Source organism: Stenella coeruleoalba (genome assembly GCF_951394435.1).
Source record: "Stenella coeruleoalba genome assembly, chromosome: 4".
In the NCBI taxonomy this organism is placed as follows: domain Eukaryota; kingdom Metazoa; phylum Chordata; class Mammalia; order Artiodactyla; family Delphinidae; genus Stenella; species Stenella coeruleoalba.
The window spans coordinates 71,298,655-71,437,321 of record NC_137149.1 but is presented as its reverse complement, the minus strand read 5'-3'; the positions used below and the strand labels follow the sequence as shown (position 1 = coordinate 71,437,321).

General features: G+C 42.2%; 3 protein-coding genes across 4 annotated transcripts in view; 2 read left to right on the top strand and 1 right to left on the bottom strand.

The window, feature by feature from the left end:
* Positions 1-36,410: 36,410 nt before the first annotated feature.
* On the bottom strand, positions 36,411-79,679 carry CWH43 (cell wall biogenesis 43 C-terminal homolog). The gene is given in 16 exon segments (XM_079920199.1): positions 36,411-36,670; positions 37,323-37,384; positions 42,246-42,390; positions 47,510-47,659; positions 49,981-50,116; positions 51,179-51,284; positions 53,083-53,162; positions 58,138-58,263; positions 60,599-60,856; positions 65,577-65,665; positions 69,579-69,700; positions 69,702-69,781; positions 71,933-72,087; positions 72,682-72,802; positions 78,210-78,401; positions 79,660-79,679. Coding segments are annotated over 15 exon segments (1,944 nt in total). The 5' UTR covers positions 78,364-78,401; positions 79,660-79,679; the 3' UTR covers positions 36,411-36,510.
* A 6,489-nt stretch (positions 79,680-86,168) lies between these two features.
* On the top strand, positions 86,169-86,597 carry LOC307185369 (small ribosomal subunit protein uS12-like; the record flags this gene model as incomplete). The annotated part of the gene is made up of 1 exon (XM_079919559.1): positions 86,169-86,597. The coding sequence occupies one exon, from the start codon at positions 86,169-86,171 to the stop codon at positions 86,595-86,597; it is 429 nt and encodes a 142-aa protein (XP_079775685.1).
* Positions 86,598-134,503: 47,906 nt separating this feature from the next.
* The window catches only part of OCIAD2 (OCIA domain containing 2), a 21,040-nt gene continuing 16,876 nt past the window's right edge, over positions 134,504-138,667 (top strand). For both annotated transcript variants that reach the window (XM_079919876.1, XM_079919875.1), the window contains exon 1: positions 134,504-134,573. The gene's annotated coding sequence lies outside the window, so the exon portion shown is untranslated. The remainder of the gene's footprint in view (positions 134,574-138,667) is intronic.

Sequence of the window (138,667 nt, the reverse complement as noted above, 5' to 3'; positions counted from 1 at the left end):
AAGCACGCGAAGTGTTTCCCGAAGAACCGAAGAGGGGAAGAGCAGTTGGGGCGGCTTGCATCCCGCTGCACAGAGTTGGGGAATCAGCTCTTCCCTCGCGCCTGGCGCGACGCGTCGGAGTCTCCTGCTTGTCTCCACGCCTCCGAGCGGCTCTCTGAAGGAGCCCAGTCCGCGCCGAACTTGGACTGGGACTTCTCTTGCTAGCCGTTTCGTACAGCTAGAAACTGGATAAAGCATCGCCGCGTCTTCATTTCCAGCAAACTCTCTGGTGAGGAACAAATTCTTTCTTGTACAACAGCCCATCCTCTCCTCGTTTTCGAAATGCACTTTTCCGGAGACAGCACATTTTTTCCTCCTTCATCACAAATGGGCTGTTCTAAAGGCTTCAAATGCTGCGTTGTCGGTGATACACAATGTGCGCTCCCCCAGACAGCGTGCAGGAAACCCAGGGCCACCCTCTGAGCTTCGGGCTCAGTCTGGCACGTCGGCGAGTCCAGGGGCCAAGTAACCAGCCCTCAAAGGACAATTAGCGTAAGCGCATAAGTCAGTAACGCCAAGAAACTGTCCAGAAAACAAAACTGGCTGTTATTTGGCAGAGGAAGGCGTTAATTTAGGTGACTTCTGACCATTTGAGTTTCCTAAGTCAAGAATTCGCACCATTTTCATGAGTTCCGACCAGTTTTTCTTAAGGCTTTCAAACCAACTCATCACACTCAACCATATTATTGTAGCGGAATGATATTTTGAGATATTAACGGAGGACTGTCCCCCTCCTATCCCAGCCACAACACACAAACACCGCTTCTCTATATGCAGAAGCCCTGCGCCATCCTGCAGCGGGGCCAATCCACCCTCCTGCCTCAGAGGATGGATGACACTAAGAACGACCAGTAACAAAACAGTCGTTTTTGTTTTAGACTTATACAGCCAAGGCTTTTGACTTGCAGGGTTCTGAAATTTAAGTTTCAAATCAGGGCATAAATATTACGGCTAAAAGCAACATATTTGAAAGAACAAGATGAAACCAGTTCCTCTGTCCCACACCACTCCCCTTGTAATATACTCCATCCCTCTTAATCCCTAATGTCTCATTAATAAGTTACATCCTTATAATTTTATATCTATCATGTTTCTGTCATTCAAACACTTATGGATCACTTCATCAAATCATAGATTCTCAGAATTGAACCTGATTTATCCACTTCAGGTTTAGTTCAGACAAGACAAAAATCTCATCTCATCATTGGTGACCTTTAACCTGACAGAGCGTCAGCTGGGCCCTGCAGAGGTGGGTAGGTGCCTCTGGACTCTGAAATACTTGCCTGTTTCAATGATATTGCAGTAGGTGCAGTATGCTGAAGGGTGGATCATTCACAGAATCAGAAGATACTTTACATCATGACACTAGGATGTCCGGCACCTTACCGAAGGCTAGGAATAGGAACTAAAATGTTAAATCATGTCTTAAACATCTGTGAAAAAGATGGCACTTTTGACAACATCTATCTGCATGTCCAGATCAGCAATGAGTCTGCAATTGACTTCTACAGAAAGTTTGGCTTTGAGATTACTGAGACAAAGAAGAACTACTATAAGAGGATAGAGCTCGCTGATGCTCATGTGCTGCAGAAAAACCTCAAAGCCCCTTCCGGCCAGAACACAGATACGCAAAAGATAGACAACTGAACAAATTACAGATGAACTTTCTTGCACTTGCTTGTCGCCAAATAAAAGAGAGGCCCATTGATTCCCCCCTCCACCCCTTTCTTTTGAAAAAAACAAATTAGATCTTTTGGGGCAGATCTAATTGTCAGCATGTCTGTCCTTAGTCTGAGCAGAAAAACTGCTCCTGCATTCTTTACCCCATTTGTGTTTTCAACCTATTCTACATCTAGGAAACATTTATAGTTTATACAAGTTTATAATATTTTGCATATGTAATATTTGTATGGCTTTTTACAGCTTATCATGGTACTTCAAGGGCTGAGACACATTATTTTGCACAGAAATGGACTTGTTTCTTGAGACCTCTAAATTAAAATAAGACCACAATTAATTTTAGGTAGTCATTTGCTATATTGATTTATTTGCAGCAAACTGTATAATAATGTATATAATGGTTAATCTACATGAGGTACCTGCCAGATGTTTTGCCCCAGCACCCAACACTCCTCTGGCCCATGTGGTCCATAAAAATGTATAGAATATACAACTTTTGTTATTTTCCAGCATCACTTTCAGGGTCAGTATGATTATTTTCAAAGAGAAAAACCGATGTAGAAAGTAATTTACTCAGATCTTTCTAGTGAGTTGGCTATAGCCTGAGGATTGAGAGGCAAAGTTCATAGTCTGCTAAGCCTCCCTGCCCCACATGTGTTATGAGTAATAAAACAGGTATAATTAAATGACTGCATAATATTCTGCAAATATTACCCTGTCATTTTAATAATCTATAAGATTATAAACCTTTGAGAGTAGGAAGCTTGTTGTATTTATCTTTATGTCCCTAGCACCTAGTACAGTGCTTTCAAATAGTAGGCACTAGTTAACTCTTCCTCAAAGTGAACTGAATGTTGACTGTAAGGTGTAATTTTAAATCTCGAAGGAACTTTGGAGATTATCAAATCCAACTTCCTCATTTTAGGAATATGAAACTTGAGGTCCAAAAGAGTTAAACATGTAGTCGAAGTCACTCAGCTAGTTAATAGCAAAGCATTAATTAAACTCAAGTATCCCAACTCCTAGACCAGGTATTTCCCCTGCACCGCACTGTCCAATTAGCAAGGCTTCAAATTCCAAAGGTGGGGAAACAACTCTCCCTTTCCATTTGAAAGTTATTATATCAATCTACTTCAAATTCTGTACTTCAGAGCTGGAATATTGCCTTCTTTATTATGAAGTTCAGTACGGAATTTTTTTAATATATAATACATTTCTATTTTTTCTCATTGGTAGCATTCCCAAATCACTCGATCCCTGTGGGGATGTCTACTGAGATAATAATGTTACGCTTCTGTGCACTTATATTCATATCCTTGGAGAAAAAAGTTAATAATTGTCTTGGGACTGTGGTGGGTAGAGATATTTGGGAATGCAGTCTCTATGCCATTTTGCTTCACCCAGTTGCTGCTTTAAGGTAATATTAAAGCAAGTTACTTTGTGTCAACCGATACCTAATTTAATTGGAATCTTTCCATATTATGTGTTGCCCAACATTAATTTTAATCATGTATTTTTAAATACCTTAAGCCTAGATTGAAATTTGATATGGAAGAGTCTAGTGAGAAAGAATAGCAGTGCTCTTTAATAAAATTTTAGAACTTTTCCCCAAATTCCACAAATTCCATTATAGCTTGCTTTTCCTGCATGTATTAGGGTTGGGGTTACAGAATGGAGAATGGCACAGTCCTTAAGACTGAAATAAAGTTGGGCCTGCTCAGACAAATAGATAAATGTGCCCGTGGAGATGTGAAGAGAATGAGAAAACAAACTGCAGGAAGGAATTAATTCAGCCTCAGATTACAGTGAGAGAGTGTGTAGAACTCCACTAGTTACAAAAAGTCCAGCTAAGTGGGTTTCCAGGATATGGGGGGTGGGGGGAGGAGTAAATATATCCATAGAGATCAGGATGCTTTATTTCTCCAAACTCATAACCAACTGACAATTTGCTGACCCAAAGGATGACGGCTTTTTTTAATGTTTCCAGTGTGATAAGCTCTACTCTTACAGTGCTTTGCTTGTTAATTATTCCACCTAACTTCACAACACCCCCAATGGAGTACTAATATTATCCTCAAATTACAGATAAGTTAACTGAGGCTTAGAGAACTTCAATAACTTGCCACTCACCTAGTAAGTAATAGTGCCCCCTAAGTAGCCAAACTCCCTGTGTTATATAGTGTCCTCATGCTGGGCTTCAGTTCTCACTCTTCGTAATCAGGTTAATATATGCCCTACATACGTGAGAGATTTATTTATAAGGATATAATAATATGGATATGAATGTGCTTTTAAAAGATAGTGTGTGAAACCTGGCCTTTTTCTGGAGTTGAATATCTAGCCACTCAAGCTGTCTTTGTAGATATATATTATGAAAAATATGAGTCAGAAAGATTATTTCCAGGTTACTTCACCTTTCTTATCTATTTTATCCTTTTGATCTTATTTCAGAAGCAGCTGTCTACTTCATGGTATATTATTATTGAGGTTATTTATCCAGAGTATCTAATGAGGTCCTACTAAATGTAATAAATATATATCAGTGAGAGGGGGCAGCCTCTTCAGCCTACTGGAATTAACCTTTTAACCACTGAGGCCTGTGTTATTGGGAACCAGTTTCAGCTCTTAATTTAATTACATATGTCACTATAACATATGTTGCTTTTCACATATATACATAGAACAGTTTTGCAAATAGCCACTTGCCAGATGCTACTAGGGTAATAAAAATGTTGGTTTCATTTCTCAACACCTGCATATAGTCAGGTTCCAATTATCAGGTTAAAGGAAAAAGCATAGAAGTAGACATTTTCCTCATTGTTACCAAAAAGGACAATCTCTGCTCTTACACTAGAGGTCAGAACACTGACTATTAAACAAGTAACAGTCACTACTGGTTACTTCATAAAATTGATATGCTTCTGTCATGTGGGCTTATAATGCACATTCAAGAGACTTCCATTTTTTTCATCTGCCTCCACTGGGGCTCTAACGTGTGTCCCAGTATAAAAAAGCCTTAACAGATGGAACTTTCTGGAACCACCTCTACACCGGACATTTTATAGCCTTGGAGCACTTTTGCCATTTTTTTCTGAAGCAGAATTTAGGCTTTCTGGAGCTAGATGGCCTGGATTAAAATCGTATTGGTTCCTCATCAACAAAATAGTGAAAATAGTAGGACCTACTTCATAGGAATGTTGTGAGGATTAAATGAATGAGTAAATACAAGTAAAGCTCTTAAAAGTGCCTGGCACATAGTAATGCTCAATAAATGATAGCTGGGCTTCCCTGGTGGCGCAGTGGTTGAGAGTCCGCCTGCCGATGCAGGGGACGCGGGTTCGTGCCCCAGTCCGGAAGGATCCCACATGCCGCAGAGCGGCTAGGCCCGTGAGCCATGGCCGCTGAGCCTGTGCGTCCGGAGCCTGTGCTCCACAACGGGAGAGGCCCCAACAGTGAGAGGCCCATACACCGCAAAAAAATAAAAAATAAAAAAAATAAAAAATAAAATAAATGATAGCTGCTGTGGTCTGTGTGACACTCTCTGGGACTCAGCACATTCTGGAATATACTCTTCCCCCTCGCAGTCAGCTTGTCATCCCAAATCTGTCTTTTCCTCTGAGCTAGTCCCTGACTCCGCAGTCACTATGTTCTGTTAGCTGGGCTTCTTTCCTCCCTTCTAGAGTTTACGGTGAACACTGAATTAGCATACAAGAGCGTCCTTCACTAGGACATGCCACCAGTGTGAAATTAGTCTAGTTTGGAACCGACATGTGAGACTTTATACATTAAAAAAAAAAATGAGTACCCAATATCAATGCCCGCCATTCAACCTCTTTAAAAACTTGCTTAATGAAAATTGATACTGGAAGTTCAAATGGATATAGGAAATTCTTGCGACTATAGAAAGATGGTATCCCAGACGAGTAAACAGGTCGTAATAAATTACAGGGGATTCTACCTGAATAGACACATATTGTGTTCCCATAATGAATAATTTCTCTTCCTTGTACTTTGATGTAATACCCTGAAAGCCACAGTTACTGGTATAAAAGATTTTAAATCTGCTATACTGGGCCAGCCTGAATTAAGACTCAAGCCTCACCTACACTTAAACCCTAGAACCGGCATTAAACTTGTCTGGGCCTCAGTTCCTTCATCTATAAAAAAATGGGAGTAATACCTTCAAGGGATAAATAAGATAAAATATATAAAAGCATTTATAAAAGTAGGAGGGGAGCAGGAATGACTGCTTGAGCACCAATTATGTGATGGCATCACATATTTCTGTGTGAACCTAATGCAATCTTGTGAGATGCAGTAGGCTAATTTTTATGCTTGGGACTATTTCGGGTAAAAATGAGTCTGTATGTTTAAATACCTAGAAGATCCTAGTTTCTTCCTTTATGAAGCAGCCATCTTAGGGATCTCTCAGAAAAGCTAAGAATTTTTCAGTTACACTGAGATTTGACATCAGTGTTTAAATTTCAATTTCATTTAGCAATGATTTTTTTTTTTTGCCTCTCCTAGATGTAGAGAAAATTTCATTTATTTTTGAAACTATTTCTAACCTTCAAGATTTCTTGACACATGACTATTAGGGTAGCATTAATAAGCCTTTTTTTTTTTTTAACTAATCTTTTCTCCAGCACAACTATAAGATGCCTAAACCGACACCTCTCTTTTTTATCCAGGGCCTTTTATTTTATGGAAATTACACCTGTCTAGGGATTTAACAGAATATTTGAATTAAAATGTATTCATTCATTACCACATGTTCTTCTCTGAATTGGGTGTTTCCACCTTAACCGCACTGAGCTAATCAAGTCCTAATGATGTCACATTAAATTCAATCTCAGAAGGTATAATTTTCCAATAGAATCTAAACAATCCATGACCTTTAGAGTGACTTTCATAAGTACAGCATTGCTTCAGTTACCCCAGCTAGCAGGGCACAGACAGAAGGAAAAACCATTTTACTCCAGCATCGGCTCCTGTGTGTTGTTGAAATGAGGCTCTTCATTTCTCCTCGCCTTTTCTAGCCTGCTTCCATGAATACAGTATCTTTAACATCCCTCTCAGGGCAGTACAGGAGGCCCCATCCATCTCCAGACGTCTTGGCTGCCGAGCATCTCATTATGGCAAAGGGAAGCATTCTGGGAGAGTGGGTGGAGCGGCAGACAGCAATAGGAAATGGGGGAGGGAAGAGGGGCACGCGCGCTGCGGAAATATATGCCCACTTCCTTGGTGATGACAGCATGCTGTGGAAGTATGAACTTCCTGTTTTAGAAAGGAAGATGATGTAGGATGTCGAAAACCCGTGACTAAGCCGATTCCAGGCCCTACAACCTAGTTACACCTGCCTCAGCTACCCCATACCTCCCAACAGTCGCGCCTGAACCCCAGTTGAAGCTACCCCCGGAGCCACGTTGGTGGGAGGAAAGCAGTGAATCCAAGCATTTAAGGAAAACATCTATGGTTCCAAAACAGAAACAGAAAAGCATTTGGAGACACACGTGCGCGCACACACAACACACACACACACCACTAACTTACAGAATTGAAAACTGTTTTCTTCCCACTAAGCTGAATGCTTACGTTTTACTTTATTCCTCTGCCTCAGCCAAAATAGGTCAAAGCAAATGCCTTTAACATTTGGGGAATCACAGACTCCCTTTAAGAATCATTGAAAATGATGACTTGTCTGTCAAAGGCCAGAAACCTACCAACGCCCACCCTATCACCCCCTAAATTACGAATTCCTAGATTAGAAATTCGTTTTAGTTTACGAGTTTAAACTTTTTAAAATCAAGGCACCTTAGGGACTAGTCCGTGGCTATCAGTAATTTTGTTAGTGAGAGACTAGTTCCACTCTTAGCTTTCCTCGAGGCAGGCTGACTTGGGAGCCTGCGCTCAAATAATGGGAGGTTTGTGAGGGCAGTGGAGGGGGAGGGGAGCAGTTTCAGGTGGGGACGGGGGAGGCTTGGCTCTGGAGGGCAGCATTTTCAAGGCAATGTGGAGGTATCAGACATAGAGCAAAAGACGAGCAGTGTTCTCTGGAGAGGAGATGCCAAAAATAAACTTCCTTTCTTTCCAGATTTTGCTCACCTCCAGTTCCAAACTGGTTGCAGTCAAAACTGCTCTTTCTGCAGCCAGCCACACCCAGACCCTGGGCCCTACCCTGCCCACAATCGTCCAGTGCCTTGTCTCTCCTTTAATTGCTTCTTCCCCTCCTCCTGGACCCCAGGCCCTCATCAACCCCTGCTGAGCTCTAGGCCTCCCAGCCACCCTGCCTCCCCCCGCCCCCGCCCCGCACGGTCTGGTGGGTTTACCCTGAAGGTCCAGCCTCGGGCCCTTGCAACGGCTTCCATTTTATTCTCCATCCCTCCATCCTCACAATCACTTTTTCTGGCTTCCAAGCTCCATCACCACAACCTTAGTCTGTTCTAAACCTCCATTCAAAGTTTATAACTTCAGCTTTGGGAAACATTTCAAACCCACAGACAATTTTGGGGGGACTATAAATACTGGCAAACACTTACGTACCACTCACTTGGCACCAGGTACTGTTCTAGCACCTGTATGAACTCATTTAACCCTCCCAACAATGCCACAAGGTAGAAACTTGTGTTAAACTCATTTTACAGATGAGGGCACAGAGGCACAAGTAGGGAAAGTAACTTGCCCAAAGTCTTACGGCTAGTGAGAGGCAGGACCAGGAGACTTAAACCCTCGCAGACTGGCTTCGGATCTGTATTTTCAGTCACTGCTGTATTGCATCTTTGTAGAGCATTTTACAGAGGGCTGCTTACCCACCCATTCCCCTCCCCTGACACACACTCCAGGGCCTCTAATGTGGAAGCTGGACCGATTTTTCTAGTACCAGTAGGCAGTCACATCTTGCATAGTTCTAGGGGTCCAGGCAATGTCCTGTGTTCTCTCTGTCCATCATTAAGTGGTAACATGAAACACAGTTTCCCCAGTTCCAGGGTATGGAATTTTATTCTCTTACTTGTGAAACAGATCCAAGGGTACGGCAACAGGACTATGTGTTGGGGTGTGTGAGAGCAGGGCCCAAAGTAGCAGAGTGTTGTTATAGGATTGTCACTGAACCCAGCTCCAAACTGTGCCACTTGTCCCCCCTCTTGCCATATCCCCTTGGAAGCCTTCTCTCCCTCTTGCAGCCCCGCTCCCAGGTTCCCAGAGCTTCCATTGTGGTGCCTGGTGGATGGTCCTCTTGGACAGACTGCTCCCACTTTCAGGACAAGGCCCATTCTTAGGGAGTGAAGGCAAACCTCGCTGTTCCCCAATAGGAACAAGATTGACAAAGATTGAAGTGAGCTTAAACAGTATCCTTAAGGAAAACCAGAGGGGTTGCTTGAAAAACTAGAAGGGGAACAGACAGGCACCGAGAGGTTATTGTACTTAATGATCATGGGAAGCGTTTAGGGCTAGTTGTGTATGTAAGAGCCTCATGCATTTTAAGCTTCATGAAAGGGGGACACTTCTTTCCTTCCTGCCCCCCTGAGTCCCCTCTCCCACTATTGGAGCAAAGCTATCCTCCACCCCCAACCAGCACACGTACAAAGCACAGTTATCCTTTGAACTACTGGGGGTGGGGTCGGTTGGGGGCACCAAAAATTTGCATATAACTTTTGACTCCCCCAAAACTTAGTTGCTAATAGCCTACTGTTGACTGGAAGCCTTACTGATAAACAGTTGGCTAACATATATTGCATATTATATGTAACATATACTGTATTCTTACAATAAAGTAAGCTAGAGAAAGGAAAATGTTATTTAGAAAATCATAAGGACGAGAAAATACATTTACAGTACTGTATTTATCTATACTATAAGTTTACACCATCTGTTTATGAGTCGTCTGTCAGCACCTATGTCAATATTGTCATATAATACAAAACACTGTAGATGTTATGTGTATTACTAACACTAGGCATCAAAAATGAAGAGATAATGTGAAAAAGAAGTTTGTATATGTTTACAGGTATAATGATTCATGCATTGATAATGAAGAAGCAGCATTATGATTGCTTTATGGTAGCCTAGTGTAATTGATACGATGGCTTCCCAGTAGCCTAGCCTATGCACTAATGAATGAATCATTGTAAAATTTTTATGGCATATGGTGTCATATTCATAACACAGTGCTGGAAACATTGTTACATGTTTTTTAAAAACCACTTACCTGTGATGATAGGCTGATACCTAGTGTCTCCAATTATGAGAGAGAGAAGCATACTGTACAGTAATGTAATTCTTTGAGAGCAGAGTTATAAAACAGTAAGAAAACTAACACATTATGAATTTTTTTTTTTTTTTTTTTTGCGGTACGCGGGCCTCTCACTGTTGTGGCCTCTCCCGTTGCGGAGCACAGGCTCCGGACGCACAGGCTCAGCGGCCATGGCTCACAGGCCCAGCCGCTCCGCGGCATGTGGGATCTTCCCGGACAGGGGCACGAACCCGTGTCCCCTGCATCGGCAGGCGGACTCTCAACCACTGCGCCACCAGGGAAGCCCCACACATTATGAATTTTATACTATCACTCACCTCGTGCCTGTGTAAGGATAGGCTGTCCACTTCAATACAAGTCTTGCACACAATATTCTACACGTATATTTTTGTATATCTATTGAAAACCACATAAAAATGGACCCGTGTAGTTCAAACCATGTTGTTCAAGGGTCAACTGTATACATCGACCCCACAGTGATCAGCCTAATTCATACACATGAGAAATGCTTGTACTCAGGACCTATTTTGATGATCAAAACTTACCTGTTCGGGGCTTCCCTGGTGGCGCAGTGATTGAGAGTCCGCCTGCTGATGCAGGGGACACGGGTTCGTGCCCCTGTCTGGGAAGATCCCACATGCCGCGGAGCGGCTGGGCCCGTGGGCCCGTGGGCCATGGCCGCTGAGCCTGCGCGTCCGGGGCCTGTGCTCCGCAACACGAGAGGCCACAATAGCAGGAGGCCACAACAGGGAGAGGCCCGCGTACTGCAAAAAAAAAAAAACTTACCTGTTCAATGTCTCATTCCCTCAGATCCTTGGGGATGACCGGCTTGCTGTTCTTGGATAAGCTAATTCAGGAGAAAATATAGTTGAGATAACATGGTACCCCTTACAAAGATATTTACTCTTAAAAAAAAAAAAGACTTCTAGCAAACAAATGGCTCAACACCAGTCCCTAACAGGCTTCTCCCAGCCAGCCTCTCACCCTGAAAAACCTCCCCTCCTCCCTGTCTCTCCATATACAACTCCCCTGCCCTTCCCACTCAGCGTAAAGCTCACCTCCATTAAGCCTTCCTTGACCGAGGCTGCCCACAGTCATGTTTTTTTCCACTTGACACACGCAGCACTAGAACAGAATCTGGCAGGAGGAAACAGAACCAAAACCAGAAGCAGAACAAAAGGAAGAGAACATTGGGCTAGATGATCTCAGAGATGAGCCCAGCTCATTCCCTCGTTTCACAGGTGAGGAAACAAAGACAGAAGTGACCAGCCCACGGCAAGTCAATGGCAGTATGGGGGCCATCAGAGTTGTTTCTGCCCAGCCTTCCCCTCTTTCGCCAGGAAGAGTCTCCTCTTCTTTTGGGGTACTGCTCACCCTACCATTCACCAAAAAGAGCTTTGATGGGACTTGCCAGTCAGGGTGCCTACCACTCCCAGTGGACATATGATCTCAAATGGGCCACTTAGCATCCTTCCCTGGAATTTTAAAAATCAGAATTAAGAAGCAGCAGCCTTCTCTGTCTGTGGGCTTATAAGCTGCCCTCAGCCATGGCTCCCCCCTCATTAAAAAAGCCAGTCTCAGAGGAATAAACACACACTCATTTGTTTGCTCATTCATTTATTCACGAAACAAACTATTTAGTAAGGGCTTTCCATGTGCAAGACACTTCTGGGCCCTAGGAATAACATGTTGGGCAAAAACAGGCCCAACTGCTGTCCTTGTGGGGCTTACAAGTGTGCAGGGGAGACATTCCTTAAATAAACATGCAAGCAAAGTAAAACTCCTATTTTGACAAGTAGTGAGAAAAGGTAGTCTTCTGAGAATATACAATAGACTACAGGGTTTTTTTGTGAGCACCACATCACTTTATTTCTTTGGTTTCCCAACTTCTCTCTTCGACAATGCAAATTCAGTCTCTCGCCTGCCACTGTGTGGTCCCTCACTGAGACGGGCACAGGCTCTGAGGAGAGGCTCAACAGAAAGACTAGGGTCTCCAAGAGCCATTCAGGCTAGCTGAGAACTGCAGGGTCCACAGCTGATAAGCCAGTGTGTACACTGCGCAAAGCAGCACAGCCAAGGGGACAAGTGGGCTGAAATCCCATCTAGAGTCTTCTCACCAAGCCATGAGGCCTGGTGTGAAGCTGTATGTGCCCAGAGGAAGGGGGACCCTATTCTTCACACCCTGACGCTGTCCATGCAAAAGGGTCACCTTTTTCTAATTTGCCCCAAAGGCTTGAAGAGACCAGCCAGGTCTCTGGGTGAGATTCAGTCAGGGAGCTGAGTCAGGGGAGGGGAGGCTTTCCTGAGGAAGTGACTGGACACAAGAATAATGAGTAGCTGATAAACTAAGTGGGAGGGAAGAGCTCTCCAGACATAGCCAGTGCAGTGACCTTGTCTTGATGGCTATCTAGTCCCAATTGCTTCTGAAGCCTGGCAGATCCTCTCCATTCCAGGGGATTGGTTTCATGACAATACATTCCCTCTTTGTAATTCAAATTAGGTTTCTATCACTTGCAACCAGGAGAGTCCTGGCTCAGAGCTAAGCTGATCCAGCTCTCCTTCCTCCCAAGTCCAGTGGGCCTCCCCACTCTGCCAGGCCCCACCCTCCTGTGTGAGAAACCTCTGCTCTGTATGGCCGCCTTACCTTCAGAACAGGAGCTTTGTCTTTGATGATCTAGCGCTGTCTCCAGCATGTAACAAAACCTCAGTAAACATTTCATCTGCTGGTGATCGTTGTGTCCGCTGGGACTAGAAGAAGCGGCGAAGTATTAGAGGGCAGAGTAGATTTCTGTACTTTTCGCATCACCCACCAAGTTCCTCCATGGTTTCTGCTGGCCCTGAGCATACACAGTCTCCAGTTTATACTTATGTTACTAGATGGCTCTGATTTGTCTAGAATTTGGCTGTAGGTAGCCAGCGGGATTGATTTCACAAGGAAGAATCAACGGCTTTTATTCTGTCTCTGCGTGCTACATGCCAGTGGGCCACCTTTAAGATGAAGCACAGTCCAGATCTGAAAGTCTATAGCCGAATGTTAAAGATGGTTTTCACTCTGTGCTTAATATTTGCTAGGGCCCTGTCTAGAGGTGTCGGGAAACTTGAAATCCTCCATGGTTTTATCAGCCGGGAACAGTCTGCTTTCCCACTTGGTCTTTGTATTATCCCTAAATTAAGGGCAATCACTCCTTGGTGCATATCCTTCCCTTCCAACTCCAGGATCTGAACAATTTCAGCTTCATGCTACATCTCATGCTGCTGCTGCTATTAGTTATGTTTTTTTTTTTTAAATAAAAAGCTGGTATTTGAGGCTTTGTGAGACTCATGTCCCCTTTTAATAAGTCAAATTCTAACGGCTTGAGCTGCACTCTGTTCTATGGAGGTTGCCGAATGAGCCAACGTTGGGAATAAGAATCATGGAATTATCTTGCTTTTTCATCACTCTGTCTCAAGATCCAAGGGTTGAGGAACGGCAAGGTTGGTGTGGCTGAGGAGACTTCATATATGTCACGTTAGTTGGTGTCCCTCGTGCTTTTGTTTCACACCTCTGAACCAGTTTTTGGTATGCAGGAATCAGGAATACATCATCCTATTCTCGGATCTGGACCCTTGGTCTAAAAAAGCAATTTTCAATCTTTTTTTTTTTTTTTGCCATGATATTCCTGAAAAATATGTTCCCATGAGCAACTTGTTCCCACAAACTTATTAAGATTAGGAGCGAGGCAATATATACCACAGATTTATATGTATTCACATGGTCCTAACTAGGTCTTCCACTCAAGAAAGCACATCAGAACACAAGGGAGTGAAACTTATGTTAGTATAAAGATAACTGTTAGTCAATTCAACTAATCTTTTTAAAAAACAATACAGCCTACAGAATGGAGAGAGATTTTTGAATCACACATCTGATAAGAGCTTGGTATCCAGAGTATATTTTTAAAAACTCTTATAACTCAACAACAAAAAAGCAATCAACCAAATTTTAAAATGGGCAAAGAATTTGAATAGATGTTTTTCCAAATAAGATATACAAATGACCAACAAGTGCATGAAGAGATGCTCCACATCATTCGTCATTAGGGAAATGCAAATCAAAGCCACCATGATATATCACTTTATATCCACTAGGATGGCTGTAGCAAAAAATAAATAAATAAAAACTGTGGGTGATGATGTGGGGAAATTGGAACCCTCACCTTTTTCTGGTGGAGGTGTAAAATGGTTCAGCCATGGCAGGAAATAGTTTGGCAGTTCCTCAAAAGTCTAAACATAGAATTATCACGTGAACCAACAATTCCACTCCTACGCATATACCTAAAATAAGCAGGTATACTTGTACACAAACAGCAGCACTATTCACGGTAGCAAAAAGGTGGAAACAACAACCCAGATGTCCATGGACAGATGAATGAATAAACAAACCGGGGTATATGCATACAGTGGAATATTCTTAGCCATTAAAAGGAATGAAGTACTGATACCTGCTACCACATGGATGAATCTTGGACACGTTATGCTAAGTGAAAGAAGCCAGACACAAAAAGGCCACATATTGCATGATTCCATTTATGCAAAACACCCAGAACAGGTAAATCTATAGAGACAGAGTAGATCTGCATTTGCCAGGAGCTGGAGAGGGGTGGGGCGGGGGTGGGTGGAGGGATTGGGGAATAACTGCTTAACGGATACATGGTTTTACTGTTGGGTGATGAAAATGTTTCAGAACTAGAGAGAGGCGGTGGTTGCACAACACTGTGAATGAACTGAATGCTGCTGAATCGTTCACTCTAAAATGTTTAATTTAATGTTATGTTAATTTCACCTCAATGAAAAGCATAATAAAGCATTCTAATTTAGGCATTTTATTATCAATAAGAAATAACCTAGTAACACAGCTTTGTCAAGACACTGTAATCTGACATGCTCTACCATGACAATATCGCTTCTATTTCTGTTTTCTTTAATTCTCAACCAAGTGTTCACCATTGTGTATCACATAAAAATCCATAGATTTTGGTGGGAAGGAGGGAGACGCAAGAGGGAAGAGACATGGCGATATACGTATATGCATAGCTGATTCACTTTGTTATAAAGCAGAAACTAACACACCTTTGTAAAGCAATTAGACTCCAATAAAGATGTTAAAAAAGAAAATAGAAAAAATAAAAAGGAGTTGAAAGAGGTTAGCTCTTGGTAACAAAAATGTGTAGTAAATAAATCAAAGGATTGTTATTCATTAAAAAAATGCATAGATTTTTAGGTAGGTATGTACTTATACAGTTCATTGTGCTTCCTTTTCTATCAGCTGGCTTATTTTGAAGGGGACATAACTCTTGATTTCTTTAGTTCAATTATCAATCCTGTTTAACCAAGTCTCAAAGATACCTATACGGTCTTATTTCCTTCCACATGTTAACATCTCAAGCTCACTTTATTTATCACCATGCCACTATGTTAGTGTTTCCCAAAAGTGAAATCTGTGGACCATTTGCATCAGAATCACCTAGCCCCAAATCCAGACCTACTTAATCACACTATCTGGGGGGTGACCCCAGGAATCTGCATTTTTATTAAGCACCACTGCCAGATGCTTTTGTGTGTAGATACTTGGACCATTAGTTTTGTTCTCGATTTACCTTTAATAATTAATTTACTAATTCATTCAAACAAACATTTACTGAGTGCCCACGAGGGCACTATGCGAGATACTACAGTGAGAAAAGAAATGGAAACCACAGTTTGCAAAAAAACAAAAAACAACCTGCGTTGTGATTTGCAAAATAGATTAACTATGCCAGAATATCGTGTGTAACATAAACTATCTAACTTCAAATTATTTTAACACCTGCTTATTCGGACCCATATATCCCAATATAAGACCACAGTAACAATAACTCCACATGGACTTATGTGTTCCACAGACCACGGACAGTTCTAGCAACTTTCCAGATTTACAAATTTTGTCAATCCCTGACCTAAACCACCCTATGACTAATTCCAGCCCTCCAAACTCTACAAGTACCCTTCCCTAACTTCCCCCTTTGGACACCCTACCAAGACTCCAGAAAAGGTTGTTTTCCTTGCTCTGCAATTGCAGTAGACTCAGCTTGTATAAGCAGCAAGTTTCCCTGGTGCACTTTCTGTGGGACTTCAACAGCAGGTACAGATATAAAAGTTATTTTGCTCTATGAATGACTGTTTACCTACCTTACTGTTATTTTGCATTCTGTTGTATGTGACGCTATTCCTAGAATCTAAGTGTATAATGTTTCTGACATTTTCCTCTTTTTCTTTTTTTTTAATTTATTGAGGTTTGTTTTGTGGCCTAGCATGTGATCTATCCTGGAGAATATTTCATGTGCATTTGTAAAGAATGTGTATTCTACTCTTTGGGGATGGAAAGTTCTGTAGGTATTAAGTCCATCTGATCTAATGTGTCATTTAAGGCCAGTGTTTCTTTATTGATTTTCTGTCTGGATGATCTATCCATTGATGTAAGTGGGGTATTAAAGTCCCCTACTATTATTGTATTACTGTCAGTTTCTCCCTTCATGCCTGTTAATATTTTCTTTAGATATTTAGGTGCTTCTGTGTTAGGTGTGTATATGTTTATGAGTGCTACGCCCTCTTCTTGGATTGACCCCTTTATCATTATTGCAGTGCCCTTCTTTGTCTTTTGTTATAGACTTTGTTTTAAAATCAATTTTATCTGATGTGAGTATTGCTAGCTCGGCTTTCTTTTAGTTTCTGTTTGCGTGGAATATCTTTCCATCCCTTCACTTTCAATCTCTCTGTGTCTTTCACTCTGAAGTGAGTCTCTTGTAGGCCATGTATAGATGAGTCTTGTTTTTTTAATCCATTCAGCCACTCTGTCTTTTGATTGGGGCGTTCAGTACATTTTCATTTAAAGTGATTACTGATAGGTACATACTTAATGCCATTTTGTTACTTGCTTTCTGTTTGTTTTTGTGGTTCTTTTCTGTTCTTTTCTTCTTTTGGTCTCTTCCCTTGTAGTTTGATGATTTTCTTTAGTGTTATGTTTAGGTTCCTCTTTTGCTTTTTGTGTATCTATTGTAGGTTTTTGGTTTATTGTTACCATGAGATAGATAGATGGATAGGTAGGTAGATAGATAAATTTGTTTTAAGATGATAGTTGTTTAAGACATTCTAAAAGCTCTATATTTTTCATCTCCCCCCACCCCATTTTACATTTTTGATGTCATATTTTACATCTTTTTGTGTCTCTCTTAACTATTTATCGTAACTATAGTTGATTTTACAACTTTTAACCTTGATAGTAGCTTTTTAAGTTGTTGATCCACTGCCTGTACTATAAACTTGCCTTTACCAGTGAGATTTTTTTTTTTTCCTTCATATATTTTCTTATTTCTTGTTATGGCCTTTCCTTTTTCACTTAAAGATGGCCCTTTAACATTTCTTATAAGGTCAGTTTAGCAGTGATGGACTGTTTTCTTGTTTGCTGGCCTAGGAAACTCTTTATCTCTCCTTCAGTTCTGAATGATAACCTTGTTGGGTAGAGTATCCTTGGTTGTAGATTTTTTCCTTTCAGTACTTTAAATATATCATGCTACTCCCTTCTGGCCTACAAAAGTTTCTGCTGAAAAAATCTTATGGGAGTTCCCTTGTATGTGACTCTTTGCTTTTCTCTTGCTTTCTTAAAATTTTCTCTTTAACTTGTGCCATTTTAATTATGATATGTCCTGATGTGGACCTCTTTGTCCTCAATTTGTTTGGGACTCTCTGTGCTTTCTGGACCTGAATATCTGCTTCTTTCCACAGGTTTGGGAATTTTTTAGCCATTATTTAATCAGATACATTTTCTGCCACCCTCTTTCTTTCTTCTCCTTCTGGGACCCCTATAATGTGAATGTTAGTGTGCTTGATGTTGTCCTAGAGGTCCCTTAAACTATCCTTGTTTTTTTAAATTCTTTTTTCTCTTCTGATTGGGTGATTTCCACTATTCTGTGTTATGCATTCTTCTATATCACCTAGTCTGCTGTTGATTCCCTCTAGTGCGTTTTTCATTTCGGTTATTGTATTCTTCAGCTCTGATTGGTTCTTTTTTCTATTTTGTAATTCTTTGTTGACGTTATCACTGTGTTCCTCTATTCGTCTCTGGAGTTTGTTGAGCATTTTTATGACTGTTGCTTTGAACTCTTTATCAGGTAAATTACTCATTTTCCATTTCATTAGGGTTTTTTCCTGTGGTTTCATCTTGTTCTTTCATTTGGAACGTATTCCTCTGTCTTCTCATTTGGTTTGACTTTCTGTGTTTGTCTCTATGAATTAAGCAAAACAGTTACCTCTCCCAGTCTTAAAGGCATGTCCTTGTGTAGGAACGTCCCTTTGCAGATTGAATGTGCCAGTGGCTTTGATGGGAGGGCTGGACCTCAAGTGGGCACAGGACAAGGCTTCTCCTGGGGCATGTTGGGGGTCACCACCTTGGTGGGTGGGGCTGTAGCCAGAGCCTGGTGCTGACAGGGACTTCTCCTGGGGCTCACTGAGGGCTGCTCTATACCTTGGCAACAGTATAGGGGCAGTTATTTCAAGATTCAAGGTGCTGAAGCAACAACTCACAATCCCACAGTCTTAAGCCATTTGAAACCTCTCTGGATCCCACGGCAACAAGGGCTGTGGTTTCTGAAATGGTGCCCGTGTGTCTCTTGATATTGATTTCGCCTCCTTCATCCTGTTCAGGATTTGGAGGATATGTTCAGTCAGAAGATTCCACCTTTTCTCAGCCTTGGACATTTTTTCTATTATTTCTTTGATTATTTCTTCCCCTCTAGTTGGTTCTTTCCTCTGCCACCTTCAACACATACTTTCGTCATCACCGTCCAAGACGGCTGCTTTAACTTTCACCTCCCATTCCAGCCACAGAAAGGAGAAGAGGCATGCCCTCCCTTTAAGGACACTGCCTGGAAGTCTCACACACTAATTCCTCTTATATCCTATTGCCAGAAACTTAGGCCCATGATTATTCATAGCTGCAAGAGAGGTTGGGAAATGTAGCCATTTTTTTCCTCAATGTCCATGTGCCCGGCTAAAATGTGGAGGTTCTTACAGAGCACAGAGGAAAAGAAGTATCAGGAGACAACTAGCAGACCCTGCCACAAGGGCGTGTCTCAACTGTGATCTGTATCACCAGGAAATCTGTCACTGATAAAGTACTCAAAATTACTAATGACTTATTTCTAAAACGGGAGTAGATTCAAGATCATCTCTGTATTAACACTTTTTCTCTCTCCCTCATATTTTGATAAGTTTTCTTGAGAGGTACTGTTAAATTCCACAGTAGGGAATTGAGTAAAACACAGTCTTATCAATGCCTCGGTCTGCTGTGAATTACGGCTGCTAATAGTTGTGGCATGTTTTAGTCTTTCCCAACCTTTGTGGTTTTGTCAAATGTGACTATATTAATGAGCAAGTGTCATGCATTTATCTTAATGGCAATCATCTTGGCTTTCATGAAGGGAAAAAGGTTAAGACATATTACACCAAATGAGCTCTGAAGTGCTAATCAGCTCTAAAACCTCTGCGATTCAGGGCATATAAAATCTACTGTGCGTGGACCCCTTGCAATAGAATCACGTGGGAAGCTTGTTAACAATACAGATTCTTAGGCCTGCCTCAAACCGATAGAATAAAAATCTCTGGGGATGAGGCCCAGAAATGGGCCAATTGCACAAGCTCTCCAGGTGATTCTTACGAACACAAAAGGTTCGGCACATTTCCCGGGTCTTGCAGAGAAAACCTTTGGCTAATACTTTTCATCATCTCCCACAAACTAACCCAGCTGTGTCTGGCTGCCAGGCTGAAGCATGCACAGCTTGAGTCAGAGGCTACTCGCTCTAGAGGATAATCAGTAATGGGTTTTACTAGCTGTTCCTCACAACAGCACGATGTTGAACTGCTACGGTCTGTAGCATCACTGACACTGCTATTCTCTGCAGCTTGGAATGTCAATGGAAAATTACATACAGCTCTCGGAAAGGGTAACTCTGTTGAATAAACTCATTTACTGCCCTCTCCATCTGTCTGTATTGGCACGGTGTCACAAAGTGTAATATACAAGCTTATAGTCTGTAGACCGTAAGAGATTTTTTTTTTAGCTTCCATACATATGCTGATGTGTTTGGGGACTAATAGATCTACCAGAGCAGGAAGAAGACTTACACTGCTGATGCTGTGGCATCCACAGCTATATGGGAAAAGAGGAACCAAGCATCTATTTTGTGCTCAAGGTTCACTACATGCTTCTGGTATACACGAGCTTACTTAACCCTCTTCAACAGTCCTGTGAGATAAAACATCTCATTTTCCAGAGTGATTAAGTAACCTGTTTAAATTCACCTAGAAAGTACAATAAGAGGCTAAATGATACCTCCCCCCGATCCCAGGGTTAATTAGCAAAATAGAAAAAAAAGGGAAGAGTATGTTCTTGAGTCAGCAGGTTTCCATCACTGCATCATCTTCCAGCATTTTTATTTGAGCATCCCATCAGTAAAAATGCCTGAGTGCATCTCCCATGTGTATTTATTTATAAACATATACACTAAAAACCAGTTTGCTCTTCAAAGTCTCCTGGTTATCAGAACCACCTAGAGAGCTTTTTCAAGCACAGCCCACGGGGTCCCAACCCCAGAGCAGCAGAGATTCAGTAGGTTTGAGATGGGACCCAAGGATTTGTATTTCTGACAGGCTTCCAGGTGACAGCGATGCTGCCTGTGCTGGACCTCACTTTCAATAGCATTGCTATAAACATATCCTCCAAATCAAGGTTTAAAACACTAGAATACTATGGAATAAAATAGTAATTCTAATTAATATTTTTCCTGCACCCCAGGAGCGAAAGATCCCATTTTGCAAACCACGGCACTCATCTGAGCCACAGTGGCTTTCCTTGCCAGAGAGGCAAGCTTGGTGGTACTTCATAAATCACAGAAATTTCCCAAGCCTCAGACATTGTGGATAAAGGATATAATAAAGGCACACATCAGATGGGCACAGCTCATGGTCCCACTAATATTCCCAGGTAGTGCTCAAGCACTCTGCCTTTCATTTTCAGCTAACTCTACTCCTATCATCTTTCCTCTGCTTTAATTTTTTTTTCCTTTGTGATAACAGCCACCATTGCTTTTAGGTAATGCAATCTAGCTCTCCTGTTGTTCCTTTTATGGAAATTCTAGCCACTGCAAGTACATGTGGTACTTGATATCCACAAAGCAAAAATGTTCCGAGTGAAGGATGCTTTGATTGAACTTTAATTTTGCTGTTACTTTGAAGTCCTGGGCTACGGGTATGCAATACGCTGTTCAGCAGGGTTACATTCAGGTGTACTTGGAAGGGAATTTTTCCCTGCTTACATCTGATGTAGATTTCCAAAGTGCTTTTGTAGATTTCTTTAGTGCTTTTGCTGTCTGGTAAAAAATAGGGCAGGTTTCTTTTCAGTAAATAAAACGAATTCCAGCACTTTGGAAGAGGAGAGAGGAGGTATTTGCAAAGACTTGGTGCACAAATTTAAATCTAAAGGATCCTATAGCAGTAGGCTATAGTAGCCATAGCAATAGGCTATAATTATAAATAAAATATTACATAATTAATAATATAAAATAATATTGGATAATATAACAATAGGCTCTGCTATAATAAGAAAAAAAGGAGAGGGTTAGTACAGCCATTGCTTCACTGAGAGAGGAAAAGAAGCATCTTTTGACATTTTAAGGTAAAGCAAAGTGAAAGCATAGCTTATTAGTAAAGACAAAGTGCCTTCTACCAGAGAGAACCCCAGGATTTCCTGTGACCAAATCTGAGCAATAGAGCAAATGTCATGTACTGGGCGGTGCTTTTCAAAAAAGCCATTTATACTGTACAGGAAAACTGCTGTGAAGCATGCTCTGGCTTTTGTTAAGCAATGTCTCGATTTAAAGCCAGATTCCAGAGGGCTGATTTTTTTTTTTTTTTTTTTTTTTTTTTTTTTTTTGCGGTACGCGGGCCTCTCACTGTTGTGGCCTCTCCCGTTGCAGAGCACAGGCTCCGGACGCGCAGGCTCAGCGGCCATGGCTCACGGGCCCAGCCGCTCTGCGGCATGTGGGATCTTCCCGAACCGGGGCACGAACCCGTGTCCCCTGCATTGGCAGGCGGACTCTCAACCACTGCACCACCAGGGAAGCCCCAGGGGACTGATTCTTAATGGTCAATGAAATAGCTCATACTTATTTCCTTGTCCCCCAGCTATTTGTTTCCTGATTTCCCACCCACATTAATCTCAGATAAATGGTGCTTCTTGCATGAGTGAAGCCCCTTGCTTGCTGAGAACTCAAGGTAATAGAACCAGCAGCCAATGCTAAGGGCAGCATCTGGCGCTACTAAATAGAATTATCCCGACCCCCATTTCTTACAGAAAAACTTCCACCTTTTCCCTCTTGGCCCTTGCCTCATTCCTGCCTCAGGAAGAAAACAGGTCAAATGGGAAAAAAGAGCCACTGGGCACAGGTACCATCAGAAACACAGACACTTAAGGGCTTTTCTGAGCCCTCAAATGCCCTGAATTCCCCCAATAAATTTTAAAAGCTGAGAAGCCAGAAGAAGAGGGAGGGGGGAGGGGGAGGGGGAGGGGGAGGGGGAGGGAGGGGGAGGGGAGGGGAGGGGAGGGGAGGAGGAGGGGAGGGGAAGGGGAGGGGAGGGGAGGGGAGGGGGAGGGGAGGGGGAGGAGAAGAAGCACTGTTGCATATTATGTTCTTCAGAAGATGTTTATTTGAGCCCAGCAAGGTCTCCAGCAATGTAGGTATACTGGCCTCAGAATCAGCAGTCCTGGGCAGTGTCCCACCTTTCCCACCTACTAGATATGCCCTTCTGGGCAAGTCAACTCAATTAGCCTGAGTATTAGTTTCCTCATCTAGAAAATGCAAAGAACACCTCCTGAAATCTAGCTGTGGCAGACTAAAGATGGTCACATACGTTTCGATACCTGTCCTATTGAGAGGTGGGGACCTGGTCCCCTGTCCTTGAATTGAGCAACTACTTTGATGGATAGGATACGGCAGAAGTGACTGTTCCATCTGAGCCTATGTCTTAGTCTTCTGGACGCTTCCATATTCTGACTGTTCCATCTGAGCCTATGTCTTAGTCTTCTGGAAGCTTCCATATTCTAACTCCTGGAATTCTAACTCCTGGAATACTCACTTGGGAGCCCTGAGCCACCATATACAAAGTCTAGCTACCCAACAGCATAGAGAAGACAGCTAAGGGACTCAGATGAGTCCTCCTCTCCAGCCTTCCTCATCAAGACACAGTCACATGGGTAAAGCCAGCTAGGACCCTCTGGTCCACCCAGCCACCATCCACATGCCAGCAAGTGACCCAGGCAATGCCACATGGAACAGAAGGATTGCCCCGCCGAGTGCTGCCCAAATTTCTAGCCCACTGTAAAAAATTAATAAACAAACCTCAATTAAATAAAGTCAGGAGACCAGAAGGGAGAGCTGTCACACCCCGTGATGATAGCAGAGCCCAACAGGAAGAAGAAGGACTCCTCTTCTTTCCTGGCAAGGACTCAGCCTTGGACTCTTTGTTTACTGTAGCCCTCCCAAGTTCCTTTTCTCTGCTATACAAGTGGTCTCCTTCCCGTGCCTTATTGGGACTTGCACGTGGCTTGTCGTGGTCACAGACACCAAACTGCAATCCTCTGCTAATCCAGAATAAACCCATCTTTGCTGGAGAAATATCTGGCAGTCTATTTGTTTTAGGTCAACACCACAAAATCATGAGACATGTTTATTATACAATAATAGATAATCAGGACATCAGCTAAAAAAGATGACTATGATGATCAAAAAGAAATTGTAAATGCAAAAGGACTTGCAGACTACAAAGCAACATGTTTTGTCAATATTAAAGAACAGATAGTCTCTGAACACAGGTGTTTACAATGATTAATTTTTGTGACATTTGCCATTACTGTTTAGGGATGCAAAGTCACTTGCCATCAGGAATCTGTGATAGAAATGAACAGAAATACATTTAACTTCTAGTTCTTTACTGTGATGGGCTCCAGGGCTTTGTGAGTAAGGGATATTAATGTTATCTCCAGCTGGGAAAGAGTATGTCATCAGGTTTGAAGTTATTTATTTCATTAAGGAATTTGGGGAAATGATTTCTTTTCCTATGACTCTATTCACCTGAGAGTATTTTGAAGCAGTAATCTCAGTTAACCAGAATATTCAAAGAACATGGTACTCTAATTACCTGAAAATTTCATCAGTGCTTCTTGTTGATCTTTCTAAAATGCTATCATAACTTTGTTTAAGTATGTTGTTCGGGAAATCCAAACTCTTGAAGAAATTGTGAAAAGTTAATTTATTAAAAAGTTAGTTTATAAGTTGAGTGTTTGAAACTTAGAATGCATTTTCCCGTTGAAATAATGCTATAAATGATAAGATTCCAAGACTCAGAGCTAACAGAATTCCAAATGTGTTACAATACTGCATAATTATACATTTTAAGGTTTAAAACAATTCCTACAACAATTCCATGCTGTGAACTTTTTTTTTTAAAGCCTCAGAAGATATACTCAACCTGATCAAACCCTTTTCAGTCAGATCTAGGGAGCTCCCCAGGACATCAGAGCCCAGTAGGATGGCAGTCTTACAAGGGCAGAGGCTGCGTCCCTGTTCTCTGTGTGTGTCCAGGTCTCAGCACAGTGCTTAGTCCTCAATTGCTTGCTGTCATCCCCGAAGCAGCACAGCACAGTGACTAAGACGTGCTTCAAGTCAGAAGAGACCTGGCTTTGATTCTGCCCTGCTTCTTGCTAGTGGCAACTGTGGGCAAAGCTTAGCATCTCTGAGCCTCAGTTCTTCAACAATAAAATAAGAATCAAGAGTGCCTACCACATGGAGCTCCTACAAAACTTCAGTGGAACATTTTATGTAAAGACATGGTATCATGCCTGATACACAGTTAGGGCTCAAAACGTGGCAGCAATCATTATTACTGTTACTGAACCCAGACTTATTCCATGTGTGGCTCCCAGAGCATCTACTGCCCAATTCGGCAGTTCTGGGGTGTGCGGGGGCAGGGAGGAGGATGTACAAAGAGAATTTGTGACAATTTATATTTCTTCTTACCCCCAAGATATTGGAGATAAATTAAGCTTTACTTACATTTAACATATGGGTTAATAGTAGTACATGTATGTCAGTTATAAGTAACTATGTTGACAGTGCATGCTCATTTTTTTTTATTTATTTATTTTTTTACTGTTAGGGCTGCGTACATCAAAACATTCGGAGAGCATTGACCTAATTCTTCAAATAAGTCACTGGATCTGAAGCGGGGCAGATAAGTCACTGGATCTGAAGCGGGGCAAATAAGTCACTGGATCTGAAGCGGGGCAAATAAGTCATTGGATCTGAAGCGGGGCAGATAAGTCACTGGATCTGAAGCGGGGCAGATAAGTCACTGGACCTGAAGCCGGGCAGAGGTGGACATTTGCCTCAAAGAAGGAGCCCAGCCGTGAGCAGAGGGAGCTGAATGTCCTTGATGACAAGAAGGATCTTGAGTCTCTATCTTCCAGCCTCCAGCGAAGACAAAGGGCCTGCCTCCTTATGAAGGGAATGACCTTGGAGGAGTAGGAGAGGGAGGGAGAGGAGAGGAAGGGAAGAACTCTAACAGCCAACCAGTCAGCCAGGCAAAGCATCAGTGACAAAGTTAGCCAGCGAGTGGGCTTGGGGTCCCTTTGGTCCAAGCATCTCACAAAATGGGAGGAAGCAGAGTTTCCACAGAGCTGCTGACAGCAGGGTGAACAAAGTAAAGGGAAGAAATGAGGTCAAAAAGGTGGTTCGGAAAGCAATCTCCTCCACCGGAGATAAGGGCCCTCTACTGGTGCCGTGGGGAAGGGGGAAAGGAAGGAGAAGCAGAAGTAGAGGTTCAGCGTCTGCCCCTATAGGGTGGTGAGTGAGTCCAGGGCTGGGGCACCATCTGTGATTAGAGACGTGTGTAAGACAGACAGACATAACTCAATTTGGAGCATCAGTTTTTATGGTGTAGAAGCATGACTGCATCAGATCCTCATGATATACCCTGGAAATGTTTCCCACCCACCCACCCTGCCAAATTTTATGAGGCAATACTGTAGGGAATGTAGAATTCTGGACCAGGGAGTCAAGAAAACTGTGTTCTTGTTTCAGCTTTTCTGTTATTCAGCTACGTCCTTGTGTAGGCACCTAGCTTCTGAATTCATTTTGTCATCTGCAGAACAAGAGAGCTAATTTACATGATCTCTAGATTCCCTTCCAGCCCTGTGATTATGAATTTCAGGATTCTGAAAGGGGCATATTCTCTGAGGAATTGCCTCTTATGCCTACACATTGAGTGCAGAGAAAAGCTATAGTTTATTAAGGGTGTCTGGTTATTTGCATTATCAATCAATGCTTGACTAGGTGGTTCCCATTCTAGAGTCTTCTTTAATGTCTTTACTCTGAAATTACTTGACTATGTTTCTGCTCCTACTAGCTGCTCACGTAATGAAGGCAGCTCATGGCATTAACTCAGAGCTTCTTGGTACGGATTAAAGTGATCTAACTAAGAGAGAAAGTGGGAGAGAGATTGTATTATTAGCTCATAAGAAGCTATGGCTAAAATAATCAGATGCTTCCCAAATACACTGAAATCAAAATAACTACTGACCAAAAAAAAAAAAAGAAAAATAACTACTGACCCAACTGTATAAAATAAGATAAATTCACCACTCCACAATACAGCAGATCAGCACTCTCCTTTTTTCTTGTCTCTTCCATTGTCCCCAGAATCCATATAATTTTTAAAGTGTACTAGTATTCAAACAACAAATGAGAAATGAATGGAAATCAAGAGGACACATCTCTGAATTGTCAGATTCCACTAAGTAGAAAATTGGTTGGAGAGCAAGCAGGGAAGAAAGGAGAGCCTGGTCTCCAGAATGGAGGAGACATTGGCTGTTAAGAATATGTCCACTATAAGAAAAGGGAACCCTCTTGCACTGTTGGTGGGAATGTAAATTGATACAGCCACTGTGGAGAACAGTATGGAGGTTCCTTAAAAAACTACAAATAGAACTACCATATAACCCAGCAATCCCACTACTGGGCATATACCCTAAGAAAACCATAATTCAAAAAGAGTCATGCACCAAAATGTTCATTGCAGCTCTATTTACAATAGCCCGGAGATGGAAACAACCTAAGTGTCCATCATCAAATGAATGGATAAAGAAGATGTGGCACATATATACAATGGAATATTACTCAGCCATAAAAAGAAACGAAATTGAGCTATTTGTAATGAGGTGGATAGACCTAGAGTCTGTCATACACAGTGAAGTAAGTCAGAAAGAGAAAGACAAATACCGTATGCTAACACATATATATGGAATTTAAGGAAAAAAATGTCATGAAGAACCTAGGAGTAAGACAGGAATAAAGACACAGACCTACTAGAGAATGGACTTGAGGATATGGGGAGGGGGAACAGTAAGCTGTGACAAAGCAAGAGAGAGGCATGGACATATATACACTACCAAACATAAGGTAGATAGCTAGTGGGAAGCAGCTGCATAGCACAGGGAGATCAGCTCAGTGCTTTGTGACCGCCTGGAGGGGTGGGATGGAGGGGGAGACGCAAGAGGGAAGAGATATGGGTACATATGTATATGTATAACTGATTCACTTTGTTATAAAGCAGAAACTAACACACCATTGTAAAGCAATTATACTCCAATAAAGATGTAAAAATAAATAAATAAATAAAATAAAACTCAAAAAAAAAAAAAGAATATGTCCACTATAAAGTAGGGGGAGAGATCTGGATGTTTCCATTTCCCCCATGGGACTCTGCCTTCTTCAATCTACAGACCACCCCCACCCCAGGTTGAGACTCAGTGGATGATCAGATCTGTTCTCTTGGTCAGTTCATGATGCTGTAACAAATTACTATGGACTGGGTGGCTTAAACAACAAACGTTTCTCACAGTTCTGGAGACTGGGAAGTACAAGATGAAGGTGCCAGCAGATCCAGTGTCTGGTGAAAGCCCTCTTCCTGATTTGCAGATGGCCTTTTTCTCCTTGTATCCTCACATGGTGGATGCCAGAGAGAGAGAAAGCTCTTTTGTCTCTTCTTATACGGGCACTAATCCCATTCATGGGGGCTCCACCTGCAGGACCTAATTACCTCTTAAAGACTCCACCTCCTAATACCATTACATCAGGGGTTAGGATTTCAACATATGAATTTGGGGGAGACAAAAACATTCAATCCATAATACCTGTCCCACTAAGGGTGTATTCAAGAAATAAGTGTATTCTTATCTTAAATTTAAAAGGAATCTGGGGGGAAAGAAAAGCATATTTGATATCTTGCTTGCTAGCTCAGTTTTTAAAAGAAAAAAAAAAAATCTAAGTGGAAAACTGCCAGAAATGTTAGAAAATGTTTAAAAAGATACTCTTTGAGAGTTTCTGTTATTGCAAAAAAACAAATTAAAAAAAAAAGAAACTTTTATATAGTGTTTTACTCTGCTAGGCAGCAGTGCAAACATAAGGAATCTGCATACATTACTTCTCTACAAAGTAAGCTGGAATTGAAGAGGAATTAGGTCTATAGATTTCCTCAGAAACTTTAAAAGGAGAGCTAAGAACATACTGTATTTTGCTGGGTTGACAGATTATACCAGTTTACCAATCATTTCAAGTGCAGCCACATTATCAGTCTCCAAAGCAGTCTCGTTGATTCCCAGGATGGCAACCTTCCCTCCTAGCAATTTACAGCAGGCTGATATCAGCCTCCTACTCCAAGGCAAGTCTTCTCAGAAGGGCCCAGCAATCAGAGAAACTGTGGTCAGCCACACCCTCACCCCACCCAAAACATCAGGGCCTTTATTTTACTCCAGGATTCGGCAACAGCAAGCATCTGCAAGGCTGGGCTGGTTAGAGGTGCTCTGAGTTCCTGGACTTGAATTGGAATAATCATCATCCAGTTAAAGGGGATTACATAATACCAGGGCTCTGTGAACTTTCTGTTAAAACTAGTGAAAGGTGTATACTTTGACTTGAACAAAGCACACTACTGTATGAAGGTATAAAGGGATTATTAAATATGTGTTTATTTATATGGAGAACAAGGATAGTGTCTTTGCAAATATTAAACAGATGCATTTGAATTTTCCCCTTACCCCTATTTCTTGGGACCTATTCCCTAGCCCTGTTCCACCTGTGGACCAGAGTGTCTTCTGACCTATCCTCCAGTTCGTCAGTTATTTGTCTATTCTGATGTTAAAGCAGTTCACTGAATTCTTAATTTCAATTATAGTATTTTTGAGAGTTCTAGAATTTTTCTTTTTTTTTTTCAAATCTGCTGTGTCACTTTGTATAGTTTTACAAAAGTGTAATTTTCCTGCTGGAACGTTCCAGTTTGGCTTTTAGGCCCTTGAACACAGCAAGCATAGCTGTTTTATAGTCTATATCTGATAACTCCCATACCTAAAGCCTCAGTAAGTCTGTTTCCCTTGTCTGTTGTTTCTGCTGATTGTGGTTTATGGGTGTCTTATCTCCTTGTGTGCTCTGTCATCTTTGATTGTGGACTGGACATTGTATATGAAAGAATTATTTACAAAAATGATTTGAGATCTGTTATCTTCCTCATAAGAGGATTGTTAATTGTATTTTATTTTATGTTATTTACTTATTTTGCCAGGTGTCTAGGGACACGAGCCATCCAGAATCACCTTCATTTCAGTTCAGGGCTTGAGATTTTAGGGACAACTAAAATCAGGGCTTCTCAAACTTTAATGTCCACACATACCACCTGTGGATCTTGTTAAAGTGAAGATTCTGATTTAGTAGAATTTGGGCAAGCCTTGAGACTCCACAATTTAAAAAGAAAACCCAGGGCTTCCCTGGTGGCACAGTGGTTGGGAGTCCACCTGCTGATGCAGGGGACGCGGGTTCGTGCCCCGATCCGGGAGGATCCCGCATGCCGCGGAGCGGCTGGGCCCGTGAGCCATGGCCGCTGGGCCTGCACGTCTGGAGCCTGTGTTCCACGGCGGGAGGGGCCACGGCAGTGAGAGGCCTTCATACCACAAAAAAAAAATTTTTTAAATAAAAAAAAAGAAAAAGAAAACCCAGGTGATGTCAGCGTGATGGTTAATTTTAAGTGTTGACTGGCCACAAGGTACCCAGATTACATAATTTCTGGATGTGCCTATGAGGGTTTTCTGGATGAGATTAGCATTTGAATCCGTGGACTCAGTAAAGTAGATGGCCCTCCCCAGTATGGGTGGTCATCATACAATCCGTTGAGGGCCTAAATAGAACAAAATGTGGAGGAAGGAGGAATTCACCGTTTTTTTCCTGCCTGATTGCTTGAGCTGGGACATTGACCTTTTCCTGCACTCAGCACTCCTGGTTCTAGCGCCTTCAGACCCAGTCTGGAATCTACAACATTGGTTTCCCTGGTTCAGGCCTTGGGACTTGGACTGAATTACACCACCAACTTTGCTGGGTCTCAAGCTTACAGACAGCAGATTGCAGGACTTCTCAGCCTCCATAATTGCATGAGCCAATTTCATATAATACATCTCTTCCTATATACATATATCCTACTGGTTCTGTTTCTCTGGGGAAGCCGGACTAATCCAGTGCCGATGGTCCATGGGCCACACTTGAAGAAACAGGACTTAGATGATCTGAAGCAGGCTTGCAGTTCTTCTCAATGCTAGTTTTTTCCAGTTCATCCTAATGTGTGTGTTTTCCACTTGATCTATGCTTCCAGTAATTCTAAAAGTTTACCTGTAGATTCTGATGGGTTTTTCTCACAAAAACAATCATGTAGTCTGAAATAATGACAATTTTATTTTTCTTTTTAAATTCTTATACCCTTTATTTGTCTTTCTAGCCTTATTGCACTGGCTAGGACCTCTGGTATCAAAAACAGTGATCATAGCAGGCATTCATGCCTCATGCCCCATCTCAAGAAGACAGCATTCAATAATTCACTGTTGTTCTGGTCACTGTAAGATTTTGTACATACACTTCATTGGATCAAGAAACTTTTCTTCTACTTCGCTAAGAAGTTATTTTTTTTAAATAATAAATGGGTATTTAAGTTTTATCAAATGCTTTTTTGTATATGTCTTTACATTTATACATTGTTGTGGTACTTCTGGTTTTATATTCTGAATTATATTGGTTTATTTTCACATGTTAAACTAACCTTGAATTCCTGGAATAAACCTAACTTGTCATAATATATTATCTTTCTATACAATGCTGGATTTGATTTACCAATATTTTGCTTAGGAATTTTCTATCTATGTACATGATCAAGATTGGCCTATGATTTTCCATTTAACATTCTTTTCAGTTTTGATATCATATAAAGCCTGTCTCTACAGAGAAACAGAACCAATAGGAGATGGATATATATATATATATATATATATACACACACACACACATACATACATGTGGATATATATGGATACAGAGATATATATGTACATATATATCCATCTCCTATTGGTTCTATATATACAGCCGATAGATATATAGATGTATATATATCCATATATGTGTGTGCATATATATCTATATATAGATACATATCTCCTATTGGTTCTATTTCTCTTGATGTCATATTTTCATTAATATTTAGTTCAAAATATTTTCTAATTTTTATGTTGATCTCTTCTTTGACTCATGGACTACTTAGAAATTTATTATCCAATTCCAATATTTAGGGATTTCTCATTATCTTTTTGTTATTTAAGCTTAGTTTCATTGTCACTAGAGAATATACTCTGTATTAATTCAATAACTGACATTTGTTAAATCTTGCTTTTTGCTCCAGCATATGGTCAGTTTTGGTAAATGTCCCATGTACACTTGAATGAGTAATTTGAAGTTACTTGGGACACTCATTAAACTTTCTGCTTGCTCTGTCATTTACTGAGAGAGGTGTATCGAAATCTCCACCTCAGATAAGCCATGTGAGATGGAAAGTAAGGTCCTGAGCGCTTGATGAACAAGCGAGAGACTGAGAAAAAGAGCTAGTGTCTACTTTTCATTAGAAATGAACAGAAATTTGGGGGAGCTGTGGGAAACCAGAGAAGATGAGAGGGAGATTCCTAAACTTCATGATGTGGAAGAGACAAAAGATTTGTAAAACAAGGGAATATCTAATTCTACTTGAAGAGGTTTTGAGTTTTTATAACTTAAACCCTTCTGTCTTTCCAAATCTTATGCTACCACTAAAACACATGGTGAGAGTAGTTTTGCTTTACTTGGTTTGTTTTGAGGAACTCAAGGAAAGAACAGAGTCCTCCGTTGGCTTGGCACAGTCAGAAGCGGCCCTTGCCTCTGTGTATGTGCCTCCCCAGAACTCTGGGAAATTCTGAGCACCTGCTGAGGGCCAGGCACCGCTCGGTGCATTAAGTGCATCCTCTCCTTGTACTGCAGCATCATCAAAGTGTTAGAAATGCAAGCGCAAGACCATCTATGAACTGAACTATGACAGTAGGAGATCTGTGTGAGGGGTGATCACAAAAATGTCACTTGCCCCTTAACTTCCCACAACTGACAGAAGTTTGGGAGAGGACACTGTCTTCTGGAGGGAGTGGTATGAGGGTTCTGTCCATCTTATCCAGAGCTAAAAGGTAAAGTGACCCCAGCTGTCATCTGGATTACATGACCTTGCGGTATTGTTGTTAGGAGATAATGTTGGTAAAGCACTTGGCTCAATAGAGAGTCAACAGTCAATAGTTACCATTCAAGATGTCTCTGTATCTTTTTGTTTCCCAAACTTGGTGATGAGGAACCAGAGAAAAGGGCAGTGTCTTTTTCACTTAAGTGATACCTCCTATCACCATCATGTGCCCAGTGCCGTACTATGGATATAATAGATGCTAAGTAAATATGTTTGTTGTTGCCAGGTTCCCAGAGTTCCCTAAATGTGAATAGTTTCAAGGGCTGTGTTACTTATCTACTGATGCAGAGCAAATTACCCAAATACAGGTGGTCCCTGACTTACCATGTCTCCACTTAGGATTTTTTGACTTTACAATGATTCAAAAGCAATATGCATTCAGTAGAAACCACACTTGGAATTTTGGGTTTTGATCTTTTCCCAGGCTAGTGATATGCAGTACAAATACTCTCTTGTGATGCTGGGCAGGGCAGTAAGCCACAGCTCCCAGTCAACCACACGATCACAGGGTAACCCACACTTACAACCACTCTGTACCCAGATGACCATTCTGTTTTTCACTTTCAGTACAGTATTCCGTAAATTACATGAGATTTTCAGTACTCTTTATAAAATAGGCTTTGTGTTAGATGATTTTGCACAACTGTAGCTAATGTAAGTGTTCTGAGCACCTTTAAGGTAGGCTAGGCTAAGCTATGATGTTTGGTAGGTTAGATGTATTAAACGCATTTTCAACTTACAATATTTTCAATTTACATGGGTTTTTCAGGACATAACTCCATCATAAGTTGAGGAAGATTTGAACACAGATGGCTTAAAACAACAGTTATTATCTGTTAAGGATTTAGGAGCAGCTAAGCCAGGTGGTTGGACTTGGGTCTCTCATGAGTGGCAGTCAAGATGTGAGCTAGGGCTGAAGTACAATCTGAAGCTTGGCTGAGGCTGGAGGTTCCGCATCTAAGGAAGCTCACTCCCGTGGCTGTTGGCAAGAGGCCTCAGTCCCTCCCCACCTTTCCACAGGGCGGCTCATGATGTGGCACCTGGCTTCTCTCAGATCCAAGAGGATGAGACTGAGGCAGAAGAAGCCACAATCTTTCAAAACCCAAGCTTAGAAGTCACATGCCCTCTCTTTCACATTATTCTCTTCATCAAAAGTGAGTCACTAAGTCTAGCCCACACTCAGAAAGAGACCAGTCAGGCCCCACCTCTTTTTTTTTTTTTTGTGGTACGCGGGCCTCTCACTGTTGTGGCCTCTCCCGTTGCGGAGCACAGGCTCCGGACGCGCAGGCTCAGCGGCCATGGTTCACGGGCCCAGCCACTCTGTGGCATGTGGGATCTTCCCGGACCAGGGCACGAACCTGCGTCCCCTGCATCGGCAGGCGGACTCTCAACCACTGCGCCACCAGGGAAGCCCCAGGCCCCACCTTTTGAAGGAAGTGCCAAATCACTTGTGGACATATTTAAAACCACCACAGTATGACATCGTGTTTTGCAGATGGTGATGTGCTCAACACGTTTTTATTAAATAGATCCCAGGAACCTCCTTAGATTGTGACATAAAACCTTTGGAAATTCTCTTAGAATTTTTGTCTCTGCCCCAAGAGATCAAACAACATTCAGGGCCCTTCTAGCTCGAAGATGTAATGTGTGGCCCCCTGAACAACATTCAAGCCACTATTCCTCGCAGAGATAATGCTTTTGGGCTGAATTCTCCCCATCACCTACCTGCTTGGTTCTAGGGAAGAATTCTCTCTGTGGGACCCCTCTGTGTGCAGAGGTATGTTCCCTGACAACTGATCGCCTGACTGACTGGAGACATCAACAGAGCGTGTCCTGTACAGCCAGGGAGTGATGCAAACCCGGAGAAGAGACACGATGCTTTCATAGCTCAGGGAAGGATGGCAATGGGCGTGCTGCAGCTGCTGAGTCAACAACAGTTATATGTACACATTATTCTTCTAACAATTAGACTTAATCTTGAAACATTTTTTTCCCCTGCTTTGTTCCAAGAGGGATGTAAGGCTGCTTGATTTCTGTAAGTGATCCTTCCAGCTTGTCAAAAAATCCATTTCCTATTTTTAAGCATTAAAAAGGTAAGACATGGGCTTCCCTGGTGGCATAGTGGTTGAGAGTCTGCCTGCCGATGCAGGGGTCACGGTTCATGCCCCGGTCCGGGAAGATCCCACATGCCGCGGAGCGGCTGGGCCCGTGAGCCATGGCCGCTGAGCCTGCGCGTCCGCAGCCTGTGCTCCGCAATGGGAGAGGCCACAACAGTGAAAGGCCCGCGTACCGCAAAAAAAAAAAAAAAAAAAGGTAAGACATTTTTGTTATTTTCTCTCTCATAGTAAAACTTTCTTAGGTTACCCCACATTCTATTTTTTATCAAATATTTAAGAAAAACAATTTGGAGAAATGCTTGTATTTAGCAATATATGTTATAAATTGATAGAATTTCCCACTGCATTGTAAAAATACTGTTGCTGCTATTGCAGCTACTGGCTCTGGAGGATTTACCATGCACTATTTTAAGAACTTTGGGTGTCATTCAAACCTTGAAAAAACTTAGGAGTCAGGCACTACTATTTTTCCCATTTTGCAGATGAGATTTGAAGCTTAGAGAGGTTAAGCAACGTGCTCACAGTTGCGCAGCTGTTCACTGGCAAAAAGTGAAGGTCTGAACTGGGCAGCTTTTCCCCAGAGCCTATGCTCTTCATAGCCACGTTGCAGTTACAAAGGGCAAGATCAAATACAGTGACTGAAGCCAATCAAGACTTGGCTATAGCTCTCCTTACGTTTGCTGCCTACACTTTGATACAGTTTTTTCTTGTAGGGAGAGACAAGGAAGAAAAAGAGAATGGATAAATGTCATTTCCCCCCCAAACAAAATGACATCTGAGAAGTTTCTATAGCTACTAGCTGGTAAAAGGAGTAGAAATGTCAAATAATACTAACAAGGTATATGACATGTTCTGGGTCTGGTTTCAGGCAGACATTTCCTCTCCTTATCCAGTCATGGGAAGAAAAAAGAGCAACTACTCCAAATCACATGTCTTGCTGCAAACAGATTTCTCAGATAACCTCTCTTTAAAACTAAACAACACCCAACATATTTCAGAGGGTAGAGTATCTGTGATGGAAATAAATAATCCACTCTCCGTAGTCTCAATTCTTACTGCACATCAGAATAGCCTGAAAAGATTATTTTTTAACCCAAAGCCCATGTATCACCAAGAGGTTCTGATGAATTGGTCTGGGGTGGGACCCAGGCAGAGGGAGTTTTTAAAAGCTCTCCGGGTGAGTCTAAGTGCAGCCAGCACTGAGAATCACAGCAACCCAATGATGCTAACAGGCTTCCTTCCCACTTGTTGGCTCTGTCACTGACCAGCCACGTAACCCTGATGAAGTTATGTTCCTCGGCCTAAGCTTCCTTACCTCTAAAATGGGGATAACAAGAGGACTAATCCAATGTGGATTAATCGAGACAACACATGACACATCTAGAACAGGGCCTAGGACACAAAAACACTTTAATATTAGCTATTATGATGGTGATGGTGCCATTGATCTTTTTTGCCAGAGGTTGGGACTTCAACACGTTTCTCTATCCCAGAAAGCAGGGATCGTAACTTCAACCCAAGTAGGATGTCATAATCTTTACCAGGAGCTCCCTTAACATGAATAAACCTCTAGAACCGAATCTAATTTGTAGCTCATTGTGAGGTAATATTTAGGTCCCTAGAGGGGATGGACAATCTCATAGCTGTAGTTCACGACATAAAGGAACTCACTCACCTGGGATTGAAGTGAATTTTCTCGGGAACTTCCCTGGGGTCTGTGACCACTTTCTGGTTGTCTCTATAATTAACGGGATCATCAGGGATCCTAAATTTGGCCATCTGAATTTCAGAGTCACTCAGCTCAGCATGGGAGATTCTTGCATAACCCAATCTGTGGCAGAAACAAATGGTTTGTAAAGATATTATTATCATACAGAAATCTGATGAGATCTAGTATTATAGATAACACCTTCATTATTAAGCCAATTTCCCATTTCTAACTCTACTCTGTATATCACTAGAATTAACTTGATATATTACTCTGCCGATGCAGGGGTCATGGGTTCATGGGTTCGTGCCCCGGTCCGGGAAGATCCCACATGCCGCGGAGCGGCTGGGCCCGTGAGCCATGGCCGCTGAGCCTGTGCGTCCGGAGCCTGTGCTCCGCAACGGGAGAGACCACAGCAGTGAGAGGCCCGCGTACCGCAAAAAAAAAAAAAATATGGTGCCATTGCTAACATGTACTGACAGTTACATAATAATCAGGCTTAATAACTCACACAGTATCTTCTTTGTATAATTAAACTTAATTTGCTTAACCATTTACTCCTTCTTAACTCATTAGGCTATACATTGAAAAAAAATGTTAAACTGGGTAACTAGTCAAATCAATGTCTATGAAAAGTAACACAATTAACTAATTGCTTCCAGAAAGTTTTTCCTTCCAGGATAGACCCAAAAGATCACAATAACAGTAGATTAAGAAAAACAACAATCCAAAAAAAAAAGAAAAAGAAAAAAAAACAAAAAACACCTATGCTTACTTGATCAGCCCTCGATACATAATATATTCACACCATCTGTCTTGATCTGTGCTGTCAATATCCTAATAATGAAGAGAGAAGAGAATGTTTAAAGCATTCAAAACGGTGCTGTATTCTGAATTGCCAAGAAAATGCGTGAGCTACAGTAATAAATATGCCTTTCTTTTGTGCATTCTATTTTCTCTGCCTAATTCCTACTGATTTTTTAAGGTCAAAATCATTTATTCATTCTATAGATATTTTTGGAGCACCTACCATATGCTCATCTAGCCCCAGTATGAGATGCTGGGAGTAAAACATGAAGGTGATCTAGAGAGAGAGTTAGGCAGCAATCACAACACGGTACTGGCTCCGCACAGTTTTCCAAGTCTCTCATCCCAAGCAGAACTGACTGCATGCTCATCGGTCATCCTGTGTAGTCCTTTACGCGCACCAGCTACACCACTCTGTATAGTTAATTGTTTAGATGTCTCCACTCTCCCCTTCCTGAGCAGAAAGACTCAATCACCTAGGCTCCCTGGTTCCCAGCATGAAGGCTGGCATTTGTCAGGAGCTCAGTCTGTTTGTTAAATTGAGTCACTGGCAACACACGTTTCAGAAGTAATCATGAGTCTATTTGACGTTGAAAGCTTGAGACTAGCGTTACTTTTCATCAGAAAATCAGAACATAAACATTTTTTTTCTATAATGTGTTGGCAAAATTCTAAATATGGAGCTTTTATACTAAAGAAATATTCATGTTCTTCTTTTAAAAAATATACCTGACTTTTGACTATGTTGACTAAATTTGACTATTAAAATTTAATTTAAAAAATATTTTTAGGGCTTCCCTGGTGGCGCAGTGGTTGAGAGTCCACCTGCCGATGCAGGGGACACGAGTTTGTGCCCCGGGAGGATCCCACACGCCACGGAGTGGCTGGGCCCATGAGCCATGGCCGCTGAGCCTGCACATCCGGAGCCTGTGCTCTGCAACAGGAGAGGCCACAACAGTGAGAGGCCCACGTACCACAAAAAAAAAAAAAGAATCCACTGCAAATCTTTTTTTTTTTTAACATCTTTATTGGAGTAAAATTGCTTTACAATGGTGTGCTACTTTCTGCTTTATAACCAAGTGAATCAGCTGTACATATACATATATCCTCATATCTCCTCCCTCTTGCATCTCCCTCCCACCCTCCCTATCCCACCCCTCCAGGTGGTCACAAAGCACCGAGCTGATCTCCCTGTGCTATGTGACTGCTTCCCACTAGCTACCTATTTTACATTTGGTAGTATGTATAAGTCCATGCCACTCTCTCACTTCGTCCCAGCTTATCCTTCCCCCTCCCCATGTCCTCAAGTCCATTCTCTACATCTGCGTCTTTATTCCTGTCCTGCCCCTAGGTTCTTCAGAACCTTTTTTTTTTTTTAGATTCCATATATATGTGTTAGCATACGGTATTTGTTTTTCTCTTTCTGACTTACTTCACTCTGTATGACAGACTCTAGGTCCATCCACCTCACTACAAGTAAATCAATTTCCTTTCTTTTTATGGCTGAGTAATATTCCATTGTATATATGTGCCACATCTTCTTTATCCATTCATCTGTCGATGGACACTCAGGTTGCTTCCATGTCCTGGCTATTGTGAAGAGAGCTGCAATGAACATTTTGGTACATGACTCTTTTTGAATTATGGTTTTCTCAGGGTATATGCCCAGTAGTGGGATTGCTGGGTCGTATGGTAGTTCTATTTTTAGTTTTTTAAGGAACCTTCATACTGTTCCCCATAGTGGCTGTATCCATTTACATTCCCACCAACGGTACAACAGGGTTCCCTTTTCTCCACACTCCCTCCAGCATTTATTGTTTGTAGGTTTTTTGATGATGGCCATTCTGACTGGTGTGAGGTGATATCTCATTGTACTTCTGATTTGCATTTCTCTAATGATTCGTGAAGTTGAGCATCTTTTCATGTGTTTGTTGGAGAAATGTCTATTTAGGTCTTCTGCCCATTTTTGGACTGGGCTGTTTTTTTTGATATTGAGCTGCATGAGCTGCTTGTAAATTTTGGAGATTAATCCTTTGTCAGTTGCTTCATTTGCAAATATTTTCTCCCATTCTGAGGGTTGTCTTTTGGTCTTGTTTATGGTTTCCTTTGCTGTGCAAAAGCTTTCAAGTTTCATTAGGTCCCATTTGTTTATTTTTATCTCCATTTCTCTAGGAGGTGGGTCAAAAAGGATCTTGCTGTGATTTATGTCATAGAGTCTTCTGCCTATGTTTTCCTCTAAGAGTTTTACAGTGTCTGTCCACTGCCAATCTTGACACAACTTTTGACTGTGACAGTGGAACCCAACAGAGTATTAAATAAAAATCAAATAAAATTCCTCTTACACACACACACACACACAAATTCTCTCTTATTAGGATACAATCAATTTTTTCTTAAATTTGCCAAATATCATCTTGTATAGTAGTCTTCTATACTTTATAGACCATATACTTACACATTTGTCTAATGTGATTTGATACATACAGCCAGACATACATAATACAAACATGTAGCTACCACCTATTAAGTGCCTCCTACATGCAAGGCTTAGGGCTTTTCAGGCATTACTTTATTTTCATCCTCACAACAACCCTATGATACAATAGGTATTACTATCTCCTCTTTATAGATGTGGACATTGAGGCCCAGAAAGGTTAAATAACTTGCCTCAAGGTCACAAAGCTGGTAAATGTGGCACCAGGTAGGCTAGTGATGAGAGACTACATGGAGAGAGAGGTCCAGCCAACAACCAGCACCGAGGCCCCAGACCAGTGAGTGGGGGACATGTCAGACCTCCCCAGCCACAGCCACCAGCTGACTCCACGAATGAACGCAGGCAAGAACAGAAAACCACTCGGTAGACCCCCACAGTCATGAGGATATTGGACCATTGTTCTTTTTAAGCCACTAAGGTTTGTAGCTTACACAGTGATGCACTAATAAATAACTAATGCAACCCCTGTGATTCCACTCTCCAGATTTTCCTCTTACTCTTCTGACTTCTCCTTAATCTCTCTTCTGAGATAATCTCCCTCCTCTTCCCTCACCCATCACCCCCATGATAGCCACACTAAATGTGACTCTATCAGGAGTTTTCTTTGGTCTTCCTCTTGCAATCTCTAACTCCATAAGCAATATCATTCCCTTCCATGGTTTTAATGATCACCTAGATGGTGGCAACCCCTTAATCTGTATCTCTAGTCCTGACAGCCCTTCTCAGTTCCAGATCCATATGTCCAGCTGCCTAATGGACAGCTCCACTAGTATCCCACAGATGCCTCAACTCAGCCTAAAGCTGAACTCATCTTCTTTGCAAAACTCTTCTTCCTTATGTATTCTCTATAATAATAAGGGTCACCATCATAAACCCTCTGACCAAAGCCAAAATTAGGAGTCCATCTTGACCCCACTTCTGCCTTATCCACCAGGGCAGAGATTAACTCATCTCCCTAATATCTGCCTTGCCCCTCTTCCAAAGTTGTAGGATTTTTAGCTAGGTATAAGGGTATCAAGATTAAATATTGCATCTCTCAACTTCCCGTACAGTGAGGTATGGCCAATGACTAAATTCCAGTCAATGAAATGTAGGTAGAAGAGGTCAGTTTCCTGGAATTTGCCTTAGAGATAAGTTGCACATGCTCTTGGGCCCCTCTGTATCCCTTCCTCCCTCTTGCTAACTAGAACAAGGATGCTGCCATCTTGGACCATGAGGCAAACTTGGGAGTGGAAGCCTTGTAATGTGGAGCCACAAGATAGAAGGAGCACACTCCTGATACCACAAAGTGCCGTACTAGTGGTGAATCACCTGCCCAGACTTTTACATAAAGAGCTATACTTCTCTTATTTAAGCCACTGTCGTTATGTGTTTTCTGTCACATACAGAATACCTTCATCGTACAACGTTCTCTCTCACCTGTCTTTCCAAGCACTTGATAAAATGGTTAAAATTTTTTGTTTGCAGATATTATCTCAAGACAATGAAGTAAAAAAAAAAGACATGTAAAGGACCAAGAAATCTACATAGGGCTTAACTAAATATAATAATTGTATTTCTCATTATAAACGAATGCATTTAACCTTCTAGTGTATATATGTCTCAAGGATTTGATTTGTCTGTCAGTTTCCCAGAGTATGATTATATCTGGATACACTGAGAAATTCAACCGTTTTGGACCTGGACAGGTAAGGACAAATTAAGTGTCATTTAGTGAGGCCCTGATCAGCCAGCCTCTCTGTATGCCATTTTATCTTTTACTCTCATCATGATTAACTTGTACAATGTGGCAGATTGTATTTTCTAAACACGGCTACAATAATCCACTTTCCATATGGCATTCTTATAATGTGACTTTGATACTCCTCTCATCAAGAGATGGGGTTTATGTTTCTTCCACTTGAATGTGAGCAGGCTTGTGATGACAGCAGAAATCACGTTATATGACTTACAAGGCTAGGTCATACAAGGCAATACAACTTCTTCCTGGTTCTCTTAGGACACTCACCCTTAGAACCCAGCCATCACGCAGGAAAGAAGCCTAAGCAGCCCACGGAGAGGAAGCAGGACCCTGAGGCCAAAGCCCCAGCTGAGCTCCTAGTCAACAGCCCCACCAACTTGCCACTTATGTGTCATCTGCAAAGTGGCTCCTCCGGTCCCCAGGTGAGCCGCCTAGCTGTGTGGAGCAGAGATGAGCTATCCCCACGAAGTCCTGTCCAAATTGCAGATTTATGAGCAAAGAGATGAATGCTACTTAAAGCCAGTATGTTTTTTGGTAGTTTTCCATGCAGCAGTAGATAATCAGGATACATATTACAATGTTGGGTTAGGTTTTTCAAAACATGAAGAAGAAACATTTTATTTAAGAAATCAGAAATCCTATTAAGATTGTGTTACCTTCACATTGCCACATTCAATGAGCTGTAGATAATCTCTGGAACCAGGTGCTGAAGTGATATATCCCAGAAATATCACTTGCTCAGAGCTATTTTTCAGTAGTTTTGAAACAGCAATAGCTTGAAGTTTCCTATCGAGGTCATCTCTGAAAAAATGCAAAAATATACCTCTTTACTGTATTTGCAAAACAATTTTTTAAAAATATTAGGTACCTAACTAAGTTCCCAAAGAATATCTTCAAACACTGCACAAACCCAGAATAATTCCTACTGGGACACACTGACTTAATGTTATGCAAATGAGCAAGACAGCTATAGTGCTTCAACTGAGCAGGCTGACAGACTTGACCAAGAACAACATGACCTTTCCCCACAAATCATTTGGAGTCCAGTGGATAGAAATATCTAAAAACAGCAATTGCTCAACTTTTCATCAGAAGAAATTATAACAATAATCTAAGACCTGGTCATCAGTATTACAGCTAAAGATTAGTAGTTCAAAAAAAAAAAAAAAAGCAAGGAGTACCGGTAAGAGGGAGAATCCTAACATTCACAGAACACACCAGGTTTGTTAACCTACTCAGCTCCTTCAACTGAACAGTTTCTGAAAGCCTCCCTGGCTCTCCTGGTCAAATACTGGCTAAGTGTGCTGCTTTTATCATGTTAAGCACTATAAGTGTGTAACTGAGACAATCAGGCAGGTACATCAAGGCTCTGAGGGGTTTATAGTCAGTCTGTCTGGGGAAAAATAGGGACATCATATCTGCATGACCCAGCAAGAAAAACTGAAACCACTCTAGGTGTTTCAAACAAAGTGAATTTAATTCAAGGGATTGGCTACTAGGTGATAGGAAGCCAAACAGGAATCAGCGAAGCAACTAGAGTTTAGTAGCAGTGAGAAACCTCTACCACCTCTAGGGCTAGAGGGACAACAGGAAGAGGTGATATTCCCAGAGTCCACAAGCCAGTCCTAACTGGTGGGAAATGGTACTATGGAGGAAGCTACTCAGAAGGATCCAGGGCCATTGAAGGAGGAGTTGGAGCCACAGAAGAGACTTAGCTGCTGCCAGAGACAACAGAGAAGGAAGAGAGAGCGAATGAGAAGTACTCTGTCTCCTCCCCTCCTCCAGCCCTCCAGCCTTGCATTAGTGCGTCCCATTGGCTAAACATACCCAGAAGCCAGAAGACAACAGACTCTGGGAAATGTGGTTTCCTGCAATCTGTAGCTGGAAGGGAGCTGAACCGGGAATGGATCCAAAGGCAAATAGGCAGCAGACCAACACAGGCACTTACGGAGTAAGACAGCTAATAAATGACTGTTAAGAAAAATCAATGACAAAAGAAGATAGAGGGAGATCACCAAGAGCTGAGAAGACTGGAGAAACCTCATTGAGGTAGGATCAGAAGACAGGACTAAGCTTGTCCATTCTTACGTATAGACATCTGAGTGCTATTAAAAGATGTCTCAAGAAACAGAAGAGTGAAAAGGATGACCATTTGCTAAACATCTTTGCCTAGATCCATTCCCAGCCCTTCTCTATGCCCTGGAGGCTGGTCTCTGCAAATTTCATCTCCTGGGCTTCCTTGTCTACTAATTTCCAGTGAGGTTTGGGTAGGAAGAGAGAGAAATTGGAGTATTTCTTCGAGCTGCATTCCTCATGCCTGGTGGCCCCTCTTCTGGTTCCAGATCAAACGGGGCTCTGGGAACACTGTTTCCTCTACCTGTCCCTTCAGCCCTAAGGATGGTACTGGTTCCCCACCATTACTAGTGTCTGAGTACCTCAGCATCTCTTATCTGTTCCTCTGACCCTTCCAACATCGTGGTAAGTAGTCCCTTCATTAAGTCTGCAGTGAATTCTATTCCTTCTGACACACAACTGGGATTCAAATCCAATCTAGAGAATGTCAAAGTCACTGCACCACAGATAGAGCTTTCATTCAAATAGGTTTTAGCAATATATTATCGGAAAATAATCTGTGAATTTGGCTTTACATTTTCTCAGGAGATAAATTTTATCCAGTGATAATAATAAAAATAAAACCTATATGTATGTATGGGTATAAAGAAAGGAGGGGGAGGAATTAGGAGACAGGGAGAAAGAGAGAGATTGAACACGTTTTATGTTCTTATCTGTTGATATTTGATCAGCCCAATAGCCCTATGATGTGGGTTAGAAAAAATAATTTTATCTGATTTTCAGAGACAAGGGAACTGGAGCTCACTGAGTTTATCTTACAACGGAACCAAAACTGTAACTACAGACTACAGGTTCTGTGCTCTTTCTTTTTTGTACATTTATGCATGTTTTAAGAAACAAACACTGTAAGTATCTGGTGGCTCAGTTAATTACCTAAAATAATACCAATTTTAGTTACAGTGTATACCTAAGTAACTTCTAAGGAATGCTGCTATTTTCTGTTTATTGGTTGTAAAGAGATATTTGTGTCGTCAGTAATTTTAGAAATCCCGTTGAATCAGCTAATAACATGCATAAGCATTCATTCCTAATATGATTTTATGTTTATATGCCATAATCACTAGAAAATGAAATCACTAAATATTTTTTCAGAGTAAGAATTTTTTATCTAGTATTATAAAAACAAAGGCAAGCAAAAATACGTAGTGACGGCTTCACAAGTTATTTGAAGCATGAACTTTCTCATGTCACTTGTTGGGAGTGGACAGGGCTTCTAAAGAGTGAGACAAGAGCTAAGGCTCTAAGGGAAAAGGCTGCACCTGGCATTGTGCTTGGGACACAATAGATGCTTGATTCGTGTTTGATGAATGACTTTTTTTTAAAGCTACTCAATGCGCTTCACACTTAGAGGTGTCTGATTTGCTTTAATAATAATGGCCAGTATTAATTGAGCAGTTACACATACTTTGCATGAGATAATATATTTTATTTAATTCCCTCAAGAATCCTTTAAGTAGGATTATCGCTCCTGATTTGCAGATAGGAAAACTGAGGCTCAAGATAGTTAAATAATTTGGTGAAGGATACACCTTGACTTAGGATTCAAACCAGATTGTCTGATTCCAGGTTCTGGAGTTTCACGCGCTTAGCCATTAAACTATACTGCTTCCCTTCTCTTCCCTTACAGTCACATCTCCTCGACAGGTGCTAGCTATTATCATTACTGTTGTGGTTGTCATAATTATTATTAAATCAAGTGAGGAAGGTAGTAAGCAAAGGGTATGTTGTTAGCTACAGGGTTTTAAATATGTGGTTAATAGAAAGTTAGGAAAGGTAATCCTTCCCTCCTCTTTTCCAAACAATTTGAGGGCTATCTTTTAGTCTTCTCTTCCCTCACAAGTCTCTTCTTCACATCTTAGAGGTCAGAGGGAGTTAAAGGGGGCAGGGGAAAAAAACCAAAGGAAAACAGGATGGAGTATACTCAACTGTTTCTTAGGTTGAGACCTTGCAACCTTTAAACACAAAAGTGCCTATTTTTAAAAAGATAAATCCAATTCAAGTGCAATTTAAGCTCAGCAGAATGATTTCTGAATGTCTATACTTGCAACCTGAAAATTGCTGGGAGAAACAGAAAGCATTTCTTCAAACATCTTTTTACAGAGATGTGGACTGTCTATACCATCCGTCCTCCAAACACCCTTCCCACTTCTAAGAAGACCAGCAAGAGTCTGATTAGCAAACAGTTCACATTAATTACATTTGAATGGTTGGGTTATATTCCTTATGCTCTGACTTATTTCAGAAAACAGTCAAGTACGCTTTCACAGATCCATGTAATACTGCGAGAAAAAGGGAAGTAATAGGAAAATATGGGTAGCAGACATACGCATTTTGCTTATGTGAAACTTACAGTACAACAATGTTGGGTTCTGTCATACTGTAAGTTTCACCTAAACAAAACGAATATGTCTGCTACCCGTATTTTGTTTGTTGTTTTTCTAATGTTCTGTATGTCACTGTAAAGCTCTGTGGTCTCTTGTATCATTAATGTGGACAGGGCCCATATGCTGTATTTTATAACGCTAAGCACTTTGCATTTGTGTTTTCAATTACTATTAGAGAATGTTTAGTATGGTAGAGTATAAATTATATACTTTTATCTTTGCTTTAACAACATATTGCTGGCATTATTCGTGATTTATTCAGTACTAAGTCACTGGTTGTGAATGTTATTCTTTGGGGATAAAATTCATTCCCCATTCTTCATGTCTCCTTGGAGGGGAACCGACTCAGAAAATCATCTCTGGCCTCTCTCCCTCTCACCCTTTACTTCTTGGGAGGATTTTTATAATTAATTAAGTTTGTAAGAATAAACTGGGCATGCTTGTCTCAAACACTTCCTCATTCTTCTCCCGGAATCTGCCGGTTTGCAGAAAGGGTGTTCCCTTGTGTTATCTTCTCCACTAAGGGGAGAGTTTGACAGGGCAGACTCTGCCCCTGCCAGGTAGGCCAGCTGCTTTGGGGGAGCCAGCATCATGTATTGTTGGGCGAATGTACTAGCAGGTCCATGTGGACACACTTAAGCCACGTTGTCCAAATACGTTTATCAGAATCAAAAGAGCTATTTTGATCTTCCTGCCAGATTCCTCTGCCTATCTCTCAGTTGATTGAAAACATGAGGGAAAAAGAAACGTTATTTAGTACTCTCAAATCCCAGCAGTACTTCCAACTGGAATAATCCTGTAGGAAAAGGGAATTTCATCTTTCCGTAGTCTGGTTTACCATGTGGTTTCAAGCACTTGCAGGCTCTGAGTTGGGTCTACTTAATTCCTAGCTGTGTGACCCAGGTTGGACAAGTCTTCTAACCTTCAGTCTAGTTTATTTATCTGTAAAATGGAGCTATAATAGTAATAACGTTATACGAAATGAAGATTAAATACAATAATGCAGTTAGCACAGCACCTGCTCAGTAACTGCTGGCTAACATGGCCATCATGCTGCCTTGTGCCATCGTTAAGGACTGCCTGCATCTCAAAGGTTTCTATGCCTGATTTTTTTTTCCTTTTCTTTTTTTTTTTGGGCCACGCCACACAGCTTGTGGGATCTCAGTTCCTGGACCAGGGATTGAACCCGGGCCCCGGCAGTGAAAGCCCAGAGTTCTAACCACTAGGCCACCAGGGAACTCCCTCTATGCCTGATTTTTAAAACCAGCAACACAGAGAAAAATACTTTGAGAAAAAAAAAAATGAAGAAGAAAGTAAGAAAGGTCAAGGCATGGAAGTCAAAGTAATGTGTTAATAATATTTCTTGGCATTTGTGTAGTTCGAGAAAGACAAAAGAAACCCACTCGTGATTCCCAAAGTGGGTCACAACAAAATCCACCAGTTTGTCAGAAATGTTAACAGTCAGAGTGATGGCTGGTGCAATCTCGCCCTCTGGTGACGGAAGAAGGTGATGCTCTGATTTCACAATGCGGTATCTTGACAAAACCATAATCCTGTATTCCAATGGAAAGAAACACGTGCGTCACTATTGGTCCCACCATATCATGCAAACGGGACTAAGAATATGTGTTCAAGAGGGATGTGCACACTTCAAGCATCCCACTGAGGGGCACTGAGAGCACTAATGTGGCGGAGAGGTATGGGGCAGTCTGCCGGACTGTTCATTGCATCTGGGCTATTCAGCACGTCTCACTGTGTCACCAAGAACAACACTATCAACTCTGTTTAATAAGTGGTATGGAGGGCTTCCCTGGTGGCGCAGTGGTTTAGGGTCTGCCTGCCAATGCAGGGGACATGGGTTCGAGCCCTGGTCTGGGAGGATCCCACATGCCGTGGAGCAACTGGGCCTGTGAGCCACAATTACTGAGCCTGCACGCCTGGAGCCTGTGCTCCGCAACAAGAGAGGCCGTGATAGTGAGAGGACCACGCACCGTGATGAAGAGCAGCCCCCGCTTGCCTCAACCAGAGAAAGCCCTCGCACAGAAATGAAGACCCAGCACAGCAAAAATAAATTAATTAATTAATAAAAAAATAATAAGTGCTATGGAAACATGAAAAGGGCAGAATTAGGATACACAAACTCCATTTTACTAGCACTGTTACTCTGGCAACTTATCTGCATAAACAATTCTAATATTAATCAACGCATTTGAGAATGTATGACCTTGCCAGCCAGGACACAGTGCAACAATTTACAAAATTAGAAATTACAAATGGTCCGATAAAGATAGGAAAACCGGTTCCGCCTCACTCTAAGTCAAAGAACTACATATGATCAGAGCTCAGACCTCAGGCTGGGCGCACCGTCTGGCCTCCTCCCGAAGTTCCTCTGACAGAACCATGCCCACAGTGATGATCCCTGAATGCACAGGCCCAGCCTGTGCTGTCCCACTCGGCCCTCCAGGCTGCACACAAGCACCTATGGACGTCACTTGACCGTCCAGGGGCATCTTCAGTTTAGCACAATCCTGATGCTCACCTGGTCATTCCTGTCCCATTAAAGGGCATCATCTCCTATCAGGGACTCAGGTAAAACACGCTGGTGCTATCCTTGTCACTTCCAGCCCCGATATCTAAACCATCAGGAAGTCTTGTCAGCCCTGCTCCAAGATAGCTCCTGAGTTTGACCCCTTCTTTCCATCTCCACGCCTCCCACTGTCATTTCTCACCTGTGCTAATGCCTCTACCTCATCACCTGTCTCCCTGCTCCCACTCCTGCCCCTGACAATCTGTTTTTCTAGGAACAGCCGGAATGGTCTTTCAAAAATGTAAATCAGATCAGATTGCTCCCGTGTTTTCAATCCTCCAGTGGTTTCCTATCAAAACTGAATTAAAGGGCTTCCGTGGTGGTGCGGTGGTTAAGAATCCGCCTGCCAATGCAGGGGACATGGGTTCGAGCCCTGGTCCGGGAAGATCCCATGTGCCGTGGAGCAACTAAGCCGGTGTGCCACAACTACTGAGCCTGCGCTCTAGAGCCTGTGAGCCACAACTAGAGCCCGTGAGCCACAACTACTGAAGCCCGCGTGCCTAGAGCCCGTGCTCTGCAGCAAGAGAAGCCACTGCGATGAGAAGCCCACGCACCACAACGAAGAGTAGCCCCAGCTCACCCCAACTAGAGAAAAGCCCGCGTGCAGCAACAAGGACCCGACACAGCCATAAATAAATAAAATTAAATAAATAAATGTATTTTTTTTAAAAACTGAATTAAATCAGGGCTAAGCATGGCTTATGGGACCCTGTAAGATCAGGGGCCCACCTTTGACCTCCTTTCTTACTTGTTCCCCCTCAAACCCTGTGCTCCGGCACACCAAGACTGACCTGGCCTCAAGTCTTTACACTGGCTCCTCCCACAGTGGGTCCTGGGTCCTCTCCATCATGAGGTCGGCAGAGAGACCTTCCTGACCACGCTACCTACAGCAGCATCCCCTGCTGCCCTGCCCACCCAGCCGCTCTCCTTTTCTACACAGCACTTACCATTGTCTTAAATTATTTATTTCTGTGTGTCCATGATTAGTTTCCGTCTCTTCACACTATAATGTAACTCCATGAGGACAGCGTCCAGGACAGACACGTTTAGTGCTCAGCTCCTACACTAAATGGTTTATAAGAGTGAAGAATTGAAAGTATCCAGCAAAAGGGAAGCCATTAAAACAGGATGGAATATGTATATCTTCAGCACCTCCTCATCCTCCAAGAAGCATCACTGGGACATATTCATAGGACTAAGGTATAACAATATCAACTTTCCACTCCAAGCCCATGCTGCCTAGTCTTTCAGGGATATGTTTGGGATTAACTCCGAAGGGACACTCACCCCCAAGTGTGATCCCTTGCGCTTGGACCAAAGTCGGTATAGAAACCCAGCTTCTCCCCTAACCACATGGTCAGGTCATTGTTCCCAATATAGAGCTTAGAAGCATCGCTCTCCAAAATTGTTATGAGATCTGCACCTGTTCAGAAAAAAAAATGCACATGGTGATTAACCATAGCAATGTAAAAACAATTAGCAAAACTTGATTCTTTAATCCCCTGCCTTTACTCGTAAATCAAAAACCAAAGTAATTCCTAATGAGTTACTAAAGTGAACTGTTTCAAATCTGAGCTGTAAAATTTTTTTTACCATATTTTGAATGTAATTAAAACATGGGACACCTTGAGGAAAAGTAGGAAAGGATAAAAACATAACTTTTCTAAATTTTCAAATATTAACATCATTCCCCAAATTTCAAATAAGCTTAATACCTTTTTCAAATATCCAATTTATGTTCAGAAACAATAGAGTATACAGTAGTGTTTTATTCCTGGGCAAACACCTCCATCGTATTGACACAGAAGTCAGTTTATTCAGATACCCTGGTCAGATGTGCCCCAGAGGCCTGTAATCAGGACTAAAGGACTAAGGGCCAGAGAAATTTCTTAATGGCATTAGAATCATACAGACCCTCAGCTATTTCTCAGGAGACATGCTTATCATTAGGAATAACTAGAACAGTTTAGCCCTTTAAGTCTCTTGCTCCATTCTCCATGTAGTTGATCTAAGAACAAAACACCCACATATTTTAAAGGATGTTTCATCCAAAGATGAGTACCCCAGGGCATGGAAACAAATAAAATTGGCCCTCAGGCTCTAGAAAGCAATTTGCTTTGCAAATGAGTATCACTCCAACCCATTCTGCCTTTTCATCTGACAATTTTCTGGTCCCCAACAGTGGGTTCCCAAGTGACAGGAGCCACTAGCAGGGGCATTTCCAAGAGCAAAGGCATGACAAGATTCTCCTGCAGATACCCAGTAGGAGACTTTGTTCAGAATCAACTGAATTAATTGCTCTCAAGCAAACACAGATGTGGTTACAGAAGCTTAATCCTCCTGTAGCCGCCCACCAAAGTAAAGACCTTTTAAGAGATTAGTTTGTGACCCAGCAAACCCTCCTCCTATTACTTATGATCTTGCTCAAAATAAACGTAACAGTAGGAGTTTCTCAAAACCTGGAAATAATTTCAGTAAGACTTACCTGTTTGACTGAGCAGTTGAGCTGATCTTTCTAAATTAGACCATCCTTCACTGTCAAAGCCAAACCTGAAAGGCCAGATGGCGGCAAAGACCTCTGTGGCTGGTGCCTGAGGAATTGTTTTAATGATAATTTAGGATGAATGAACAATGGCAGTTTCAGTGATCCACTCTTCTCCACCTCTCTCCACCAAAATTCATATTTCAGCAAAGGATACTTTTTAGGCATCTGCCCACAGCTAATGCATAATAATGAGATATTTGCTAGTAGGTATTTTATAATCTGTGAATTTCTAGCTTAGGCTTGGAAGTTAGGAAGAATGTTTAGAAAGTGATATTTCTGATAAGCACTGTTTATAATAGCAAAAAATTAGAAACAACCTGGCTGTTGTTTCAATAGGAAAAATAGGAAAATGAATAAAAAAACGATCATACATAAAATGGAATACTACACAGCCCTAATAAATGAATTAGGGCTACATATTTCCATATGGATGAATCTCACCAGGATTATTTTAAATAAAAAATTAAGTTGCAGGGCTTCCCTGGTGGCGCAAGTGGTTGAGAGTCCGCCTGCCGATGCAGGGGACACGGGTTCGTACCCCGGTCTGGGAAGATCCCACATGCCAAGGAGCGGCTGGGCCCGTGAGCCATGGCCGCTGAGCCTGCGCGTCCGGAGCTTGTGCTCCGCAACAGGAGAGGCCACAACAGTGAGAGGCCCACATACCACAAAAAAAAAAAAAAAAAAAAAATTAAGTTACAAAATATATATGTCAGATGTTATTTAGATAAAGTTAAAAACATGGAAAAATACAATATTGTATAGAGGTGTGTCATGTGTAATAACAATATAAAGAAATGCATGAATATGATAACAAGCATATGCAGGAAGGGGTTACCCTTATATCAGAGAATGAGACCACAGAGGGATACATAGAGTCCTTTATCATATTTACAGAGTGGTCTGCCAACTCTGCGTTATACGTGGTGTTGCTCCCCACTGCGCTGGCAAGGCCAAGGTTCAGGAGCACAGCACCCTCTGAAGAGTCCTCTTTTGAGCCCATGGGTCCAGTCAGAGAATGCAGTGCCCAACACTAACCATCTATTTCAAACTAATACCAACGGATCAACAACAGGGATCCTGTGAAAGAGTATGGCCACATTAGACCAACTCTATCACCACAACTGAAAAAAACAACTCAAAGTGGAACATACAAGTTCAAGCTGAGAGAAGGGTAAGCACCACCTCTTTGCATAGGAGGGCCACCACTTAACCTAAACAGCTCATTGTGCTACAGCAGTGAGGTGTGAATCGCATCTCTATGCAAGAAATATTACTCAGTTTACTGAATGTCCTATAAAGAGAACAGAACCATCAAGAGAGACTTTGAGAGGCATGATTATATTCATCAAGTTATAGCTTTTCACGTAACTACATACCTATGATTAACTCTGGCTCTCATCACTCCAAAACCTGTTATTCCCACGTCAGTAAATGCCACCACCCTCCATCCAGTTGCTCAAGCCAAAACATAGAAGTCATCCTTGATTCTTTCCTTCTTCTCATTCAGTGTCATCTAATCCATCAGCAACTTCTATCAGCTTTACTTTCAAAATATATTCTAAGTCTATCCACTCCTCTCCAACTCCAGGGCCACGGCTCCCATCCAAACTTCCAGGGTCTCTCTCCTGGACAACTGAAAAAGCCTCATAACTTATCTCCCTGCTTCTACTCTACAATCCATTCTTCACAGAGCAGCCAAGTTAATATATATCATATTTCTTCCTGCTCCTGCTTGAAATATTCTGGTGGCTTCCACTGCAAGAAAAATAAAGTCAGAACTCCTTTCTGTGCTCTGTAGGCCATATATCATATAAAATTCTATATCAAAACTTTTAATGACTTACCCCTCTTCCCAATTTCTTCTCATAGGTTTTATGCCGTAGTCCTAGTCCCAACAACTTCACACTGACAAGCAGCCACAAAACTAAACAGAAACTGAAATAATTGTTTAGAAGAAACTAAGTTTCTTTTTTAAAAAAATAACTTTATGAAAATATTGAATTTATTGGCCAAGATTGTATGTAAAGGGGCAATGTCTAGTTCCTGGGTTAACTTTCATGTGTGACATGCATATATAACCCATACTTTAAACTCAGGTTTCAAAGAAGCTTCCCTAAAAACGTTCCAAGAACCATGAACTAAAATAAAAATAAATCACAAATATATACAAGAAATAATATACAAGAAAGCAAGTCTCCATGAGCAGGAACCACAGCAAAAACACCCTGCTGAATCAAACCCAAAATACTTCAGATAGTAAAAATTTTAGAATCGAATATAAAATAAGCATGCTTAACATGTTTAGAAAAATAAGAGAGGATATTCAATGGGATAACTAAGAAATATGAGATTAAATTAATGGGCAAGAAAATTTGTAAAGAAATTAGACTTCTAGAAATAAAATTATATGATAATTATAACAATTAAAATTAGAAACTCAATGGACAAGATAAAAAGCAGATTAGACAAAACTTAATGGAGAATTAGTACAAGGGGCAGCTTAAAAACCTTAAAAGGTTTTTTAAAAACCTTAAAAGGTTTAAAGGTTTTTTAAAAACCTTAAAAAGGTTTTTTAAAAACCTTAAAAAGGTTTAAAAACCTTTTTAAAAACCTTAAAAGGTAGAGAATATGAAAGAGGTTAAGGGACATGAAGAAGAGAATAAGAAGATCCAACACATATCTAACTGGAGTCAAAAAAGGAGAGAAGGGAAAGAGGTAATATTTGCAGAAATAATGCTGAGAATTTTCCAGAACTGATAAAAAAAATGACTCTTCAGATTCAAAAAGCCCAAACACTCACAAGTAAGGGAGGGGCTGGATCCACATCCAGATGTATTACAGTGAAACTCAGAACACCAAAACAAAGAAAAATCTTAAATGCTGCCAGAGAGAAAAGCCACTGTATCTTCAAAAGAGCAAAGATTACACTGATGGTTGACTTCTCAAAAGCAAAAAATGGAAGTCAGACGATAGGGAAATACTATCTTTAATGTTCTGAGAAAAAAATAACCAACTACTGAAAAAAAGAAATCGAAGGTATAATTTCCAACCTAGAAACAGAAGTGGAGAGGAGAAGGATAAGAAAAAAGGAAAAAGAAAACTCAGTCAATGCAAAAGCAAGAAGAAAAAAGAGGAAAAATACACCTAGAGAAAGTAGAAAAAGCAAAGTAAGAGTATGGAAATAAATCATAACACAAGGGAAATCACGACAAAAATAAACTACATTTCAAGTTAAAAGACAAAGATTGACATTCTAGTAAAAGCAAACAATGGAGACAGTAAGGAGGTCAGTGGTTGCCAGGGTCTGGAGGAAGGAGGGAAGGATGAATTGGTTGAGCACATTACCATGTTTACAACAGTGAAACTATTCTGTATGACACTGTATAGTGGATAAATGTCATTATACATTTGTCAAAACCCACAGAACACATATAAAAAAAGAGTGAACTCTAAACTGTGGACTTTAGTGAATAATAATGTATCAATATTGGCTCATCAATTGTAACAAATGCACCACAATAATGCAAGATGTTAATAATGATGGAAACTGAGGAGGTGGGAGTGTGAGCCGATATATGGGAACTCCACACTTTCTGCTCAATTTGTCTGTAAACCTAAAACTGCTCTGAAAAATAAAATCTATTATTTTTTTTTTAAAAAGCAGACAGTCATTGCAATTGGCAGGGGAGGGAGGGATGAACAGGCAGAGCACAGAGGATTTTAAGGCAGTGACACTATGCCATATGATATTACAATGGTGGATATATATCATTATACATTCATCAAAAACTACAGAATGTACAACATCAAGAATGAGTCCTGGGCTTCCCTGGTGGCGCAGTGGTTGGGAGTCCGCTTGCCGATGCAGGGGACGCAGGGTTCGTGCCCTGGTCCGGGAAGATCCCACATGCCGCGGAGCGGCTGGGCCCGTGAGCCACGGCCGCTGAGCCTGCGCGTCCGGAGCCTGTGCTCCGCAACGGGAGAGGCCACAACAGTGAGAGGCCCGCGTACGGCAAAAAAAAAGAATGAGTCCTAATGTAAACAAAGGGCTTTGGGTGATAGTCCTGTTTCGTTGTAGGTTCATCAGTTGTGGTAGGGCATGTCACTAGCAGGGAAGGCTGTGTATAAGTGGGCTCAGAGGGTCCTACGGGAAATCTCTGTACTTTCTGCTCAATTCTGCTGTGAACCAAAAATGGGCCCAAAAAATAAAGCTTGTTTTGGAAAATCATACAAAGCTATCTAAACAACTTTGTGAATAAGTTGTTTCAAGTGCCTCAATTTGATGAATGAATTAAATAATTTAATAATAATAGTAATAATAAAGACAAAGATTATCAGGACTAAAAACAAACAAACAAAAGCTGCCAGATCCTGATTTCAAGGGACAGACCTAAAGTATAAGAATACATACAAACAAAAAACAAAAAAACACCTAAATTTAAATTTTTCCCCTAAATTTTAATATCTTTTTCAAATTATGATGGAACATATATGAAAGTGTTTATATAATGACCTTACTGCTTCATGACATTTCCTTTAGAAATATATTAAAATTTTATTTAGCTTCTTAATTGTGTTTTAGCTCTTTACACCATAAGATTCTGTCTTCTCTAGTAAAGCATCAGGTCATTGACGGTAGAGACCAGATTTTATATATCTTTGTATTCTACATAATGCTATGGAGTTATGCAGTATGTTGTATCCTAATACACTATCTGCAAATGTTACACATTCAATAAACATTTTTATTTAATCTAGTATATTTTGAGATGAGTCAGACTGAATAGCAAACTAATTTCATGCCTGAGTTTCCAGCTCATCAATATTCCAAACATTAACATATTAAATCTTCCAAAAAAGAACAAGAAATGAAATAAATGGTCTCAACTATTACAACAAAATATTTTGGAAATCCTACCTGTTAAATCTACATTAGAAGTGAAACAAAACTAATACAGAGTATTTATGGTTGAAAAAACACAATATCAGATATTTGCTTTAAAGTATTTTACCAAAAAATGTAAGATAGGTATTAACAACATTAGCAAATGTTAATAATTGTTGGAACTGGTTTAAGGGTACATGAGAGTTCATCATACTTTTTAATCTCATATGTCTGAAAATTTATGTTTCATAATAAAATGCTTTTTTTAAAACATCTTTATTGGAGTATAATTGCTTTACAGTGTTGTATTAGTTTCTGCTGAATAACAAAGTGAATCAGCTATCTGCATATGTATATCCCCATATCCCCTCCCTCTTGTGTCTCCCTCCCACCCTGTCTATCCCACCCCTCTAGGTGGTCACAAAGCATCAAGCTGATCTCCCTGTGCTATGCAGCTGCTTCCCACTAGCTATCTATTTTACATTTGGTAGTGTATATATGTCAATGCCACTCTCTCTTCGTCCCAGCTTACACTTCCCCACTCCATGTCCTCAAGTCCATTCTGTACATCTGTGTCTTTATTCCTGTTCTGCCCTTAGGTTCATCAGAACCTTTTTTTGTTTTTTTTTTTAGATTCCATATATATGTGTTAGCATACAGTATTTGTTTTTCTCTTTCTCACTTACTTCACTCTTTATGACAGACTCTAGGTCCATCCACCTCACTACAAATAACTCAATTTCGCTTCTTTTACTTACATTCCCACCAACAGTGCAAGAGTGTTCCCTTTTCTCCACACCCTCTCCAGCATTTATTGTCTGTAGATTTTTTGATGATGGCCATTCTGACTGGTGTGAGGTGATATCTCATTGTAGTTTTGCTTTGCTTTTCTCTAATGATTTGTGATGTTGAGCATCTTTTCATGTGTTTGTTGGAGAAATGTCTATTTAGGTCTTCTGGCCATTTTTGGATTGGGTTGTTTGGTTGTTTGATATTGAGCTGCATGAGCTGCTTGTATATTTTGGAGCTTAATCCTTTGTCAGTTGCTTCATTTGCAAATATTTTCTCCCATTCTGAAGGTTGTCTTTTCATCTTTTTTATGACTTCCTTTGCTGTGCAAAAGCTTTTAAGTTTCATTAGGTCCCATTTGTTTATTTTTGTTTTCATTTCCATTTCTCTAGGAGGTGGGTCAAAAAGAATCTTGCTGTGATTTATGTCATAGAGTATTCTGCCTATGTTTTCCTCTAAGCGTTTTATAGTGTCTGGCCTTACATTTAGGTCTTTAATCCATTTTGAGTTTATTTTTGTGTATGGTGTTAGGAAGTGTTCTAATTTCATTCTTTTACATGTAGCTGTCCAGTTTTCCCAGCACCACTTATTGAAGAGGCTGTCTTTTCTCCATTGTATCCTCTTGCCTCCTTTATCAAAGATAAGGTGACCATATGTGCGTGGGTTTGTCTCTGAGCTTTCTATCCTGTTCCATTGATCTATATTTTTGTGTGTGTGCCAGTACTATACTGTCTTTATTTTTTTTAGAGTTTTATTTGGTTTTGTTTTCAAATTTTATTTATTTGTTTTTGGCTGCACTGGGTCTTTGCTGCTGTGTGCGGGTTTTCTCTAGTTGCGAAGCTGGGGCTACTCTTTGTTGCGGTGCACAGGTTTCTCATCGCGGTGGCTTCTCGTTGCAGAGCACGGGCTCTAGGCGCGTGGGCGTCAGTAGTTGTGGCATGCAGGCTTAGTAGTTGTGGCTCGCAGGCTCTAGAGTGCAGGCTCAGTAGTTGTGGCGCACGGGCTTAGTTGCTCCGCGGCATGTGGGATCTTCCCAGACCAGGGCTCAAACCCGTGTCCCCTGCATTGGCAGGCGGATTCTTAACCACTGCATCACCAGGGAAGTCCCCATACTGTCTTGATTACTGTAGCTTTGTAGTATAGTCTGAAGTCCAGGAACCTCAACATAATAAAGGCCATATATGATAATAAAATGCTTTTAAAAAGGAAGCAAAACTATACTCACCAAGTTTCATGTATTTTCCACTCTCTCTGAAAAGCATTTTAGGGCTGTTTTTTGTTTGAAGATGAAAATCAAGGCTTTTCTTGGGACCAACTAGCATATTCAGTCCAATAATTAGCATCACTGTCACTGTTAAAAAAAAGAAAGATGAATATATTACATTCTAATCCAAAAATCCTTCTAATGGTAAATTCCAGGAGCCTTGATTTCATTTAAATGGACATATCCTGAAAAATCAGTTATTGAGTTATCTCAGTACCTAATTAATTACTCCAGTGTTACTTTTGATAATTAGGATGATCATAAGAAAAGGTAGGGTTCTAGAAATTATGCTTTACATTAAAAAAAACCCGTACTTTTTCTGATGAGGGGTTTCTTTGAATTTCCTGAGTGTTTCCTAGTTGTTAGGTTGGTAATAGTGTCGGTCACTGACTGTTGGTCATGCAGTGAAGGGTGGGGAGAAGAGAAAGCAGCCTTCTGGACTGCCTTAGGGACTCAGTCTTCTCCACTGAAGGGACCACAGGCACCGAGTTGAGGAGCACAAGAGGAGGATTTGTAGGTTCTTAATACGGCAGTGTTTGTGGCAACAGTTCTGGCCTGGATTGTGGGTCCACACAGAGGATGCATGCTGGAACTCACACTGGGCCAAGAAAGATGAGCTTAACTGGGGTGCATTCCAATGTAGCTTACATGTGAAGTCTACATACTTCTAACGTTGTATATAATGAGAATGGAAACAGAGGTATGGTTGAACAATATATAAATTAGAGAATGTCAAGTAAAAGTTATGCTTAGGTGGAAGGCTAAAAAAAAAGAGTTATGTGCAATTTCCAGGAAATAGCAGGAGAAACCTAGACAATACATTTATATCTAGTTTCTGATCTAATACAGATTCTTTTCAATCATTATTCAAAGCTACTCTGAACATTACTAATGTTCCTTAGTTTTTGTGGCCTTATCGACATAATGTCACTCTTACTAAAAAGAATTCTTAGTTGTTTGAAGCTGGAATAAAGCATGATTTCTGCAATTCCATTAAGTAGCGAGAAGGAACTAAAAACACCCTTCATTCATAACATTCTAAAGAAAGAAATATATGCTTAGAATGGGTCTTACTTTCATTCGTTTGCTCCACATGGCAGACCCCCAAACAAGCTGGAGTAGGAAAAAAGCAGGGCATTGGACAGGAAGATAGAGCAGGAGAGAGTACACACACACCTGAAAGAAATCAGAAGAAATACAAAGTTCGCAAAGCCGAGATTATCACAGAGGAAATGCAGCGATGTATGTCTCTGATCAGCTGACAGCCTGGATGTCCCACCAGAAATAGCAAAACCTCAAAACTTTTTAAAAATATCTCACATAATTGAAAAATACCTCTTCCAAATCAGCCTGTCCTGACAGATGTCTAGCTCATAGAGGAGAAAAGTTTATGTGAAAGTGTACAGGGTGATTGGATATATTCCAAGGGCACAAGGGGGAACTGCAGACGAACATAAGTAGAAGCCCAGACTTTTGTGCAGCACTTACCCCAGCTGTAACCCCCTAAGAATCTGTCTAATCTGATGTGTGGTATCTCCCCCACTACACGGAAGCTTGAGGTGGGTAGGACCTTATGTCTCTTAAATCCCCTACACCTGGCACTGCGCCTGGACCATAGTAGGTGCACAATAATTTTTTAATGAGTAAGTGAACAAATGGAAAAATGTCTGAGCAAACAAGAACTGAATCCCCTAGTAACATGTTTTGTCTCCTCAGTTTTTCAAAGATTTTATCCTGGAGGCTTTGGACATGTTTTACTTAAACTAAAACGACAGGCAATATTTGATCTGTGTCTGCTTGGTACACATCAGGAATTTCACTATTGCCAGAAGACAATTTCTGAAATATTAAACTGAACTAAGTGTATGCTATTTGAATTTTGGTACATAAGTTCATAACCACTGAAATGGAAGATATGTACTCTATGATTTGAGAATTTACCATTTACACTAAGATTCACATATGAAAAAATCTTTTGGTAAAAAGAGGGTAAATAAAAACCATACATAAAATTCAAGGGAACCAAAAAAAATCACACTTCCTATATATATTTACAAGCCTACCACCAAAATAGCAATGTGAGCACCATGATCATATTTTCTCCTTACGTATCATATAATATGGGGTTACGGGGACCTTTTTATAACTTATTATGGATTAAACTTGTTTTTTTCACAGCTACTCACTTCCAAGGCCTTTGCAGTAATATTACTGAAACTCATTAATGAATTAAGAAATTTCTTTTTAAATAGTAATTTAGACATTTCTCCAGGTTTTTTTTTAACCAAGAGGGTCTATTTCAATAAGAAAAGCAAGATCATCCTATTTATCTTAATCAGTCATGTAAAGTGCTAAAGCCTAGTCAGTCCTGAAGGGGATTTTTGAGTAGTTACTTGAATCCAGACCTTTCACATGTACTCACCCAAAAGCACATCAGATCTTTCTCTAGCGTACACACCGCCTGGGACAAATTTAAAAGCTGTGCACCATGCACAGAAAAATATTTCTAGAAGATAAAATATCATGGCAGTGGTCATGGCTTTCCCAGGGCCTGACCCTGAGCTGATAAGGTGTCCAAGCACTTGAGGCCACATGGACGCCGTGAAGAGGGCAAGCACACAGCCAGAGAGAGCGGCTGCCCACGTGGGCAGGTAAAGGAGACCCACAGCCGAGGTCGCTCCTGTTTGTGAGAGAGAGAAAGAAAAACAATCAGACAGGAAAGTAGTAATAGTCTCTTCCGTTTTCTTAAAAAAAAAAAGGAATAATAAACTTATATAGGATGACCGATTTATAGCTATTTAGAGCCAGAAGGGACCTCAGGGCCATTCTGGTTCAGTTTCTAGACTGGTGAGAAACTAAGGTCTTGGCAAGGTTAATATGCTTTGCTCAAGGTCATGCAGCTAGTTACTTGCACAACTAGAGGTGGAATGTGGGTCCAGTAAATCTCAGTCCAGTGCTATTTCTTCAGGAAGAACAGCAGGAGAGAAGAAGGCATTTTTAGTTTATTTGTGTTAAGATCTTCATAGCAAACACTGGAAAAAAAAAAAAAAAGGAAATTACCTGTAATACCAAAATTTGTTAATTTAATTTAACCAGCCAGATCTAGGACATTAGGAAACATGGAGAGTCATGTTTGTAGAACATTTTTGTTAAGAAACTTTCTAAAGGAGTTTAAATGCTGCCCCTCGTCCCACAATATATAAGTTGGCTTTACCAACCCCATAGCCCCCCCCAAAGAAGCTGTGACTGAGACTGCATTTGTAGACTCACTAGTTTACAGTTCTGCAGGCAGTTCATTCATTCACACAACAGCCTCGGAGGTGCTGGGGGCTGTGCAATCTGCCTGGTCTGCAGCAGGCACTTAGTAAATGTCTGCTAATTCGTTGAGCCAAATCTGAGGGAATATAACATTTCTCCATAGTCCTATGAAATCCGCTGTGAGACAGCAGCACAGCAGGGGCTTACAGCACCCCATTTTGGAGCCATCAATATAACACCTTTGCAGAGAATATGACATCCTCTAGACATTGGACATTTCAGTCAATGTTGTATAACAGTGAGCCGCCCTTCAAGTATGTCTACAGCAGCCTCCTCACTGCTTGCGGCAAGAACCCCGGGAAGAGGATCCAGCCAGCTTCTTAGTGCCCCATGGCGCTCACCCGTCAGTAAGTTCTACTTGCACCATCACAGGACAATGCCATGTGACTGCCTATTCCTCCCCACTTCAAAAACAACCCACAGATTTTAACTCCATAGTTAGACCTTCAAAATCTTAGATCCAACAACAATTATTTTAATGACAAAAGTTTTTTTTCATTTTGAAATGAACAAACATAATGCCTATTCACTGCAGAAATTTAAAAAATACAGAGCTGTGAACAAGCAATTAAGGATCGCCTAGGACTGAGATGAGATGATCCCAGCTAATACTCCTATGTATTTCCCCTATGTCTTTTTCTGTGTATATGAAGAAGTATTTTTACATAAATGGAATCGTACCACATAGTGAGGATTCTATTCTGCTTTTTGTGGGACATTATATCAAGAACATGTTTTTCGTGTTATTAATGTTTTTCTTCTAAAACATGTTTATGTACGTACACTCTTGCACTGGATAAATACACACAAAAATAAGCAACCATTTTCCTATTCTTGGCCATTTAGGAAGCTTCTGACCCTGTGAGGAACATCTTTCTTTGTCAATTAATCTCTTACTACACCTCTGATTATTTCCTTAAAATAATTCTTAAAAAGATTCTTAGACGTACAACTACTATGTCAAGAGGCAAAAGCATTTTAAAGAGTCAATACTTGTGGTCAACTGCTTTCCCGGGAGGTTATACCAGTTCTCACTTCCTCCAGAAACCCTGCCAGAAGTCCAAAAGGTGAGCCTTTTGGACCCTGCCAAAACCATTTCTTTTTAAAAATCTTTACCAAATTAATGATTAAGTCATAGCATATTTTGATTTTCATTTATTTGATTATTAGGGAGAGGGAATTTTTCCTGTTTACCAGCTTATAATGCCTATTTTTCTAAAGAATGAGTCCTAGTTTGATATTTTAATCTAAAGATATCAAAATGACTTTGTTGTGTCTGTCTTACTACAAAGAATTATCTGAAGGGAAAGAAAACATCTCTTCAAATTTCCCTCGACTGTTACCACTTTCATTTTTAATTTAGTTTCTATTTTTAAACAGGCTACATATTTTTAAGTCCACTAAAACTGTACTTTTATTTTTTTTATTTATTTTATTTATTTATTTTTGGCTGCGTTGGGTCTTCGTTGCTGCACACGGGCTTTCTCTAGTTGCCACGAGCGGTGGCTACTCTTCGGTGAGGTGCACGGGCTTCTCATCGCGGTGGCTTCTCTTGTTCTCTTGTTGTGGGGCACAGGCTGTAGGCGCGTGGGCTTCAGTAGTTGTGGCGTGTGGGCTCAGTAGTTGTGGCTCGCAGGATCTAGAGCACAGGCTCAGTAGTTGTGGTGCACAGGCTTAGTTGCTCCGTGGCATGTGGGATCTTCCCCGACCAGGGCTCGAACCCACGTCCCCTGCATTGGCAGGTGGATTCTTAACCACTGCGCCACCAGGGAAGCCCCTAAAATTGTCCTTTTAAATAGACTATAAATTCAATCCAAACTCTGAAAGGTAAAAAAGAGTCCCTCTGTCCCCTGTCACCTATTAGTTCCCCTAGCGAAGGCCAACAATGTTAGCATTTTCTTCTGCATCCTCCCAGAGATAGTCTGTGCACAGGAAGAAAAAGGCATGTGTGTGCATTTCCCTTTTTGAACACCAGTGGTAGCATATGATACACCGTTACTTTACCTTTTTCTCTTAACTATACAGCTTAACTATTTTTTGTTTGAGACTGAGTCCTCCCAAATAATCCCCCCCAGATCTTTATAACATCTAAGACACCAAGCAGAATTCATGGTAATTGAATATTCCAATGATATTTATAGTAACTAACACGTTCACTTTAAACATATCAAGTTTCTTATACAATAAAACTGTAAGCACACTGTATAGCACACTGGGGTCCTACCAGTGCATTGAGTACATTTATGTCTTTTTAAATAGAACTTTGATTTTACTAATTTAATCGCCATCAAGATCTAAAGTTCCTGTATCTTTGCATTTGGGAAATTCTATTGGTCACTTCCATAATTAATTTCATACTGGGACCCAGTTGGGACTTTAACTGTACAATGAAAAAAATATGATTTCTTTATCTGCATTCTGCTTTATGAGGTGTTTTCCAGAGACGAATCACAGTGAAAAGTGGGCACCAGCTCTAGATAATTGTGAGCTCCTACTTAATTCAGGTGAGGAGACCATCAGAGAGGGAGATGGAGCTCACTAATTACGGCCCTGCTTTCCTCTCTACTGCAAACAGCCCATTAGAAGCCCGGAATCTGCTTGCCCCGAGGGCCTTTTATTTCACACTTCAGAGAGACAGTCAAACTAAATTAGCTTTAACTCTGGAGGCTATGTTTACTTATCTGGGGAAATAAGCATGAGCATAAAACAACAAGTTCACAGCTTTTCTGTTCTTTAAGTTTATGTTTCTGTGGACCTCAGTGTTCCCATGTTTGAAATGAAGCTGCTAATTACCTGCCCAATAAGCCTTCTGCTCCTATTCCGTAAGAAAAGACATGATATAAATGCTGCACAACTTTCAATGTATTTCATGTTCATTTTCCTAATTGCATAGAGATTAAGAAGCTATATATGCTCACTGCACACTCCGCATTTACAAAGTTACCTGGCCATTTTTGTGCGGAATCTCAGGAGGCATTTCTCTGATGAGAAGAAAAGTTCCTCCTACATTATATTCACACAAGCATCCCCATATGGAATGTCTACCCGAAAATACACAAGCAAGTAAAAACAGCTCAACATGACCGCAACCGTTTGCTCACACAGCTCCAGGAGGATGACGACCTGGTTAACCTTAGGAATTAAGCAGCCTATTTGGATGACATACACGTCTTCATGCAAGGATGATGGCACTGAGGGTGCACAGAAACATACCTACGAGGTTATTTAACCCTCATCTTCCATTACCGTTACGTGTAGTCTCAGAAACCCACGCCCAGCCTCTAGTACAAAACTCTGAAACACCTGCTTAATTAAAAGGTATAAGGACATCTCACAGAAACCAAACACACTATTTGCCCTGTCACAGAGCGGGAATTCTTTTATTTAACACTAAAACTGACTCTCACCATTCCTGCCTTTTAAGGGGAAAGGAACAGAGTGGCATAATTCAGTTTCAGTCACAGTAATGAAATGGTCATAATCATAAAAATAAGTAGATTGCTCCAGAAGTATGATAGTCTCCATTGATATTCTATATTCCTGAAGGGTGTGAATGGGCAGAGAGGGTCCAAGCCTTTGAATAAGCAAACGTGGACCCCAAGGCTGGGTAGAGGAGGGCCAAAACTGTTACACACAAAAGAGAAAGGGAAAGTGAGCTTCATTGTCGAGTCCCAAAGGAAGGTATTCCTGAAAACAGAGAAGCGCTTGGAGAGGGGAAGAGGTCTGGCAAAGTGGCAATGTCTGACCCTCCATCTCCGCAGACTGTCAGTAAAACTGTTCCTGACATCTGTGCCTGGATAAGTCATTTAGGAGGCAGGGGAGAGTATATCAGCACAGTCAGGGGATAAGACAGCTAAGGAGGAGAGGGAAAGTGAAGGAGGAGAAAGCAGGGACCTGGAACCAGTAGTCACTGGTAACCGTGGTGATATCTGGGTTTTAGTGGCTGCACTTGGTGAGACTATCCCACCGGGCAACAGCACATGTTATATGGTCATCTCCTTCCACTCCAGGGGCACACGGAGTAAATTGGACAACTGCAAGTAAATTGGACAACGAAGCATTTCTGTAGGGAAACCACACACCTGTCATCCACCAGGTTAAACTGGAACCAGGAAACCATGAACAAGGCGAAAGCATCAATCCACTCGCCAAGCCCAGCAGAACTGCACCTCTGTAAAAAAATGATACGTTATAGGACATCTGACATTGTTACTACTCCATTGTCCCAAATATAAAACAGATATGTATCTACTATCTCTAGGCACATCCAAGAGATAGTATGAGTGTGAAACAACCAGTGAGATAATGAAAGCCCACTGGGAACCAATATTATATACATTCAGAACATTGACATAAAAGCACCTCTGACTTGAGATAAACGATATCTGCAGTCTTTCATGGTCAGTGTAAACACAGTAATTGAGTTTTCTCAGACTATTAAATTATAGTTCATACTGGCCACGTGACATTTTAAATGACTCTGCCAAAGATAAAAAGAAAAAGACACTGGGAATAGTTTCTATTTAGTGTGCCTCTTTTCACTCTTTTCTCAACCTCAGTACTGCTTTTATCAATAGTCTCTGCCTGGGCTTCCCTGGTGGCGCAGTGGTTGAGAGTCCGCCTGCCGACGCAGGGGACATGGGTTCGTGCCCCGGTCCGGGAAGATCCCACATGCCGCGGAGCGGCTGGGCCCGTGAGCTATGGCCGCTGAGCCTGTGTGTCCGGAGCCTGTGCTCCGCGACGGAGAGGCCACAACAATGAGAGGCCCGCGTACAGCAAAAAAAAAAAAAAAAAAGTCTCTGCCTTCCTGGGACTGATGTGAGTTTGGTAAATAATTAATAGTTGTGTGTTTTTAAAAACAACCACAAACTATTTCATTCTGTTGCTACTTTGGCAAAAACTTGGAGGAGGAGAAAAAAAAAGAATTTAAACTTTAGGGGAAAATCCAGCAGCAATAAAAGCTACAACATGGCACTCAGTAAAATAGCTGTAATATAAATAAACTAAAAAACATAGTACTTACTACATACCAGGCACTGTTTGAAGATTTTTACATATATTAGCTCATCTAACACTCACAAGTCTGTGGTAAATGCGATAATTATCCCCATTTTGCAGAGGAGGACACTGCGGGAAAGAGCACTAAGAAACCTGCCACAGATTGTACACAGTCGCCCACGTAGGACTAAGAATCCAAAAAAGGCCCTCCAGCTCTGGAGTGAGGCTCTCAGCCGCTCTCTTGCCTATCCCCACCTTCTAAGGTTAAGGGTGGTCCTGGGTCTACAGAAGAGAGAAAAGGCTGGCGAGGACACTGTGGATCACTGTCTATCCCCAAGTCAACCACAAATGTTTATGACGACCTACTGTGTGCCAGGCTCTGTTCTAGGGGTTTGGGATGCGTCAGTGAACAAAGATCCCTTTCCTTCATGCGCTCACATTCCAGTGGCGGAGAGGGCCAGACAATAAACACAGTTAGAAAATAGCACAGGATATTAGAAGGTAGAAGACACTAAAGAGGGAGAGTTTGGGGGTCAGGAGTGCTGGGGTGGGCTAATGGGAAGCTGGAACATGTGGCTAAGAAAGTGTCCTGCTCCCTCATCCTCCCAGGCTCTGTGGTCTGCACTGATCCTCTGGTTTCCCAAAGTCCCCTCAGCACCATCTGTGCCTCTCTCTCAGCTTCCTCCCATCTCCCACATCTTCAGCCCATCAAAATAGATTTATGACCCATCCCCTTAAGTAGAAACTAGAGAATTTTAGAGAGCAATTCCTACTATGACGGTCATAGGTGATGATGATCTAATGCAACACTTCTCAGACAGGGTTCTGAGAAACACCAATTTTATGATGTGTTGATAGGTGTTCTAACAAAGGAATTCCATGTTCGAGTAAGTTGGAGAAACTCCCGAGTGACTCTGTGATGCTAATGTGCCTTGTGAATCACAAAGGAAGATGAAGTACAGTGTTTCCAAAACCTACTTGATCTAAATGAGGTTTTGGTTTTGCTTGTTTTTTCTCTCAGATTACCCATTAACATCTCAAGAAACCAGTGTTCCACACAACACGATTTGGGAAATGCTGGTCTCAGGCGGTGCATCTCCATCTTCAATGTGTCACTCCAGCACACAAAATCATAAAATGAAAACCCTCATTTTAAAGGTGAGTAAAACAAGGCCAGGGACGTTAGGCGACTGGTCCAAAGTTGAATGGTGAATTGCTGTCGGCCAACCAGGACTCCAACCCTCAAGACTGGCCTCGGATTCCTGGTCCAGTTCTCCTGTCGCTCTTCCTCACATCTTATGCTTGTTTTCATGGGAGCTTTGGAAATGAAGCTTTAACACATAAGAATAAACTCCTTCCCTCCCCCTCTCTTCTGTGCCTTTCTTCCTTCTCTCTCCTCCTCCCAAATATGCCAGAGCATCCAAGATCAAAAAGATATAGACTCTGGATGAGATCACATATGTACACTTCCTAGCTCAGGGCCGGACACAGAGGAACTCATAAGTATTAGTTCCTTTTCCCATTCCCGGCCCTCAAAGAGTTTAGCGTCTAGAAAGGATGAAGGACATAAAATAACTGTAGTATAAACAATTTGTAATACAGAATAATAATAAGAGATGTACAAGGGGGTGGGGGTGGGATGGGCATTCAAGGTAGTTTGTGGGATAATCAGAGAAGACTTCACAGAGGAGATGCATGACCTGGGTTTTGAAGGGTGAGTGAGAGCTTGCCGAGACATCAAGGCAGAGAAGGTAGCCCAGACACAGGGAAGAGCACGTACATACACATGGGGGGCTGGGACAATCTGGCACGTCTAGGGAACTGAAAGTGATTTCAGCCCAGGTGAAGCCTGGGGATAAGGCAGGGAGCATCTTTAAAACATTAAGTGAGGCTGAGGGTGCAGATCCTGTCTCATATGACCTGGTTTGGGGGAGAAAAACTGCTGAAAGGTTTTAAGCAAAAGAGTGATGGGGTCAGGTGTACATTTTAGAGATCTCACTCTCAGTGTGGAGATGGCCACACTGCACAGAGGCCATTAGAAGACCAGAGCAGTAGCCTGATGAAAGATGGGAGGATCCACTAAGGAGATATGGTGGGGGATGGCGAGGGAGGGATAGGTGCTTTAAGAGAAGTAGTAGAATCGACTGGACTTAATACCAAGTGAGATGCAGAAAATGAGGAAGACACACAATTCGAAGACGATTCCTGGTTTCCAGCTTAGACGGTAGAGGGACAGACAGAGTAAACCAAGGCCCAGAGGAGGAAGGACATGTCTGGGTAGTGAAAACTACTGAGCCAGACTTGGACACACTGCATGTGAGACAACTGTGGGATGTGCCCAGACATCCTCTGGGGAAAGAGCCAGTGTGTCTCCATATGTGGGAATTTCAGCGCTTTAGGAGAAAACAGATATCTGCGGCAGATGTTTTAAGGGTTCCTCCCATCTTTTTATGTGAAAGGCTGGACCTGACCATGGGAGAAAAGAGGTGTCAGGAAGAGTAGAGAGAGGGTCAGTGAGGACCAAGCACAGGAACCAGCACTTAAGCTCAAGACTGCTAACTCCTTGGGAGCCCCATGGCTGGAACAAGTCCCAAAGTACAGAGGATGCAGAGCTCCCCCAGGCTTCCCTCCTTTGCAGAGATTAAAGCTCTCTGCCTTGCTGCCAACCCGCTCTCTCATCAAGGCCCTCTTGTCTCGTCCTACCCAGTGCCCAAAACTGTAATAGGGGGATCTGGAGGAAATGCCATGCTTTCCCTGCCACTGAGAATGCTCTTCTTGGCAGGAATTCCTCAGCGTGCCCACGCAGGAGCTCCCAGGACCTCTCACTTAGCCGTGCACAATCCTTAGTCCTCCCTCATCTACCTCCCAGCAATCCTTCAGCACTGGGGCAAATACCCCTCCAGCTCCGTCATCTCCAGAGTGGATCCAGTACTGTCCTACTGCAGTAACGTCCTGCAATGTTTCTGACATCTAGGGAAAGAGGAATACGAAACATCGGGCTGGTGCAGGTCTACCTGCTCAAACAGAGGAGGAATTTCTTCAACAATACTAGCCAATTGCTGGATTGCTTCCACACCCAAACTCACCCAAATGGGTTAGGATCTGGCCCTGGATGGGGATGCCCACTCACTGCCCATCTGGAAACAAGAGAGACTTCTCCAAAAATCCAGTGGGTAAGGAACATGAGACTGCCAAAGGCAGCCCCCTGCCAACAACCAGTTCGGTCTAGAAGCCATCACCCTGGCTGCCTCCTCAGACTTCTTCCCCTCAGGTCTACAGCAGGCACCATCTAGAATGAAAAATGGAAAAGGATCCGTGACATGGAAATTTACCCTCTGTATTTAACAGAATGGTACCTGGCCTCAAGGAGCTGACTTCAGAAGAGGAGATGAGACCCAGTCCAAAGCAGAATGTGCTGGGAGGTAGTCAGTGGGAGGGGTTATTTCAGGCAGGCTAGATCGGGAACGATTTAGGGAGAACCCATCATTTTGGAATTTGACAACTGAAAATGCAGAAATTTATTTACTTCATTAAAGTGAAATTAAGAGTATGAGCTAAAATATATGTACGAAAAGTGAAAGGTATGTTCAGGGAACAAATGCAGTCCACCTTGAGTGGAACACTTTCAGAATACCAGGCTGCTTCTCCCCAGAAGAACAGGGCTCTCATCTAACCCTCTGTGTCCCCGGAGTGATAACAGGGCATCGCCTGAGCAGTTACCATGGGCCAGGCCCTATGCCCAGCCCTTTACATGAACTCATTTAAATTTCACAACCACTTTACGAGGTAGGCTCTATTACTAATCCCATTTCACAGATTAAAAAACTGAGGCTCAGAGAAAACAAGTAACTTGCCCAAGATCATACAGCTGGTAAAGAGAACTTACGCAGCACCTGTGCACTTCACTATACTATACTTCCCGGGACTGTTTAACCACGAGGTCTCAGTGTGTTGCATTAATGACTTCACATACAGAAATGTAACTACTGGAGAAAATGCTGGCAGGAGAATTTCTTTGTAGGAACAGAGAACCTGCTGGGTAGATGCTTCATGACACTGAGAAGCCCTCTCCAGGATAGAAAGAAAACTTCGGGTCTGCCTGTGAGGATGACAGGCCGATTTCACAAAGAGGAAGAAAGCCATTCTGCCAATAAAGGAGTGAGGCGAAGGAGAAGCAGAGCTGAAAGCTACAGGGATGAGGGAGAGAAGATGTGAAGACGGAAGGAGGCCAGGGCCTGGAGGCTAGGAGACAGTCTTTGGAGAAGAGAGAAGCCTAAGCTGAATTTGCTGATTAACACTGCTTCATACTATGGTGGGTGACCCTCCCCCAAGACCCAGCAAATCTTCAACAAAGCAACCCCCAAAAATGCCTGGGATGATCAGACATCCTGGGGAAGCTGGTGGGGAGTCAAGTTTTGTAAATGGGGCACAGTGCAAAAACAGGAAGGGACCAACAACTGGGTCACATAAATTTAAAACAGAGGTGAGAAAGAAGAAAACTCCAGTCGGGAAATGTAAGCGATACCCTGAATATCCTTATCAGGCTGTACCTGTGAAATCTGCTGCCTGAGTTTCTACTTCATGTTAGCGATTTATGAAATAGAAGACATATACTAGGGCACTAGACCGAGTTCTAAATGTTCTAATTAATATCAATGTCCCTCGACCAATTTACGTGCATGATGTTCCCTTGTTCTCACTAACCCCACTTCATGCCAAAATTGGGGCCAAGGGGGAATTATACAAGCCCTTTGTTCATGGTGAGCCAAACCCTCTAAACTTCCATTAACCTGTGAGATTTCTCCTTGTATTTACAAAAGAACAGCGACTCACTGAGAGTTACACACAAAGCCAGGAGCAAGTTATGTAGAATCTAGTAACACTTGTCCCTTCTTTTCAGAAGAGTCTCGAGTTAGCATGTGAAGCGAATGTCCAAGTTTGTTTGTCAGCTCCAGACAGGTGATCTGAAAGGTGGTATGAATATGTAGGATTTCCTTTCTTTTTAAATTTCATATTTGGAGCTTAAATATCTTCAGAGTTGGGCCCGGGGCGGGGCGGGAACAAAAGCAAAAAACAAACAAACCAAAAGAAACCAAACAAACCCATGCAGTTCCCACAGTCCTCGTCCTGGAAAGTCCTGTCCAGAGGGAAAGAGGAGGTAGACAGAGCTGAAAGCCAGCAGGGAGTATGAGGCCTGGGTCTACTCTCGCACTCCACGCTGAGACAAGCCAGAGACGCATTGCTATCGTCACCCTCTATGCTGGCGAGGAAAAGGTGCCTTCTGCTTAGATAACAGTCCACTACCTGCGCCGGCTACTCTTGCAGAGGGAGAAAAAGTAGAAATGGAGATAGATGCAGAAAGACTAGTTTTATCTTTCCAAGATGTGTTACATTCAGATAAGAAAGAGAAAATCCCTAAATAAACTGGGCCTACACTTACCTGTGTAAATGCAATCGAGTGTGGCGATGGTACTTAATGTCAGTATCACTCTGTTGGACATCTGATAAGTCCAGACTGGGTTCAGTGAAGTGTACCAAATGTGGAGAACAACAAGAAGAATCTGTCCTAAAATGAATCCCCAGATTCCGAAGTACCTGTAAGTACAGAAGTATTTTTAACAACTTTTTTTTTTTTTTTTTTTTTTTTTTGGCAGTACGCGGGCACTCTCACTGTTGTGGCCTCTCCCATTGCAGAGCACAGGCTCCGGACGTGCAGGCTCAGCGGCCATGGCTCACAGGCCCAGCCGCTCCGCGGCATGTGGGATCTTCCCGGACCGGGGCACGAACCTGTGTCCCCTGCATCGGCAGGCGGACTCTCAACCGCTGCGCCACCAGGGAAGCCCTTTAACAACTTTTTATGTGGTTTCAACGTACTATGTCCATTGTGAATTTCACAGTGTCATAGAAGGAGTATATGAGGTAGTCTTGTTGGTAATCTACATGACTTAGCCTCGTTGGCACATGACTTAGCCTTTGTATAGCCGTTACCTAGGCAACTTGTTATAATGCCTTCATTCTCACAACGTTATTGAGACTGATGGCAAATATTCACATCCCGATTTTGTGAAAAGTGTGACTTCTACAAGGCCTTATGCAAGGTAAAGACTATATCTTGCAGCTCCTAGTCCCAACCTTCCCTTTGGTAATTGACCACATTTGTTTGTCTGTAGGCACAAGATATGAACATACCTTTGCAAACCACTTCCTGTCCACCATGCCACGGCTTGCACTACCAGTGAGGAAGACAGACCGAGCGCGAGAACCACGAGCTGAAGTTTGGCATTTGGAGCCTGGAAGGAGGCTATGCTGCCTGCAAATGAAGGAGAATTAAACATTTCTGGCAATCATGCATTGGTATTCAATGATCTGCATTTGATAACTGCTGTGTCTGATACCATGGTTACACTCGGGAAGGTAGAATTAATATATAATTATCTGAGTGCATAAATCTTTTTGAAAATTTTTATTGAGATATCATTCGTACCATAAATTCACTCTGCTAAAGTGTATGATTCAATGGTTCTTAATACATTCACAAAGTTGTGCAACTCTTACCACCATCTAATTCCAGAACATTTTCATCACCCCAGGAAGAAACCTGTGCCCATTAGCAGCCCCTCCCTTTCCTCCTCTTCCCCCCAACCCCGACCCCCAGGCCCCCACAATCACTTCTCTACTTCCTATCTGTATGGATTTTTCCTATTCTGGACATTTCATATAAATGAAATCATAAAATACACAGCCTTCTGTGACTGGTTTTTTTCACTTAGCATAATGTTTTCAAGGTTCATCCACGTTGATGGGCCTAGAGACTATCATACTAAGTGAAGTAAGCCAAATGGAGAAAGACAAATATATGATAGCACTTACATGTGGAATCTTACAAAAAAAAAAAAAGATACAAATGAACTTATTTGCAAAAGAGAAAGAGATTCACAGACATAGAAAACAAACTTATGGTTACCGATGGGAAAAGTAAGCGAGGGGGACAATTAGGAGGTTGGGATTAACATATACACATTACTATATTTAAAATAGATAACCAACAAGGACCTACTGTATAGCACAGGGAACTATTCTCAGTATTTTGTAATAACCTATAGGGAAAAAGAATCTGAAAAATATATTATATTATATGATATACAAAACGGAATCACTGTCTGTATACCTGAAACTAACATGACATTGTAAACCAATTAAACTTCAATAAAATCTTTTTTAGGGGCTTCCCTGGTGGCGCAGTGGTTGACAGTCCACCTGCCGATGCAGGGGACGTGGGTTCGTGCCCCGGTCCGGGAAGATCCCACATGCTGCGAAGCGGCTGGGCCCGTGAGCCATGGCCGCTGAGCCTGCGCGTCCGGAGCCTGTGCTCCGCAACGGGAGAGGCCGCGGCAGTGAGAGGCCCGCGTACCGCAAAAAAAAAATTTTTTTAATCTTTTTTAAAAAAGGTCCATGCATGTAGTACCATGTATCAGTTTCATTCCTTTTTATGGCTAAATAATATCCCATGGCATGGATATACTGCCTTTTTTTAATCCATTCATCAGTTGATGGGCATCTGGGTTGTTTCTACTTTTTGGCTACTATGAATAATGATGTTAGGAACATTTGTGTACCAGGTCTTATGTGAACATATGTTTCCATTTTTCTTGGGTCTATACCAAGGAGTGGAGGTGTTGGGTCATATGACAACTATGTTTAACATCTTGAGGAACTGCCAAGCTGTTTTCCAAATCAGCTGCACCATTTTACATTTCCACCAGCAGTGTGTGAGGGTTTCAATTTCTTCATACCCTTGTCAACACTTATTGTCTATGATTTTGAACATAGCCATTTTAGTGGGTCAAGATATTTAAGGTCAAAAATAACCTAAATCACTGGTAGTATGAACTAGTTTAATAGTTAACTACATAGTAATCAACCTAAAATATCTGAGGTGTCAGCGATGAGATAGCACAGAATACTCAGATCTTCTTTGTAGTTATGTAAGAATGCCTTAGGACTCTGTAAAAACAAAGTTGTTTTGTTTCCTTAAGAAGCATCTGAAAAGGAAGTTTTAAGGCAAATCATGGCTTACTTCAGCCTCTCTTTAGCATCAACAAAGCTCAATGGCCACCTGGAAGAGCATCTGACAAAAACTGGTTTCTTTCATGTGTTTGTTGGCAGTCTGTATATCTTCTTTGGAGAAATGTCTATTTAGGTCTTCTGCCCATTTTTGGATTGGGTTGTTTGTTTTTTTGTTATTGAGCTGCATGAGCTGCTTGTAAATTTTGGAAATTAAACCTTTGTCAGTTGCTTCATTTGCAAATATTTTCTCCCATTCTGAGGGTTGTCTTTTGGTCTTGTTTATGGTTTCCTTTGCTGTGCAAAAGCTTTTAAGTTTCATTAGGTCCCATTTGTTTATTTTTGTTTTAATTTCCATTTCTCTAGGAGGTGGGTCAGAAAGGATCTTGCTGTGATTTATGTCATAGAGTGTTCTGCCTATGTTTTCCTCTAAGAGTTTTACAGTGTCTGGCCTTACATTTAGGTCTTTAATCCATTTTAAGCTTACTAGGGAAATGCAAATCAAAACTACAATGAGATATCATCTCACACCGGTCAGAATGGCCATCATCAAAAAATCTAGAAACAATAAATGCTGGAGAGGGTGTGGAGAAAAGGGAACACTCCTGCACTGCTGGTGGGAATGTGAATTGGTACAGCCACTATGGAGAACAGTATGGAGGTTCCTTAAAAAACTACAAATAGAACTACCATATAACCCAGCAATCCCACTATTGGGCATATACCCTGAGAAAACCATAATTCAAAAAGAGTCATGTACCAAAATGTTCATTGCAGCTCTCTTCACAATAGCCCGGAGATGGAAACAACCTAAGTGCCCATCATCGGATGAATAGATAAAGAAGATGTGGCACATATATACAATGGAATACTACTCAGCCATAAAAAGAAACGAAATTGAGCTATTTGTAATGAGGTGGATAGACCTAGAGTCTGTCATACAGAGTGAAGTAAGTCAGAAAGAGAAAGACAAATACCGTATGCTAACACATATATATGGAATTTAAGAAAAAAAAAATGTCATGAAGAACCTAGGGGTAAGACAGGAATAAAGACACAGACCTACTGGAGAATGGACTTGAGGATACGGGGAGGGGGAAGGGTAAGCTGTGACAAAGAGAGAGAGAGGCATGGACATATATACACTACCAAACGTAAGGTAGATAGCTAGTGGGAAGCAGCCGCATAGCACAGGGAGATCAGCTCCGTGCTTTGTAACCGCCTGGAGGGGTGGGATAGGGAGGGCGGGAGGGAGGGAGACGCAAGAGGGAAGAGATATGGGAACATATGTATATGTATAACTGATTCACTTTGTTATAAAGCAGAAACTAACACACCACTGTAAAGCAATTATACCCCAATAAAGGTGTTAAAAAAAAAAAACTGGTTTCTTCATCCTCAACTCTGAGTCACTTTCCTACCCACTCCCCTTTCTCAAATACAATTCTACCTCTACTCAAGGTGATGGGTTTTCAGGGAAGAAGCAGATGAAAGGGGAGCAACAAGAAGCATCTCAAATCCCATACCCCCCGTCGAAGTTATTTCCTATTACATTATAGCCTCCAGAAGTTCCTGGGCCAGAACTGGACTCAAAAATACAAAACTGTCCCAGTAACTGTTCGGTGGGTGGCTTTGTAGGTAAAGCTGCCACAGGCAGCATTGAGCAAAGGCAGCGAAAAAGGGCCACTGAGCAGATTCCTCTCGTAAAGCCAACCAAGGAGTGTGATGAGGCCATCGTCATTCATAGAAGGATTCTGTAAGCCAAGGCCAGCTTAACTCAGTTACTATACATACTCAAAAAGAAGAAAGTTTCATTTCTATTATTTCTAGAGCTGAAAATTTCATGGTTATTTCATTCCTATAGACATCATCTTTTAAAAGGATGCATTTTCCAGTGGTCTTGACCACAGCTATTTCTGAGCTCTAGACCTTTGTGGGTAACCACATAACTCACTACACTCACTAACCACGTTCTGCCTTCTTCAGGGACTGATGCACAGAAAAATAGAAGGCAATTCCCTAGTGATTCCTGTCACTGTTTCTGAAAAAAGTCAAGTGACTGTTCCTAGACAGAAGATATACACAGCGTGGCTCAAGAACAAATGCCCCTTGGAAAACTCAGAGAAACCAACTGTGTAATAGCAGAAGGGCAAGACAGGCAGACTTTTCAGCTACAGATTCCACCAGACTGGAGTCTGGTGTTTTTGTTTTTTAAAACCTTTTCTCCATGACCTCACCTTACTTTTTTTTACTACCAGTACTTCTCCAAGGTCTCTCAATATTTATTAATGTTAATAACCTCAAGTGTCTGTGATAGTAAGTGTACATTTTCTAATTGCTGGGTTTTGGCAATGTGACGTACTGAACTTCAGAATTCGAAAACTACAAAAGGTATACAGTGCAAAGTTTCCCTTTCATACCTGTGTCTAGGTACCAAATTTTTCACCTTGGAAGCAACTAAAATGGTATCAGGTTTTTAAAAAATACTTCTAGACCTATTTAATGCATGTCCAATTAACTATTAAATATATTTTCATCTAACCTATTTTACACAAATGCTAGTATTCTGCACATACTGTTTAGCGCTTCTTTTTTCCCACTTAACAACATATTTTGAAGAACATTCCATTTCCTTACAGAAATGTTCTCATTCTTTAATATAGCTGCATAGTATTCTATAGTACTCCAAGTTTTAGAACCATAACTTATTTAACCTAACCGATCCCATACAAATGACATATAGGTTGTTTCTAACATTATTATTATAAACATTGCTGCAATGATTAAATAACCTTTTATTTTTATCATTTTACACATATGTGAGTTTATCTATAGGATATACTCCCAGAAGGGGGATTGCTGAGTGAAAGATACATATTTGTCCTTTTGATAAACAATGCTAACTGATCCTTTGCAGAAGTTGTGACACTTTACAGCTCTGCCAGCAATGCGTAAGTGCCTGCTTTCCCACGCTTACAACAGTGTTGTCAGAGTTTGTTCTTTGCCAACCTGATATGTGAGACTGTCTATGCATATATGTGTGTGTGTATGATTTGTATTCTATACATTTTAGTATCTTTTTAAGAACCAGTTATATTTCCTTTCCAGTAAACTGATCATATCCTTTGCTTTCTCTTCTGTTGAACTATTGGTCCCTTTTTATTATTGATTTGTAAGAACTCCATATATTAATGAAATTAGCCCTCTGACTGGAAGAGCTGCAACAGCTGTCCTAACCTGTTGATTGCCTTTGCTTAACACGGTGTTCATCATGCATAATTTTCATATTTTTAGGCAGTATCATTTAACAACTTTTTAATGGCTTCGGAGTTTCATGTCATAGTTGGAAAAAAGAACAAAAATATGTTCAAGAGTTAAGCTGTTCTCCAAGGTATCTTTCCCCTCTTCATCTCAGTGATCCTTAAGCTCTTCCAAACTGACGAAAAAGTTAAACACGTAAATATGCTGACTCTTGGTCTAGACTTCCAATTCTACTAAAACTCTTCAAGGTAGTAGTAAGAGACAGAGAAATCTTTTATTTTTTATTTAATTATTTAGCATTCAAAGAACAGTCTACATATTTTCACTTTCATTTCATTTTTAGCTAAAAATAAAAAAACCAAAAAACTTAAGGAATCACTTTTAAATCTTACCAACGGTAATTATCCACAGCAGGGCTACCATCCACTTCTTGTTAACCAGTTTCCAGACAGGAGGAATTGTGAGGAATAATGGAGAAAGAAATGCTATGGCAAAAGCTTCAAGCCCAGTGAGTTCTAGTGTTTGCAGGGGAAAGTAATAGATCATCGGTCCCAGGCCATCGCCGAGAGACCAAGAAACATATCCTAGGGAAAACAAAAGTTTTTAAGAGAGAGAGAAAGTATAACTTTCTCATTGTTTCAAACAGTAGCCCTTCCCTCCACTAAAACTCCTCCAGCCGGCCGCCCTCCTTCATGACCCTGGCCTTAACTGGGTTCCAGTAACAGAATTCCTCCCCTTTCCTGTCAGGCCCAGAATGAGAATGGCTCAACATCCCTTGCTTGTCCCTTTAACCTCGTTCATACCTCCCGTAGGTAGGTAGTCCCTTTATTAAAGGCTCTTCATTTGGACCATCTAGGTTAAATCTGGTTTCCTGTCAGGACCCCGATTGATAAAATTTCCTTAACTAAATCGACCCTTCTTTATTGAGAAATATCGTGAAAATCAAAAAGAGTAACAAACGGCAGAACTCCTTCCTCCCACTCCAGACTACAGCCAAAGGCACGTTAGTTAGGAAATAATCATTTTCTTGTGAGCAAACTATTTTAAACCTAACCCTTAGGAGACAGTGTAGAGTAGTGGAAAATGCAGATTTGACATTACTTTCACAGCTGCCAACTACTGACTGTGCAATCTTCTACAATGATGATAATTAACCAATGGGCAGTTACCATGCACTAGGCTCTGTGCTAAGTATTCACCCTGATCCTCTCTCTTCTTCTGCATCCTATGAAATTGACACTATTTCTACTCCCCTCTTACAAATGCAAAATCAAACAACAAAAACTCCTTAGACTCAGAAAGTTAAGTAATTGCCTAAGGTCACAAAAGTGGCAAATGGCAGAGTGACCTTAAAACCGAGTGGTCTGGTTCCAAACCATCCTTAACCACCGAAAGCAGTACTTTTAACCACCTCGCAGTTATTAAGATTAAAAAAGATTAAGTACACACAGTACCTAGCACCCTAAGTACTCACTGAATGTAATTCGCTTTACATCGCGTACTTGTGAGATACAGACTGGGCCAAAAAATGAGCCCCGCCCCCCAGCCCGAGCATTACCAGCTCCCAGAAAATCAAGTTCTTAGGAAGGCACCCCTCCCCTTCATCGTGAACAGCGAGATGCTAGCAATCTCCCGAACGTTTGTCTGGGAATTCTGATTTCAACCATACAACTCCGACAATATTACAACAATAATTGTTCTTGGGACTTTTTGCAAAGCTGCTAAGTGAGCACATGGGGCTCCAGTTCGACGTTTTCCGCCAAATACTCAAATGTGCAGCCACTACCCAAGGCCACTTGTGAGGGGTCAACCCACGCGGTAGCCACCACGCTGAGTGCTCACCTACAGCTACCGGGGGAAACGGGTGCCCCTTTCCTTCTGAAAGGTAAAGTTCGGTGCTGAAATTTATTCAGTTAAACTTAAAGATCACGGGTGAAGGGACTCGGGGTTGGTACCAGCTTCGCGGTTCAAGGCCGACAGGTGAAGAAGTCGGGCCCCTTGGGCGCAACACCAGGGTGGCGTGGGAGCTCTCTCTCTCTCTCAACTCCTCCAGCAGCAGAAGTTGCCAGGGGACGATAAGCATCTCTATTCCGGGCACCAAGCGCGCGTTCCTCCCTCCGGGAGCTCAGCCAACCCGGCGGAGTACCGCGGCTCCGGGCAGGGCCGGGGGAGCGGACCGGCGAATGCGCGGCGGGCGGCCTCGGCTTACCCAGAAGGCTCTCCAGGAGCACTTCTCTCCACAGCGAGGGCATGGCCGAGGCCCGGAGCGGCGCCGCCGAGGGAAGCCGCGCGGCCCGCACACCCGCCGCACTGCGCCGGCCGCTGAGTTCTCCGGGGTCGCCATCCACGCCTCAGGCTCCCGTCAAGTCTGCCGCCGGCCGCCCAGCCGCCCGCCCACCCGCAAGCCGCGCCCACGCGAGGGTGGGGCCCGCTGCCCCCGCCCCGTCCCATCCAGCGCCGCCCTCCCGGCCCCACAGCCTCTGCGCGGCCCGCGGACCCGCGCCACCGCCTCCGCCGGCGCCACCGCCTCCGCCGACGCCACCGCGCGGCGAGCGGGACCCGGGGGCCTCCGACCTGCCGCCCAGAAGAAACCAGGTGGCCGGGCTCGCCGGCAGAGCGGCCCCGGGGATGGCGCGCTGCGAGCGCCCAAGAGGACTGCATCATTGCAACTCTGCACCCGCGGTGCCCTTTAAACGAGGCCCAGGGGCGCGTTGCGAGGGGAAGGCTTAGACGCAGGTGGGGAGCTTGAGCTGCCAGGGGCTCTAGCGCCTCCGGCGAGCAGGTGCGAACAGGACCTTGGCGTTCCTAAGGCCTGGGCGACGCTCTCGGGCGAGCGGGCACCTGCGATGGCCAGGTGTGCGCTTCTCCTGCTCAGCTTTGGTAGTAAACAAATCGCATTCTGGGAAGGCGGTTGAAAAATTCTAGAGATTACAGAATTTTCTATGGCTTTTAGAGACGTCGCAACACTTGCTCAGGGGAGAGAAAACCAGTGATGGCAGTGGAAGTTCTGCCTTCCTCCACTTTATGGATAATGATCTTTGAGAGTGCCCGTCCCTGAGGAGAAAGGGAGAGACGTTCTAACAATGGAGCGAGTGAACTAGGCCAGTTATTTCTCATTCAAATATTACCACACCCCAGGATGTTTTGAGTTTTTTAGAACCTTCTCAAACAATTTATTTTAATTCGCTTTAATTTTTTTGGAACAGTTTGTCATTTACCACTTTCGGAAGGTTTGCTCTGAAATTAAACAATGATGGATTGCCTAAAAGTGTAAATCAGTTAAGAGCAGTTTTGAGCAGAGTTCCAAATCGCTTAATTACTTACTAGTACTCATTGTCACCAGATAGAGATCAATTGAATAGAATTGAGAGTCCTGAAATAAACCCTCTCATTTAGGCACAAATGATTTTCAACAAGCTTGCCAAAACAATTACATGAGGGAAGGGGTGGTCTTCTCAACAAATGGATTTAGAACAATTGAAATTCCACAGGAAAAAGGGTAAATCGGACACCCCCCCCCCAAATCTCATACCATATACAAAAATTAACTCAAAATGGATCAAAGACTTAAATGTAAGAGATGAAACGATAAAAATCTTAAAACAGAGGAGTAACTCTTCATGATCTTTAGTTAGACTGTGGATTTTTAGATACAACAGCAAAAGCACAAATGACAAAAGAAGTAATAAATAAATTGGACTTCATCAAAACTAAAAGCTTTTGTGCTTCAAAGGACACAGTCCAAGAAAGTGAAAAGACAATGTACAGGATGGGAGAAAATATTTTATAATTATACATCTGGTAAGGAACTGGTATCTGGAATATATATTTTTAAAAATTACAACTCAGGGACTTCCCTGGTGGCACAGTGGTTAAGAATCTGCCTGCCAATGCAGGGGACACGTGTTCGAGCCCTGGTCCAAGAAGATCCCACATGCCGTGGAGCAACAAAACCTGTGCACCACAGCTACTGAGCCTGTGCTCTAGAGCCTGTGAGCCACAACTACTGAAGCCCACACGCCTAGAGCCTGTGCTCCTCAACAAGAGAGGCCACCGCAATGAGAAGCCCGCGCACCTCAACAAAGTGTAGCCCCCACTCACCACAACTAGAGAAAGCCCGTGCACGGCAACAAAGACCCAATGCAGCCAAAAATTAATAAATAAAAATTATTTTTTAAAAAAAATAAAATAAAATTATAACTCAGTAATACTCACTTTAAAGATGAACAAAGGATTTGATAGGCCTTTTTCCAAAGAACATCTACAAGTAGCCAATAAGCAAAGTATATTCAGGAAAATATATTCAATATCATTTCATTAGGGAAATACAAATCAAAACCACAATGAGATACTACTTCACACTCACTAAGATGGCTATAATCAAAAAAGTCAGATAGGGCTTCCCTGGTGGCGCAGTGTTTGAGAGTCCGCCTGCCGATGCAGGGGACACGGGTTCGTGCCCAGTTCCGGGAAGATCCCACATGCCGCGGAGCGGCTGGGCCCGTGAGCCATGGCCACTAAGCCTGCGCGTCTGGAGCCTGTGCTCCGCAATGGGAGAGGCAACAACAGTGAGAGGCCTGCGTACCGCAAAAAAAAAAAAAACATTACAAGTTGTAGATTTGCCATCTGTACCTATAAAATAGTTAACAAGGAATTTTCCTTGTATCTGTCTGAAGTCAATTTAACTCAGGGTCCTGTAAGAGTGGTGACCAAGACTATTCATGTCATCCCCACAGAAGACAACCAAGCTGTGTTCCTGCAGCAGCAGAGCAGGGAGTGCCTGTTCTCAGAGACAAAAACAATCGCTGTGGCCTGGTCCACTAGGGTTTCCCAAAGAGTTGAAAGGGAATCAATCCAGAGTAAAGAAGATATGCTTGAGTGAACATTTTCAATACAGTAAAAATAGAATAAGAAAGTCTTGAGAAACATTGAGTTCGTGTTCTAACGTAAGCATTAGGTTCTTTTTCATTTAGACTTGTACTCTTAGCACAAGTTAAAAACACAAGGGCCTACTTAGAAGACAGGCCTGGAAAATCAAGGATCATTCAGCAGTTTTTTGGTTTTATATATTTTTATTGATTCATTCTCACACTTCCTAGGAGCCCTCCGTGTGGGAAGCTGAGTGCACAGAGATGATCAAGACATAGTCCCAGCAAGGAGGAGCTCTTGGCCCACGGGTGGAGTCTGAAGTGCTCAAGTAATCTCAACCCAGCATGAAAAGTGCTACGTGAAGGCCTGAACTGGGGGCGCTTGGGGCCCCTGCAGGAGGGGGCTGGCCTGGGTGCCCTGAGAGACAGGGGTGTTATGGTCTATTTACTCACGGCTACTGTGGTGCTTGTTTATCTGCCTAAGCCTCCACTTTCCCACCTGTAAAGTGAAGCTAATTATAGTAAGGAATGATTGCATCTGTGCACTAGCTGGCCGGACTTGAAAGAAACACAGATCATACTCCTGCTGGTGAGTTAACACCCTTGGAAGACTGTGACCCAATATATAAATTTCTGGAAGGAGTTGCCTAAATACAAAATTTCCATTAGTGTTATCAGATTTTTTTATTCGTTTATTCATCCCGTAAACATTGATTTAACTTCTAGCCGCCATGCTTTTTTAACTGGAATACACAGCAGGGGTGAGCAGCGGTGGATCAGAGGATATATAGGCTCAGAAATTCAACATGGCAGATCTTTTCAAAGCATTAAGTTTACCTAGTATAAGCAGTTCATAACATTTTCATGTTAAAACAAACAGGGGTATGTTACAGACAGGATTGTAAAATGCATACAAAGTTTTAGGGTAAAGCTTTGGGGGCTCATGGTAGACTTCTTTGATTTATGTCTTCCAGAATTCAGGGGGAATGTGTTCCTTCTCTTCTGCCATTAACTGAACATCGGTTGTTAAATAAGTATCTTAGAAGATACAAAACATACATCCTTCCAAAAGTATATAATCTGAACTGAAACAAGACACATGAACAAATGAATCAAGTAGATATCCATACGTGTGTCTTTTTTGAGAAGTATGAGAAATTGCTTCTGTGTCTGTGAAGTCATTATATGTTAGACTCCAGCCATGACAGAACTGTGAGAAACCAATTCAGGGTCCCCACTAGAGAAAACTGGAGAAAAAAATAAAATTCTGCAGGGAGCTCACTAAGGAAACAGATTCAGAAACAGCAAAGGATGGGTCTTTCTTACACAGAGCAAAAGCTCACATCTGCTAAGGTGACCAAGGCAGGTGGGCTTGGGAGGATGCAGAAGATTACAAAGGGCAGGAATTGGGGGAAGGCCATTCCAGGTAAATGCAGTGACATCTAGAAAAGGAACAAAGTCAGGAAAAGTGCAGTTGTATTTAGGGTTCAGGGAGTAATCATTTGGTCTAAAACAGAAGTTTCCCCAAACATACCAGTGCGGCCTAATGAAGGGACCTTGAAACCAAGGACAAAGAATGTGAAATGTACCTGCCACTTAGGACACGCTCAAGTGAACCTTACTGACTTAACACAAACAGGACGAGGCATGTGTGATGATGTACTCTACAGTGTCCTGGCAAGTTAAAACGAGTTCAGCACCGGAGTCTGCTTGAAATGTTTCCAGTTTGCTCCCTCCTCCTCTTTCCTCACCTCCCTGTCTATTCTCTCCCATTCCAATAGGCAAACAGAAAACATTCTGCAGTACTACCCACTCCATTATATGCAATTAAGTCAGGAGTATTCCTGTGGGATGACTCTCCAAAGGTGGAATAATTTATGCGGGTAGATAAATTGGGAAAGTGTTGGGATCGCCCAGTTTTGGGTGTGTATTAATTTTTGTATTAATTTGGGTGTGTAATACAATACGCAAGTTTGTATTAATTTTTACATCTTCATAGTTGCTAGATGTCCTGGGAAGGAACCGTGTCTTGATTAGCTTAGTTCCTGTGTCTTGGCACATAGTGTAAGATCTGAGGGAGTCAGCCACAGGCAGGCCTAGAAAACCACAGGCCTCACCCCACCAGGCTGAGTTTTTACTGGGTGGTCAGTTGCAGGACATGACACGTGCTTTCTGCAGCGATCCCAGAGAGAAAAGGAGGAGGACCTGAGGGTTGTATGCCAACAACTCCTTCCCAAACCACCAGCATCTCCTGGGGGGTAATTGGAGTAAGGTGGCATGAGAGGACAGGTGTGTTATCTTAAAACGTGTCCCTAGAGGCCAAGACGTCTGTGCCATACGTGGCATTACTAACCATGTGTGCACTGGGTGGTCTATGTGATGGGGACCTTGCTAAGGCCAACTTGAAACAAGAGGCCCACTGAACAAAGATGTTCGTTCCAGCTGGTCCTGTGTCCAGTGGTGGAAACTGCAGCGTAACGTCTGTCCTGGAAAAGATCAGTTGATCAGTCCCTCTTACTTATGAGATAGATGCATTGTCCAGGAGACATTGGAGGAGGGCAGAGGGTGTATCAGAAGGAATTCTGGCACTGTTCCTCCTGGAGGTCTCTAGGATGTAAAGTAGGTTGCCAGGGAGGGATGGAAGGAATTCTCATAAGGAGCCCAGGGCCTCCTGGGAGAGAATGAATCTGGGACCCAATACTTTGGGCCTCAATACCTGTTTTCAGACTTGCAAACTGGCTGGTCAGATGGAAATAGCATCGATCTTTCCAAGAGACAATAAAATTTGAGAATACAAAGCAGATTATAGCAACAAGACTTTTATTTTTTATTTAAATTATTTTTAAAACTACTTTTTCCCTAGAAGGTGGCACATTTTCAACAATAAAAAGTCTAACGACCGAATGATGATCTGCCTAGAAATATATACATAAATATTAATTTGACAATATTAAATCAGTGGTAATCACTATAGAACTGGGCTGTAAGTAAATTGTATACTATAACAGAAGAATGTGGGATTCTAAGCCAATTAATAATATATAATATATATAATAATATAGAGAGAGCAAACGCTTAGCCCATTTATTAAAACCAAAGTTTTCAAGCCTAACAGCACACAAGAAATAATCACACTAATTACAAGTAATTATTGCAAGTTCTTTTTTTTTTTTTTTTTTTTAAAAAAGGTCTGGGCTCGGGCTTCCCTGGTGGTGCAGTGGTTGAGAGTCCGCCTGCCGATGCAGGGGACACGGCTTCGTGCCCCGGTCCGGGAGGATCCCACGTGCCGCGGAGCGGCTGGGCCCGTGAGCCATGGCCGCCGAGCCTGCGCGTCCAGAGCCTGTGCTCCGCGACGGGAGAGGCCACAACAGTGAGAGGCCCGCGTACCGCAAAAAAAAAAAAAAAAAATGGTCTGGGCTCGAGGTGGCTTGTGGCTCCTTCCTGTGCTGCATCTCTTTCACTCAGACCCTTGGTGCCGGCAGGATGGTCAAGTGTCGCGGTTTCTGTACTGTCAGGAAGCTCTGTAGCCACCGAAAAGACCAGGAGTGGCATGATAAACAGAACAAGAAAGCCCATTTTGACACAGCCCTGAAGCCCAACCCTTTTGGAGGCGCTTCTCACGCCAAGGGAATTGCACTTGAAAACGTAATGGTTGAAGCCAAACAGCCAATTTCTACCATCAGGAAGTCATGGTTCAGCTCATCAAGAATGGCAAAAAAAATCACAGCCTTTGTACCCAATGATGGTTGCTTGAATTTTATCGAGGAAAATGATGACGTTTCAGTTGCTGGATTTGGTCGCAAAGGTCATGCTGTTGTTGACATTCCTAGAGTCCACTTTAAGGTTGTCAAAGTAGCCGACATCTCTCTTTTGGCCCTATACAAAGGCAAGAAGGAAAGACCAAGCTCATAAATTTTGATGGTGAAAGCACAATAGTAATAAATTTTCATATGCCAAAAAGTAATAAATAAAATAACAAAAAAGGTCTGGGGCTTCCCTGGTGGCGCAGTGGTTGAGAGTCCGCCTGCCAATGCAGGGGACGTGGGTTCATGCCCCAGCCCAGGAAGATCCCACATGCCGCGGAGCGGCTGGGCCCGTGAGCCATGGCCGCTGAGCCTGTGCGTCCGGAGCCTGTGCTCCACAACGGGAGAGGCCACAACAGTGAGAGGCCCGCGTACAGCAAAAAAAAAAAAAAAGGTCTGATTTGCCTTCTTCATGCAATCAGCCTAGTGTCTGTTCCATATGTATATCAAGTTCATGGAGTTTTAGAATTAAAAGGGATCTTAGAAACCCAAGGGATCCAGTTATTTAGTTAGGCAGCTCCCCCAGTTCTCTCATTTTACAAATGAGTAAGTGACATACCCAAGGTCAAGTTATTGCACGGACAAAACTAGACCAGTCTCTTGATTTCTAGTTCATGCCTTAAAATGTACACTTTCAAGTATGCAGTGCTCTATAAATATCAATTAGGACAAGTTTATTCACAATGTTGTTCAAGTTTACTATATCCTTACTGACTGTCTACTTGCTCTATCAATTATTGAGAGAGGTGAAATCATCAAATATAATTGTGGATCTACTTTTTTTAATGTACATTTAAAAATATTTCCTAATTCTGAATTTTCTCTCTTTTAGACTGACTTTCCATCAACCTGATCTAAATTAAAACACTTTTCTGCATGGACAGGAACAGCAGAAAGGAATCAATAAGTAATATAGAGTTGTCCCCAAACTCTGGCACCTCCTGGAAACAGAAGGGATTACAGTGAGATGTGGAAGAGTCCCCATGCAGCTAAGGACCCCTGCAAGGGGCCCCAGCACTGTGCTCACGTGATCATCCATTTACACAAAATTTTCAAAAGTAAGATGTTTTAACCACAGTTGCTTTAGATAGCTGTCCCTTTCCACTCCAACTTCGTGTCTATCACATTTCCCTCATATCGAAGGCATTAGAGTGACTGCAGGCAGTTATGGTTCCTGCTGAGGAGAAATTGGGGAGGGTGGGGAATGTATCAGCTGCAGTTTTGCAAGTTGTCTTCCAAAGTTTCAGTAAAACAAATGAGAAGTGACAAACATCATTTGATTTGTCATTTATTTTATTAAAGAACTGAAAGAAAACATTTTTTTCCAACGTTATTGAGGTACAATTGACCAAGCTGTATAAATTTAAGGTGTACAACATGGTGATGTAATATACATATCTACTGCGAAATGATTATCACAATAAAGTTTGCTAACACACCCATCACCTCACATAGTTACCATTTTGAAAGAAAATTCGGATTAAAAAATTAGTGGAACAAAAGTGGTTACTATGAAGAATGAAACCAAGAGAAATTAGTCTGACATTGAAAAGCAAATTGTGACCAAAAAATTTCAGATCATACCAAAAGCAGTAATTCATCAAGAGGAAGAGACGAATTTCAAATAGAAGTAATAAATAGGTTTTTGGATTGTTTGATGATCCCATTAAGGGAGGGAAGCGAAAATACCTTTAATTGGAACAATATTTAGATATCATGCCAATTTGACATGAAGTGCTGCCATCTAAAAAAAAAAAAATAACAGAAATCATACCACTACAAGGGGGACATAGAGATAAACTGGTTAATAAGTGCTATCAGTTTCAAAGAGTACTCAAGATTACACATTATACAAGAAAGTCAGAAAATGTCCTGAAATCTCATACATGGATCATAGAAATTTCCCCAAATTTGACCACCAGCCTAAAATGCACACAACACTACAAATGGATTGTGAAGTTGAAAGAAATTCTTCTCAACTATCAACAGTAAAAAAATTTGATGAACCATGGTCAAGGAAAATCTGAATTATCTTTCTATTCCCACCATAGAAAATATTACAAAATCGGTTTTTTTACTAAGAGACAAAGAATTTTTTAATGCAGGGAAAAAGATTGTCAGGGAGGTGTGTGAGAGAGCTAGTTAATAAAAAATATTTTAGTTTCCTGGATTATGTGGTGTCAGCATTTTGAAATTTGTAACCTGTTATTTCTTTTCTCATTCAAAAACAGATATTCTCTTCCATATCTGATTTTGTGTTTCTAATTTTTTATTCTTTCATCTTAAAGAGGGTCCCCCAAACTGAATAAGTTACAGGTCGCACAAAACCAGGACTTGGCCAGGATGTAAGTTAAAATAGCAATGTATTTTCTTAATTAGAAGAAATTGGGCTATCTTTTTGCAGCCTTTGGGGAGCACAAAATCTGAAGCTGACCGGTGTGGTCATGGAGCTGTGGGTTGTCCCGGGCCTTGACCAGCAGGGGACAGTGAAGTAGAGCAATTCCAAATAACAGATTGCATTGCCATCAAAGCTAACAACAAAATAAGAGGTTATTTTTGCATACTGCCTGGGGCCAGAGGTTTTACTTTGGTGCTTTGGAATATTTTAGAGGACAAATGTTTTAAGAAAGATGTGAAGCATAAACATAGCTTCCCTATACAGTTAAAATAAATCAAAAGAGCCAGATAATTAATTGCATGAAGACACCCCTCCATCCCCAGTATTATAATTATTTATTTGGTTATACTGTCATGAGCACTGTGCTTCAGAATTTTACTACACCAAAATGAGTTTCTCCTAAAGAGTGTCTTCTTCTTTATTACCTTGCAGGAGAGTCCATTGTTTTTCTACTTAAGAACTGCCTCTTCTAATCTTGAAAAAGCAAATATTAATTTGCAGGTCTGTTTCATGCAAAATTAAAAGAATTTCATGTTGGTGAAGAACAGACAAAGCAATCATAGCAGTAACATGGGCTGGTGGCAGGTGGAAAGGTCATGGTTAGTTAAACCCCAGGGTGCTTTCCAACACTGATGCCCAAGATCCTTGGCGTAACTATTCACAATAACAGCTAATACCTCCATGGGGCTGACTCTATGCCAGGCATTATACAAAGTTCTTCATAGTGTCTTATTAACTCGGGTAATGCTCACAACAATCCATCACTATTGTAGCACTATTACTACTCTTGTTTTCAGATGAGGAAACTGGGCCACAGAGAGGTTAAATCACTAACTAAGGTTGCACAGCAAGTGACAGAGGTGGGCTTCGAGTCTTAGCGGCCTGGCTCAGAATTGAGGCACTTGGCCACCTGCTACAGCCTTTTGCTACAAGTCCAGTCCTATCTTTCTCCCTCCCGAAGAGAACATCATTATAAAGCGATCAGTAGGACATACCCCAAGAACAGCAATGTTGCAATACTCCGGTCTTTTAAAAGTGGTAGAAAGGATGCTGCTACTAAGTCGGATTCTCCGCTCCATGTTAGGAAAGCTGCATTGCCCACGAGTGGAAGAGAGAGAACTATGCTTCACCCACTTTTCTCCTCTGGTGACTGACGAAGGCAGATGCCACTTCACAAACTTCCCACAGGACCACACTAAGATTTCTCTCTACTCTGTACTCCCCTCAAGTTATACAGTCTCTTGTCTCATTGCTGTGAAACTCTGAAAGAATCGACTGTACTGTCTTTTCCTAATCATTCACTCACTCTTCACTCCTCACCCTGGCTTCTGCCCCATCCGTTCTCTGGCAGCTGATCTCAGTGAGGTCACTGAAAACCTTCAATCAGCCAACTCCACCTCCCCCCAGACTCTTCCCTTGGCCTCCATAAGCCTTCTCTGGGTCTCCTGGTACCTCTCTGCCTTCCTTCCTTAGCCTCCATTGCTGACTTCCCCTCCTCTGCCTTGCCCCTCTCCTCTCTTCTCTTCTCCTTCTACACCTCTCCTTGGCCCTCCCATCATCTGGCCCTGTCTCTTAGAGACCAGTGGTTTCCAACACTTTCTTGTTCCAGCCAGTCTCCTTTGTGCTCATCTCATATTTCCTGCTGTCCATTATACATCTTTCGTTGGATGGCTCTACTCAAAATGTCCAAAATATTATCTTCTGCCCACCAACTGCATTCCTTTTCTTATTTACCCTGTTTTAGTTAATGACATCATCCAAACCGAAACTAGATATCCCAGCACCATCGTGCATCCCTTCCCGTCCCTCAGATCCGTCTGGTCAGTGAATAGTGGTGACATGTTTCCAGGCTTCTTTCCCCTGGGTCTCCATTTCCACAGCCCCTGTTCAGTCTCAGATCTACTCATCCTCATCAGCTCTGTACAACAGCGTTTCTTAACTTGTCTATCAGTCTACTTTCATAGCCACTGTCCCCATTCCCACCCCCTAACTTCCACTCTATCACACTTACTTTGTTCCTAAAATAAAGACTGATGACATTATTCTCATACCTTAAGATCTTTGGTGGCTTCCCACTAGGAACAGCATATGTTCCTTAGAATGTCATATAGGGATGGCTGCAGTCCAGTCCCAACTTGTGTGTCTAAGTTCCCCTCAGGCTACAATGCCCACTCTGCTCCCTCACTACACACCCTAGACTTTAGCCACCCATCTGGACAGGGCAAAGAACAGAAGTTTGTTAGGCAGACAGCCTGGGGGTCAATAAGTAAATCTCCCAACTTCTAGCTATGTGACTTTAGAAATATGATCTCATCTCTCTGACGCTCAGTGTCTTTATCTCCAAAATGGCTCTAATGATCCTTTTTCAACAAAGATGCCTGGGCACTAAACAAACATTTAGAGAGTGTCTACTATGTACCTAAGGTTGAGCTGAGAACTCAATAAATATTAGTTCCTTTTTTCTACACCTGCTTCTTCCTCACCTTTGTTAATGCAGTTCTTTCTACCTAAGCAGACCTTTCCCACCCCCTCCCCGAATCCTTCAAGGCCAGGTTGTGACGTTAGTGAAGGTTCAAGGGAAGGCCCGGCTTGCCTCCCTTGGGGGACTTGGACCAGTTATTTACAGTGTATTTTGTTAGCTTTCTAATGGATTCTTTCCTCCTCCAGACTAGGAGCTCTTTGAAAGTAGGAATGGTATCTTATGTATCTTTGCATCTTATGCATCTAAATATATACATAAATACATTCAAGAGAAAAAACTTAGTGTTATCTATTGTTATCAAGATGTTATAACTCTTAGCATGATTTTCTGGATATTAATTACAGATATACCCTGTGTTGAAATGTCCCAGACATTTTCAAATTGCCTTTCATATTGTGCTGAATAACTTTTTTGCTTTGGTACAATAAAACCCTGTGAATTTGACATATGAAGTGTTTGAGAAAATACACGTAAATGAACCATGTTTGGATTTTCTAATATTTATATTAAGAAATGGTATTAGTTAGCTAGGAAACAGCCTTTTAATGTTTGTGTATTATTTTGAATAAATCGTTTTGAATTAATGATGTTTAACTATGCTTGTCTCTGTTATTATTATACACCTTTCTGTTACTTGCTTTGTTTTGTTTTTGCTGTCTCCCCACTCCCCACTAGAATGTAAATGTTCAAAAAGGCAGGAATCTTGTCTATCTTGTTCACTGCTATGTCCCCAGAGTTTAAAACAGTGTTTAGTAACATTTGTTGCTAGATGATGAATAAATGAATGTATGCTATACTTTAAGTTTTAATAGAAAGTAAATTATTAAAATGTAAAATATGTGCACCAATATATTTAAGATACTGGTTGAATTATGATCTAGATGGTTCAATATTTGTAGATATCTCCATACGTATGACCCACAAACACCTCAAGATCTCATGTCTTGTGTCTATTTGAGTTTCCAACCCACATCCTACAGACAGACCCTTTTCCACACTCCTTTGGACCCAAATTCTACCCCCATTCCTTTCATGTTTTGAAGACATTCTTGCTTTTTTCCTTACTTGGAAGTTTGAGACATCTGATGTGAGCTTCTGAACTTCCTTCTTTTTTTTTTTTTTTTTTTTTTTTTTGCGGTACGCGGGCCTCTCACTGCTGTGGCCTCTCCCGTTGCAGAGGACAGGCTCTGGACGTGCAGGCTCAGTGGCCATGGCTCACGCGCCCAGCTGCTCCGAGGCATGTGGGATCTTCCCGGACCAGGGCACGAACCCGTGTCCCCTGCATCGGCAGGCGGACTCTCAACCACTGCGCCACCAGGGACGCCCCCTTCTTGTTTATTTCAAACTTAACTCCTCATTAACTTGACTCATGGTTCCCTTTGCATGCCTCACACTTCACCTCTGCACATTTCCTCTTTTCCTAGAATTCTCTTTCCAGCTCTACAGGCCTGACTCCTACTTCTCCTTCACTGCCTTCCACAGAAACCGTTTTCTCCATGAAGCCTACTTAGGTCTCTCCAGCCAGAATTAACCCCTACCTCACCTGACCTTTCTCAGCACTTTATGTGTATCTCTTTTAAGACATCCTAACAAAAATAAGGGCTGCTTTGTGCAAAGCACTGCAGGTGTTCTGGAACCAGAACGTGGGTCCAACCCATGAAGGAGTGTAGTCCAGTGGATGACTATGAAGCAGAATTATCAAGAACGTCTTAGATCCCTTCTTAGAATACAAGCTACCTAAAGCAGGTCTTTGGTTTTCCCACCTTCATAGGCCGCAGAGCATCCCCTATGGTGCCATGCACTGAGTAAATGCGTGTTCTAGGTTAAGAAAATGCTGCAAAATAGTGCTTGCCTGCTCTTCATACAACATTGTCCGGAAAGGAAGTCCTCTACCATCATTCCCAGAATAAGGTAAGTTTCCTTATGATCAGTCAGCAGATACAGATGAGAAAGCTAAAAAAAGAGGTTGTTCCTTCTTGTTTCTTTAAATTAGCCTGGAAGAAATGGAGACTGGAGCAGAAAAGGGGAAAGAGGTGAAGGACATCATAGTTAAGATGTGCTAAAATCAGGAGAACCCAGAGCAGGCAGACAATTATTTTTCATAAGACAGAGAGAGAGAGAGAGAGAGAGAGAGAGAGAGAGGGAATATAAATGAGAGAAAGAGGAATGGGGAAAGAAAAAGAGAGGAGGGGAGAGGAGAGGAGACACCTTTCTGTTAGAAGCTAACTAGAAGTTTTGTTGTGTTTTAAATAAGGAAGATAAGTGGATTTTTAATGCTTTCTTAATATATGCTACAGTGTGGATGAACCTTGAAAACATTATACTAAGTGAAAGAAGCTGGTCATAAAAAGCCACGTATTATATGATTCTATTTATATGAAGAGTCCAGAACAGGTAAATCTATAGAGACAGAATGTAGATTTGTGATTGCCAGGGGCTGGTGTGGGGGAGGGAGGAAATGGGAGTGACCACTAACGGGTTATGGGGTCTTTTTCTGGGGTGATGTAAATGTTGTGGAGTGAATGTTGATGGTTGGACTATTTTGTGAATATACTAAAAAAAACTCTAATTGTACATTTTAAGAAGGAGAGGCTATTTCTTTTTTATTGAAGTATAGTTGATTTCCCATATTGTGTTAGTTTCAGGTGTACAGCAAAATGATTCAGTTATATATATATATGTATATATCTATATTCTTTTTTGGGATTCTTTTCCATTATATTTTATTACAAGATATTGAATATAGCTCCCTGTGCTAGACAGTAGGTCCTGTTGTTTATCTATTTTATATATAGTAATATGCATCTGTTAATCCCATATTCTCAACTTATCCCTCCTCTGCCTTTTCCACTTTGTTAACCATAAGTTTGCTTTCTGTGTCTTTGAGCCTGTTTCTGTTTTGTGAATAAGTTCATTTGTATCATTTTTTAAGGTTCCATATATAAGTGATATCATATAATATTTGTCTTTCTTTATCTGACTTACTACACTTAGTATGATAATCTCTAGGTCCATCCACGTTGCTGCAAATGACAAGATTTCATTCTTTTTTATGGCTGAGTGATATATATATATATATATACACCACATCATCTTTATTCATTCATCTGTTGATGGACACTTAGTTTGCTTCCATGTCATGGCTATTGTAAATAGCACTGCTGTGAACACTGGGGTGCATGTATCTTTTTAAATTAGAACTTTTGTCTTTTCCAGATATATGCCCAGGAGTGGGACTGCAGGATCATATGGTAGCTCTATTTTCAGTTTTTGAGAAACCTCCATACTGTTCGTCACAGTGGCTTTATGAATTTACATTCCCACCAACAGTGTAGGAGGGTTCCCTTTTCTCCACACCCTCGCCAGCACTTATTATTTGTACTTTTTTTTTTATAAATTTATTTATTTTGGGCTGCGTTGGGTCTTTGTTGCTGCGCGGGCTCTCTCTAGTTGCGGTGAGCAGGGGCCACCCCTCACTGTGGTGCACGAGCCTCTCATTGCGGTGGCCTCTCATTGTGGTGGCTTCTCTTGTTGTGGAGCACGGGCTCTGGGCACACAGGCTTCAGTAGCTGTGGCGCATGGGCTTAGGTGCTCCGCGGCATGCGGGAATCCTCCCAGACCAGGGCTCGAACCCGTGTCTCCTGCATTGGCAGGCAGATTCTTAACCACTGCGCCACCAGGGAAGCCCTTATTTGTACATTTTTTTGACGATGGCCATAAAGAGACTGTTCTAGCAACTTTGTTATCTGTCCAAACAACTGGGTACAACCTAAAAGTCTAACATTAGGAATGATTAAATCATGGTACATTCCTCCAAATGGAAAAAATCTTTTTTGAGGGAATATAGAGTAACGTGGGATAATGCTCATGAAACTATCATAGATGGCCAAAGAAGATACAAAACAGTTTACAAAGTATGATCCCAACTTTATCAAATATATGCATGGGTAAGTGGAGAGAAGTCTAGAAGGAAATGCTCAAAATATTTACAGAAGTAGAATTACAGGCTTAGCAAGCTTTTGTATATGATTTTTTAGAAATCCCTTTAAGTTGAATAGAGCTTTTCATGCACAGTAAAGTAAAAAGGTTAAAGGTTAAAAATGTAAATGTTGGATGGGCTCAGTACTACACACTTGTTATGCCACAGGTCACAAATACTGGTCATGATCTAGCTGACTGCAAAGACGGTCAATCCAATGGCTATTGACCAGTCCTCTGCCTCTGATCTCTTGTGCCTCTGGTCTAGTGTTTCCCAAACTTCAGTCATTCACATGCCATCTTCAGGATTTGCTTATCCACCTATTCTATTATTTAATTTTCTCTTTAAATTAACTCACTTTTTCTTCCTAAATAAAGGTATTTTAAGAGAAAAATTTATATTATACAGCAGTTCTTGAATTCACAGTTGAATATAATGATTAACATTTTTAAATGTACCCATGTACCTAGGGATTATATATGAAACATCTAAGGGACAATGAATGAGCAGCAGTGCTCTGTTGGTTCTTACTACTTGAGTACCAGCCCTGCATAGCCCACCTAAGATCATCCTGTGTATCCCCAGTAGTATCCAGCCATACATGAGCCCCAGAACACGTCCTGCTCTTTCACATTTCCGTTCCTTTGCTTGTATTTTTCCATTCCTTGCAGCTACAGGGCCCTTCCACAGCCATCTAACTCCATCTGTCAAAATCCTACAGAGCTCAAATGCTTTCTCCTCCATGAGGTCATCCCACATCCTTCTGGATCACAATTAGCCTCTCCCCGCTCCTCCCTCCCATAGCCTTTTGCCTCTACAGGGTATTAAAGTGTATCACAGTTATTTTCATGCCTGACTTCACTCCCTTACAACCTGAGGATGTTTCCAAAAGCGATCCTGCCTGACCAAACTCCCCTCCCTTGTCCCATGTCTAGTCCGATGTCCAGCCCAATCCCTTGCATCATTTAATAATGTCTCTTGAACTCAACTTAATATGCAAACTGTTCCTTACCTATTCCACAATATCTCAGGTTTTAAAAAATGCAAATTAGCCCTAGGACATACATTTATTGACTTGTCATTTGCCCAGAGATACCTGTATTGGAATGTCTTCCAAAACTTTGCACCTGCTTTGCCGGCCACCCCATTGTGTTGTTCCACTGGATTGCATTTGGGGGCCTGGATGGAATGTTTCAAAAGACAAGGAAAGTGTGGGGAATTGAAGGATCCATCAATCTTCTCTGCCAACAAGTTGCAACTAGCACTCCATGTAAAAGATGCCAAGAGGGAGAGTCCCTTGTGAGTCAACCATGGTGCCCATGAAAACAAGGGAAAAACATTTCCAGATGTTTGGCTACCAGGAAACGGCACCGTCATTCTCTCTTAATTTCTGATATAGCTGGAAAGGCCATAAAGCACTTTGCAAATTTATTTCTTGGGCTTTCAGCCACGTTAAACTTTTACCCTTTGTATTGTCCCTTCCCAGTTAAAAACTATGAAACCCAGCTCTAATTAGGCCTCCATAAAGGGACATGACATTTATTCAGAACTTCTTAAATGTGCACCTGCCTCAGAGTGGAAAAAATTCCAAAATCAACATAAGCAAATCCACCATCCTTCTTAGTGTCGAACACTTTAAAGAGAAGTTCCAGATGGGAAACTGAATTTCAATTAATTCCCCTTAAGATTCTTTTGCTTTGGTTCTTACTGCCACCATCAACCTCAGTAGCTGTCGCGGTCTGCCCCTTTAAGGACCTGGTTTATGCTTATGCAAAATATGTTTCCTTACTCCTTAGCACAGTTAGGATAGAATTTTCAAGAAGACTTTACAAAGTGCCAAAGGGCATATGAGGGAAGTAAATACAAAAAACATAAGAAACAGTCTTGTTCAGTGGTTTGCAAACGGGCTTCCCTAGGGGACATCCAGCAATGTCTGCAGACATTTTTTATTGTCACAATTGTAGAGATGCTATTGGCATCTCATGAGTAGAGCATTCCATTGCTCCCTGCCACAGTACCTACTAACCCTCCTACAATGCTCAGGACAGCCCCTTGCGGCAAAGAATTATCTGGGCCAAAACGTCAATAGTGATGAAATTGAGAATCCCTGGTAACCGGTTAAGAGCCAGGAGAAAGAAGAAATCCCAGCCTTTTGGAGTCAGAGTGTAGCTATCTCGGATGGCAATTAGAATAAGATAGGGCTAAGGCTCAGAAAGTGGCCATATATGAAGGGTGTCATGTAAAGACTTTGTCACAATCTCTTCCCAGTCATCTTGACACCTCTGTGGTCAAGTCCAAGAGAAAGAAAGATCACCGTTCTCTTACCCACCTACGCTTCTCCCACCCAATTCTGCGATAGAGGCCTTTTACCTAGTTGAGGACACAATGAACTCTCTTATCCTTCAGGTCTGACCTCACTCTGTATACATGACTGTGGCTTTACCCTGATATCCAACAGCATAAACACACATCACACAAAACAATCACCATAGCATTCATACAGCACCGATGCTCCCTGCATGGCCCAAGCAAGCCACTCGGGTACAAGTAGCATCCAACACTGACAGTTCTAGCAGCTGGCCCAAATATTGTCATGGATAGGAAGTCATCCATCCAACAAGTGCTGGCGCCAGGCTCTATGCTAAGTGCCGGAGACAGCACACTGAACAAGATAGAGATGGAAAAATGAATCGATAAGTTGGCAATTATAGTGAACTGTGTGCTGGGCACAATGCTGTCTGCTTTAAGTACACAATTTCAAATGATTATAACCATCATGCCATGAGTTGGGGACTTCAAAGTTGAGAAAATAGGATCGGAGAGGTCAGATAACTTTTCCGTGCTTTTCTTCAATTGTGGAGGCAAGATTCAAATCCAAGTCTGTTTGAAGCCACACGCCAAGTTCCTAACTCCTTCAGGGGTGTACATCAAGAGGTATTTTTAGAGCCCAAGCCCCTTACTCTCTTCTGCCCCCTGTCTGGTTAGCACAAATTTTACATCCCTTCAGTGACAACGGCAGAAAGGAAAGTGAGAGTGGGAGAGGGATGCTGACTCTTGCTTCTCCTGGCTCCTCTTATAAACGCATTTGTTCATTCACACTAAGTGTTTTTTGCACCTGCGGTTGTATCCAGAGGGTGAGATGGAAGGCCTTCTCCCACATGTACCCACACCTGCTATCTTGCCACCACAGCAGAATAATGCTGGGAGAACCAGAAGATAAGAAATGAAAATGTCTTTAAGTGGTGACCAGACCCAGACAAGAGAAGGCACTAATATATCAGACAAGAGGAGAAAATGACAGGATATAGATCTTAATTATTCCCACAACAAAAAAGAAATGGTAATGCTGTGACACGGTAGAGAGGTTAGCCAGTGCTACCAGTGGTAATCACATTGCAATATGTAAGTGTATCAAATCAACACTTTGTATACCTTAAACTTACACAATGTTATATGCAAATTATATCTCAATTTTAAAAATAGAGTATAGAATAGAAATAGCCAGAAAATAAATTTATTAAATGTAACCCAAGATAGGGTTTCAAACCTCCATCTTCAAAAATGATCCAACATGATCATTTGTGATACATGGAGCCCAAAGGTCTGTACCCTGATCAAAATCCCAACCATGTCATAGTCAGGAATGGTTAATCCTGTCATATGGACCCACCCAAGATGGTACAATTGTTTTCCTGTATTTGGGAAAATGCCTTTCAACACTGGAAAAGATTAGAATTGAATAGAGATGAAGAAGCAAATCAAAGCCATATAACTCATAATTTTATATTCACCTTTGGAATCAGTTTTGTAATAATCAAGGTTATTTAAAGGGCTAGAGAACACGGCAGATTAGAAAATCTGGTGGCTTTTCCTGTGAACTCAGTTTGAAAGGTATCATTGGTTTTTGACTTCTAATTTTAAGTGGAAAAACAAAAGAAACCTTGAAGAAATATTTAACCAGCATTGTAATATTTAAGAGAACAAAAAGATAACTATATTTATAAATTTCATTTACTTAATACATGAGAGTTATCTAAGTACTTGGAAAGGTTTTGCTTTTTAGGTCATAAATTTGCCTTGTTGGGCACTTGAAACACTTAAGAAAATTAAATATATTAAATGTACAAATGCAATTTAAAATATTTAAGGGAATTTAATTAAGTTTATAAGTGTGACCAATGTGCGGGGGGTTTAATCTGTTCAAATTGAGTTAATCTACCGTTAATCTGAGAACAAAGATGACTCTTCTTGTTTTAGTAGGCTTATTAAAAAGTCTAACAAGATTTCTAAATTTAATATAAAGGCTTAAGAAAACTAAGTTTTAATTTTTATAATTTAAATGTTTGTAATTTCAGGTGCTTCCCTGGTGGCACAGTGGTTAAGAATCCACCTTCTAAGGCAAGGGACACGGATTCGAGCCCTGGTCCGGGAAGATCCCACCTGCCGCGAAGCAACTAAGTCCGCGCGCCACAACTACTGAGCCTGCGCTCTAGAGTCCGCGAGCCACAACTACTGAGTCCGTGCACCACAACTACTGAAGCCCGAGCGCCTAGAGCCCGAGCTCGTCAACAAGAGAAGCCACCACAACGAAGAGCAGCCCCCCCTCGCCGCAACTAGAGAAAGCCCACGTGCAGCAACAAAGACCCAACGCAGCCATAAATAAATAAATAATAAATAAATTTATTTTAAAAATAAAATAAAATAAATGTTTGTAATTTCAAATAGAAAAGAAAAAGTCTTTTCTAGACAAAAAAAAAAAAAAAAAATAGAGACCCCCTCCTTGAGCATTAAAAAATTCAGGTGACAGATCATAATGACTAGAAGTCCCCAAACTTTTTCAAGGACTCTGGAAGGATGGGTGGCAGTTGATGTTGTCTATTGTAAACACACATTTGCTTCGACATCTTATATATTAGTGTTAAAAGTAAAATTTGCACCCCATTCCACAATACATTTTTAATATGAAAATATTTTCAGGGGCCTCCGCATGTAGACCTGTATGTCAGCCAGTGTCACCTGAAGGAGTTAACATAATTCCATCCCCAAAAGATGATGTATGGAATGTTGTACAGATTTATTATGGTTATAGTTTCCACTATGACTTTTGTAATATCCAAATAGCTCAAGAACACCATTACCACTTTCAAACCCCTAGATTTCTTCAAATATTTTCCCTAAAACCTTCCAGAAAAGGTGACATTCCTAGAAGATACACCATGCTCATCCTATAGTTTTATACACTTCCTGACATTCTGCTATGTCCCTCCAGGGGGACAAGTACCCTCACTGGAGAAGCAGGAGCTAAGTCCACCAGCCTGGCTCTGATGGAGAGCATCACTCATATGCTCTCCAAAGACCCACCCCTTCCTCGCTTCATTTTGGGACATATCGGAACATGCCCTGGCAGGTAGTCTCTAGCCAGCCACCTACCGCTCTCATCCCTCTCTCTCCAACCCAGGGTTTCTATTGTCAGAAAGCTGTCCCTTTCAGGCTCCTTAGACCTTGGATCTTTTCTTAGGGCAAAGGGGGAGTTGATAATAAGTCAGCCCTCTCCCACCATTCCCATCTCCAGCCACTGTCTTGAATCCTTCAAATGAGATCAGACTTCCCTGGCCGTATTGGAAATCTCCTGTGCTGGTTATTAAGGTACTGCTTCTTAGCTCCAAACCCACCCTTTCACAACCTGCTCTGTGATGCTGTGGTTGGACTGCACACAGTCTTTTCCTTCTGCCTGCTTGCTCCCCTACTGGGTTCTGCCAACAGGGGGTATTAAAGAGACTGTGAGCCTAGCAGTGGCCGTTTGCCCCAGCAGCAGTAGCTGTTCCAGACTCCAGCTTTTCCAACGTGCCCAGAACCTGCCTCATTTTACCACTTCAGTGGTGCCAGCACCACTTGGGCTTCTTCCTCAGAGACCTGCATCCCAGCTCCAAGAGGTCCCTCCTCTGAATTTCTAGATTTCGCTAATCCCAACCTCTTCTTTTCTTCCCACGGTTCTAAGTGGTCAGTACTTCCTGTAGTTATTATCTGTTTACACCAGTGTTCCCTTTTGCCCCTTCAGCCCTCCAACACCTATTCTGTACATTATATTTCCTCTGTTGTAATAGCCAATGTGGCTTCTCTTTTCCTGGCTGGATCCTGACTAACTCCACTCTCTGTTGTCCACCTTTGTTGCCCCCATTAACAGAGTCTCGACACAGCCCTACAATGTGCAAGGAAGAGGAATTCCAGGCTCAGAGTGCACCCTGAGTCTCTGCTCACCTGGGTTCCACGGTGTGCTGGCACTGGGCAGGCAAGCCAGTGAGTAGCTTGGTGCTCTATTGTTTGTTTCAAAGTCAGAGGAAGTACTTTCTATATATCTTTAAGGTACACAAGAAATTTTTCATTCAAAAATCTATATATTCAATTTGGAAGAATCACTATGAAGAATCTTGTAAAAGTCCTAGAGTTCATATTGTAATAATGATTCAGTCCTGTGTATGTTATGTTTATACCTGAATTGGGCCTTCCCACCCCAAGAACTCCCATGAGGGAGGCATGGGGGGCATATCATCTCCATTTAACTGAGAAGAACTTAAGGGGACATTCCCTTTCTTGCCATGCTCTCACCTAGAACAACTAGTCGCAGAACCGAGTCTATTTCTTCTCTGTTCTGTCTCCAGGATATGCTTAATGCAATAATTTTTGTATTAATTTTCTGTTACTGCATAACAAACACCACAAATTCAGTGGCTTAAAAGAATATCCATTTATCAACTCACTGTTCTGTAGGTTTAAATGTCTCACATGATGAGGCTAGGCTCCCTGATCTTAAAGGGTTCATGTAGTGGCTTCCCTGGTGGTACAGTTGTTGAGAGTCCGCCTGCCGATGCTGGGGACGCCGGTTCGTGCCCCGGTCTGGGAAGATCCCACATGCCGCGGAGTGGCTGGCCCCGTGAGCCATGGCCGCTGGGCCTGCGCGTCCAGAGCCTGTGCTCTGCGACGGGAGAGGCCACGGCAGTGAGGGGCCCCCGTACGGGAAAAAAAAAAAAAAAAAGAGTTCATGTAGTTAGGTCAGGCCCACCTAGACAATTTCTCTACCTTAAGGTCCACTGTGCCATATAATGTAATCTAATCACTAGAGCAAAATCCACCAATTTACAATCCTGAGATTATGCAGGGCATGTACACCAGGGGCAGGAAGCCTTGGCCACTGCTTAGAATTGTACCTAACACAAGATTTTTTTTGTTTTTTCCATAGTGTTATCTGCAGACCCCTGCATCGGAATAACTTAAAATACTCATTAAAAATGAAGAATCTCGGGCTTCCCTGGTGGCGCAGTGGTTGAGAGTCCGCCTGCCGATGCAGGGGACGCGGGTTCATGCCCCAGTCTGGGAAGATCCCACATACCGCGGAGCGGCTGCGCCCGTGAGCCATGGCCGCTGAGCCTGCGCGTCCGGAGCCTGTGCTCCGCAACGGGAGAGGCCACAACAGTGAGAGGCCCGAGTACCGCAAAAATAAATAAATAAATAAATGAAGAATCTCTGATCACAGCACAGACCTCTGACTGGGGGGATTGGGTCCAGGAATATGCACTTTACTTCTCAGATGACTCTGATGCTCACTCAATTTGGAGAATTCAAAAATTTGAGATTACCATTTTATCATCAGTCTAGGTTAGAACACAACACCTGCTAGGGAAGTGAGAGCTACGTGTACTCTAGTGGGTGGTGTGATGCGCCACCCAAATGCCCCCCATTAGGACCTAGGCACCTATTTTCCCAGCCACTGAATGCTGGTTCCTGACAACTCCCAGCTGAGTCCCTCTCCAGGAATTGCCTTTTTTGAAGGGGGCTGCCTGGCCCAGGTCCTCTCCTTGAGCAGCCCATTTCCAATGACTTGTTCATGGGGGGCACAAAGACCCACCCCTTCCTCGCTTCATTTTGGGACATATCGGAAGGGCCAGCCCAACTTCAGCTCTCCCCCTGAGGTCAGCTGAGGCCTCTGTTGTAACTGCAGTTCAACCTCGACTCCCCTACCCTGCTTCTTTCACTCCATCACACTTGTTCTTTTTTTTTTTTTTTACATCTTTATTAGAGTATAATTGCTTTACAATGGTGTGTTAGTTTCTGCTCTACAACAAAGTGAATCAGTTATACATATACAGACCACAGGCGTTCTGAGAACACTCCGCAAGCAACTCCTGCCCCCAAATCTCCATCTCAGTCTGTTTCTGGGAAGCTGGACCAAGGTAGCCTTACATATAGTATGTTGGAGATCTGTAGCTCTATTTCAAATCTTATCCCCAGTCTGTCCATTTCTCTCCTTCTCCACTGCTACTGCTCTCGGCCAAGCCACCACTTCTGTCCTGGTCATCTCTGTCTGCTGTCACCACCGCGCCTCTTCCCCCTCACCCCGTCACATTCCAAACTCTACACAGCAACCCCAGAGAATTATAACCACCCCTGATCCTTTGTTTGCTGTCTATTTCTTCCATTAGAATGTAAGCTTGAGGAGGGCAGGGTCTGTTTTTTTGTGGTTGTAATTGTTCACCACTATATCCCTGCCATAAAGCAGATATCAATAAATGCTTGTAAAATCAATTAATGGACGAAAGCACCGAACTCCCACTGATGCCAGAAGTCAGCACAAGATACGCACGTACAACAAATTAAGATTAGAAAATGGACTTTGTGCTTTTCTTTCCAGAATTAATGATATGAAGTCCACACTGTTGTTGTTTTTTTTTAATTTATTTATTTTTGGCTGCGTTGGGTCTTCCTTGCTGAGTGCGTGCTTTCTCTAGTTGCAGAGAGCGGGGGCTACTCTTTGTTGTGGTGCGCGGGCTTCTCATTGCGGTGGCTTCTCTTGTTGCGGAGCACAGGCTCTAGGCACGCGGGCTTCAGTAGTTGTGGCTCGCGGGCTCTAGAGCACAGGCTCAGTAGTTGTGGCGCACGGGTTTAGTTGCTCTGCGGCATGTGGGAACTTCCCGGATTAGGGCTTGAACCCTTGTCCCCTGCATTGGCAGGCGGATTCTTAACCACTGCGCCACCAGGGAAGCCCGACACAGTTGCTTTCATATAAAGATTTTCTTCTGGAAAATTTCTTTAAGCCTATGGGATTTTAGGTTACATTTGGAAAAAGTGAGAGAAAGGAAGAAAAGTTGACCTCTGAGTCACTTTGGATCCTAGAATCCAATTGTCATATCTTTTCCTTTATATAATAGCTGTATTCCAGAAAAATAAGTTATAATATTAATATCAGAAGAGTAAATCTTATTGTCTCAATGACTGACAAAATTCGTGGTATATTTCCTGGGTGCGGGGGGCGGGAATTATTTCTTGATAGATCCAAGAGAAAACTCTTTAGGAAACACACGAGCCTCCTTTGGCATAATTCTATAAGTTTTAACATAGGTACAGTAGTGGCTTTATTTAAAATGGAAGATATCTGTATAATGTAACTTGCCAAGTGAACCTGAGAAATGATAAACTCTCACATCATTTTTACAGATAGCTTCCTTTCTGAAAACATACTAATCTTAACTGCAGTAATTAGAGAAGAACGGGTCACACACTTATCACACACGATTCAGGAAAGGACAGTTTTGTGATACAAGTGCAACTTTGGAATGACTAATATTAAGGAAAAAAATGTCCTGTGGGTAATCAGAATGATTCACATGATTTATAAGTCATCATTTGCCAGCCTTGGCTTCCTCAGCAGGGAAAACTTTTTGAGAATTTAAATATGTAAAAACTTATGCCAAAAAGTATAAGACATCACTGTCAACTTAAAAGCAAAATTTTGAGATGATGAAAAAAAAAAAAAAAAAGCCTATTCCTGGACCAGGGCAGACCTATCTCACATACAGAGAATGAAATCCTGCTCTGCAGTAGGAAGCTAAGACCTGCAAGCCCATCAAGAGTGTTACTTGAGCAACCATTGTACACAGGCGTTACACCAAGTTACAAAGTCATCAATAACAGAAATACACATCTTGGTGTCACATGGACCTAGTTATTCCTGCCTAGGTGCCAACGTTGGATTGAGAGCTCTTAAAATTTATTAGAACCAGTAGCCAAGGAAGAAATATAAAACATTTTCAGAGAACTGCCTATATAAATTGGCTTTAACCCCAAGCAGTCATACTGCCCATATTTTCACACTTCCAAAGAACAATGAATTCCAGGACAATACAGATCGCTCCAGAATATAAAAGAAGAACTACCCAATTTATTTTATGAAGCTAACATAATGGATAGCAAACCCTGACATGACCAGCTCAAAAAAAGGAAAAATATGAAAACAGCATTTCTCCCTGAGAGCCTTTTGGTATAACTTAGCCAAATTAAGTATGTATGTGCCCTCTGGCTCAGAAATTAACTTCTGAGAATATATCCTGGGGACTTTCCCACCCAGGACCATGAGGGGAATGTACTTGGCGGTCACTGCAGTATAGAGATGGAGTTGGAGAGTGGGTGTGCATTGCTGGGAGAGTGAACTGGTAAAACGTGCAGATGTACCATGGAGTATTTTGCAGCAGGTAGACGCAATAATATAGAGTTGAACGTACTTATAGCAGCATTCGTTGATCATAAAAACATGGTGCCCAGTGAAAAGTGCAGGAAACAGAACAATACAATATCATGGAAATGAAAAATACACTACACAAAGCAACAATATATATTTTCAAAAACATTCAAATAGAAATAAGTGTACACGTTAAAAGCATTGCTTGTTGGGGACAATAGGACTGGGATATAAGATAAGGAGAATACATAAATACAGGTTCACGTTCTGATTTCCAGAGGCCCTTGGTCCTTTTGCATTCATGGATCATTTCGAGACAAAATATATTAAAGGGAATTCCCTGGTGGTCACTGGTTAGGACGCAGGCTTTCACTGCCATAGGCCCAGGTTCAATCCCTGGTTGAGGAACAAAAATTCCACAAGCCCCGTGGCACAGCCAAATATATATATATTATAGTTGTGTATATATACACATATACTATATACTATATATATAGTATATATATATAATCATATTTTACAACTGTCTTAGAATAAAGGTGAATATATTAATATTATGTACCAAAAAATCTTCTTTGACCTGAAAGCACATGTTTACTTCTGATTTAAAAGAAATTATTTTGTGACCCCTAAAAGTACTGTGAGCCCTAAAGCACCATGCTTACCCCAATGATCGTGGGCTCTGGATAAATGTAAGAGTGAACGAGAGCAGGGCCTGGCATGAACCAGGAACAATCACGTGCTACAGACCGAGTTATGATTCACTCCTTCCTCTGCATCTGAGGTCCAGAAACCCTTCCCAAAAAAGCAGTTCCTTAGGTGTGCTGGAGAACTCTGCTGCCCTGGGATATTAAGGCTTAAAGAGAAAAGGAAGGTTCCCAAAAGAATGCCCCATTTGGGAAATGCTGAGTCAAACAAAGTTCTGCAGATTTTCTTCTCATATGATCCATCAGAATCTTTACTATATACTGTAATGTAAATTGTGACTCTCCAAGGAGGTGGGCAGGAGAGTTGGTTTGTGGAATTTTCCAAAGCAATTTGACAATAGAATCCTTCTGTTCTGTTGCTGGAAGTGCTGAGAGCTGAGAACTCCCCAGTCAGCTGGGCGCACGTCTGTCCCTGTCCCTGGTCAGGCAGGTGGCTTTGCCCACAGCAGTCTGAGCCCAGACCCCAGTCTGCCCTGGCCTGTCTGTCGTGGCCGCACCAGCAGAGCTAGGCTGCCACTAGCAGGCAGGGGAGGGGTGTGGCTTCTTCAGCTTCCAGGTTGCAAAGGACAATCCCTGGGGAGTGCTGTGGCCAGGTGTGGCACGAGGGCTAAGCTGTGACATAGCTTGATTTGTGACTTCTGAAGATTTGGACATATGGTACGCAGGCTTTTGTTTGTCTATTGCCTTGAGGCCCTCGAATATTAGAGGCAGTCCTGGCCTGATGGTTCTTTTAAAAGGGTGATGCTGGGCTTCCTTGGTGGCGCAGTGGTTGAGAGTCCGCCTGCCGATGCAGGGGACGCGGGTTCGTGCCCCGGTCCGGGAAGATCCCACATGATGCGGAGCGGCTAGGCCCGTGAGCCATGGCCGCTGAGCCTGCGCGTCCGGAGCCTGTGCTCCGCAACGGAAGAGGCCACAACAGTGAGAGGCCCCCGTACCGCAAAAAAAAAAAAAGAAAAGTGTGCTGCTACTATGCCATGTCAAAGCCCCCCTTGCCTAATCAAAATCACAGTCATTCAGATTCCCAAGACCGCTTTCCCAGGTGCCAGTTAGCCCCAAGATGCCTGGACAGGCCAGGGTTGGGTATCCACTGCCTCTCAGACTCAGAATCATCACAGTGTGAGTTCTGGGTCCTCCACCCCAGAAATTCCTTTCTTCTCTGTCCCAGCCCAAGACCCTGCTTTCAGGGAAACACACACACACACACACACACACACACACACACACGACATACACACACAGATACACACAGACACATATAGACATACACACACAGACACAAACAAATACACACAAAGACATACATACACACAGAGAGAGACACATACACATACACACACAGATTCTGTACACACATACACACACAGGCACACACACAGACATGCACACACAGAGACACAGCCAGGTTAGAGTTTTGAACCCAATCTTCAGGAAAACCCTAGGTCTTGTTGAGTTATGACGTTCTAAAGTCTCCAGCAGGGAATCAGACTCTCCCTGAATACTCTAACCTCAGGCAGTGTGCTGATTATTCTCCACGTGCCCCTCAGATCTGTCCTCTGCCCTTTTCTGCTGTGCCCTGTGTCCCAGCAGGCTGACTCCTAGAGCCTCCCCCACTGGGCTTCCCGGTCCAGCCAGTCCTGCAGCTTTAGGAGGGTTGCACACGAGGGACGTGAGGGCACGCAAATATCAGCCCCGCTGTGGAGGGGTCCCTGGGGTGTGGTTTTCACAGTAAGCACATTAATACCCACACTCAGAAAAGTACAGCATTAAGGAAAAAAAAAAAGAAAAGTACTGCATTGAGGAATGTTTCTCTAACAACATGACTTCAGGGAAGACTGGACCCCTACGCATGCCCGTTTATGAAGTGTTGATAAAGAGATGGAATTACCTAAATGGAGCTTGGAACAGCTCAACCTGGTTGGGTTCTTGATATTTCATACACGGTTTGGGGACTGAATAACCCAGCTTCTGGGAAATGTACTAACATCAGGCCATGGTATGACTGTGCTGTTGGGGCATGAGAGCCATGCCGTTCTCTCCTGTATCATCGTTGCCCATGAGGGAAAGAGCATTTCTAATTCTCAATCTTTCGGCAATAGATTCATTGTCTAAGGCAAGTAGACCACAGACAGAAGTGAGGAAGAAACTCCTTTTTCTTTCTAGGGATGGGAGACAGTTGGCACAAACCCTGAAGCATTTAGAACTTTCCAGTAGGAAGTGAGCTGTCCCAGCCTGGTAAAGGGAGACCTGGGGTTAAGTGGGGGCTTAGACTTTTTAGAGAAGCTGAGTGCTGATCTGGTCTTTCTCTGCAGGTATTTATTGTACCTCCCTTTCATTACTATCAAATCTTCAGGAAACTATCCTTAAAACAGAGGTATAGGGAATGAAGAGACAGAAGAGTAGGCCGTGCCCCTCCAGCCATGCATAGTGGTGGGAAAAGCATCAGTTAGCAGTGGAAGACTGCCTCGGCCAACAGGGAAGACTCCCCTTAAGGTCAGCCACAGACGAGGCCACAGCGGCAGAAACAGATGGGAAGACATGAAGTACACCCTGGGAATGGCTCAGAAATCAGTAAGGCGTAGCCTGAGAGGTACTAATTTCCAGTAATAATAATTTGAGTTACAGGTAGGATAGATCAATTCAGATAACTGAAAGAGATACTAATTACACCTAATTTTGAGTTTCTCATTCACTTTTAGGACTTGAACTTCAAAAACATCACCATAAATCATATATGGTGGTCTTTCATCCAATGTTCGTATCATGCAGTTCTAAAATAGATGGGTGGGCACTTAAAACTTCTGCCCCTAAACTTGAAAAATGGGACCTTATACTCCCCAAAGCCAACTTGTCTTGAAGCTATAAAAAGGAAACAATCCTTTCCAAAGTTATCTACCTAAATCTCTCACGCTCCTGAGACACTAAAATAATCCAATGGGATTATACAGTATTTGATCGATGATGTTTGCTCGTAATGCTCCTCTCAAAGTGCATTCAGGCCTCCTGCTAATAACAGTCATGAATCACATCACCAGGCGGAAGACTGGGCAAGGGGTAATTATATCAGGTAATAAAAGTGAGAAACAGCCAGCCATTAGAACCGGGAAGCTTTTTTTTTGTTTTTTTTTTCAGTACGTGGGCCTCTCACTGTTGTGGCCTCTCCCGTTGCGGAGCACAGGCTCCGGACGCGCAGGCTCAGCGGCCATGGCTCACGGGCCTAGCTGCTCCGCGGCATGTGGGATCTTCCCGGACCCGGGCACGAACCTGCGTCCCCTGCATCGGCAGGCGGACTCTCAACCACTGCGCCACCAGAGAAGCCCTGGGAAGCTATTTTTGTACGAAGTATGAAACATAGGATGTGTGTAACGTATTCAGGCTGGAGTCATCTATGTATTAGCAGCACAAGTAGGTAAATTTGATCCCAAAGTCAATGTCTCCACTACATGAAGCCAAGGAGAGCTTAATGCTCAAAGTCAGCTCTGGTGTGGGACGGGGCCCAGGGGCAAAACACACCATGCACAGCAATTGTCTGGGTGTCCCCATGGGGCAAGTTACTTAGCCTCTCTGGGATTCAGTTCCAACTGCAATAGAAAGAACTGGAATAAATACTCTCTAAGTTCCTTTCTAGCTCCAAACTTCTCTTTAAAATGGATACAGAATCCATTCAGTTCTTGGGAGCCAAAGAAACAAACCCAGAAGTTGTTGCAGGCTCTGACGTAAGCAAAGCTTATGATCCGCGGTTCTGATAGTTGATGTTCATCAGAGCTTGCTGGACATAGATCTGGAAATTCAGATCCTGTGGTTCCAAAGTGGGCACCAGGGGGTGGAATATTTCACAAGTTTCTGGGATGATCCAAATATGCTCTGCAATTTGAGAACTACTTGTTCTGCTAAATCATCAGGCCTGATGACTAGTTATTGGAAGGAGCTGAAAAGAGAAACATTTATTGAAAACTTGTTCTATGCCAATACTGAGTATATGTTATCTCATTTAATCATCATAAGTCTTTGGTTCAGAAGAAAAAAGGGAAATTTTTCCTTAAGAGGAAAATCAATCCCAGTTGCAAGTAAGGCAATGAAGAATTCCAGACAATTCCTATAAATTAATATCCCTGTTGACTCTTGCCCAGTTAAATAATTAAGCTCATCGTATGCATTTCTTTGTATATTTGCTTTTTCCTTTTGAAGTAGGGCGATAAAAGGAGAAATAAATTTCATAAATTCAACATAATTACATAAATATAGTATATCAACTTTATTATGAAGTTAATTAAAACAGCAAAAAAAACCAACAATAATTAAGACCCCCCTTGGGTAAATAAACTTGTCAAGCCACAATTTAATTGTACATTTCATTTCCTGTAATTCAGCCAAGACTCCAAAGATTTACTCAGCTGCAAGAGAAAATTAAGAGCTCTTATATCTCACACTTCATACATAAACTCTCTCTTTAATGATGTTTGTGTTTTTCCCCTTTCATGTGCCAACTGCAGGGGAAGACTAATAAAAAGTTTAAAATTCCAGGTTGCTAGGACACAAAATCCATTTATTCTGAAACACAGATCTCTATTCCTGCTCATGCTGGGAGAAATGATCATTATTAAGAAATCTTTAGAAATACAGTCAGTTCTCAAAGTGCTTTTCCCAGAATTTTTATCCAAAGAGCACCGCTCTAGAAAAGCGCCACGTTCTTTATTCTTATTAACCTGGGATGGTGGTCCGACAGACAGTCCTACGAGTCAGCATTTGGTAAGGCATGTACAACCTATTGGCAGTTCAACCACTAGAGGAGATACATTTGTAGATAATTTGAAACTCCAGAGTGAAAAATAGAATTTGACCCTTGCAGACAGACCTGTGTTTGTTAGTAGCGGAGGTAATTAGAATCACTGTCCTGGGACCACATTACTATGTTTCTTCTTCTAGTCCTGACACTTCTTGACTGTATTAGCTGGTACCCGACTGCTGGAAGGTGCTGGATTGTGAGTGCTTTCATCCCTGGCTGTGCAGGTTACCTTGGAGACACTACCCTGGACCAAACACCTCTACTCTGTGGAAGTGTAACTTCACTCCGATGACAGGGGTGGACCCAAAACACAGACTTGGCCAATCTTAGTATCCATTTCCCTGGACATAACGAGTGATCCAGGAGCATGGGCAATGACCCAAGTAGGGCTAGAGACCTTTTCTGAGTCTGACATATAGATAACGGGAAAGAGAAGTTTTAAGTTGGGAAGATGTGACATTTAGGTTGCCAGTAGCCATCTTCTCTACCAGGACCCTGTGGAGAAAGCCTGTCTGCAAAATGAGGTCAGAGATGGAGAAATGGATGGAGAGAATCAGATGATTCCAGTGGTGCCCAGTCCTGGGAACAGGCACTGGTGCATGCAGCTCCTCCTCTGGTCCTATGAGATACCCCAGGAACAGTCCAGTTATATGACAGTTTATCCTCTTTTGCTTTTTTTTTTTTTTTTCTCTTTTGCTTTTTAAGCCAGCTGGATTGCTTTTACATCCCCTAGAACTGACAGAGCTTCAATAAACACTCTTGGTTACCTTTCCCAAGAACTGAGAACTCCACTGGTTTTCAGCTATGTCTTCTTGCCCTGGTTTAGCTCACAACGTCCGCCAGTGAACTCCTTGAACTTGAACCACATTGTCAGGCATACATCCATCTCCTGTATCGTGCAAAAATAAATCACCCTGAAGAAACAATAGCACTGTATTTAGGGAAACGGATTAAATATACACAGGATAGCAATGCCATGCACACACCACACATAGTGACGATTTATTGTCTCTGGGCAGAGGTGGCTAAATCCCAGATATGGGATGACAAATGAGGGGCCTGTGTGGTGTCAGCTGCTTCTATTTCAGTTTGGAATCTGTCCTCATGGAATTCCAGCGTGATTATCTGGTTTCACTCTTAGGATGGCACATTTTGTATATGCTTTTATGGAATGTGTGCTGACTACTGACTTTCCATATGTATTTATACCAGGGTTTCTCAACGGCGGCTCTATAGACCTTTTGGACTGGATGATTCTCTGGGGGGGATGTTGGGAGCTGTTTGGGAGTTTAAGAGCTTTCCTCTGCAGTGTAGGTGGTTAGCTGGCCTCCACACACTAGATACCAGAAGCACCTGTCTTCATCTGTGGCAATCGAAACTGTGTTCAGGCATTGTCAAGTATTCTCTGGGGGACAAAATTGCCTCCAGCTGAGAACCACTGGTTTCGACAGCTCACCAGCTTTGGATGTTTGGTCTTTGCAAGATACTGTTGCCTTCCATCACTATCCTCAAAAAACACATGTTAGTTTACCATCTATATATCTTTATAGACTCCCAAATAATTGAGAACATTGCACTAGCAACTGCTGAATTTGGGCTATTATTTCAGGTAAGTTTCTGTAATTCATTTACACACACACACACACACACAGGCACTGGCATCTTTCTGAACCTTCACTCTCTTGGGTCCTCTGATTGGATTAATCCATATTTCATGATTGCCTCAGTCACAGTAACTGTTGCCTATAACAAAGACTTCAATCAAGGTCTGATTCCAGTGCCTGATTTTTTTCCAAAACTGATTCTGCCTGCTCCCGTATTTATTCCTGCAAAGCCCAGCACTGAAGCCAGCTCTCCATGTGAGCTCATTCTCTATTAAGGTTGCCAGATTGAGCAAATGAAAATGCAGGACACCTAGTTCAAATTGAATTAATAGAAGTATGTCCCAAATATTGCTACATATCCCACAATGCACAAGACAGCCCTGACCACAAAGAATTATACAGTCTATATATTGCATGCGATGTACCTACTCTGCCTTGAATCCTGTTATTTTCACTAGTTTTTCCTCACCTACTGCTTAGGCCCACAAGGATATTCCCTTATCCAGAGTTGCCCGTGTGGGTAGGGTGCTTGTCAGATTCTGGGTTACTCAGTGTTTCAACCAGGGTCCAACCAGGAAACCAGAAACAAACTGGAATTTTAATGTAGGGAATTGGTTACACAGATGATGTAAGAGGCTTGGTTTAAAAAAATGATGTAACTCACAGATTAGCAAAAACATAAAGTTTATACCCATCCCTAGGCTGGAGGGACAAAAGGAGGAGGTAGAGTTACCAGAACCCATGGCTTAGGGTCATTGCAGAAGTTGGAACTTGAAAACGGGCTGATCCAGCAGAAGCAGATAAGGAGAGATACAGTCCCTGTGTTCACCCAAGGAGAAAAGCAGAGGGAGAAACACCCTGGCTCCTCCCACCAACCAATTTCCTACCAGTGCTTCCCACTGGCCAAACCCAGCCAAAAACCAGCTACCGAGGGACCTGGGAACTCCAACTGGTCTGAAGCAGTTCAAGTCCACTGACACCAATCCTCAGAGACCCATCTTCTCTTGTCAAGGCTGGGCTGTCTCCCTCTCTCTTTTTTTTTTTTAATAACATTGCTTCCTTCCTTCCTTCCTTCCTTTATTTATTTATTTATTTATATTTTTGTCTTCGTTGCTGTGTGCAGGCTTTCTCTAATTGCGGTGAGCGGGGGCTACTCTGCTCTGCGGTGCACAGGCTTCTCATTGCAGTCGCTTCTCTTGTTGCAGAGCACAGGCTCTAGGGCACCCAGTCTTCCGCAGCTGTGGCACGTGGGCTCAGTAGTTGTGGCTCACAGGCTCTAGAGCACAGGCTCAGTAATTGTGGCGCACGGGCTTAGTTGCTCGGCGGCATGTGGGATCTTCCTGGACCAGGGATTGAACCCATGTCCCCTGCATTGGCAGGCGGATTCTTAACCGCTGTACCACCAGGGAAATCCCTGGGCCGTCTCTTGTAGCTACGTGGAACCCAGGAGAGGTTGAATGTTTCCATTGTTGGGATTCAGGTGAAGTCTTGGTAGCCACTGCCTCACTCACCAGTGCCTACTCCAAATCTATTACTGAGAAATTTTGAACTGTTGTTTTTTTTTTTAATCCTGATTGTGTGCATCAGTTTTCCTGGGATGAGTCACACTTTCACTGTCTTAAGTCCTATTCTCTCCCGTTCTGCTCTTCCTGTTTGTGCACACCCCACCTCCTTGGAGACGGTGTGACCACGTGACTTGCATTAGCCAATGAAATGTAAGCAGAAGCAATACGCGTTGCTTCTAGTCGAAGCTTAACGAGCAGGCACGTAATGTACCACTTTTCTGTTTTCTGCTTTAGGGACCATGAAAGCCTTTGTCAAAATTGAATATTGGTCTGGGTATTAGGTTCCTGTTGCTTCTATAACGAATTACCACATATTAAGTGCCTTAAAACAAATTTATCATCTTATAATTATGGAGGTCAGTGTCCAAAATCAGTCTCACTGGGCTAAAGTTAGGGTGTCGACAGGGCTGGTTCGTTCTGGAGGCTTCAGGGGAGAATCGATTTCCTTGCCTTTTAAAAAATGTCTAAGACTGCCTGCACTCTTTGGCTTGTGACCCTCCCTCACATCACTCCAAGCTCCTCCTTCCCTGGTCACATCTACTACTGCCTGCCTCCCTCTTAAAAGGACCCTTGTGATTACATTAGACCCGCCTGGATAATCCAAGATCATCTCCCCATCTCAAAATCCTTAACTTAATCACATCAGCAAAGCACCTTTTGCTATGTAAGGTAATATATTTACACAGTCTAGGTTTTAGGGCATGGACATCTTTGGGGGCCCTTGTTCTGTCTACCACAGTCCCTGAGACATTTCAGCGAGCAGAGCCCCACCTGCCAAGCTGCATTAGACACGCAATAGGAGTGAAAAATAAACTTTTATGGCGTTGAGTCACTAAGATTCAGGGGGGTGTTACTGATGCACAATTTAGTCTGCATTTATACCCTGTTTCTTTTCTGTCGCCTGTCTATATTTTGAAAAATTTTAAAATAACTTAAAGTATTAAATATTACTATTTTCTGCATAAAGTACACTTTAAAAATAGTGTACCATAAACAATCTATGAGCAACCGAGGGGGGGGGGTTGGTTGTTCCTGAGCAAAAGTAACTTTAGATCCGTAAACCAGACCTAAAAATAAATATTGCATATATTCAACACCCTAACAAGATTCTTTCCTGAATCTGAAAAATCTTCACAGATTCCCTTTGCTCCCAAAAGCTAACAGGGTAGCGATGTTAATTTACTTAGATGTTGAACCAGGTGATAGTTAAGAGAGAAAATGAGCAACTCATTGACAGATTATTAAACCTAGTCCTGTTCTTCCTAGAAGTTAGGGGTGGGAAGGTGGGGTCCTGACAATTAAAATGAAAACATTCGTGTGAATACCTAAAGTATGATCCTTACCTTAACTCCTGTAATTATGTCATAGGTCATAAAAAGTAGAGTGGTAAGCATCTTACCATTCTGAAGAGCAGAATCAAGGCTGCCCCCCACCACGCCTCTTCTCTATAAGTCAGATGGACAGGTGGACATGTCCGTTTCAGTCCAAATCAGTGGTCTGCAGCTTTCCACTGTCACATCCCTCTAATCAGTAAAACATTTTTAGTATATGCTTCCAATATGTATACCTGCCCAGGTGTTACGAGCATTATAACAAATGTACAAAAAAGAAAATAAAAAGATGATATCAAGATGAAATAACTACTATTTTTAAATGCCTTGCTAATCATATGGCATTCTACTGCATTAGTTAATATTTCAAGACACTACAAGCCCTTACGTAGAGGTTCCTCATTAATGATAGTAGACATGAATCAATAGATTGTAAATTCAAATTTTAAGCCATCTTCTTGATCATTCTGAATATTTTTGTTAGAGTTTTCTTCAGATCTGATTTGATCCTCATTTTTACCTTTTCATGTGACTAGGAAGGAGTTCGTTCTAGGAGTAAAAGTGTCTGCTTTGTCATTTTTGTTGTTTGTTTGCTCGTTGTTCATTTGTTCATGTTCTTGTTGACACTTCAGTCCATGGTTCCTTTGCAGGAAATCTTTTTAAGTCATGTGTCTATTTTATGAGAGTTAATTGAACTAAAACTAGTGAATATTATCTAAAAACAGTTGTGATAATACACCTGGGCATACATAAATATGTCATACGGTGCCGAAAGCAAATAAAAGAGTGAGAAAACCTCCACCAACTCCTCTGTGTTCTGGAAAAGGCCACTCTTTCCTCAGGGTGGCTCCATGTGTGTGATCCCACCATGACACAAGACCATCTGACCTTGGGATCAAGTGAGGGCACCGTGTCAATTCGTGTAGTTATTATTATACCACTTCTGGGAGGCATGCTCCATACTTTGTGAACTCTAATATAAATAACGAAAATGCAGGTTTCTAGAAAGACTTTTACAAGAGCCATGAATTTAGGTATGTAGCAGAAGGTCCATAATCCATTCAATTACCTATTATAAAACACGTTACAAAGATACTGAAGCCCAGAGAGGCTGGATGCCTTTCCCCTAATTCCACAGAGGGTTCTTGGCAATTAGGACCAGAAACCAGATCCTCTGAGCCTCAGGCCGACTCGCTTCCCATTACACCATGAGATTATGAATGAGTAAATTTAGCAATTTCATGACTGAACCAAGTCGTTCTGGCCTCTCTTCAGCATCTTGCTGTGTGATGAAGGAGAAAGACTCAAGCCAAGAATGAGGAGAAGAAACCAGGAGGTAACAGCCCTGGAGATGGGAGAAGATTTTCAGTTTTCTGCAAGATACAAGGGCAGATCATTTATTTTTCTGTTGTCTCTCTAGCCCCCAGTTTCTGTTTGTCTCACTGACAAAGATCTCTATATTGTTTAAGATTCTCCTGAAAAGAGTTCTTTCGTGCCTACCCTATCAGATATTTGAGGACATGATATACAGTGTCACATTGATTATACTGATATGCATTCATTATATTCAAGGACAGCCAGCCAGAAAGGTGTCTGGTGTGGCAATTTATAAGGAATGATACGATATCCCTGAAAATGTAATAAGATGAAGTTAATTATGTTTCCCTCCTGTACCAGTAAAGTTCAATCAGAGAAGTAAGACCACTATGAGTATTACGGGGTAGATTATTGATTATGGAGTTAGACCTTACACAATTTGGGGAGGATCTGAGGAAGAACGGGTCCAAAAAGTACCAGAGAAATGTACCTGGTGCAGGTGGACAAGTTGGATGCTAAGTGGAAATCAATGGCGGGAGAGACTGGTAGAGAGGTCTCTGGAAGGCTGTTGGCCCTTTGTGGCTTCTACCTCTGTTAGGTCACAGCAAAACATTTCCTGGCAGGTCTGGGATCACTGCTGGTCAGTAGGGCCAGCATTTGGGAAGAAGAGCTGGACTTCGAGTGGGAAAACCAAGAGCAAAGCGGAACCCACCAGCACCTCAGTGACTGCCCCTAACCACCTCTACCAACCTTCAGATGGTTGCAGATGGTTGCTGCTTCATTCCTGATTCTTAAATAGCACACTTCTCTTGTGGCTACCTTATGCTGCCTCTGAGGATGTGGGGCTGGCTCCACAAGGCTGTTGCTTTGTGTGTGGGACGTGCTGGTTTGGAGCCAGACCTGAATCACTGAGGATGTGGAGGTGAGGCAGCTAGGTGCCCCCTGCAGCTTTTCTTCTCAGCATTTGCCTAGAGCCTCCAGAAAGGAATGCAGCTCTGCTGACACCTTGATTTTAGCCTAGTGCTATGGTCTGAATATTTGTGTCCACCTCTCCCCCCAAACTTCATATGCTGAGATCCTAACCCACAAGGCAATGGTGGGTCCTTTGAGAAGTGATTAGGTCAAAAGGTTGGAGCCCACATGAATGGGATTAGTGCCCTTATAAAAGAAACCCCACAGAGCTCCCTAGCCCCTTTCACCCCATGACAATACAAGGAGAAATCTACAACCCAGAAGAGGGCCCTCACCCCATCATGCTGGTATTTTCTTTTGTTTTGTTTTGTTTTGCGTTATGCGGGCCTCTTACTGTTGTGGCCTCTTCCGTTGCGGAGCACAGGGTCCGGACGCGCAGGCTCAGTGGCCATGGCTCACGGGCCCAGCTGCTCCGCGGCACGTGGGATCTTCCCGGACCGGGGCACACACCCGTGTCCCCTGCATCGGCAGGCAGACTCTCAACCACTGTGCCACCAGGGAAGCCCCATGCTGGTATTTTGATCTCAGACTTCCAGCCTCCACAACTGTGACAAATAAATTTTTGTTGTTTATAAGCTACACAGTCTGTGGTTCTTGTAATAGCAGCAGGAAGGGACTGAGAACTATCTCCCCTGGCAGCCCACTGTCAATGACTCACTGATTTCAGGGTACAAAAGGCCGGCCCGCTGGTCTCAAGTGGGGGACACACTCTGCAGTGCATTTCATGCTCCAGAGTGCCCCATGGGCCAGTCTGCACCACCTGAGACCTCATCCTTGCTTAACTCCTTCATCTGCTCTCTTCTGGTTTTCTCTCTCCCTTTTTCCTGCGAGCGCATCCTCGATAAACCATAGGCACCTGAATTCCTGTCTTAGGCTCTTTTTCTAAGGAGTCCCAATCCACGACCCCTCTCTATTGCATTCTCCTCTTCAGTTACATGGCCCTCTTGCAGTTCTTAGAACCCTGGGCATTGGTTCATGATAAACCTTCCAAAGTTTTATTAACCCCATTTTACAGATGAGGAAACTGAGGTACATAGAGGTTAAGGTCATATAAGTGATAGAGCCCTGACCCCAGGCTGTTTGACTCCAGACACTGTACCACTATACTGCATCTATTTACATTATTTAATTATTTCCTTTATTTGCTTGTTTACTTTGGTTATTGTGTCTCCTCCCACTAAAATACAAGTTCCTTGAGGATATGAATTTTTGTGCATTCAGTCCACTGCTGTATCCCCTAGTACCTAAAGAAGTCCAGGCATTATACCAGGCCCTCAAATATTTATTAAACTACATAGTTTCTGTGACTTCAAGCTGTTCTTCTTTCTGGATTCAGGGGGGAAACAAATTGTAATAAGGGTAGATCAATTACTCAAATTTCAGCCAACAGCCACATCATGTAATAAATGCTTTGTCCTTCCCATCCTGATTCAGCTCTGTAATAAGCTGGATGCAATATATTTAAGGCACATGGTGATTGTTTAAATATTTGGCTTCCATTTTAGAACCGTGGGTGCCATGCAGCTGTGTAATTGTTGGCTGAGATGATCTCTGGCATACCAAAGGCCAGAATTCGCAGTGATGATGTTGAGACCTTACCAGAGACATTCAAGGCTGGGAGAAGACCTGCATGCATCTAAGTGGAAAGTTCATGGCCAAAGTCATCTGTGATTACAATCTAGTGCTGCTCATTGAGACTTCAGGGAACCCCCAAAATAGCATGTCATCCAAGTTCCGAACTACTTTAGAAATAGACCCCAAAAATAAGACACAAGGAAATCAAAATATCGTGTTTGCTACTAAGAGAGCAGATATTGCAGAATGTGGCTTGGACTTAAGAACCAAATGTTTTCCCTAACGCTAGACCCCAGAACTAGACAAATTTACCCACGGTGACTACAGAGCTCCCCAGGTAGGGCCTTGGTCCTATTAACTGATAGCATGAAGGAACAGAGCAGGACACACATTCTCTGCAGGGACACCAGCTCCCAAGGGGATTCCAGGGGAAGGGCTAGCGACCCTGTCCTGATTCTCCTTCTAAACTCACCTGCTGTATCTAGACAAATCACTGTATCTCCCCAAGAAGAGTGAGTGATAGTGCAGAGAGATGCCAGGAGCATTGCATGATGGATACCCCTTCAATGAAAGGAAACATTAAAAGTGGGGAATAATATTATACTTGCCACGGTACTGCCCCATGAGCAACTGGATGACTCTTGAAGGAATTTCAATTATATTTTTGCTTTATCAATTTGGTGTTACAGAATATGTAATCATTAGCCTCTTACAGCTATCATTTTGCTTCATAGTTACCATAGCTAAAACCAGATTTAAATCATAGAATTTTGCAGCCAAAAGTAAAACTTCAAAGATCATCTTGTCTACTGCGCTCCTTTTTACAGATAATGAAACTGAGGTCCAGAATGTGGGATATTTTGTCCTATTACAAAGATGTATGCAGGTCATTCAGAGCCAGAACTCGGACCCCCTGTTCTCTTTCTTCTCAGTCCAAAGCCTTTATCCAATGGCCTGTGTTTCAGCTTGTCATCAAATTGTCCCTAGTGCCAAGAAGGAGAGGAAAGAGAAAACCTCCACCAATAATAAGACACAAAAACATAATATACAAGTCTATTTCACAGTCAAGATTATGAGGTGGCAGTATGAAGATGAGCTGTTCAAGGAGAAGACAGCAATCAGTTTCACTAAATGATGTAAGGTGAGGGCCTCATCAACTCTCACTGTTCCTTTCATGACACCCCGCACTGAAATTTCCCATCTATCCCTGTCCATGGTGCTGTGTTTACCTAAGACTGTTCAGGAAGACTTCGCGTTTCACTTCCATAAAATTCAAGAGAACTAGGTAGTTTTTTAATATGAATATAAACTCCAGTATTCTAATGATGTCTGTTTTAAATTATTCATGCACAGCTCAAACCTCCTGGGCATTGTTGTTTAAAAGTCCAGCATTAATATGAATCATATAAGCTTTTTCTCAACAAATGGTAAAAGAAATGAGTGCTATCTCAGAGACCTGGAGGAGAGGGAAGTGTTATTTCAAGATTCTTCCTTTAATATAATATGTATTATAATATAATATATTATATATTATATATGTTATATATTATATTAATATATATAATATTAATATACATTAAGGCTGTAAAACAGGACTCAAATATAAAAATCATAAATCATTGTGTGTGAAAATAGAAATAAAGAATGTATTAATCATTATAAGTATATAGTATAGTAATAATGATGATTTTAAAATTTTATATATTCATGATTACTGCTGAAGGCATCCAATTATTCGTCTATCCCAATGCTTTTCCATATGAAAAGCTTGTGCTGTATTTTAAATTATAGAAAGTTTAGATGGGTACAGAAACTATCTATGGGGAAATGTCACTGTTTTAAAATTTCTTATTGAGACTACTTGCCAGTGTAACATAACAAGCAGCAACCTTGAACCATGAGCTATGGGTTAGATGTGCATATGGGCCGTGATGTTCGGAGATACAGGTGCTTCTCTATGCACTTTGGGCTCCGCAAGTAGGTCAGGCTACTGCAGAGGTTGTTATATTTTGCAGCACAGAGGCAATCTGGTTGCTAAGGGGGTAAAAGCCTTACCTGATGGACTACAGTCTCTCCCAGCAAATTCAGGTCACTGTATTATGGAAGTGCACTGTGGTGTCTTTTTTTGTTGGATCACATGAAAATTGTTGCAACCAGATATCTGTAACAGAGAAAAATAGTCCACTGGCCAGGCAATCATGCATTGTAAAGGGTATTTCCCCAGGCTCATAAAGTTTGTCCAGCATGGAGGATGATTTGCAAAGATATAGAGGAACTTGTGTGTGCATGTGTGTGTTGGTTAGTTGGTTTATATTTTAAGGAAGTAGCTACTTCAAGGAGAGTTTTTTTATTTTGGTTTTTGTTTGTTTGTTTTTCTGGAAGAGTTTAGCTTTATTCCAGACTTCCACTCTTTGTAGACTTAAGGTGAGTTTTGGGACCTTTTTCCATCAGCAAAAACAAATTATCTTCTAGGGCTAAACTTACAAAAACCAGGCTAGAATGCTACCTAACCTTGGAAGAAGTAGTTATCAATTCTAACTGCTAGACTCAACTGTGTTCCCAATTCTCACAGCAGGGATTTTGATGTTTTATTCGCCTCAGTATCCCCAGAAATGAGAACTGGGCGTGATGTAAGCACTCAATAAATATTGGTTGGATGAAGAATAAGTCATTGATTCTAAATTTCAATCCTGCCTTTATCACCGCTGCCAATGTGATCTTGGGCCAGTTTTTAACCTGTCAGCATATCAATTACCTCAAGGGAGACAGAGGCATGAAAGAACCCTGAGTGTTGTGGGAAGTCTCTTTACGTGAGACTTCTCATGTAAAGTACCTTAACAAAGTATTTGTCATTCAATGTGAGGTCATTTAAAAATTATTTATATGTATATTTAAATAAAGTTTTGCTTTTATGAAATTATGATGTGGTAACATCATAACATTGTTCTCACTTCTGAGACTGTCAGTTTGATAGTGCAGACCTTACAAGATGAGTGATTTCCCTAATTTTTCATAACTGTAAACTTTAACCTAGCCATTTAGAATTTTCTCTGATACATGCTCATTTAATCTTGAGATTTCAGTTTACTCCAGAATCTAAGACAAATGTGCTGTTGTGACACATCGCAGTGTCTAAAGTTCAAAAGCTCTCTGTGTTTATATTAGAAGAAAGATACAGAAAAGAAGTTATTAAGCTATACTAAAGATCAAAATTGACATGAAACACTGAAAACTAAAGCCATTTAGAGTGTTTATTGAGGGACAGCATTTACCTAAACTGAAAACCTGAAACTATAGTTACCAAATTATAGTTACTGTCTTTCTATTCTGTTAATGACAAGGATCAACAGATCCTAGGATCCTAAATCATCATGTGTCAGATTTGCTTGAAGGGATATATTTATAAAGGCATCTTATATTGTGTGATAGTCAGGTATAGATACATATAGATAGATACACTGATAGATGATAGATAGATTAGATATGGTAGATAGATAGATAATCTCCTAGTGGTTCTATTTCTCTGGAGAAATCTATGTATCTACCTTCCTATCTATCTATCTATCTATCTATCTATCTATCTAAAGAGATTATGAGGAATTGGCTCATGTGATTATCAAAGTAGAGAAGACCCAGGATCTGCCACATGCAGGCTGGAGACACAGGAAAGCTGGATCAAGGGCCTGAGAAGCAGAGGAGCTAATGGTGTAAATTTCAAGCCAAGGGCCAGAGAGAAAGATGAGTCCCAGCTCAGTCAGTGAGTCAGGGAAAAACAAAGCAAATTACTCCCTCCTCCCCCTTTTTGTTCTGTTCAGGCCCTCAACAGATTGGATGATGCCCACCCACACTGGGGAGGACAGTTTACTGAGTCCACTGATTCAAATGCTAATCTCATCCAGAAATGTCGTGGATCACACTCAGAAATGTTTAGTTTGGGCATCCACGGCTAGTCAAGTTGACACATAAAATTAATCATCACATTTTGTTTTCACTAATTTTTTTTATGGAAAAGATGAATTCTAGTTCTAACATTCCTAATAAAGAAGTTAAGTATTCCTATTAGAAGATTCCAGGTCTAGTAGTAGCTTCACTTACCTATTATTTAATTACACTTAAAACTTTGGGTTTTTTAAATTAAAGAATCAGAACAATTTTTTTTATTGGAGTATATTTGCTTTACAATATTGTGTTAGCTTATACTGTACAGCAAAGTGAATCAGCTATATGTATACATATATCCCCTCTTTTTTGGATTTCCTTCTCTTTTAGGTCACCACGGAGCATGGAGTAGAGTTCCCTGTGCTATACAGTAGGTTCTCATTAGTTATCTATTTTATACATAGTAACAGTAGTGTATATATGTCAATCCTAATCTCCCAATTCATCCCACCCCACCCCCCTTTCCTCCTTGGTATCCATACGTTTGTTCTCTACATCTTTGTCTCTATTTCTGCTTTGTAAATAAGATCATCTATACCAATTTTTTCAGATTCCACATATATGTGTTAGCATACGGTATTTGTCTCTTTCTGACTTACTTCACTCTGTATGACAGTCTCCAGGTCCATCCATGTCTCTACAAATGACCCAATTTCATTCCTTTTTATGGCTGAGTAATATTCCATTGTATATATGTACCACATCTTCTTTATCCATTCCTCTGTTGATGGGCATTTAGGTTGCTTCCATGTCCTGGCTACTGTAAATAGGGCTGCAATGAACGTTGGGGTGAATGTGTCTTTTTGAATTATGGTTTTCTCTAGGTATATGCCCAGTAGTGAGATTGCGGGGTCATATGGTAATTCTATTTTTAGTTTTTTAAGGAACCTCCATACTGTTCTCCATAGTGGCTGTATCAATTTACATGCCCACCAACAGTGCAAGAGGGTTCCCTTTTCTCCACACCCTCTCCAGCCTTTATTGTTTGTAGATTTTTTGATGATGGCCATTCTGACTGGTGTGAGGTGATACCTCATTGTAGCTTTGATTTGCGTTTCTCTAATGATTCGTGATGTTGAGCATTCTTTCATGTGTTTGCTGGCAATCTGTTTATCTTCTTTGGAGAAAAGTCTATTTAGGTCTTCTGCCCATTTTTGGATTGGGTTGTTTGTTTTTTTTGATATTGAGCGGCATGAGCTGTTTGTGTATTTTGGAGATTAATCCTTTGTCAGTTAATTCACTTGCAAATATTTTCTCCCATTCTGAGGGTTGTCTTTTTGTCTTGTTATGGTTTCCTTTGCTGTGCAAAAAACCTTTGGAGTTTTAATAGGATACTAACCCGGAAGCCCCATTATAACCAACGAGAAAAAATGTTTTTAGGCCTCACCACTGTTCCCCAGCCCCTAAAACACTGGTTGGAACATTTCAATGTACTGTAAGGAAGAACTCAAAGATGGGTCCCTAGGAATATGGGACTCCCACGGCTACTAATAACATACCAGAAAATCCAAGAAGCTGTGCTGATTATATCAGTTTTTGCCAACCCAGCATCTTCTAGGATCATGCTCCTTAAAACTCCTTAAAACAAAAACAATAACAAGAATAATAAGGGCTAATACTTATTTAGCAATTACTTTGTGCCAGGAACTGTTTTAATGAGCTTATGTATATTAACTCATTTAACCTCATAATTACCCTATACAGTAGGTTCACTAATACTATACCTATATTACAGCTGGGGAAACAGGCACAGAGCGAAGCACCCAAGATTACACAGTTACTAAATGGCAAAACATACCCCAGATTCCATGCACTTTCCCTACCTAGGTACACATGTACCGTATCTGTACTCATGTAGTAAAGCAGACTTTCAAGTTAATTGGGTCAAGTAAGGAGGATCTAATGTGAGATATAATTCAGTTCTTCCAGATTTTATTCTTTTATACTCACATTATTCCTTTTTATGCTGGACTTCATGACATTTCACCCCTAAATTCTTCAGTATACAACTCACAAATATAAGGACATCCTATGTAACTAAAATAAATATTTATTATGCCCAACAAGCCACAATATTAATCATCTTAATGACTTTTAATATCATTTATGACACAAGCCATATTCCAATTTCCATAATTGTTCCCTCAATTGATTCCGTAGCTGTTCAAAACTGTTCAAACTAAAACAAACAAACAAACAAAAACTGTTCAAACTAAGACCTATTCTAGGACCACATGTTGCACTGGTGGTTGTGTCCTTTAAATTTCTTTTCCTCTATAACATCCTCTAGTTTTTTTTTTTTTTTAGTTGTGGCATGCCGGATCCAGTTTCCTGACCAGGGATCAAACCCAGGTCCCCTGCACTGGGAACGCAGAGTCTTAACCACTGGACCACCAGGGAAGTCCCCAGCCTCTGTTTTTATGGTGTTGATTTGCTGAGAGCCCAAGACAGTTGTCCACTGGAATGTCTCACCTTTCAAGATTTGCCTGAATGCTTTTTCGTAGTGTTTAGCCTGTTCCTACTTTTCCATTTATTTTCTGTCTTTTAGATACTCTTCTGATACTTAGAAGGGCAAGAAAATAAATCAAGTCTGTAGGCTGTTAGAGGAACCTAGAAAGGAAGTCTCTGAAGACTGAAGAGGGGAATGAGAAGGCACTAAGGACTGAAGGAACATGTTTTGGATTATCTCTAGACTTAATCCATTCGAGTAATTCCTGGATGAATGACTACAAGTAACCGAGAGTTCAACAGCCTAAACAACTTTCATTCTGAACAAAGACTAGAAATTGTAGGTACAAGGCAGCTTTGTGAAATGGAGGCCAATATACAAAATAGGATTTTTGTTTTTTGCCTAACAAGCTTTATCATATTAGGTGGGGCTTTGTGATACAAATTCTGACTCCAATCTTTCCTGGGTCAAAATGTAAAGCAGCCAGGTTAGTTTCCTGGGCAACCAACAATGTAAGACTGGTGAGTTGTAAACTCAACTTGTTGCTAACTTGCAGTCACGAAAGTCTTTTGAATCTTTGTTCAAAGACAACTCATTTGAATGTGCTTTAAATGCTCAGGAAATTGCCCTGGAAAACCTTTATTCAAGGTAGGTCAACAAAAAGGGCTGTTTCCATAGTATTATTAAAATAGACTGGATCCATTTCAAGATGCTTCCTGCATTGATCCACTCACCAAATATCCTCAGGCCTACTTTGGCCAGAACCATGGACACATTACAGGACACATTCATTCATTATAGCGAATTTTAGCTCATTTCACCAGGGTTCAAAAAGAGACATGTTCTTGTGTCTCCAAATAGATGCATTTGTTCAGAGTCTATCCACTCAGGAAAATTCAATCTCGTGAATTTGATGGGGGCAGAGTGGGGAGGTAACCGTTCTCCTAGAGTCAAGAGAGAGGCTCTGGGGCTCCGGCACAGTCCAGAGCATTTTAGAAGGCCCTCTGATCCCCTCTGGCCATTGTCGAGATGTTCAATGTCAAAATCCACATGGTCCCTTGAAAGTGGTGGTCCCAACCCAACACCAGAACTTTTGAAGGCAGGTAAACTAAATGTTTAGTGAACCTCATTTCTCAGGGCACACTGGAGCTCTTTTGAGGTCCTTCCCCAGACCAGAGCTACGGGAGGGAGAGAAGTGCTGGTCTCTGCCACTCCAGGTCCTGCACACCCCTGTTCCCTCTCCAGTCTCTCAAAAAGCTCAAGATCTTCCCTCTAGGATCAGTCTACTTCTTCCTCCCCCAGCTGGGGCTTTTTTCCCGCAACAAAATTCTATGGAGGAGTGATGTTCCGGATCCCTGTTTCATGCTTTATTTATTTTTTTATTTTTATTTTTATTGCGGTACGCAGGCCTCTCACTGTTGTGGCCTCTCCCGTTGCGGAGCACAGGCTCCGGACGCGCAGGCTCAGCGGCCATGGCTTACGGGCCCAGCCGCTCCACGGCATGTGGGATCTTATCGGACCGACCGGGGCACGAACCCGTGTCCCCTGCATCGGCAGGCGGACTCTCAACCACTGCACCACCAGGGAAGCCCTCGTGCTTTATTTATGATCTCCCCCTTTATACCTCTGATTCAAAAGACATCAACGATCCTGGAGGTAAGGCCACCCTCGAGGAGTTTCTCACAATGGGGCAGTCCTGCTATTTGTTCAGGCTGCTGAATGAGTATGAAACAGAAATTAATCTCTCGAGGTGGTTTTTTAGCCACAGACATGAAGGTGAGAAAGACAGTCCCTGCCTCCAGGTATCTCAAATAAAGAGGTCATTAAAATATAGCACACAGGAGAGATCCCTGTACCAGAGGCTAAGGAGGGTTTTTCTGGAGGATATCAACACTTAAACTGCATGCCCCACTTATGTACCAGGCACTGTTCCAAGCCATTATTTATATAACTATAGACTATAGACGTACAGTGGGGCTATCACTGGAACTCAGACAATCTGGCTCCAGAGTCCATGCCCTAAATTCCTAGGCTCTACAACACCAAAAGTGAACTGTAATGAACTCTGGGATGATAATGATGTGTCAACATGGGTTCATCAGTTATAGCCAATGCACCATTCTGCTGGGAGAGGTTGAGAACAGGGAAGCTGTGCATGAGCAGGGGCGGGGCGATATGGGAAATCTCTGTACCTTCCTCTCCATTTTGCTGTGAACCTAAAACTGCTCTAAAAAGGAAAGTCTATTTTTTTTTTAAACAGAATTATGCCCTGCAAGGAGCAAAATCTATTCTTGTATTTACACCCTGTTGTGAGTATTTTTTCACCATAAAATCAAATTGCTTTTCTCCTACCCCGACTCTAGCCAGGTGGGGAGGCTCTTCTAGGGAGAGGCTTGGATCAGACACCAGTTCACAAAGATGACAACGCACCCTTGGAGTGAGGTCAAAATACTTGCCCCGAGATATTACTGGCCACTGCCTGCTCACATATTCTCTCTGCTACACCAGGAGCCTTCTGGGTTTTGCCTTCAAAGGGCTTTGCATGTTACAGGCTATGGGAAGCAGCTCCGGAATATGAAAGTACTAAATTAACTTTCAGGATGTCTCTCATGGGCATTCATGAGAGAAATAAAGGAGAGGCCTGTCTCAGGAACACTGGAGACACAACCAAATTGATGTACACTCATCTTCATATTTCAGATTTTCCCTATTTGGGCCAAAATTATGATCCTTGGGGCTGACTTTGCCTCTTGCTGAGTCTGGCAGTCTCAGCATCAAATCTAGACGCAGCCAAAGCAGCCAGGGCTCTTGGTCGATGGCCCAAAAGCTCAAGCTGAGAGCCTGGCAACACGCTTCTCCTGACAGCAGCGCCAGTTCCCAGAGGAAAGCAGGACCCAGGCTCAGTCTTTGCGTGACGCCTCCTGTAAACCGGACTGCTCGGCTTTTGCGAGACTTGACATTATTTATTCCTCAGAGAGGGAATGAGTGACTCACGAGATCTTGTGATTCATAGAACTAGGCGGCTGGCAAGTGGAGAGCTGGAGGGTGAGGGCTGCTCTGGCCACCCCGAGGTCACCCAAGATGCCCACACACACACCAGGTCAGAGCCCCTTTCACCCAGCAGGGAACAGGTGGCTGCCAGGGAGCCCAGAGCCCCTGTGGTGCTGATTGAGATTCCCACAGCGTTTTGTTTTTAATGCATCCCCTGCCCTGCTCTCCCTACTACGGCCTGCTCTTCAGCCAGCCACACTGCCAGCTGCTCCAAACTGTTTGTCTGGGTCCCTCTCCCTCCCTTGCTGCCTAAGCTTCTCTACCTGTCTCTTCTTTTGCATCCGTTTATGTGTCTTTTCTGCCCACTGAAGCTACTGGAGACATACATATTATAGAAGTTAAGAGCATGAGTCTGGAGCCAGGCCACTAAGGTCTGAATCCTGACTGTGCCTGTTCCCAGCTACGACCTTGGCCATGATACTTAACTTCTCTGGGCCTCATTTTTCTTACTTGTAAAGTTGGAATAATAATACCTATTTCCCAGGTTGTTTAAAAGGCCCTGCAATCGTTTGGGGAAGGAAGGAGGGAAAAAAGGAGAAAAAGAGACTGTGAGTCTTGGACTTCCCTGGTGGCACAGTGGCTAAGCATCCGCCTGCCAATGCAGGGGGCATGGGTTTGAGCCCTGATCCAGGAAGATCCCACATGCTGCAGAGCAACTAAGCCGGTGCACCACAACTACTGAGCCTGCGCTCTAGAGCCCACGAGCCACAACTACTGAGCCCGTGTGCTACATCTACTGAAGCCTACGCGCCTAAAGCCTGTGCTCCGCAACAAAGATAAGCCGCTGCAATGAGAAGCCCGCACATTACAACGAAGAGTAGCCCCCGCTCGCCGCGACCAGAGAAAGCCCACATGCAGCAATGAAGACCCAACACAGCCAAAAATAAATAAACTTATAAAAAAAAAAGAGAGAGACTGTGAGTCCCTTGAAATAAAGCACCAGGTATAATTCATTTTTTATTCTGTGCCTCGTTACATTCAATTATTCACTCTTGAGGTCATACAATGTTCTAGTTACTGGGCAAGATCAGTCCCTGTCCTCAAGGAGCTCACAGTCAAGACGGGTGACCATGAATGACATCAGTGCTTGTAACACAGCATGATGGCAGCTCAGGGACAGTTCTGAAACGCATGGCTCTAGAGCCTGGGTTCAAATTCTGGTCCTGTCACTTCCTGACTAAGTTACTAGCATCTCCCTCATGGGACTGCTGTGGGGCTGAAGTTAAAAGGTGAAGAGAGACCAGAAGAGTACCTGGCACATAGTGTTTAATACATGTTCGTTATAAATGTTAAGCTTTTATACATATATATGCATAACAGATACATACATACGCACACATACATATGCATAATAGGTATCCACTGCAAAGTGCCATGGGAGCCCAGGAGGTGGGAAAGCAAACTTGAGTCTGGCCAAGCTGCCGAGAGGAAGTGATCCCTAGGCCCAGTCTTTAAGAATGAGTAACACCCTCAACAAAGCAAAAAGACAACCTACTGAATGGGAGAAAATATTTGCAAATGATATGACTGATAAGGGGTTAATATGCAACATATATAAACAGGTCATACAACTCAACGTCAGAAAAACAAATAACCTGATTTAAAAATGGGCAGAAGGGCTTCCCTGGTGGTGCAGTGGTTGAGAGTCCGCCTGCCGATGCAGGGTACACGGGTTCATGCCCCGGTCCGGGAAGATCCCACATGCCGCGGAGCGGCTGGGCCCGTGAGCCATGGCCGCTGAGCCTGCGCGTCCGGAGCCTGTGCTCCGCAACGGGAGAGGCCACAACAGTGAGAGGCCCGCGTACCGCAAAAAAAAAAAAAAAATGGGCAGAAGACCCGAATAGACATTTTTCCAAACAGGACATGCAGATGGGCAACAGGCACTTGAAAAGGTGCTCAGCAACGTTAATCATCAGAGAAATGCAAATTAAAAACCACAATGAGATATCACCTCACACCTGTCAGAATGGCTGTCATCAAAAAGAACACAAATAGCAAATGTTGGCGAGGATGTGGAGAAAAGGAAACCCTCATACACTGTTGGTGGGAATGTAAAGTGGTGCAGCCACTGTAAGAAACAGTATGGAGGTTTCTCAAAAAACTAAAAATAGAACTACCATAGGACCCAGCAATTCCACTCCTGGGTTTATATCCAAAAAAACCCAAAACACTAATTTGAAAAGATACACGTACCCCAATGTTCATAGCAGCACTGTTTACAATTGCCAAGATACGGAAGCAACTTAAGCAACCATCAATATGAATGGGTAAAGAAGATGTAGTACATATACAATGGAATACTACTCAGCCATAAAAAAGAATAAAATTCTGCCATTTGCAACATGGATGGACTTGGAGGACATTATGCTAAGTGAAATAAGTCAGACAGAGAGAGACAAATACTGTATGATATCACTTATTTGTGGAATCTAAAAAATACGACACACTAGTGAATGTAACCAAAAAAGAAACAGATTCACAGATATAGAGAACAAACTAGTTGCTACCAGTGGGGAGAGGGAAGGGGGGAGGGGATTAAGAGGTACAAACTATTATGTATAAAATAAGCTACAAGTATACATTGTACAACACAGGGAATATAGCCAATATTTTATAATAACTATCAATGGAGTATAAGCTTTAAAAATTGTGAATCACTATTTTGTACACCTGTAAGATATAATATTGTACCTCAACTATACTTCCATCAAAAAAAAAAAAAAGAATGAGTGAGAGAGGGGTGGAGAAGCTGAAGCTCTAGCACATGCAAAAGCATGAGAAGGGAAAACTTCAGTCACTCTGTAGGGCTAGAGGGCCAAAGATCGATGTGCTGAAGAGACAGGCAGGAGCTGAACCCTGCGGGGCCCTGCTGATGAATTGGGATCTTTCCTGTGGATAGTGTGGGGCTATGGAAATTTTTCAAGCTGCAGCCAGCCACGAACGTTTTGGCACTTTCTAAATCAGCCACATTTTTCATAGCATTAGCCAGCGACCATCAACTTTGTGATCATGATCCTGAGGCAGCTGAAGCACTGCCTAAGAAAGGCTCTGCTCGCGACATTGTAAATGAACTGTATTTCAATAAAAAATTTTTTAAAAAAATAAAATTAAACAATAAGAAAGGCTCTGTTCAGTGTTATCTACTTCTAGGGCCAAGGATATTTTATTTTATCCTCATTCTTTGGGAAGTGATCAATCCTTTGTTGGAGGGACCCCTGTCTTTTCTCTTTTGTCTCTGAAAGTGCCTAGAACAATACATGGGCACCTCAGATTTGTCCAACCAGTAGCAAGTGATGAACTCACATAATACACATTGCATATTGGTAACTTCTAGTTATTTAAGACCATTAACAAAAACATTCTGGTGGAAAGTAGAAATGAGGGTGGGGACATAGACTTTATTGTATCAAGATGTTAAAAGGACAATCGCCTGTAGCATGTTTGTCAGAAGATAAACTTCGGTGTAACGGAGAGCTGTTCATTTTTATAACAAAACCAATCATAAAGCTCTTCTTTTTAGACCATGAAGTGGCAGAGGGTTATTTCTGACTTCCGGTAATACAAAGTAAAATTAGCAATGGAACTGTATCCCCTTTCATTTGGAGGGGCAAGTGGGAGTGAAAAGAAAGCGGTGAATCACATGGAGGAACGTGGTCTGGGGGATGTACTGGGGGGAACACAGATTCTGCCCAAAACAACAGTATCTCGACAGGCAGCCTTTGGACCCAGGCTCACTGATTCATTCGTTCTTTCAGCAGCTCTTTACTGGGCCCCTCCAAACATGAGAGGCTAAGTACACAATGGTGGGCAAAACAGACACCGTCTTTTTCTGTACTTCATGAAAATGACACTGAGGCAGACGGAACAGGTTTTAAAGGAATAAGCACACTAAGAGGTATATAACAACAACTCATGATAAGAGCTATGAACGAGGAGAAGGAAGACCCACTTTAGGCTGGGTTGGGGCTGGGGAAGGTCCTCCTGAGGAAAAGTCAGAGAAGGATAAGTAGGAAAAAGCCAGGACAAGACTGATGGGGAAAGGAGTCCAGACAGGGGGAGGCTCCATGCCAGGCCTCAGTGGGAAGAGCTGGGTGAACTCAAGGAACAGAAGGAAGGCAAGGTGGATGGCAGAGGGGCCAGCAAGGGGGCTGAGGCCGGAGGAGTAGAGACCAAAATTAGGCCAGGAAGAAAAGATGAGAAATGATGAGGGCCTTCCAGTGATCCACACTTCTCTCTTCCAACTCAGCACACTCCAGGAGTCCCAGTGGCATGTCAGGGAGCAATCGCAGCTGAGGTTGGGGTGAGTGATACAGGTAGTAAAAGCACCCAGCAGCTCCCCCTATGTGTAGAGGTTGGGAGTGGCAGGAACGGGGAGGACATGGACAAGGAACAACAGAAAGAGAACGCTTGGGAGCCATGTTGACCACGCTTTGACTCCAAGCTCCCAGTGTGGTCTTGCACAACCCAGTTGCCTAGTCCATAAAATGCAGGTAACAGCACTCACCCTGAAGAGCTGTAGGAAGGATTGCATAAGGATGGGCAAAATGGGTGAAGGGGGTCAAAGGGGCAAAATTCCAATTATAAGATAAGTTAAGTCACAGGGATGTAATGCACAGCACGGCAACTATAGTTACTAATACTATATTTCATATTTGAAAGTTGCTAAGAAAGTAGATTTTAAAAGTGCTCACCCTGGGCTTGCCTGATGGCACAGTGGTTGAGAGTCCGCCTGCCGATGCAGGGGACACGGGTTCGTGCACCGGTCCGGGAAGATTCCACATGCCGCGGAGCGGCTGGGCCTGTGAGCCATGGCCGCTGAGCCTGCGCGTCCGGAGCCTGTGCTCCGCAACGGGAGAAGCCGCCAACAGTGAGAGGCCTGCATACCGAAAATAAAAACGAGAAAGTCCTCATCCCAAGGCTGGGGGGCTGACTTTTTTTGATAACTACATATAGTGAAAGATGAGAACTAGACATATTGTGTGATCATTTTGCAATGTATACAAATATCGAATTGTTATGTATACAAATATCGAATATAATGTTATATGTCAATTACACCTCAAAAAAAGAAAAAACAGGCTGCAGGATGTAGCCTCCTGGCCCAGGGAGGGTGTTCAATAAATAGCTGTCGCTGTTTTTATTGGGAAGAAAGGAGTTATTTGAAAGGCAAAAGAATCTACCAGGTGTCAGGACAAGACCTGGAGGTGAGGTGGGAGATTCTAGCAACAGCCGGGTTTCAGCTTGGGCACTTGGGCATAGGTGTGAGGCCACCATCAGAGACAGCAGGATGGGGGATGGGGTGCACTTGCTGAGTGACTCACGTGAGGAAGCGAGGGGCGGTGCGCCGCTGGGGCCGGAGCAAAAGGAAGAAAGAGGCAGAGGGAAGCTAACCGAGCACAGGCGAGGTCCCGGGAGCGAGCGCGGTAAGGGGACCACGGGCCCCGGGGTGGTCGCCAGGGACGGGCGCGGGCGCCGGGGAGGCGGGAGCATCCGGGCTACAGCGGCGGCCGCGCGGGGAGGCGAGCTCTGCTGGGCGGGCGCCTGAGACGCGGCCTCTGAGGCGATTCTCAGCCCCGCGTATGAGCCCGCCTGGGGGGGGGGGGGGGGCGGGGCGGTGACAGCGGAAGGGATGGCGAGAGCGGATGGCCTCCTCTGCCCGCATTACTTCTGGGGTCCTCAGGACGGAGGTACTTGGCCTAGCATCGCCTCTTCCAACCGCTCCTCGCTGGCCCGGGCTCCAGCCGCGACCCTGGGATGGCGGCGGATTCCTGCAGGCTGATCCCGGCCCCCCCCCCCTCAAAAAAATATCCCCGCCGGCGCTCCCCTACCAGAAAGTGCAGTGACCCCCCTGTGCCTGTGGGTCCGATCACACGCCCCCACCCCCATCCTGCTGAGCGCCTCCCTCCCACTGCCCACCTGTCAGCACTCCTGCCGCCGCCAACAACGGAGGAAGCAGAGGGACCCCAAACCAGACCTGGGCATGGGGTGAGGGCTGCACCCGGAAGGCGAGACCCTGAGAAGGCCTGCTTAGATGTGGACCAGTGACTAATTGGGTGTGAGGGGACTTGACCACCAAAGCTGTGTTGTGGTATCTTTGCTTCCAGATTTGAGGCAATGGCCTAACTAAGCAAAGATAATCTAATTTGGCCTTAGGTCAGCAAACACTTCCTGGAGGTCCTCAAGAAGTAGAGCGCCCAGGGCTCTGACAGCTGCCCTTTACTGCTCACACACTCACTGTGTGCTTGTGCTGAGCTAATGCTTATGGACCTCATCCCTCTTCTTTGCAACAGCCCATCAAGGTCCATCACCTGCACTTAGCAGGTGAGAAAGCTGAGGCACAGGCACTTTAAGTCACTTGCCCCAAAGCAAGGGCTAGCAAAGAGTAGAGTCAGGATCTGAAAGCAGGTCTTTCTACCCTAGGGCATCACGCTGCCTCTACAGTAACATTAGGTGCTGAAAGTGAAACTTGGTACAAGAACGGGTCCCCTTGGCTTGTATTTCTGGCAGCTTAGTAGGAAACAGAACTGTGTATGATGAGAGGTTCATTTTGCATGGAAATCAGTGGTTGTCATGGAGTGCGGATCTGCAGAGTGCATTGGCCATTGGCGGGGCGGGTGGTGCGGTAGCGCGTGGTCCACCTGGACTATGCCCATTGTTGCGAAATCACTTTTCTCAGCCATGTGACACCAATGATTCACGATCCTCCTTCAGAAACTCCCTCTCCTTTGTATCAGCTATTCTTTCTCAGTCATCTCCTTGGCTTGTTTTTTTTTTTTTTTTTTCCTCTTGTTGGTATTCCCTTGGCCTCAGTGTTCACATTCTCCAGTACTCGTTTTAGACAATTTTATTGATGTTTCCTACTTTACCTATCATCTCAATGATGGCAACTCCCAAATTGATCTTTCTAGCCTACCCCTAATCTGTTAACTCCAGACCCAAATCCTCAAATATTCTAATCCCTACTGGCTAATTGCAATGTATGCCCAGAAGGCACCCAAATCCAATATTTCCAGATACAAATTTATCATCTCTAGCCTTCCCACAAGGGTCTTGGTTCAGGTCTCTTCACATCCTTGCCTGGGGTACTATAGCACCTTCCAAATTGGTCTTCCTGCCCTCTTTTTTTTTTTTTTTTTTTTTTTTTTAGCATCTTTATTGGAGTATAATTGCTTTACAATGGTGTGTTAGTTTCCACGTTATAGCAAAGTGAATCAGCTATACATATACATATATCCCTATATCTCTTCCCTCCTGCGTCTCCCTCCCTCCCACCCTCCCTATCCCACCCTTCTACCTGGTCACAAAGCACTGAGCTGACCTCCCTGTGCTATGTGGCTGCTTCCCACTAGCTATCTATTTTACATTTGGTAGTGTATATATGTCCATGCCATTCTCTCACTTCATCCCAGCTTACCCTTCCCCTTCCCTGTGTCCTCAAGTCCATTCTCTACCTCTGCATCTTTATTCCTGTCCTGACCCTAGGTTCTTCAGAACCTTTTTTTTTTTTAGAGTCCATATACATGTGTTAGCATACGGTATTTGTTTTTCTCTTTCTGACTTACTTCACTCTGTATGACACACTATATCCATCCACCTCACTACAAATAACTCAATTTTGTTTCTTTTTATGGCTGAGTAATATTCCATTGTATATATGTGCCACATCTTCTTTATCCATTCATCTGTCGATGGACACTTAGGTTGCTTCCATGTCCTGGCTATCGTGAAGAGAGCTGCAATGAATATTGTGGTACATGACTCTTTTTGAATTATGGTTTTCTCTGGGTATATGCCCAGTAGTGGGATTGCTGGGTCATATGGTAGTTCTATTTTTAGTTTTTTGAGGAGCCTCCACACTGTTCTCCATAGTGGCTGTATCCATTTACATTCCCACCAACAGTGCAAGAGGGTTCACTTTTCTCCACATCCTCTCCACCATTTATTGTTTGTAGATGTTTTGATGATGGCCATTCTGACTGGTGTGAGGTGATACCTCATTGTACTTTTGATTTGCATTTCTCTAGTGATTAGTGATGTTGAGCATTCTTTCATGTGTTTGTTGGCAATCTGTATATCTTCTTTGGAGAAATGTCTATTTAGGTCTTCTGCCCATTTTTTGATTGGGTTGTTTTTTTTGATACCCAGCTGCATGAGCTGTTTGTATATTTTGAAGTTTAATCCTTTGTCAGTTGCTTCGCTTGCAAATATTTTCTCCCATTCTGTGGGTTGTCTTTTCGTCTTGTTTATGGTTTCCTTTGCTGAGAAAAAGCTTTTAAGTTCCATTAGGTCCCATTTGTTTATTTTTGTTTTTATTTCCATTTCTCTAGGAGGTGGGTCAAAAAGGATCTTGCTGTGACTTATGTCATGGAGTGTTCTGCCTATGTTTTCCTCTAAGTTTTATAGTGTCTGGCCTTACATTTAGGTCTTTAATCCATTCTGAGTTCACTTTTGTGTATGGTGTTAGGGAGTGTTCTAATTTCATTCTTTTGCATGTAGCTGTCCAGTTATCCCAGCACCACTTATTGAAGAGGCTGTCTTTTCTCCATTGTATACTCTTGCCTCCTTTATCAAAGATAAGGTGACCATATGTGCGTGGGTTTATCTCTGGGCTTTCTATCCTGTTCCATTGATCTATATTTCTGTTTTTGTGCCAGTACCATACTGTCTTGATTACTGTAGCTTTGTAGTATAGTCTGAAGTCCAGGAGGCTGATTCCTCCAGCTCCGTTTTTCTTTCTCAAGATTGCTTTGGCTATTCGGGGGTCTTTTGTGTTTCCATACAAATTGTGAAATTTTTTGTTCTAGATCTGTGGAAAATGCCATTGGTAGTTTGATAGGGATTGCATTGAATCTGTAGATTGCTTTAGGTAGTATAGTCATTTTCACAATGTTGATTCTTCCAATCCAAGAACATGGTATATCTCTTCATCTGTTTGTATCATATTTAATTTCTTTCATCAGTGTCTTACAGTTTTCTGCATACAGGTCTTTTGTCTCCTTAGGTAGGTTTATTCCTAGGTATTTTATTCTTTTTGTTGCAGTGGTAAATGGGAGTGTTTCCTTAACTTCTCTTTCAGATTTTTCATCATTAGTGTATAGGAATGCAAGAGATTTTTGTGCATTAATTTTGTATCCTATACTTTACCAGATTCATTGATTAGCTCTAGAAGTTTTCTGGTAGCATCTTTAGGATTCTCTATGTATACTATCATGTCATTGGCAAACAGTGACAGCTTTACTTCTTCTTTCCCGATTTGGATTCCTTTTATTTCTTTTTCTTCTCTGATTGCTGTGGCTAAAACTTATAGTGGTGAGAGTGGGCAAACTTGTCTAAGATTCCTGATCTTAGTGGAAATGATTTCAGTTTTTCACCATTGAGAACGATGTTGGCTGTGGGTTTGTCATATATGGCCTTTATTATGTTGAGGTAATTTCCCTCTATGCCTATTTTCTGGTTTGTTTTTTTTTTAATCATAAATGGGTGTTGAATTTTGTCAAAAGCTTTTTCTGCATCTATT